General features: G+C 34.5%; 16 protein-coding genes across 20 annotated transcripts; 13 read left to right on the top strand and 3 right to left on the bottom strand.

Moving 5' to 3' along the window:
* Window positions 1-9,852: 9,852 nt before the first annotated feature.
* On the bottom strand, window positions 9,853-18,554 carry LOC111709745 (uncharacterized). Of its 2 annotated transcripts, none has more exons than XM_023483642.1 (4): window positions 18,473-18,554; window positions 11,706-11,804; window positions 10,730-10,825; window positions 9,853-10,047 (listed from the first exon to the last, which is right to left on the bottom strand). In XM_023483642.1, exons 1-4 carry the CDS (start codon window positions 18,473-18,475, stop codon window positions 9,868-9,870), a joined length of 378 nt encoding a protein of 125 aa, XP_023339410.1. In that variant the 5' UTR covers window positions 18,476-18,554; the 3' UTR covers window positions 9,853-9,867. The 2 variants fall into 2 exon arrangements, with proteins under 2 accessions (XP_023339410.1, XP_023339409.1); XM_023483641.1 differs by lacking the exon at window positions 18,473-18,554 and adding an exon at window positions 13,389-13,494.
* On the top strand, window positions 18,071-30,058 carry LOC111709744 (uncharacterized). The gene is made up of 7 exons (XM_023483639.1): window positions 18,071-18,222; window positions 20,930-21,084; window positions 22,880-23,180; window positions 23,717-23,791; window positions 23,969-24,094; window positions 24,861-25,354; window positions 28,136-30,058. The coding sequence occupies exons 1-7, from the start codon at window positions 18,187-18,189 to the stop codon at window positions 28,203-28,205; spliced, it is 1,257 nt and encodes a 418-aa protein (XP_023339407.1). The 5' UTR covers window positions 18,071-18,186; the 3' UTR covers window positions 28,206-30,058.
* Window positions 30,059-31,776: 1,718 nt separating this feature from the next.
* Window positions 31,777-39,053, top strand: LOC111709728 (polypeptide N-acetylgalactosaminyltransferase 2). Its single transcript, XM_023483616.1, has 13 exons — window positions 31,777-32,881; window positions 33,275-33,434; window positions 33,498-33,776; window positions 34,011-34,108; window positions 34,391-34,450; window positions 35,382-35,505; window positions 36,003-36,052; window positions 36,116-36,218; window positions 37,059-37,112; window positions 37,535-37,554; window positions 37,904-37,995; window positions 38,578-38,681; window positions 38,740-39,053. The coding sequence occupies exons 1-13, from the start codon at window positions 32,643-32,645 to the stop codon at window positions 39,019-39,021; spliced, it is 1,665 nt and encodes a 554-aa protein (XP_023339384.1). The 5' UTR covers window positions 31,777-32,642; the 3' UTR covers window positions 39,022-39,053.
* Window positions 39,054-40,352: 1,299 nt separating this feature from the next.
* On the top strand, window positions 40,353-42,605 carry LOC111709752 (cleavage and polyadenylation specificity factor subunit 4). The gene is made up of 3 exons (XM_023483648.1): window positions 40,353-40,720; window positions 40,809-41,327; window positions 42,060-42,605. The coding sequence occupies exons 2-3, from the start codon at window positions 40,825-40,827 to the stop codon at window positions 42,400-42,402; spliced, it is 846 nt and encodes a 281-aa protein (XP_023339416.1). The 5' UTR covers window positions 40,353-40,720; window positions 40,809-40,824; the 3' UTR covers window positions 42,403-42,605.
* Window positions 42,039-64,490, top strand: LOC111709749 (Golgi reassembly-stacking protein 2-like). The gene is made up of 4 exons (XM_023483646.1): window positions 42,039-42,042; window positions 51,987-51,991; window positions 55,168-55,173; window positions 62,746-64,490. The coding sequence occupies exon 4, from the start codon at window positions 62,754-62,756 to the stop codon at window positions 63,912-63,914; it is 1,161 nt and encodes a 386-aa protein (XP_023339414.1). The 5' UTR covers window positions 42,039-42,042; window positions 51,987-51,991; window positions 55,168-55,173; window positions 62,746-62,753; the 3' UTR covers window positions 63,915-64,490.
* Window positions 42,974-45,152, top strand: LOC111709737 (uncharacterized). Its single transcript, XM_023483632.1, has 4 exons — window positions 42,974-43,171; window positions 43,264-43,545; window positions 44,540-44,694; window positions 44,993-45,152. Exons 1-3 carry the CDS (start codon window positions 42,974-42,976, stop codon window positions 44,621-44,623), a joined length of 564 nt encoding a protein of 187 aa, XP_023339400.1. The 3' UTR covers window positions 44,624-44,694; window positions 44,993-45,152.
* On the bottom strand, window positions 49,823-57,074 carry LOC111709747 (rabenosyn-5). Its single transcript, XM_023483644.1, has 9 exons — window positions 56,349-57,074; window positions 55,944-56,190; window positions 55,607-55,817; window positions 53,323-53,418; window positions 52,492-52,779; window positions 51,550-51,922; window positions 51,339-51,435; window positions 51,095-51,185; window positions 49,823-50,631 (listed from the first exon to the last, which is right to left on the bottom strand). Exons 1-9 carry the CDS (start codon window positions 56,418-56,420, stop codon window positions 50,193-50,195), a joined length of 1,914 nt encoding a protein of 637 aa, XP_023339412.1. The 5' UTR covers window positions 56,421-57,074; the 3' UTR covers window positions 49,823-50,192.
* On the bottom strand, window positions 57,394-61,276 carry LOC111709736 (glucose-6-phosphate exchanger SLC37A2-like). The gene is given in 7 exon segments (XM_023483631.1): window positions 57,394-57,999; window positions 58,001-58,117; window positions 59,058-59,314; window positions 59,669-59,875; window positions 59,951-60,327; window positions 60,631-60,800; window positions 61,141-61,276. Coding segments are annotated over 7 exon segments (1,470 nt in total). The 5' UTR covers window positions 61,189-61,276; the 3' UTR covers window positions 57,394-57,705.
* LOC111709754 (peroxiredoxin) lies at window positions 64,490-67,468 on the top strand. The gene is made up of 6 exons (XM_023483650.1): window positions 64,490-64,565; window positions 65,400-65,633; window positions 66,054-66,220; window positions 66,715-66,804; window positions 67,109-67,202; window positions 67,306-67,468. Exons 1-6 carry the CDS (start codon window positions 64,497-64,499, stop codon window positions 67,336-67,338), a joined length of 687 nt encoding a protein of 228 aa, XP_023339418.1. The 5' UTR covers window positions 64,490-64,496; the 3' UTR covers window positions 67,339-67,468.
* A 2-nt stretch (window positions 67,469-67,470) lies between these two features.
* LOC111709750 (methyltransferase-like protein 23) lies at window positions 67,471-69,314 on the top strand. The gene is made up of 4 exons (XM_023483647.1): window positions 67,471-67,944; window positions 68,195-68,296; window positions 68,711-68,794; window positions 68,858-69,314. Exons 1-4 carry the CDS (start codon window positions 67,495-67,497, stop codon window positions 69,290-69,292), a joined length of 1,071 nt encoding a protein of 356 aa, XP_023339415.1. The 5' UTR covers window positions 67,471-67,494; the 3' UTR covers window positions 69,293-69,314.
* Window positions 69,257-70,319, top strand: LOC111709753 (acyl-CoA-binding domain-containing protein 6-like). The gene is made up of 2 exons (XM_023483649.1): window positions 69,257-69,794; window positions 70,103-70,319. The coding sequence occupies exons 1-2, from the start codon at window positions 69,279-69,281 to the stop codon at window positions 70,280-70,282; spliced, it is 696 nt and encodes a 231-aa protein (XP_023339417.1). The 5' UTR covers window positions 69,257-69,278; the 3' UTR covers window positions 70,283-70,319.
* Window positions 70,320-70,425: 106 nt separating this feature from the next.
* LOC111709748 (serine/threonine-protein kinase 3) lies at window positions 70,426-76,534 on the top strand. The gene is made up of 10 exons (XM_023483645.1): window positions 70,426-70,594; window positions 71,102-71,573; window positions 71,630-71,765; window positions 72,399-72,550; window positions 72,688-72,779; window positions 73,111-73,325; window positions 73,858-73,965; window positions 74,102-74,268; window positions 74,334-74,468; window positions 74,976-76,534. The coding sequence occupies exons 1-10, from the start codon at window positions 70,529-70,531 to the stop codon at window positions 75,089-75,091; spliced, it is 1,659 nt and encodes a 552-aa protein (XP_023339413.1). The 5' UTR covers window positions 70,426-70,528; the 3' UTR covers window positions 75,092-76,534.
* Window positions 76,535-77,680: 1,146 nt separating this feature from the next.
* Window positions 77,681-79,380, top strand: LOC111709755 (serine/arginine-rich splicing factor 2). Its single transcript, XM_023483652.1, has 3 exons — window positions 77,681-77,917; window positions 78,552-78,638; window positions 78,740-79,380. The coding sequence occupies exons 1-3, from the start codon at window positions 77,766-77,768 to the stop codon at window positions 79,035-79,037; spliced, it is 537 nt and encodes a 178-aa protein (XP_023339420.1). The 5' UTR covers window positions 77,681-77,765; the 3' UTR covers window positions 79,038-79,380.
* LOC111709735 (methionine aminopeptidase 1D, mitochondrial) lies at window positions 79,109-86,156 on the top strand. Its single transcript, XM_023483630.1, has 10 exons — window positions 79,109-79,123; window positions 79,753-79,804; window positions 80,203-80,345; window positions 80,424-80,518; window positions 81,485-81,524; window positions 81,922-82,032; window positions 83,830-83,929; window positions 84,008-84,125; window positions 85,079-85,239; window positions 85,807-86,156. Exons 1-10 carry the CDS (start codon window positions 79,109-79,111, stop codon window positions 85,857-85,859), a joined length of 888 nt encoding a protein of 295 aa, XP_023339398.1. The 3' UTR covers window positions 85,860-86,156.
* LOC111709746 (telomerase-binding protein EST1A) lies at window positions 86,140-96,756 on the top strand. Its single transcript, XM_023483643.1, has 11 exons — window positions 86,140-87,510; window positions 87,610-87,813; window positions 87,875-88,378; window positions 88,980-89,227; window positions 90,617-90,681; window positions 91,450-91,748; window positions 92,370-92,585; window positions 92,750-94,179; window positions 94,566-94,739; window positions 94,836-95,007; window positions 95,809-96,756. The coding sequence occupies exons 1-11, from the start codon at window positions 86,165-86,167 to the stop codon at window positions 95,891-95,893; spliced, it is 4,743 nt and encodes a 1,580-aa protein (XP_023339411.1). The 5' UTR covers window positions 86,140-86,164; the 3' UTR covers window positions 95,894-96,756.
* Window positions 96,757-105,631: 8,875 nt separating this feature from the next.
* LOC111709733 (uncharacterized) lies at window positions 105,632-111,912 on the top strand. Of its 4 annotated transcripts, none has more exons than XM_023483627.1 (2): window positions 105,632-107,549; window positions 110,789-110,905. In XM_023483627.1, exons 1-2 carry the CDS (start codon window positions 106,177-106,179, stop codon window positions 110,814-110,816), a joined length of 1,401 nt encoding a protein of 466 aa, XP_023339395.1. In that variant the 5' UTR covers window positions 105,632-106,176; the 3' UTR covers window positions 110,817-110,905. The 4 variants fall into 4 exon arrangements, with proteins under 4 accessions (XP_023339395.1, XP_023339394.1, XP_023339396.1 ...); XM_023483626.1 differs by having other exon boundaries at window positions 105,633-107,549; window positions 110,796-111,912; XM_023483628.1 differs by having other exon boundaries at window positions 105,633-107,571; window positions 110,788-110,872.
* Window positions 111,913-118,261: the final 6,349 nt, after the last annotated feature.

The raw sequence follows: 118,261 nt of genomic DNA, 5'->3' as shown, positions 1-118,261 counted from the left end.
CCTCCTGACACTAGCTGTTTACAGGGAAATTGATGAAAGCCTGCATCCCAACAGATTCTTTTCCCCTCATGAGGATTTATCGTATTTTGTGATAATCATATTGTCAATAAAATTAAATCTTTATGTATCTAGTAAATATTTGATTTGATTTGATTTGATATCTATTAGATTGATTATATAATGAGATGGTAAAAATACTGACGAAGATTGATTGCTAACCCAACCTGAACCTGATGAATATTTGGATGGAATTGGATCTCTCATTTCTGTTTTTGAAATCAAACCTGGCAAATTGAGACCGGCCTTGGCTTACTCAAGGTTAAACACAAGTTATAGTTTAGCATTTATAAACAATTTCCTAATTAGGTTTTATATCCATATCAAATATTCATGATAAAATATTATACAAATACACTTAAATACAATACAGTCTAGCAGAGATGATCCTACACCTACTTACAATACAATCTAGGAGAGATGGTTCTACACTTTACTACAATACAATCTAGCAGAGATGGTCCTACACCTACCTACAATAGGAGAGATGGTAATTTAATTACACGCAAGATACAAAGGGACAGATGAAATAGTCATTTAGGAATTAACAAGAAAACGTTCTGATATGTAATATAGAGCTAGGCGATTTTATGGATTTTTTCCCTTTCATTTAATTTAAAGATCTTGTATACAAAGTATATACATGGACCATTTCACATAGACTCTATGCTTTCCACTTTATCTAGATTTATGGAGGAATTAAATTTAGAAATATAAATTTTAGATTAAAAACCAAATTTTAGATTTATGACCGTTTGAAAATTATATTTTTTTCTAGGAATTTGTCTGTGTTGCAGAAAATAGCAAAATATACTTTTTTATTGATTTTAAACCATTATATTATACATTATACATATATTATCTCCTTCTCTTTCAAATATGCATAAAAATCAGTCTAATCCCTCTTATCAATCTTTAGTCCTACTTTGTGCACACAGCACAGGGAATTGTTTAGTAATAAACTTATTCAAAAATGCACAAAATATCCCAGTTTTCAGACACATTTTTTAATTAACAATCGCTTTCGCCACAAAAGCCGGGTTCTTTTTTTCCTGGATTTTGAAACTATATGACATTAATGGCAAGGTTTAAATTAAGTAAGGTGCATGAACTTTTTTTCTCAAACAATTTTATATTTTGTTATAACGGATAGTAATATTCTTTTTTAAATTATGAAATTTTCTAGAATTTTCACTTAGACGGTTTTTAATATTTCATTTGGTAGTTAGATAAAGATTCTAATTAATAATTTGTTTAATTTTCTTTAAAAAAATATAGTTTTGTTAAAAATGTTCGAAAACAAATTGACCATATGATTCAGCATGAGCCAATGGTTGCACAGATGATCAGTTGTCTCTTCAATATGAAGACTTGCTAGATAAATGTGAAGCACATTCATACAATTTGCAATTTATACATGCAGGGATATCGCGCGTTTCTTCGAGTCTCTGTTACTAGGTCAGGAATATATATCTCGCTAAATATATATATTATAGATAGATACAAAGATCAAAAGATAGACTGCGTGTTTTTGCAAAAATTCCGCTCGTAATCTTATAATTTGCAATAAACGTGTTTTTAACTACTTTTAGAGGTTTGAACTGACTTAAAATTTAAAACAATTACTGAATACTGTACTGTACTGTACTGTACTGAATACTGTACTGTACTGTACTGAATACTTTACTGTACTGAATACTGTACTGTACTGTACTGAATACTGTACTGAATACTGTACTGAATACTGTACTGTACTGTACTGAATACTGTACTGTACTGTAATGAATAATGTACTGTACTGTACTGTACTGTACTGAATTGAATACAGTACTGTACTGTACTGTACTGTACTGTGCTGAATACTGTACTTTACTGTACTGAATACTGCAACTGTGCCGAACAAAAAGCAATAAAAATTTATACCTCACAGATAATTGCAATACAAATTTCTTTTATGACTATTTTCCTTCAGAAAATATGACAATTTTTAAAGAAAAGGGTAAACATCCCGTATCCACAGATCAAATTCAATGTTAAGGTTAGAGAGTAAATTGAATTTTCCAATCATAGAAAAAAATCCGTTAAAAGAAAATGTAGGCCAAAGCACTGAATATACACAAACACAATAATAAACCTAATATGTTTAACCTGTTAACCTCATTATTAAATATGATAATTAACCCGTTGGAGAAGAGGGGGAGGGATGGAAAGGAAGAGGGAAGGGNATATTAAAGACCCTTTATACACGGTGTAAAAAATATTTGGGTTGAGTAAACCTTTCCCTCCTCAAGGTGTTAAATTTCAAGGGTTAGTTTTAGCATTCTCTGTTGTTGGTTTATATACACTACACAACCTTCAGAATAACTTATCCCAGGTTTGTTGAACCATAACCCGGGGCGTAGGGTTATTTAGCTCTTAGTCCTGCCCCAGTTACTAGACCTTGATCAAAACTGTTAAAACTTGAAAGTTGTGTTTCGTGTCAAAATTTGCAAAAGATCTCCGAGTTATAGATTGAAATCGAAGATTTGAGAGAATTAAGTAAGGTTGAATAGACTTCAGATGTAAAGGGTTGCACTGAAGGTTTTCTTTCTTGTATTTAGCTCCTGTTGACGACAAGAAATATTTGGAAGTTTGGTTGAATGCATATAAATGGTTGTGACCGGGTTCAATGGTATTGAAAAGAGAAGAGCTCTAGTCTGGATTCCATGCATTTTCTCAACTCTTTAGACACCGAGCAGACACTAGCTCTATCCTAGACATGGAGCAGACGAAGGTTTGGATGCTAGACATCTACCAGACCTTGGTTCCCAGACAGGGGAGAGGGGTTCTCACAGACCAAAACAAAATCAGAATAGTTTCTACCTCAAGAATGCATGCAAAACCCTTCTTCTGTGCAACATGGAGAAATGTTCTTATCATCATCACATTTTGCATCGCTAACCTTTCATCTTTCAAATCCAACATTATTATCTTTAAAACAACAAAACGTGATGGATAAACCTAGGTTTATGAAGTAAACCTGAACATATTAATATTAACAGATAAACCTGTGCATATTGATATTAACAGATAAACCTGAACATATTAATATTAACAGATAAACCTGAACATATCAATATTAACAGATAAACCTGAACATATTAATATTAACAGATAAACATAAATATATCAATATTAACAGATAAACCTGAACATATCAATATTAACAGATAAACCTGTGCATATTAATATTAACAGATAAACCTAAACATATCAATATAAACAGATAAACCTAAACATATCAATATTAACAGATAAACCTGTGCATATTAATATTAACAGATAAACCTGAACATATTAATATTAACAGATAAACCTAAACATATCATTAATATTAACAGATAAACCTGAACATATCAATATAAACAGATAAACCTGAACATATCAATATTATCAAATAAACCTGAACATATCAATATTGTCAGATAAACCTAAACATATCAATATTAACAGATAAACCTGAACATATTAATATTAACAGATAAACCTGTGCATATTAATATTAACAGATAAACCTAAACATATTAATATTAACAGATAAACCTGAACATATCAATATAAACAGATAAACCTGAACATATCAATATTATCAAATAAACCTGAACATATCAATATTGTCAGATAAACCTTAACATATCAATATTATCAGATAAACCTGAACATATCAATATTAACAAATAAACCTGAACATATTAATATTAACAGATACACGTAAACATATCAATATTAACAGATAAACCTGAACATATTAGTATTAAAAGATAAAACTGAACATATTAATATTAACAGATAAACCTGTGCATATTAATATTAACAGATAAACCTGAACATATTAATATTAACAGATAAACCTAAAATTGATAATATGATTTACCAAAACTTATTAACTTATAACTTATAACTTATATTCTTAGCTAATCCAATATAACCCGACTTCAAATACTTCCATTCCCTTTCAGGTCAACGTTTTCAGGTGAAGGTTGAGGAAACCCCACTGTATCCCTGTATATCCGTCCTACAGGATAAATACCAAGCCTACAACCTTGAGGAAACCCCTCTGCATCCCTGTATATCCGTCCTGTAGGATAAATACCAAACCTACAACCTTGAGGAAACCCCTCTGTATCCCTGTATATCCGTCCTGTAGGATAAATACCAAACCTACAACCTTGAGGAAACCCCTCTGTATCCCTGTATATCCGTCTTATAGGATAAATACCAAATCTACAACCTTGAGGAAACCCCTCTGTATCCCTGTATATCCGTCCTGTAGGATAAATACCAAACCTACAACATTGAGGAAACCCCTCTGTAACCCTGTATATCCGTCCTGCAGGATAAATACCAAACCTACAACCTTGAGGAAACCCCTCTGTAACCATTTATCCGTCCTGCAGGATAAATACCAAACCTACAACCTTGAGGAAATCCCTCTGTAACCCTGTATATCCGTTCTGCAGGATAAATACGAAACCTACAACCTTGAGGTGACCAAACCAATTGTGTAAAACGCAGAACTGAGTAGAATGAATATTTCGTAGTTAATAGTATTTTTGCATACTTAGTCTTTTCAAGCTAAACCTCAGCAATATGTAAAGATGAATAAAATGTTTGAAGAGTAAGTTTATGTATTCATTGACTTGAAAATATCCGTGTCTGAATTTAAATAGTTTATCTGCTTAAATTGGTCATAATTCACTGCCAGACTTCTCTTAGTATAGACTGGAGTTCATTACATTACAATCGATGAAAACTGAGCTTTATTATTTAGTAATTAAACCTTGGATCTACCCCAACCTTGCATTCATTTTACACGTGATCAAATTCATCTGTCTATCTGTGTACATGTGATCAAAGACTATCTGTCTATTTAAGTACACGTGATCAATTACTCATCTGTCTATTTGGGAACACGTGATCAAACACTTATCTGTCTATTTGCATACAGGGTTTCAAACTTATCTGTCTATTTGTGTGCACGTGATCAAACTTATCTGTCTATTTGTGTACATGTGATCAAAGATTATCTGTCTATTTGTGTACACGTGATCAAACACTATCTGTCTATTTGTGTGCACCTGATCAAACACTAATATGTCTATTTGTGTGAATCTATGTAAGAAAGTCCCGGGAAAAAAAGTTTCTGGAAAAAAAACCTGGAAATAAAAACTTTGGAAAAAAAGTCTGAATATTATCAAGACCTTGGAAAAAATGTCACTGGAAATAAAGTCCTATGTTTTGGATTCCTGGGACTTTTTTTCATAATATAGTATGGGGGCTGCCAATAAAGTCTCAGGAAATAAGATCCCAGGAAAAAAGTCCTGTAGAAGATAAATCCGAGGAAAAGGATAACCTAGAATTGTGAATCATGCATTTTCAATTGTTAGAGGACTTTTTTGTATAAAATCATACTGGAGCCAGAAAAAAAGTCCTAGAAAGGACTTTTTTTCCACAGGACTTTTTTATTGTGAAATTTTAGGACTTTTTTCCGGAAACTTTTTTTCCAAGGACTTTTTTGTCGGTTACCTATTTGTGTACACCTGATCAAACACTATCTGTCTATTTGTGTGCACGTGATCAAACACCATCTGTCTATATTTGTGTGCACGTGATCAAACACTATCTGTCTATTTATGTGCACGTGATCAAACACTATCTGTCTATTTGTGTGAACGTGATCAAACACTATCTGTCTATCAAACACTATCTGTCTATTTGTGTGCACGTGATCAAACACTATCTGTCTAATTGTGTACACGTGATCAAACACTATCTGTCTAATTGTGTGCACATCAAACACTAATCTGTCAATTTGTGTACACATGATCAAACACTAATCTGTCAATTTGTGTGCACGTGATCAAAGACTATCTGACTATTTGTATACACTTCATCAAAAACTTATCTGTTTATTGATGTACACGTGATCAAACACTATCTGTCTATTTGTGTGGATGTGATCAAACACTAATCTGTCTATTTGTGTACACGTGATCAAACACTAATCTGTCAATTTGTGTGCACGTGATAAAAAAATATTTGTCTATTGTACACATGATCAAACACTATCTGTCAATTTGTGTACACATGATCAAACACTAATCTGTCAATTTGTGTGCACGTGATCAAAGACTATCTGACTATTTGTATACACTTGATCAAAAACTTATCTGTTTAATGATGTACACCTGATCAAACACTATCTGTCTATTTGTGTACACGTGATCAAACACTAATCTGTCAATTTGTGTGCACGTGATCAAAAATATTTGTGTATTGTACACATGATCAAACACTGTCTGTCACTTTGTGTACACATGATCAAACACTAATCTGTCAATTTGTGTGCACGTGATCAAAAAATATTTGTCTATTGTACACATGATCAAACACTAATCTGTCTATTTGTATACACGTATTTAATGACTCATCTGTCAAACACATTATATAATGATGTAATTATGTACATATGATCAATCTACATATTTGGGATCAAATAATCCTTTGTCCATTAAACTAATTCATTATTCTACATTGAAAGTAAACCTACTCAACTTAAACTTTTTAACCCATGGTCTACCGAGTTCCCAATCAAAATTTGAGGCAAATAGGTCAAGGGGTTCATTAGTAATGATCAGACATACAAACAAACTACTTTACTACTTTATATTTAGATTAGCTCGGGAATCCAAATTTACCTGGAAACTAAACTTTCACTATAAATGCCAACCCACTCATCTTAAACATTCCTATGGTTCTACCGAGTTCCTATCATCAAAATTTGAGGCAAATTGGTCCAGGGGTTCATGAGCTATGATCGGACATATAAACAAACTACTTTCCTACTTTATCTTTAGATATACATGCAGGTTCGTTTAACGCTGAAATAAATTGAAGAAAATAATCATCAAAAATCTGAACGAGTTTGCATTGATTAATTTGTGCTGAATTAAATTGAAAAGAATGATCTCAATTATTCTCCGAAACCGATGNGCTCCTCTCTATCCTAAAATATAAAAATATGAAGAATTTGAGGAGCTGATACAAGGATTGTTGAACCTGAGAATACGGGGTGAAATATTAGCTTGAAATTGTTTTCATGGTTCCTTAACCCTAGATCTAGTCTTTCTGCAGGTTCAGCTAGATTTAGAATTAAGAATAACATATTTCAGTTTATTAAACTTTTGCTAAACCCCACTCCCTTCACCCCCCCCTCCACAGAATCTGTGCAACAACTTGTCTTCCACAGCCTCCTTCTACCCTTTTCTCCCCATTTCCCCCCTTTTCTTCACTTTTCTCCCCTTTTCTCCACTTTTCTCCCATTTTCTCTCTTTTTTCCTATTTTCTCTCAATTTCTCCCCTGTTCTCCCCTTTTTTCTCCTCTATACTCCCCCTCCAAACTCCTCTCCCCCCTCCGTTCAATAAGAATTATATAATTTTTGTTATGATTTTTATGAAAAAGTGAGCTGAGTAAGATTTTCTCCAATTCATTACCTTCACACTTATTATTTCAAAACAATGATAAAACTTGTTTAGAAGATAGTTGATCGACTCCCCATTCCCTTACTACTTAGCAACAACAGTCTAATACAGGGGGCGGAAACGTCATATGTGTGTGTCTGTACCAAAATAGTGTGTGTAAAGAATACCAAACCGAAGGCGTGTACCGTAGGTAAATAGCAGTACATAAGAATCTGGGTATTTGTACAGTCTAGGAGGGTACATTTGTTTATTGTTAATTGTTTACTTAAAAATAAGTTTAATATAAATGTAATATATTATTTACATATTTAAGTCAACACTATAAAGACAAATTTTCATGCAAAGAATATGATTTGAAAGTTTACAATAAACTACTCGTTATTCAAGCTTAAATATAATTGACGACATTATTCTGCAATTTCCTTGACTGTAAGCATGTTGTGTGTCTGTACCAAAAGAGTGTGCGTGTGTGATACCGAACTCGTCTGCAAAGCAGTGCGACTGGCTTTCTCATGCCAGACCAGCGCCATTTCCTTTTATTCCTATTCCCTGGTCTAATATGGTAACAATTAACATCATGAGTTTAAAACTTTTCTGTTAATTCTACAACGCCCAATTTTATATCCTCGGCAAACAGTATTTAATTGTTTAATTCTGATACTTTCTCAATTGCTTCTTATAAGCAAGAAATACGGAAATAACTTTTCCAGAGAAACCGCAGATGAAAATAAACAGTTTAAAGAAATAAAACATGTATAGCTAAAGTTTTATTTAATCAGAGCTGAAAACTTTAGAATGGTGGATATCAGGAGTAATGCTTAATCCACTCTTTTTCTTAATCTTGAGATTAAATATTGCTTGTTCTCCTCTCATTTTTAATCTCCAGATTAATTATCCGATCAGGATTAAGGATATCCCATTCAAAAGTTTTCAGCTCTGACAAAGTTTTTAATGGAACTGTTGTAAATCCGCGAAAAATTTCAGTTTTTTGGGACTTTTTAAAGAGATTGATAATAAGTTCTCTGGCTTGTTCGTATATATACAGAGCTGAAAACTTTAGAATGTGATATCTAATCTTGCTCTCTTAATTAATCTGAAGATTAAAAATGAGAGGAGAACAAGCCATATTTAATCTGGATATTAAGAAAAAGAGTGGATTAAGCCTTAATCCCGATATCCACCATTCTAAAGTTTTCAGCTCACTATACACAACACATAACTTAGTTGGGTTTGATAATGCAATCATAACATCTTCATGATTAATGCTAAAAAATAACTCCTAAACTATAAAATGATTTACAACAAAAACAAAAAAACAGTTCAGTTATCTTTTTTTTTAATTTTACAAATTTCCTAACTTTCCTTCATAATTCATTCTACAAGTTATTATTGTGAGGACCAAAAAGGTTGGTTAACTTTTAGCTCCCATTTATTACAAAATGATCGTCAAGGCTAAAAAACGAAAACATATTCTTTTTTCTTGATTTACTTTGCACCTTAGGGCACAAGTTTTAGAAAGGTTAAATCCCACTTTTCTGTTCTTAGATTATGAAAATATATCTTTTAACGCGGCCTGCAACTTTTTTTATCTCCGTATTGTACTAACTTTTAAGCAGTTTATGAAAGTTGTATTATAAATACAGAGTCTAAAGCAGAAAAAACTGGATAATTCACCAATTGGATCATTATCATATCCTTCTTATGAGATTATCATGCTATATGATATAGAGATTTCTAATTATCCATTCCTTCGACTCTGCAGGTATATACCCTTGACTTTAACTATTAAATAACCATTAAACAACCTGACCCAAAAAACTTTTTAGTTTACATACTTTGTAAATAAACCTTTAATACTTTATCATAACTATTGAACTTTACCAATAAACAAATTTATGAGTTTCATTAAACATATTTTAAAACAAAAATCTAGTTTAACGAAAAGATAAAAAAGGAAGAATTTTTGGACCCCCCACACAGTACACAGTAGTTGAAGGTTGTGGGTATATTTGAGGTATATTGTGTCAATGCATCAATAGAGAATAATAAACCAACTCTGAAGGTTTGTTTGGAACCATAGCTCAGGAATCAAGGAGCAGTTTCACTTTTGTGAAAGTAAGTTCAGAATTCAAGATCCAGGTTAAGAACTAGAATGGTTTCCGGATTAAAATACTGGGAGTTTAAACCATATTTGTTGGATAAATGATTAATTCTTTCATTCAAAGATACCATTGCTCTCCTGATGCCCAAGAAGCAATTTTTCAACCTTTCTTTAACATTCTTTACTTCTTATTTTCTTTCTACAAATAATGAATTCGATGTAGGGTAATACAGAGCAAGGAGGAGGGCGGGGGGAGAAAGGTACTTACATTTTGAAGGAAGGATGGTGATCTCTTTTGCCTGGAAGTGATCGTCATCGAAGTTAGCTCCCTGATCAGAAAGCATCCCTTCCTCGGATTCTGTTTCCATCTACAGAAACCAAAACATTTAAATCCATTTCTTATAAAATATCCAAATTAAACTCATAAACCAGAGAAATATCAATATTCCAGAGTAAGCTCTAATATCCAGAGTAAACTTTAGTGTTCAATGTACACCTTGGTATCCGGAGTAAACCCTTGTATTTATAGTAATCTATAGTATCTAAAGAAACCCCAGTATTCAGAGTAAACTTAAGCATCTAGAGTAAGTCCAGAATAAATATTGTTATGTAAAATAAGCCTTGCTTTTCAAAAATCGGTAAAGAAGAAGAGGCCCTTCGGGGTTCTAAAAGAGGCGAGCTAGGGTGGGATTGATTCAAGAGGCCTTGTATAGGGGTTGAAAGATGCTATTGTTTTATATAGGGTTGGATGGAACTTGATGTAATATGATCCTGTAAACTGTTGTACCTGGATACAAGGGACAATACCAAGTTTTTCCTTTGTTTTTGACCTGACCCTGTACCTTCCCCTTACCTTTCTATCAAACAACTCGTAAACAATGATGACGCCGTTCAGAAAGTGGATGCGTAAATTCAAACAATACAAATTTTTTGTCAGGAAATAACCTCAAAATGCATTATTAAAAAAGTGACGCCTGTGTAGAAGAAAGTCTGAGAGTAAATTATGTTCAAAGTCTAAGAATGAACTGGAGCAGTCTGAATGATTGGTTCCTTGCGAATCATGTTTTTGATATGGTGGCTTCCAGGGATCTGGGATAGAGTCACATTAGGAGCAGAGTTCAGTCCAAGCTTTCTCAGAATCTCAGTCTAGATACAAATATCATTTTTTCATAGATCATAAAGTTAATGAAGTAAACTATTGATTATACTTTTGTTCACAAAATAGAGTCAATTACAACTTATTGAGTTAATTTGGAAAAAATTATAATTCAGTAAATTTCGCAAAGTAATTGAGTCTTCGCTACCAACGCGAATATTGTCTAATCCCTATATTTTTGCAACCATGTGGGGTAACATTTTTATATTTCAAACTTGGATTATTTGATCCAACATAATTCATAGTTTGAAATATCTTATGTCTACGACATTGGGTTGCAAAGATTTAGGGATCAGAAAGAGTTTGTGCCAAAGACTCAGTTACTTTGTTAGTGTTTCAAAAAATCACTAAAATTCATGCAGGCTTTTTTTTAATTGATGCACAAAAAGAAATTGGGCCCGACCGGTTACGTTACTGGATAAAAACCAACAGATGCATGATGACATCATGATTAAATTGTATAATAATAGAATTCTAAATTAAATATAAAAAAAATCAAACTCTATTAATAATCAATATTCAATATATTTATAAATCTAAGAAAGGAATTTAGGTCAAATTTTTCAAATGATGATTCAATGATTGAATATGAAATAAAAGCGTTCACAACAACTTATAAAATACATTATTAGATAGATTATTCCCATTATTGGCATCGAACAAAGGATTTGCTCCAAAATGATAAAATCGAGTCCAAGGTTTGGTATTTCAAAACTTCAAATTCTAAAATTAATAGTTTGAAATGTCTAAGGTATACAACATTGGGTTGCAAAGATAATGGGATTGATAAATCACAGTTTGTGGTGAATACTCAATTCCTTTAATGTAATTGCATGATGCCCTGAAGAAGATAGAAGACAATTATGTTACCTTAATATTTTGTTTTGTAAATTGCTTAAATTCTTGTCTATTGGCACATATTGGGGATTGGCACATGGATCCTTCTCCGACAAGAACCAGGAGCAGAACCTAAACAGGAGATATCAAACACTTTGAACAAGAAATCAGTTTCTTAGAACACAACCAAGGGTCTAGGAAATGGAACAAGAACAATAAGATGAAACTATATATATGATTTAGAGAACTGAACAAGAACAAGATATATTGGAGAACTCAACAAGGATGGGGATACTATTGAAAACCATGATAAGCAGAAGAACGGGACTCACTAAAGAGTACTAGATATTTGCTCAGTTTTCTGCAAATCAGTGCAGTTCACAACATGCAATTTATATATTTTAGCCAGAGATATCAAACCAAGAAAAGATATCATGTATGAAACTCTTCTCCAGATGCAAAGGAAACCATAGAAAGGAAGTTTTACAAGTAAACATATATCAAAATGTTATTGTTAAGAGATAATGAGAAGGAATTTAAAATGTGAACCAATATTTAGGGAGAGGAACCATAAGGAGTTGAACAGACTATAAACATAAGGTTAACATGGGGAACCATAAAAACGGAGATGAACAATGGAACAATAAACAGGGGGTAAAAAGGGGAACTATAAACAGAGGGTAAACAGGGGAACTATAAACAGGGGGTAAACGGGGGAAATATAAACATGGGGTAAACAGGGGAACACTAAACAGGGGGTAAACAGTGGAACTAAAAACAGGGGGTAAACAGTGGAACTATAAACAGGGGGTAAACAGTGGAACAATAAACAGGGGGTAAACAGGGGAACTATAAACAGGGGGTAAACAGGGGAACTATAAACAAGGGGTAAACAGTGGAACTATAAACAGGGGGTAAACAGTGGAACAATAAACAGGGGGTAAACAGTGGAACTATAAACAGGGGGTAAACAGGGGAACTATAAACAAGGTTAACAAGGGAAATTTAAAAAGGAGATAAACAGGAGAACTATAAACAGGGGGTATAAAGGGTACCCTGAACAGGAGATGAAAAGGGAACCATGAACAGGAGATGAAAAGGGAACCATGAACCGGAGATGAAAAGGGAACCATGAACAGGAGATGAAAAGGGAACCATGAACAGGAGATGAAAAGGGAACCATGAACAGGAGATGAAAAGGGGAACCATGAACAGTAGGTGAAAAGTGTGCAGGAGAACTTTAACCAGGTGGAAAACTGTGTATATTACAAAGCAGGAGAAAAATCTAATATAAACAGGGAAACCATTAATCGGAGAAAACCAGAGAATCATGAGAAGAATTTCTATAAAAATTACAAGAAGAAATTTTTCAGCTTCGAAGTAAAAATATAAGATTGTTATTAACTTCTTTTTTCTTAATAAAATGCCTATCTTGTCACTGAAAAAAAATCAATAAGTCTTTGCCAGACCAGGATACCAACACTGAAGTAATACAAGCTAGGGGCTATTTAGATATACTAATATTTTTACGGCAAAAAGAATAAATTGAAGCGTTTTGGACGCATTATATAAGAATAATTCATCTGGTTTAAATATTTGATTCCATAACTTTATATTAGATAGATATATTAATAAGTTGACAAAATATGCAAGGTTTAGGGTCGAAGAGCAGTTTTCATTTTCGTTTAATCTTTCTCCGTCAAGTTTCAAACTTACCAGGAGAGAAAAGAAGAAAGGATTGAGAGAAAACTTATTCATAATTAAAGATTTTAAAATCACTGAGGTCTGAGAACGCCAACCCCTTTCCACATATAGACTTTCTTGTAAGAATGTCTTTACAATTTATATGGGTTTTAGCAGGAGGGTGAATAGGGGGGTGGAGGAATAACCCAACCCGCAACCAATGCCCGCCAACCCACCCTACTCCCGTCCAATCCCTGAGCTCTAACCTATAGATCGACCAATGAGAGAAGGAATAAAGAGAGGATGAGCGCGGGGTTAAGAACGGGTAAGCTAGAAACTTCACAGGCGACATCTTTCATTTAAACTCTAATCAGCCTTCTCCAGGGGTTGGGAGAGATCTTTTCTCTGGAACCTGATTTATATCAAAACCTCTTTCCACTCTTCTTCCGTTTTTATAAACATGATGGTTTTCCTTTATCATGTATTCACACACAAAATAATATTATTAAATGCAAAATTAATGGAGAATACTTTTAGATGATGATAGAGAGAAAAAATCCAATTAAATCAAATAAAAGAATTGTTATGGGATAAAATTATGCTAAACCGAGTACCAAAATTTTGCTTTTAAAAGATAAAATTATCCTAAACCGTGTTCCAAAATGTTGCTTTTAAAGGATAAAATTATGCTAAACCGTGTTCCAAAATGTTGCTTTAAAAGATAAAATTATGCTAAACCGTGTACCAAAATTTTGCTTTTAAAAGATAAAATTATGCTAAACCGTGTACCAAAATTTTGCTTTTAAAAGATAAAATATGCTAAACCGTGTACCAAAATTTTGCTTTTAAAAGATAAAATTATCCTAAACCGTGTACCAAAATTTTGCTTTTAAAAGATAAAATATGCTAAACCGTGTACCAAAATTGCTTTTAAAAGATAAAATATGCTAAACCGTGTACCAAAATTTTACTTTTAAAAGATAAAATATGCTAAACCGTGTACCAAAATTTTACTTTTAAAAGATAAAATATGCTAAACCGTGTTCCAAAATTTACTTTTAAAGGATAAAATTATCCTAAACCGTGTACCAAAATTTTACTTTTCAAAGATAAAATATGCTAAACCGTGTACCAAAATTTAGGTTTTATTAAAGATGACAATGTGATGCAATGATATATGTAAAATAGATTTGAGAACAAACCTCACTGAAGATTGGAGCAACTCCATGAAACATACACCGTGACTGAGGATGTAAATCTGTTTTTTGAATGAATAATAAAGTGATTAAAATGATGTATCTGTATATTGCATTTATTTTTGTTGTAATGTTGAATTAGAAAAAATGCTATTGCTGAGGGCTCATTTGTAAACCTGATTAAAAACAACCTCCTATACTTGGGGGGCCATGCTAGGTTCCACACAAAATACTGAACGTATAAAGATTAGGCCTTGTACAGTTTTTGAGCAATAAACAGATAGACAAGACAAAAGAGCTAAACACTCGTCTCAAAATGTAATTTTCTAATCTTTTATCTTTGCAACCTGATGGTTTAAACCTTTGATATTTCAGTACTTGTCTAATTGTAGAGATCTAAGTTCTAAAACGTAGTCCGTAAATTTAAAATTTGTACAATATGGGAAAGAATTACAGTGGTCACCAAAAAAAGCAAAGTAGGAAGATAACCTGAAAAACTTATTTACCTGTAACCCATACCAACACACACACATCTTATTTACCTGTAACCCATACCAACACACACACATCTTATTTACCTGTAACCCATACCAACACACACACATCTTAAATTCAAATTTTGATTTTCTAATCCCTGTTGTTGACTTTTAATATTTCAACCTATGAATCCTGCTTATAGATCAACAATCTTAGTTTATGATATAAAAAAGTTTACAGGGTCAGGTTGCCAAGATATAGGGAAAAGAACATTTGAGTTTTAGAAATCCACAGAAAAAACAAGAAATGCTACAAACTCCGATTTTCTAATCTAAGTACATGATTACATTTCTCAAAATCTAATTTTTATACCTTATATCTTTACAGCCTGATTTGAGATATCAAAGATTGCAAAGATATAGGGGTTGATAAAAATTTCTTTATCACCCTAATAACTAGTTACAGTGCGGATATAAGGGAAACACTTTTATAATTTTTATCAAAATTAACAACACTTATTTAATAAATTCAAACGTGTGTTTTTTAAGACAATTTTGTTATAATTAGTCTTTGAAATATCACTAATAGAGATAACCCTTAATATTTTACTATTGGAAAAAGATTGAAGATTTTAGTTTTTCAAAATCTAAATTATTGCTGAAAGTGTAAATCATTCTCTGCAGAAACCCAATACTTACTTCTGCTAAATTAAGGATGAAACAATAGGGATTAGAAAAGTTGTTTGTTTGTGGCAAAGACATATTTCCTTTATGAGACAATCAATTCAGTGTCTTCATTCTTTTTTCTGAAATCAAACAATTTGAGTAATTTTTCGGTTTCCAAAATGGACCGGGGTTGTTTCAGTGTCAATTACTAAAGAGAGGTGTAAAAGGTGGTTAGACCCAATATAACTCAATTCACCTAATATTAAACCACTGTAGGTTGGGTTCAGTGACCCTAGCGCACTCAAATTCTAATAAACCTGTGGAAAAATTAAATAAATCATATCCTTAACTGTTTAAGTTTAAATATAACAATTTCATATGCATACCTTAGTATTTTTCTCATATTTAACATCTTAAAAATATCTTTCTACATTTTTTTAAGTTAAAGTTACAATTTTCAAAAAAAGTTGAATGATTAACTGTTCAATGATTGCTTGTGTGTCACACTTTTGTGCGTCCTCATTATTTCGTCGCCTTCAATGCATTCACTAATCAGTGAATACATTTTATACTTCTGTCATCATTGATAATTCAAGTTGCCTTCTTCATAATTTGAATAACTTGATATTTGTACATTGGTCCATCAACCTGGAGACTAACCAGGGCGAGATGCATTCGGTTTCTTCTATTGCAATTCAATCGCGTTTTGGTCTGGTTTTGGTCTGGTTTTGGTCTGGTTTTGGTCTGGTTTTGGTCTGGTTTTGGTCTGGTTTTGGTCTGGTTTTGGTCTGTTTTTGGTCTGGTTTTGGTCTGTAACTCAACTATCTTTAAACTTACAGAGTTGTCTGTGCATACTTTCTCAGAGAAAAGGATATATGCCGAAAAATATAATGAGAAAAGGTGAAAAATGTATGTCTAGTGTGTCAATTTGTGGAAATGCAAAGCTTCCTGGGATAAATCGGAACTGTTTATTCAGCATGCCATGTCCCAAATAGTACAAGTATGGTTACAACGCAAAGGGTAGCCCTTTCAAGGTCGCAGAACTCCTTTTTAACATGTTTCTCCAAGGAGAAGTGCAGGGGTGAGAACCTCCCGCCCCCCCTCTCTCCATCCTCTGGCCCCGTGCAGTGCAAAGAGGACGTAATTCTCCGTATCTAGAGAGTTCATCTTATTCCTTACTTTCCCTCAACTCGAGATATATGTATTCATAATGATTGGTCAGCACTTTATCTTTCAGTAGTTTATAGTCATACTTTCAGTATAGTAGTGGCGAATAGTCATAGTTAGATCTGAGGAAATTAATAGTTTCTAGTCATTTCTAGAATATATCAGTAGTTACTTGTCCTATCTAGAATATATCAGTAGTTATTTGTCATATCTAGAGTATATTAGTAGTATCTAGTTATATCTAGAGAATATGAGTAGTAACTATAGTCATATCCAGAGAATATTAGTAGTTACTTGTCATATCTAGAGAATATCAGTATTTACTTGTCATATCTAGAGTATATTAGTAGTTTTACTTGTCATCTTTACAGTATATTAGTAGTCATACTAGTCATCTATAAAGTATATTAGTAGTTACTAGTCATGTATAGAGTATTTAAGTTGTTACTTGTCATCTATAAAGTATATTAGTAGTTACTAGCCATCTATAGAGTATATTAGGGTTTTTAGTCATCTATAAAGTATATTAGTTGATTCTAGTTATCAATAGAGTATATTAGTAGTTACTAGACATCTTTAAAGTATATTAGTGGTTACTAGTCATCTATAAAGTATATTAGTAGTTATATTAGTCATCTATAGTGTATATTAGTAGTTATACTAGTCATCTATAAAGTATATTAGTAGTTATTAGTCATCTATAGAGTATATTAGTAGTTTCTAGTCATCTATAAAGTATATTAGTTGTTTCTAGTCATCTATAAAGTATATTAGTAGTTACTAGACATCTTTAAAGTATATTAGTGGTGACTAGTCATCTATAAAGTATATTAGTAGTTATATTAGTCATCTATAGTGTATATTAGTAGTTTCTTGTCATCTATAGAGTATATCAGTAGTAACTAGTCATCTATAGAGTATATAAGTCGTTTCTAGTGACATGTTCGGTGTATTTATAATAATAGTCATATCTAGATTGTATTACCAAAAATCGTCAAATCTAGAGTGTATTTTACAATAAATTCTTTAGTTTTTCCAATTTGTATTAGTATAAGAGATTTGTATATATTAGTAGTCATATCTTTAAGAGTGGTTACTAATCATAGGGAATATTAGTAGTTTCTATGTGTAGAAATATAAAGTATATTTGTGTAATAACTAATGTTTTTTTAATTTAATTTTAAACCTGCATTTTTGTGATTTCAGATAAAAAGCTTCTTCATCCTATTCTATCTTATTGTATCTAATTCAATTTTATTCTATCTTATTCTATCCTGTTCTTTTCCATTCTACTTTATTCTATTCTTTTCTACTCTATTCTATTCTATGGAGCCGGAGCAAGCAACAACAAGATTTCAAAAAGTAGGTTCATCTTTTAAACGAAATTAAAATCAAAATTAGATTTTTTATTTCTTAAGTTTAAGCCTTCGTATTCTGCAGTTTGCCATATTACACTTGCCATAATTACACTTAATTACACTTTGCCATAATTATAAGTAATTATAATTACAATTGACATCAAACAATTCCAATACTTCACATCTGTGAAGAGGAGCTAGGAACTAGCTACATAAGGTGAAGTAATTCCTGTTAAGTGAAATAATGTGATAACCATTCCTAGTAGTTTTGCAGGCCACTAAAAAGTACACCATTGAAAAAAAGAATTCTGATTTCAACCAGTTTGTAAACTAAAGTTGAGAATTTTTATGAGAAATTTGGCGCATTTATAAGACTTAAATTTATATCTTTGCCAAAATAAGAAAATTATGGCAAGTGTTACTTATGGCAAAAGTGCTTATGACAAGTGTTACTTTTGGCAAACGTATTTATGGCAAATGTTATTATGGCAAACGTATGTATGGTCAAATAAAACTGAGCCAATCAAATGTTAAATAAGCTGGAATAAAAGATATGCCAAATAAGTTTATTTTAATCCCATTATTTTTGGACTTTTGGCTGATTCAAATAAGTTGCGGCCGATAATTGGTATAATTTCAGTCATTCTAATGGAAATATTATAAAAACACAAAAATACAAATAATAGAGTTAGATTTAAAACGTATTTAGATTTGTTCTTAAATTTTATTTTTTCCTTAAAAATGTTTTTTAAAAGCTAATGAAAATAACTATCATCAGATAAAAACTTTTTTGTAAATAATTATTTTTATTTAAATTTCTAGTAATTGAATAATGATAACACCGTACTAATAGTGTACGCATAGCCATTCTCACTAATTAGATATCTAATAAAAGGAATTGAGTTTTTGCCACAAACTCAAATTTCTGAATTACAATATATTTATAACTTGAAATATCAAAGGTTCACAGCATTTGGTTGCAATTCCGTTAGATCAAATAGTCTAAGTTTGAAATATATAAGGTTTTTACAATCAGGTAGCAAAGATATAGGGATTAGAAAATTTTAGTTTATGACAAAAGCTAATAAAAACTAAATATGTATTTAACACTGCCCCTAAAAATTAAGATATTATGATACCGGTTTTAGAGTTCAAAATGTTGTTGATGTTGGCATTTTGTGATGATAGCTGCAAATTTTGATAATATCAGACAGAATGATATACATGAATTTTTTAATCCTCTTCCTCAAAACATAATCTATATTCAGATGCATGATTTTAAATTAAAACATAATGAACTGAAATCTAGAATTAAATGGCGGAGGCTCCATTGCACAAACAAAAGTAATGAAAGGACCGTGCATTAAATAATTTACTAAAAGTTCAGGACAGTTTGTGGAAACTGGGGGGTTTTTCCAAAAGCTAAAATTTTCGAATCCCTAAAACTTTCCTACAAGATTGTGAAAACCTTTGATATTTCAATCTTAGATTATTTATTTTGCCAAGGATAATAGTTTGCACTATCAAACGTAGCGACTTTTGGTTGCAAAGATATAAAGATTAGAAAATCAAAGTTTGTGGCAAAGACTCAATTTCTTTATATTTGCAATTTGATTATGAGGCACGTAAACACTGTTTAACATATCTAATCCAGAGTAGGATTTTTTAAAAACTATATCCTTTTGCAGTACATATTAATGATACATACTAGTATGCGGTTTCCAACCAATTTTAAAGGTTTACGTTTACAAAACAAATTTATTATTTATACCTATTGTATACTTGTTTAAATGCAATAATGTTTACTTAAGAGCATATACTAAGAAATAAGGTTAAAAAATCGACAAAAACAATCAAACAATTTTGAAAAGCAGCAAAAAAATATATTTTGATCTAAAAATATATTTTTCTATATAAATAGTTTAAATGTTGTGAAACGAGATTTCCTACGGTGGGAACATAGTAGAATGCTGAGTTGGTAGGCTCTGGAATGTTCTTATTTAAAGTTCTATGAATTAAACTTTATTCATGAATTGCAAAGACATGGTTGCGTAATTTTTAGCACAATTACTTGTCCAACAGAATAGTCAAAACTGCAGAAAATACTTTAAATAATTAAAAAATAATTGGCGGATTTTTAAAAAAGAACGTCTGACGCTGACTCGAACATTTTATTTTTTTTCTTGTTGCGTCTACTGAGTCTACTGAGTCCACTACGTAAATTCATAAACTTGAAATATCTATTCAGAGTTTATTTCATATTTTCTTAAAAACTACGCAATAGAATTACATGAACTAGTTTAAACCTAATCAACCTTTCTCATGTTATATCCTCGAGACAGATTACATAATACTTGATAATTATCTCCTCTCCCTGATTTATAAAACTGCAAACTTAAAAAATAGATCTTGGAAAAATTTAATTAAAAATTCTAAAAATTATTGTGTTGAAACCCGTGAGAATGATAACGCAATTTTAAGTGATTCATGCTTTGTTTTTCTATTTTCTATTCCTAACTAGTTTCCTTTTCGACGCATTCTGTACAAAGTGCAACAAAAATATCAGATACAATTTATGTACATTATGTATACAATAAACTCTTCCTGTGTTTAATCAGATGGACATTTTAACAATTCATTTTTCACTTCTCTGACATTTTTCCACTTTGAATATTTAAAATATTTTGATATTTTAGATTTTGATATTTTAGATGACAAGATCTCTATCCTTCAAGTTTCCGTCCCAGCTCTCAGTAAAGAAGCATGAAAGTCACAAGCAGCCAAAGAAACTAGATGCTGACAACTGGATCAAGGGGAGACAGACAGGATCTACATTAAAGCAGGAAGCTCCGCCTCAGAATATCAGGTAGACTTTGAGGATTAACTTATTCATTTAAAGCTCCGCCTCAGTATATCAGGTAGACTTTGAGGAATAACTTATTCATTTAAAGCTCCGCCCCAGAATATGAGGTATAAATGAAGGATTAATTTATTGATTTGAAGCTCCGCCGTAGAATATCAGGTTAGTGGAGGATCCATTTAGTAATTTAAAGCTCCGCCCTACAATATGAGGTAGGCTAGTGGAGGATCCATTTATTGATTTAAAGCTCCGCCCTAGAATATCAGGTAGGCTAGAGGTGGATCCATTTATTGATTTAAAGCTCCGCCCTAGAGGCTAGTGGAGGATCCATTTATTGATTTAAAGCTCCGCCCTAGAATAGGAGGTAGGCTAGTGGAGGATCCATTTATTGATTTAAAGCTCCGCCCAAGAATAGGAGGTAGGCTAGTGGAGGATCCATTTATTTATTTAAAGCTCCGCACTAGTATATGAGGTAGGCTAGTGGAGGATCCATTTATTGATTTAAAGCTCCGCCCTAGAATATCAGGTAGAAATTGTCACGTCTTAAAAGGTCTGTAAGCGTAATTTTCAGTGACCTTTGACGGTGATAGCCTTTAAACCTTTAATTAAACATCGAGGACAGAAAACTAGGTGTATATATCTCTTAAATGCTTCGTAAAAACCCGTAAAGTTGGAGTTTATGCTACCATACTGTAAAGACTCAACATAGATGACGTCACATTTATTCCTGGAAAATCTAGAATATTTTCTGTCCAACGCGGCTTTAAAAAATTCGAATGTGAATATTTATATTCCGGGCCTGTGCACTTCTACAGAAAGTAAATATTAGTATTCCTTAAATATAAAACAGCTTACAAACAAATGTCATTTTTGATCAGTCAAGGGTTTGAAGGCTACCGTTGTAAAATAGAAACGCCTATTTTTAAATAGAAGCTAGGTCGACACTTGAAATTACGCTTTCAGTCCCTTTGAATAGAATAATGAGGATTTTAAATGAAATGTCAAGTTTATAGTTCCTTTAAAGGGAGTGACCGGCAATGTATGGTAGTTGATCTGAGAATGTAGTATTGTGGAGAAATATTTTAGGATTCATTTGAGACATATAAAACGTTTTAATGATATATAATTACTGAGTTTGAGCGCAATGTCGAAGTCCAAAATCATCCATTTGGGTAGTTACCTTTTGAGAATCTATTTTTTAAAAATTATTATTCTACAATAAACTAATTAGTTGTTTAGGAAAAGGTTGAGAAAATAAAAATTAACTCTTATGATCGAAAATAAATAATCTTATTCAGTTATTAATTTCTGTATTCTCTCATTGTTCACAAACGTTTTCTGTAGATTTCTGGAATTTTTATTGAAAAGACGACATTTGAATAATTTGTAGATATTGCCCGAACAAATTCGTAAAGAATAAGAATTCTAACATTAATATATTGACAAATTTCTATTGAGAAATATGTTCCTAAGAGTTAATTTTTATTTTCTCAAACTGTTCCTAGACAACTAATTAGTTTATTGTAGAATTTTTGATACATTTTTCGTCGTCGTTATTTAATAATTCGAAAAAACCGATTCTCACAACGTAACCATCTAAATGGATGATTTTGACCGTCGACTTTGGGCTCAAACTCATTAATTCTACACCATTAAAACGTTTTATATATCTCAAATGAATCCTAAAAAATGTCTCCACAATACTACAGGGTTTTATATGAAATATGAATAAAAATAATTACATATATATATATATTTATATTCAATCACGTTTGAGGTTCAAGAAATGTTTAATTTTTAGAATGTTCAACTCTGTTGGAGACAAGAAGTCCTTGTGGGCCAACAAGGTGGAGAGTCATCAGAAGAAGCAAGCTCTCAACCCATTCTCAGACAAATTTGACAAATCTTTAGCCAGGAACCTTCTCAACAAAGATGATCCGAACTATGCTCGCCCTGACTCCAATTCTCTGTCATTTATGCGAGCAAAAGCTGGCGAGGCGAAAATGCTCGGAGAGATTTGTGACGTTTGTGACGTCATATTTCAGCACGGTCAAAGATCCCCTGATGGTACTGCAGCGATAATGTTCGGCCCACTTTTTTCGGTGAATAATTTGCAATTCCATCCTTAAACTGTTAAATTAGAAACAGATAAACTTACATTTTCTCCTGGCCGCACCACATTTTTAACGTTTTAACTTTTGCAACAAACTATGATTTTTAAGCCCTTTATCTATTGATATATTAAAGGTTTATACCATCAGGCTACAAAGATATAGGGTTTAGTAAATTTGAGTTTGTGACAAAAACTTAGTTCATATTTTCTGTAAAACCGGTCTGATCATACTAATCTAACCTACAAGCAAGAATTGTTAATTAATGGGAGAAGAAAGACTTTCGCGGATTTGACAAATCTATAAAATACCTTTTAAACATATATTTTCTTGGTAAAAAAATGACCTTGGATTACAGCTTATTACCGACTGCCGGATGGATAAAGAAAGAAGATTGTTTTCACATTTTTAACTCAAGATTATTTACAACAAATTAAGAGCCAAAATTTATCCCACTGATCTTTTTAATCAACCATTTGTGTTGCTTTTGTCTATGTGCAATTGTGTACTCCATCAATAATGTTTAGATTTATAACCGTATAAACGACAAGTTGGTGGGACTACTCATCAGAGCAAGAAAAAGAGATCTTTTAGATTTTCAGGTATTTTTGTGAATTTTCTTGAATTTCAATGAACATACTTCTCAGGATTACATGATTAAAAGAATTAAAGAATAATGAAATCACACAACAGAATTTTTTTTTAAATCTTAAAATAACCTGTTGTGTAAGCAATTTATCAAGCATGCTAAGTTAATGAGTGAGTTATTTTTATTTCAGGGAGAAATGTTGTATCAGAGACGAGATGATGAGGAGTGGATTGTTCTTACAAAGAATTTAAATACAATCAGAGCAATATTTGGTCGGGACTCAGATCATCCTGCAGGAGGGGAGGTAGACCCAGAGGTAGGTTTGCATCCGGATAGGAGAATAGGTAGACCCAGAGGTAGGTTTGCATCCGGATAGGAGAATAGGTAGACCCAGAGGTAGGTTTGCATCCGGGTAGGAGGGGAGGTAGACCCAGAGGTAGGTTTGCATGCGGATAGGAGTATAGGTATACCCAGAGGTAGGTTTAAAAAATAAAATAAATATAAAATATAATACAAAATAAAAAAATCTGCGTTGGGAAGTACAGGGTGTCCTACGAAACATGACAGTTGGTGAATAGTTTTGAATGTCTTCTTCCATATACTATGTTAAATATTTAAAAAAATTTTGGTCGTTTATTTAGTTTAAAAAATCATTTAATCAAATATATTTTACTTTGAAACCAATTTTACTATGATATGACTTCCAAAATTCCATGTCATATTTTTTTCTGTTTGGTATCAAAGAATTTCTCAAATTATGGAAGAAGACATTTAAAACTAATCATCAACTGCCATGTTTCGTGGGACACCCTGTATATTGTGTTGGATAGTCATAATTCCGTGTTGGCACGTTTAATTTGAGGATCAATGCAATTTAATCTATTAATTTCAGTTTAACTCTTCAGGGGCACAATTACACTACGAATATTGAATACAGATTAAATTATTCTGCAGATTAACAAAACATCGAAATCAAGTATTGATCTCGATTCCCCAGATCTGGTAAAAAAAGCTGACTTCTGTTTAAAAAAAAACAGATAAAAAAATATTTTAATTTTGTTCTAACAATTAATCTTTTTCAGGTCAAGAAGAATTTGATATTTCCTGGAAGTCTAGACAGGAAGGATTCAATGGCCAGTGTCTCTAGTGTTACCAGCCTACCGGCCAACCTATCCCAGAACCATTCATGTGCTGGCATTCTCGGAGCTTCAGCCATAGCAATCGCAGGTTTACCAGTGTTCGGTAAAGACACTGGATCAATAATAAAAGATTCAAAAGACACTGCTGAGGTTCATGAAACAAAGGTGAATCATGAACTGACTCCGGATAGTACTGGGAGTCGGGCTGGATCACGGAGGTCAAGTTTAAAACCTCGAGGATTAAGAGAATCCTTTAGAAACCTGGTGAGACCTAAGGTAAAGAAGCGGGATGTAGAAGCTCCCTGTGATGAGAGCGGAGAGGAGGATGAATATCTAGTAGCTAGCCGTAGAGGAAGCAGGATATCAGAATCCAACCTAGAGGCTCAACCTAGCTCCAGGTGGAAGCGGATACTAGGGGTCAGTCTTGCCATAAGCAGGTTAGTATTTACCAAATAAAGCATACCGTTAGACAGGGACAGTCAGCGTAATTAAAGACACGACCCCTTATCTAAGGTGTACAACAACAAATTCACAAAGTTACGCTTTAAACCTTTAATCATGTAAAAATAACAATGGTTGTAATTCTTTCGTTTCCATCTAAAAACTAAGTAGAGCACACCGTACATACATTACAGTGTTCATATTACATTGTACAGTGCAGGAATAAAAACTAAGTAGAACACTGTACATACATTACAGTGTTCATATTATATTGTACAGTGCAGGAATAAAAACTAAGTAGAACACTGTACATACATTACAGTGTTCATATTATATTGTACAGTGCAGGAATAAAAACTAAGTAGCAACACTGTACATACATAAGAGTGTTCTTATTACATTGTACAGTGCAGGAAACATAATATTGTTATATATATAGCATGAACACCTTTAGCCTAAAAAATGTTGATTAAAAAATATCTCTGTACACTGCACAATCGCCGTGTTTCATGTTAATTTGACCATTATTGTAACTTGAGTTCCACAGTCGTCTTCATATAAAATTTTCTTTCAGTCTTTCTGTACATAAAGTACATTTCCATAGATTTTTCCTAATTCAAGTGTTAAACTGAATGCAAATGATGCGTTAGCTAATCTATATCTGCCACAAATTTCAGATTTCTTAATTTAAGTAAAATCCACCGAATCTAATCTACAGAAACAGGTTGGCCGGGAAACAGAACGAATCTAATCTACAGAAACAGGGTGGCCGGGAAACAGAACAAATCTATTCAACAGAAACAGGGTGGCGGGGAAACAGAACAAATCTAGTCTGCAGAAACAGGGTGGCAGGGAAACAGAACGAATCCAATCTACAGACATAAGGTGGCGGGGAAACAGAACAAATCTAGTCTACAGAAACAGGGTGGCGGGGAAACAAAACAAATCTAGTCTACAGAAACAGAGTGGCGGGGAAAGAGAACAAATCTAGTCTACAGAAACAGGGTCGCGGGGAAACAGAACAAATCTAGTCTACAGAAACAGAGTTGCGGGGAAACAGAACAAATATAATCTACAGAAACAGGGTGGTGGGGAAACAGAACAAATCTAATCAACAGAAACAGGGTGGGGGGGGAATTAGTACGAATCCAATCTACAGAAATAAGGTGGCGGGGAAACAGAACAAATCTAGTCTACAGAAACAGAGTGGTGGGTATATATATACATATACATATATATATGAATATCTGTCAAACAAATGTCAATATTGGCCCATCTTAATAAATCGTAGCAAAGCATCAAGTTCTAATCAATCTGAAACTTTCTTATTTATAAACACATCTTCAACATTTTAAACATATGTTCGATTACCAGAAAGTGTAGCTAAAGAAATATTAACGTTTTTTTTGCAAAAAAGGCCAGTTTCTATTTATTATTTCATTTCTAATCATATGCTCAAGTTTACATCTATAGATTACAATTACATCACACGTAGAGTAGGAGGTATCAAGGAGTAATAGAACTAAGAAGAGGGAAATCACATTGATCCAAAGTATGGAAGATCTTAAGCAAAAATCAATCAGAATTTTGCCAATTGCTTATTAAAAACTAAACAAAAAAAAATAAATGCTCTATAGTTCTAATATGTATATATCTGTACAGCGTGAGCAGCATTCAGTTTCTTCTATTTGAAATCAAATTTGGTTTGTTCTATAATTCAACAATCTTTTAACTTACGGATTTATTTATTCTATACTATTTCATTCAAAATGTATATTTCGACAAAAAAGTATTTAAGAAAAAATGCTAAAATATTATGTTTAATGTGTGAACTTGTGATCGAAAGTCACAGCTTTCTGGAGTATCGAACCAGTCTTAAAGATTGGTGAACCTTTTCATTTGTAACATCTTACTGAGACATATCAAGACAATTCTGAACTAGTTTAATCGTAAACAATAACAACGATTGTAAACTATGCACGGAGTTCCGGAGCAATCAAGGAGTATGAAATAGAAGGGAGATACAACTGACGCGGCCCGCTCTACCATATGATTATACATGTTTTCAGACGGTACTACATTTGTATAAGAAATATTCAGAATAGGTTATTGTATACGCGGTAATTGTACATCAGACAAATATCTCTTCAAATGGAGTACCGTCTGCAAAGCATGTATAATCATATGGTAGCGCGGGCCTCGTCAGTTGTATCTCCCTTCTATTTCATACTCCTTGGGAGCTATGCAGAACAGGGACACGGGAACTAGGGAAATGTCAAGCAATATTGAAATCTTACAGGTTTTCAATCATATCTTCTCAAATTAAAGAGCTATTTTGAAGAACAAAAATGTTTTGCATGTATTAGAATAAATCATCTTTTTTCATACTTTTGCGTAAAATCAAAACTAAAGGAGCTTCGTGGTCACAAACTCGTACCAGTGAAGTCGAATAAATGTTACCTTTTCTTTCTGTCTAGTTGGTAATGGGGAAGGCATTGTTTAATATCAGTTGTTTATTTACATTTATTCTAATACTGCTGGGGAATCAAAGGAAAACTGTTCCTGTCCATTAATGATCGTTTACACATACACAGTTTATGTTAATAAAGACAGACTGAAAGAACTAAACACGTAGTTTAAAATTTAATTTTCTAATCCCTTTATATTTTCACCCTGGCGGTGTAAATCTTTGACATTTCAAACGTTGACTGTTTGATCAAGAAGAGTTTGAAATATAAAAGGTTTACGACATCAATACTTTACTTGGTTTGTTTTAGGATGGCACAGATGACTAAAAGTAGCTCAAAATCTACTCTCAACCTGAAACGATCAGACTCAATTCACTAGTTCCTACTACCTAGAGTTATCCTCGCAACCAACCATGAGGATACATCCTGAACCCAACCTACCCTGAGTAAACATCTTGTTTCACTGAACCCAACCTACCCTGAGTATGCATCTTAATCTCCTGAACCCAACCTACCCTAGTATGCATCTTAATCTTCTGAACCCAACCTACCCTAGTATACATCTTGTTCTCCTGAACCCAACCTACCCTAAGTAAACATCTTGTTCTCCTAAACCCAGCCTACCTTGAGTATACATCTTGTTCTCCTGAACCCAACCAACCCTGAGTAAACATCTTGTTTCACTGAACCCAACCTACCCTGAGATTACATCTTAATCTCCTGAACCCAACCTACCCTAGTATACATCTTGTTCTAATGAACCCAACCTACCCTGAGTATACATCTTGTTGTCCTGAACCCAACCCACCCTAGTATACATCTTGTTCTTTTGAACCCAACATACCCTGAGTATACATCTTGTTCTTTTGAACCCAACCTACCCTAGTGTACTTCTTGTTCTCCTGAACCCAACCTACCCTGAGAAAACATCTTGTTTCACTGAACCCAACCTACCCTAAGTATACATCTTAATCTCCTGAACCCAACCTACCCTAGTATACATCTTGTTCTCCTGAACCCAACCTACCCTAGTATACATCTTGTTCTCCTGAACCCAACCTACCCTAGTATACATCTTGTTCTCCTAAACCCAACCATCCCTGTGTAAACATCTTGTTTCACTGAACCCAACCTACCCTAGTATACATCTTGTTCTCCTGAACCCAACCTACCCTGAGTATACATCTTGTTCTCCTGAACCCAACCCACCCTAGTATACATCTTGTTCTTTTGACCCAACATACCCTGAGTATACATCTTGTTCTCCTGAACCCAACCTACCCTGAGTATACATCTTGTTCTTCTGAACCCAACTTACTCTGAGTATACATCTTGTTCTCCTGAACCCAACCCACCCTAGTATATATCTTGTTCTTTTGAACCCAACCTACCCTGAGTATACATCTTGTTCTCCTGAACCCAACCCACCCTAGTATACATCTTGTTCTTTTGAACCCAACCTACCCTGAGTATTCATCTTGTTCTCCTGAACCCAACCTACCCTGAGTATACATCTTGTTCTCCTGAACCCAACCTACCCTGAGTATACATCTTGTTCTTTTCAACCCAACCTACCCTGAGCATACATCTTGTTCTCCTGAACCCAGCTCTCCCTAGAGTAAACATCTTGATACCCTGAACTCAACCTTTCCCTTAAATTCAACCCACCCTAAATTTTGATGTTAGGTACTTTCAAAAAGGATTTTTCCCAAGTGGCAACTTCCAAAGGCTATTTTCCCAAGTGGCAACTTCCCAAATGTGTAATTTCCCAAGCGGCTACTTACCAAGTCTGTCCCTGCCGCAGCGTTTGGCCCCCAGCCTGTTATAGCCTCGGCGCTCTGCCCTCTAGCCCATCCTAGCCGCAGTGCTCGGCCCCCCATTGCATAGGGGCTTGCCAAACCATTGGGAAGTTGCCGCTTGGGAAATTGCACATTTGAAAGTTGCCACTTGGGAAATTCTCACTTGGGGTCGTCGCCCTTGGGAAAATGCCTTTGGGAAAGTACCTTACACCGAATTTTCATTTGTTTCCCTTGCGAAAGTTCTAAAACTTACTTTGTACAAATTTTTTTATTTATCCATGAAAAAAATATATATAGATATGTATTTTAACTTCATATTTAGTTTCAATAATATGAAATATTGCTCTGATTAATCATGTAACTGTAGCGTGTATTCTAAACTTGTAATTACCTAATTTAAAACATTCAGACTTTTAATAAACTTGAAGAAATTATAGAATCATGTTTTTACAATATACATCTAGTAGCTGGAGTGCCTGGAGTTGCCCAGGTTTGTATTATTATTTATAGCTATTATAGATACTCCCGCCGTTTACCCGCGATTGGTATTGTATCATGATTTTAGCTTAAGTGCCCGGGTTGCCCATGGAATTTCTAAAATTTCCAATTTTTTTTTGAATATTTCACTCCCACCCCACCGGCCCCATGGGGTACTTCTAAAAATGTCAGCAAATTTGGTCTAGCCGTTTGGACAGCTATAGGAAACATAGATATAAATACATATATACATGAACGAAGATTTTTATTATAAAGAGTAATTATCCCCTATCTTTCAATATTGTTTTATTATAAAGAGTAATTATCCCCTATCTTTTAATATTGTTTTATTATAAAGAGTAATTATCCCCTATCTTTCAATATTGTTTTATTATAAAGAGTAATTATCCCCTATCTTTCAATATTGTTTTATTATAAAGAGTAATTATCCCCTATCTTTTAATATTGTTTTATTATAAAGAGTAATTATCCCCTATCTTTTAATATTGTTTTATTATAAAGAGTAATTATCCCCTATCTTTCAATATTGTTTTATTATAAAGAGTAATTATCCCCTATCTTTCAATATTGTTTTATTATAAAGAGTAATTATCCCCTATCTTTCAATATTGTTTTTTGTTCAAACTTTAAAGTTTTATTTTTTCTCTATATCTAACTTACAGTTAACATGTGAATTTTAACCAATAAGTAAGTAATTTTATAACTTCCAAGTAAAGCTATATGCTTTAAACAACATCAAATGCACTTCAGAATTGCTATAATGTCGTCTTCCTATTCCACAATTTTTTGTTTATGACTTTATGTTTCTTATCTATATCTATATATCTATCTATCTATCTATCTATCTATCTATCTATCTATCTATCTATCTATCTATCTATCTATCTATCTATCTATTTAGTTTAAAAATAATTGCCCTCGTCTACACTAGAGAATACAGTCTAGTCCGCATTTACGACACTAAGGCCTGATGTTTATTTGCGAATTTTGACCAGTTTTTGCACTACTGGTGTCCATAACAAACCAGTAAAAAGCAAGGTTTTGCTAACTTTTTGTAAAATAATTTCAGTTTTTCAGAGTTAGTGGGCCGTAAACTGGTAGGTTTGGAGAAGGTTGGGAGAAGGGGGGAGGGAACAATAAACGCCTTGGTAAATATTTAGCTCTATCAGGTTTTCCTTCAGTCCTTCTCCTAATCCAACATTAAATAAATACTAATTGGGAAGTATAGGATTAGTTAGACAAGGTGAACCTAGCTAAACCTTAACAGTAAAAATGTCTTCATATATGGTATTAGAATAAACTCTGCTAATTTTTCATTTGTCATTCAAAAGCCTTCAAGAATGCGACTTAAAGGGAATTTAGAATAATTTTAAGTGCCCCTCCATTTATAGAGTGGCATAAATCATTTTATTTATTTATTTATTTATCAATTTACCTGTTGCATAATTCAACAAGTTACTTATACAGAGAAAGCAAAATTGAAAATGATCAATTTTCAGCTAAAAAAAACACATATATATCGTTAACTTTAATCAGACCAAGATTGGAAGGTTACAAGTGTGAATTGTACATTCCACTATTTTTTTAGTAGAGGTTAACGTCAAATTACGTCTACCGTGTAAATGTTAGACCTAAATATATAGCGTTTAAGAAGAACGTATGATGGCCAACAAAAAGGTAAATAAATCCCCTTTTTAGTGACTTCTACCTTTTCATTTTCTCATTTATCTGACAAATCTTATTAACGTTAAAAATGTACAGTGAATACGATATACAATGCCCAATGCTCCGATAACAGATGTACATTGTACACAGGGCTAAGGTCTAAAAGAGGGCTAGTTTAGCAAGTGAGGTTGGGTGAGTTATTTGATGAAAAACCGGTGAACTTGAACAATATGGTATCCAATCCCAGGGTAACACAACATACATTATATTATACACAGGTTTATACCATCCTTCTTCCTGCAGCTTAATATTATTATAGACATAGCGAAGCTAAGACATACTTACTCAAGTGATAAATCGCAAGATCAATATCATTATTGAAGACATGTGAACTAAAATAGCTTAAATTGAAATAGCTGTTAGTTACTATTGAAATATGTTACATAAATATATCTAAGTGATACACGCATAGTTTAATTGGTAGCTCTTCAGTTCGTGAGCTATTAAACTAATTTTACTAATAGCCACGATGTGTTAAAAGATTTTGATCTGAGTTGACGATTTTTAAATCAATCTGTGAGATTTAGCTAAAACTGTGGCTGGATATATTGCAGTTCATTTCCGATTGGTTATAGAAATCAAACCTACACATAAAACTCACTGATATATATATTCGGATAAAAATCAAACTACACCTCTTGCAGTCCATGGATAGAAATAAAATTTGTATGCAGAGTTTAAATAAGATCTCTCTGTAATCTATTCTTTGTCTGGACCCGTCTGTTAGCTAGGTTTGTAGGTCGGATAGACAACCATTCAGACAACATAGATATTTAAGATTGAACTTTGTCTCAATGTTGTTCATATTCCTTGTTCTCCAGTTCATTCCCGTCTTCAGTCATGAATCATGTGAGAGTTCTGATAAGATCTCCGATTCCTCCGAACCCGAAGCTTGTGAGAAGAAGGATATCTCCTGGTATGACATAGACTACCGAGCCTATATGCTGAAGGACCTAGAGAACAGGGATAGAGGAGAACTTCTACAAACCTACAGAATTAATGTTGCTAAAAGCTCTAGATTAAAACCTAACAGGTAATTTTATATAATTTTTTAATCCTAAAAAATGTTTAAAGGATAATGAATATTGTGCGTTAACTACCTCGCCGGCTTCTGTCCGGCTGGTCAGTCTTGTGAACAGGCACATCCTAGGTAACATGAGTTCAACCTCGTTTATGTAAAATTAGCTGAAGTGCCCAACGTTGCCCATGCAATTTTAAAAAGCACTTATTTTCAATCTATTTTTTAACAGGTAATTTTATATAATTTTTTAATCCTAAAAAATGTTTAAAGGATAATAGCACACATTAATTAATAAATTTCTAATATTAATTCAGAGCATAAAGAAGATGAAAAATTTAAAAAACATTATAATAATTTTTTTTTATTTCGAAAGTGTTAGAAGTTGTTAACCTCTCTCTATTAAAGAACTGTTCCTGATAATCGTCCTGAAGTATGCCGGAGTAAGACCTATAGCAGTGATCTACCTGATGTATCTGTAATTATTACATACTATGAGGAACCTAGATCCACCCTGCTTAGAACCATCGTATCCGTCCTTACTAGAACAGAACCCAGTCTCTTGAAGGTCAAGATCTTTATTACAAATAGAAAATAGAATTTTTTAAATCAAAAATAGTTTAATTTCCAGGAGATAGTTCTAGTTGATGATTTTAATGATGATCCAAGTATCGGAGTAGAGTTGGCGAGGATTGAGAAGGTTAATCTTGTCCGTAATACCCAGAGAGAAGGTTTGATGAGATCTAGATCTCGCGGAGTTGAGATATCTCAAGCGGAAACCGTCCTTTTCCTTGATTCTCATTGTGAGGTTGAACCTGGTTGGTTGGAACCTCTCCTTGAGAGGGTTCAGCTCAATCCCAGAGCAATTGTATCTCCGGTCATAGAAAATATAAACTTTGAAACATTTAAGGTAATGATAAAAACCATCATAATAAAGTTTTAATATTTAAATATACCTAGCTCTGGTCCCTGCAAAGGGCAAGTGTTTAAAAGATTCTCTTATTTACCAAAAAGATATCTCAAATTTTTTTGACGTAATATAAAACCTAAACATTACGAGTTTGCAAAGTTATACCAGTACCATGAAAAATTGAGATTTTATTGATATAATTCTAATAAATTTTAATATTTTTGTTTCATTCAGTTTGAAGCAGTCTCTACATTCCTTCGAGGAGGGTTTGACTGGGGATTAGAGTTTTTCTGGGAGTATGTTACACCATCAGATCGGGCTGAGAAGATTAGGAATCTTGCAAATTCAAACCTTTAAACTTCCAATAATCCATTTAAAAAATCAAATTTTAATCTGTTCTCAAATTATCGTGGACAATTGAGATATCCTGGGACCACATTTAAACTTCATATACCGCCGGTTCAAATTTGAATCACCGATTCAATCCTTCCTTAAATTTTAACTTTGAATAGGTGGTTCAAATTTGAACCGGCAGTTGGTAGTTCAGCGACGTTGCTTAAGTTTATTTTAACAAAACTTTAAAATCAAGAAAAATTCTAAGATGATCTGTTTAGAGATCCCAGTTATCCGGTAGCAACGCCGGTCATAGCAGGCGGACTGTTTGCAGCTAGCAGGTACGTGTAATATAATCATAACATTATTATAATAATATTTGCAGTTTTTTTCTGTTGAAAGCATGAAAATATCAGGCCATTGCCTGTCGTATTTGTATTAGTTAATGAATATGAAATTTTTGAATAGTATTGAGAGTACACATTATCCAATTGATTTTTGAGGAAAAATGATTTTGTACCAACATTTTTTTTCCTATGTATCAAAGCAATATTAATGTTCTTGGTCAACTTCATTTCACTATTTTTAAACCTAAAACTTGAACACTGCAAACATTTTCATTATGTTTATATAAATCTAGGCCCATCTAGGCCCTGATTCCTCAAAATTAAAAAATTATGATGTTAGGATGAATATCTACTTTACATATTTCTATATTTATCTATATATCTATCTATAAATATGTATATAGATATTCTATATAAATATAGATATACATATATCTAGGCTCTGGTTCCTGAAGATAGGAGGGTATGATGTTAGGATGAATATCTGCTATATCTATATATCTGTATCTAGATCCTGGCTCCTAGACTTGGAAAATATGATGAATATCTGTAATATATATCTATATATCTAGGTCCTGGTTCCAAGAGAGGAAGGTATATGCTAGGATGAATATCTGTAATATATATATATCTATATATCTAGGTCCTGGTTACAAGAGAGGAAGGTATGATGCTAGAATGAATATCTGTAATATATATATCTATATATCTAGGTCCTGGTTCCTAGAGTTAGGAAGGTATGATGCTAGGATGAATATCTGTAATATATATATTTATATATCTAGGTCCTGGTTCCAAGAGTTAGGAGGGTATGATGCTAGGATGAATATCTGCTCTCTATTTATATATCTAGGTCCTGGTTCCTAGAGTTTGGAGGGAATGATGCTGGGGTGAATATTTACTCTATATATATATATATATCTAGGTCCTGGTTCCTAGAGTTAGGAGGGTATGATGCTGGGATGAATATCTGGGGTGGAGAGCAGATAGAATTATCTCTAAGAAACTGGATGTGCGGGGGACGGATGGAGATCGTACCGTGCTCCAAAGTAAAGAAAAACTGGGATATTAAAGCTGGCATTATTTGGAGATTTCTCCCTGTGGGAGAAAACATATGGATTAGAATTACATACTTATGAAATAAGGCAGTACAATGCATATTTTTTTTCAGACCTATTTAGCATTTTCAAACTGCATGAAGAACAAATAAGACAAATTGGAGAACAAAAAAGCATTTTACTACCGAAGTAGATATTCTAATGTTTAGGTTAAATAGTTTAAAAGTGAATTACCATTACGTTGCATATCTTTATACAAAGAAATTATTTTTTTTGCCACAAACTCTGATTGTCTATTTCCAATATCTTTGCAACCCGATGTCATAGACCTTTAATATTTCGAATTATGAATTCTGTTTGATCAAATAGTTTAAGTTTGAAATATCAAAACTTTACAACATCAGAATGCTAAAATATAGGATTTAGAAAATTTGAGTTTGTGGCAAAAACTCAGTTCCTTTATGTTTTATCTTATTCCAATTTTTCAGGTTGGCCATATTTACAAGCATAAGGTTGATGTTGTACCAAGAGAAGACAGGTAACTAGGAGTAAATCCAGTTCTATTTTATTATATCACAAAAACTTGATTTTTCAAATCTAGGAGTGAGTTCATTCATTGTAACAATATGAGAACTGCACAGATTTGGTTGGATCAGTTCTTTCCTATCTTCAATTCAACTCTGTCATCCAGGTTCAAGGATAAGGTTGGTTTAATATCTTCTACTATCTACACCAGGTTCAAGGATAAGATTGGTTTAACATCTTCTACTCTCTACCCCAGGTTCAAGGATAAGGTTGGTTTAATATCTTCTACTTTCTACTGCAGGTTCAAGGACTAGATTGGTTTAACATCTTCTACTCTTTACTCCATCCAGGTTCAAGGAAAAGGTTGGTTTAATATCTTCTACTCTCTACTCCAGGTTCAAGGATAAGGTTGGTTAAATATTTTCTACTCTCTACTCCAGTTTCAAGGATAAGATTGGTTTAACATCTTCTTTTCTCTACTCCAGGTTCAAGGATAAGGTTGGTTAAATATCTTCTACTCTCTACTCCAGGTTCAAGGATAAGGTTGGTTAAATATCTTCTACTCTCTACTCAAGGTTCAAGGATAAGGTTGGTTAAATATCTTCTACTCTCAACTACAGGTTCAAGTATAAGGTTGGTTTAATGTCTTCTTCTCTACTCTTTACTCCAGGTTCAAGGATAAGGCTGGTTTATTATCTTCTACTCTCTACTCTCTACTCCAGGTTCAAGGATAAGGTTGGTTTATTGTCTTCTACTCTCTACTCTCTACTCCAGGTTCAAGGATAAGGTTGATTAAATATCTTCTACTCAATTCTCTACTCAAGGTACAGGTACAGGTAATGTTTCGAATTTCAACTATATTCTCTGATTTTAAATTTAAATTTTAAAACTCAACTAAAAGTTCGTGAAAAGATTTTTGAAAGAATATTAGAATATTCTCACACTAAAAAACAATGTCTAACATTGTGTGTGATATAAGAAAGTAATTGTTACAAATAATGAAATAAAACTCATCTCAGGATTGTGGAGATATTACAGAAAGAAGGGAACTGAGGAAACATCTGAATTGCAAGGGAAAAAAATCCTGAAATTATGAGAATGTTTAGATCTAATAAATTAATTTGTTTTAATTTTCTTCTTTTATGCTATTGCTAATCTTTTATAAAGGTTCTTTGCGTTTGTTTAGAATCCTATTACATGTTGTTGCTTATCTTATACTAGCTGAAGGGCCCAACGTTAAAAGAATTGTTTGAAAAAAATATTTCAAATTCTTTTTTGCCTTTGACACCCCCTGGCCACCACTGAGTGTCCACAAAAAGGGTCAGTCCATTAGGTCCAGTCGTTTGGCCGGCTATAGGCAACATATATATATACGAAAGTTTTGTTTTATTATAAAGATTTAATAAACTCAGTAAATATTATGAATTACTTAAAATCAAATAGTAAGAAATTGATTTACAAAAAGAAGATAAAAACAGATTTTTTATTTTTGCAGAATATGGATTGGTACTTGAGGTAACATATTTTTGAAGAGACTAAAAATATATTTAATATTTTTTTCAAAGATGGGTATATCCGATTTCTAACGGTACCCTTAAAAGCTTTTTCTGATCAAGATTAATTTAATATTAATTTTTATAATTTTAAAAACTAATTTCTCTACTTGGCATTTCTAATGCAGGAAAACAGACATGAATTATCACAATCAAACAGTTTTACACCTAGAAAATTGACAATATCTTCCACATTATTGATCAGAAAAATGCTTCAAGGGTACCGTTGTAAATCGGGCATTTTTATCTTTGCATGAAGTTGAAATTACGCTTACAGTCCCTTTAAGAAAAATATTTCTGTTTTGATTTAGGAATGTTTATCCTGAGTTACAGATCCCACGGGAGGATGATTTAAGTTTTGGAAATATTCACACAAACCAACCATCCTGGCTTCTCTGTCTAGGTCAGTAATATCCTTTAAGTAAATAAACCTTAAAATATTGTTAATAGGGTTGGATTTTATTTCTAATGACTCCTTAATTTAAAGGGACTTAAAGCGTAATTTTAAGTGATCACTCATTTAAAGATGGCAATGCTCGATTCATAAACCATTATTTTGTATGAATTAGATATAAGTTTTAATAATTTTTAAGTCCGATTATTTTTAACTTGGGCTCCTACGAAAGTGATTTACACATTTGTTTTGCAGGAACACTTATATAATCATTATTAGAATTAAATAGTTGAAATTAGAAAACGAAAATAACTTCCACATTTTTGATCAGATAAAGGTTTAAAGGGTCCTGCTTTTTTGCCATCGTTTCATAGGGTCACTTGAAATGATGCTGCTGCATGTTTATTGGACTATTTAAAATCATAACCTGAGTCAAATAGACGTATTCCCATTCCTCAGATTTACTGGCCCCACTTTAGTCTTAGATAAAAATTTGTGAATTATTCATGTATAACTCTGCAAATAAAATTCAAAGAGTTACTTTACGTTTCTTGAACAGCCCCTTTAATCTATGATTTTTTAAATTACCAGACCCTACAGCGAATGCAGGAGAGAGAAATATTGGTGTCCGACCCTGTCTTGAATCTCAGAGTACTCAACAATTCCACTACTCTAAACACTTCAGTATCATTCAGGTAGATTTAACTTAAACCATTCTTGATTAGACGGATTAAAAACTTGATGTTAAACTAGGATGATTTCTGTTTAAACCTCCCGGAACCAAAGCTCGGAGTTGAGGTTGGGATGGATTTGTGTTCTCCAGGTTCAGAGCTCCAACGATGGAAGCGGATTTATCCTGGGAAGAAAATAGCGGAGAAGACAGGACTGAGGGGGTTCCTCTTTAAGAATGAGAAATATGATCTATGTTTGGACGGAGAGGAAATATCAATGAATAAAGGATTACTGGTGAGACGATGTGATTTCCAATCTGTTCACCAGCGCTTCATGATACAATACAATGCTCCACTAAGATGATTTGTTTCAGAAATTCAATCAAAAATAAAGTTTACGAGTCAACCTTATTGATTTGATAATAGAATTAATTCGTTTCATGACTTTTATATTTGTCATAGAAAAGTAAATATGCTAATTTCGTTCTGTAGACATACATAATACATGCAAATGATGAAAATTCACCAATTAGTACGAGCATTCAAGTAGTCTTACCATTCACTTTTTAGTCTGACAAGTAGCAACTGTGTAGGCCTGAGAGTTGACTTTTAGAAAGGTCTGCTCCTTTTCTCGACTCCAAAATAGACTATAATTAAAATTTCGAAATATCAAAGGTCTAAGACACCAGATTGCAAAACATAAGGATAAGACAATCGGAGTTTGTGACACACAAAGTTCCTTAGAGGTGAAATAATGTTTTTAATAAAACACCCAATTAGGGGCCTGGATACGAATCAAAAATAACCCTATCACGAAGGGGGGGAATGTGCTGATGGGTTAAAATGTTGATCTGCTCTACTGCCCATCCGTTCTATTGACCATCCGCTAAACTGCACATCCGACCTACGACAGCTGTTTGTTTTTGTATTTTTGTATTCGAAAGAGAATTTCTGGGCCGACTGCCAAGCGCTCTGGCTCGGACGGGCTAGGGGGGCGGGCGCTGCGGCCAGAGAACGGATGGGCGTAGGTCCAGAAATACACCATCGCTGATGGACCGAAAGGCCCCGCCAAGGGCAAGAATCATAATGGGGGGAGGGCCATGGCTGGTGAAAACACATCTAAAACTATATTAAAAAATAGACTAAATTGGGATAGGGTTAAATAAAACTGGTATAATGTTTTACATCGTCTTCGCAATCCCCCCTACTGAACGTCTGACCTACTAACTTTCCGACCATGCTGCAATCGGACCTACACCAGCTGTTTATTTTTGTATTATTTGAGGGTTAGATTATGTTAATAAAATTTCTGGGCCGAGCTCTGCGGCTAGGAAAGGCTTGGGGGCCGAACGCCGTTGCTAGGACAGGTTTGGGGGCCGGGCGCTGCGGCCACAAGTCCATATATCAGCTTTAAAACCACTGCTAGTCGGTCGGATGTGCAGTATAGTGGATTTGGCGTAGGTCAGAAGTGGAGTATAGCGGATTTGCGTAGGTCTAAAAATACACCACCAGTATTACCCCAACAAAACAGTTTAAAGCAAAGACGACAAAATTTTCATTATGTAATACAACTTGGCATCTTTAGATATCTGCGCAAATAATATCGTTTTCAGAGAGTGAGACACAAAACACAAGCGTATTGAGTACTTTTACCAAATAATAAGCTATTAATTCTAAATACCCACAGATTGTTTTATTTAGTTTATTTTTATTCGGTTAAATAACATTCTAATTCTCAATATTGCTAAGAATATGGTTTAATAATTTACTGCGCTCTGAATATTGTTGGATCGCGCGGGGACCCCATGGCATGACAACTTAACACATATCGACCTTTTCCTCCTCTCCTATTGCGTGATTTCCCAGTATTTACTGAGTGTACCCCACTCCTAGGAATTTGTATACAGTAGCCTCTCCTGCCTATGGCACTCGCCCCCCAGCCTAACCGGTCCACAACCAACTCATAAATTTTCTGATCCTAACTAAAGGAACTTAAATATATTGCACACTGTTTGAAAGTTAGCCAGAACCTTGATTCTCCCCGAGAACTGCAACAGTTTTAGGTTGTATTCTTTTTAAGAAATGATACAATCTTGTCCTATTCTTTATTTTCTTTGTACTGAAGTTAAATTAATTTTTTTCCAATTTCAGGTTTAAGCGACACAAAATGGAACTCTTAGTAGCGCCCGTGGAGCATATCATATTTGATATCGAGGTCGCCCTCGGGAACCAGCTTGGTGCACAACCCCTTCCCTTCCCAGGGATGGACAAATCAGGGGCAGCTGTTTGTGACTTCTACGTGAGATCAAATTGTTCTAAAGCAGCCTCTTGTCCGTTCCGACACATTCGTGGGGACAAAACTATTGTGTGTAAACACTGGTTGCGAGGACTGTGTAAGAAAGGTGATCAGTGTGAGTTCCTTCACGAGTACGACATGTCTAAAATGCCCGAGTGCTATTTCTACTCCAGGTTCAATGCATGTCACAACAAGGAGTGTCCCTTCCTGCACATAGATCCAGAGGCAAAAATAAAAGACTGTCCTTGGTATGACCGCGGTTTCTGTCGCCACGGACCTAACTGTCGGTACCGGCATATGCGCCGAATATTGTGCGTTAACTACCTCGCCGGCTTCTGTCCGGCTGGTCAGTCTTGTGAACAGGCACATCCTAGGTAACATGAGTTCAACCTCGTTTATTTAAAATTAGCTGAAGTGCCCAACGTTGCCCGTGCAATTTTAAAAAGCACTTATTTTCAATCTATTTTTTTCTAGCCTATGTTACACCCAGGCTATCCATGGGGTTTCTAAAAAAAAGTTCCAGTCAATTTTTTAGGGCGCTTCGCGACCACCTTCATTTCGACTTTTAATTGTGGCTCAAATTGGGATCACTAAGCATGTTCTCTTTGTACAATATAAAGCAGAAAAGTTCGCAGCTTTAATATTTTTTTTCTTTAAAATTTAACATTTTTGTAATTTTCCCTGGGGTCATGTGAGAACCCACACAAAAAAACTGAACTATTTTCTTTCTTTCGAAAGTTACTAACTTAACCATTACAAGATTATATGTTAAGGTAGAGACTCCATTTAACCATTAGATGAGTTTCAGGTCGTCTTTACAGTCTCATCCGTTGTGGGTAACCCTGTATATAGAAGAGCGAAGAGCTTTATTATATAGATTAGTGTATTTGAAGCATCATTTAATGGAAAATGTACAGACCTAAATTGACAAAAATGTTTGAATCCATATGGTATATGTAAGAGAACATTTCTGCAATTGATTTGTCTCTTATTCCGTGAACCATGGAAAAGGTTATTCAATAAGTTCAATTTCAAATCTCACAATGGATTATTTTTTAATTTTCTGAAGTAAGTGTTCATTTGATTTACGTTCTTACTTTTTTAAGGTTCGAGCTTCCTGGACCGGTTGAACAGGATAAGAGCGGTAAGAAGGTTGTAATCACCTGTCACTACTGCGGAGAGATTGGACACAAGGTTAACATGTGTAACAAGATGCCAGGAGAGATGAAGGAGCAGCAGCAGCAGCAGTCGACCCCTGCCGAGCTAGGGAAGAACTTCATGCCCTATACGCAGAACCAGTACAGGATGCATCCTATGCCGGACGGCAAGCCGCACAGATTTAAAACCCTCGACGAAATCACATGCTTCAAGTGCGGAGAAAACGGACATTTTGCCAACAAGTGTCCTAAGGGAATGTTAGCTTTTTTAAGTAATAACAGTGGTAAATGATAGACGGTGTATTTAGACAGTGTCTGAGTCTTCTTAGACGTTTTTATTTTGTGACGCCACCGTCTTTATTTACATTTATATCTGCATTGTGATCTTATATATAATAATTTCTGTGTCACAGTATCTTAACTAAATTTCAAGATCAATCCTTTAATTGGTAATTATAAAATTAATTGATAATTATTATGTAAAATATTTCCAGATATATATCAACATATGCTTGTGATTGGTACTTGGACACACTTACTCCAGTTCCTTGAGATAGAGTTAGATTTCAGTAACTAGGTAATAATTAATTTTCTTCTCAAACCAGACCCCATTTTTGGGTGAAGGCTGGATGTTATATTACCTAACTTCCCCTTGGGAAAACTGAGGAAGATAACAAACCGCTTTACGAGGCTTACTTCAACATTATTTATCGACTATTTTATACTTTTATTTTATTAACTTTACTAGTGTAATTTATGTGAAGTTCTCTAACTTAATTAAGGATACAAGTTTTGTGAAGAAATCGGTAAATTTCATGATTACCTTTTTTAGAGCTCTAGCTACTCTTTCTCTAACAAAAAAAATGAAAAATTTAAGACTATTTTTGATAAACCTTTCTTTGATATTGGCCAGGTTCTACCACAGTCTCAGGATTACTGAAAAACCAGTTTTCCTGAACCTTCAGGAAACAAGACAAGATATTTCTTCTGAAACCGTCGACGTGGATTCCAACACGGATCTAGGGGAGAGGCGGAGGTCCGTCAGGGCCAAACGGGACAAGGTATCCTTTTTAAATACATTTAGCATTCCAAAAAGACAATTATTGTTAGTGCAGGTTGGGTGGTTATTTTTATTTATTTTCTAATTTTCTAGCCGGACTACTACGACGCTCTGGACTACGAGAGTAAACGTCAGAAAACGCCTCGAAGTGAGAAGAAAAAGATTAGTTTACCGACCCGGGCCTCCGTAGAGGGTTCCGGGAAGATGAAACGGTATCCGGTTGCCCCGCAGAACACAGGCAGAGCTACCCTTACCTGGAGAAAGGGAGAGGAAGAGGATACTGGGAAGAAGAAGAAGCAGAAACCTGGAGCTCAGGCTCCGAAGAAGGAAGATACGGAGGAGGTCGGAGAACCAACTCTAGAAGAGATACCCCAGGTTAGTACTCTTCTAATCCTTATAAAGTTTATTTCTGATAATGAAGTCGTATAAAAAAATGATGATTAGGATAACTTATATAAATGGAAGCCACTCAGTCATTTAAGAAAACCAATGAATTCTGAAAATATTTATTAAATTGTTGAGGTATGAAAGTTAATTTCTTGGAACGAATTAAAAACCAGAGACAACAAATGTATTTTTCTAGGAGAAAAATTAACTATTGTTTAAGATTATTAATTAAATATGGGGGAAAAAAAATGATTTATTTAGGAAAATTAGTGATTTAAAAAGAGAAGAAAATGAGTTTTTAAAGGAATGAATTTACAATATTGATTTAAAAAGTGAATTATTGAGAAAAAATCAATGAAATATTAAGAAAAATTAGTGAATTAGTGATGAAAATCTGCAATTTATTGTTGAAATCAAAGAATATTGAGGAAAATCAATGAATTATTGACGAAAGTTAATGAATTATCGAGGAAATATATTAAGTTTGGGGAGAATCAATGAATTTTTGTAGAAAATTGTTGAATTATTGAGGAAAATCAATGAACTATAGAGGGAAATCAATGTATGATTGAGAAAACTTGATGAATTATTGAGTAAAATTATTTATTAAAGGAAAATCGATGAGTTATGAGGAAAATCAATGAATTAATTAGGAAAGAGAAAAAAATTATACAGAGTATAAAATAAGTTGTTTGATATTTTTTTAAATTAGCAAAAATTGTCCCTTTTATTTAAAAAAGGTTATTTTTGCCTTATTATACTTTCTTCAAGGAATATACGACTATCAGGAACTCCTATAGCTTTGTTTACAAATAAAGTGTACTGCAGATACTAGGAAGAATGTAAACAAATGCAGTGCGGATCAGACTGAGCTTTGTTTTTATTCCTCCCTAAAACTGTAGTACACTTAATTTGTAAACAAAACTTTGCGAGTTACTGTTATATTTCTTATCATCAAAAATAAATTTTGCTTTTTATTTAGGATAAAGTTTTCCCATGTGCGGTCAGCTTAGCAGAGATAAATCGGAAACTGGGTTTAGTCATGTGGAAACCGGTTTCAACATAATTCATCCTAGTTTGAGATTTAATGAACGAGAGAGAAGTAGTAAATCTCAAATAGATTATCAAGTACAATAGGTGGCAACAGAGAAATGGACCAATTATACACGACGTCACAAGTGTCAAATATAACAAGGAAAACGAAATTTTCTTACATTAGTTGACATGTTTTCTAAGATTAAATAAAAAGTGTTAAAACAGAAAATTAAGAACACATAAAATTGTACTTATTTTTCTGTAAGATAAGCACTTTATTCTTAAATTATCACTATTCTTAATAATTTTGTCAGACACTAAAACTAAATTGACACTTGTTACGTCAGAATACAGATGTACTGAGAGTGTACAAACTTTACGTTGCCATCTATTGTACTAGAATCTATTTGGTAAACCTCAATCTACCAAGATTGAACTACTCCCACCAAACCTAATCTAAGAAGTGGTTCATCTAGTGTCGCTATTTATATTCTCTGACCGTGAACTCGTTTTCAGAGTTGATCAAATCAATTTACAGTAATAAACCACATTAATCCCGATTTTTAGATTTTTATATGCAACGAATGATTATAATGTACCACCAGATGAAAGACTTAAGAATGTGGCATTTGTTTAAGAATGCTGGGTGTCGTTGGTTGACAATAACAAATTAAAGAATTAATTAAAAACCCTAAATATATAAACATTTTTAGGTAATTTGTGTGAGAAGTGTAATCAAATCTAAGAATCTTGTTTCGAGAATATTTTTTCATGAGCTTGTCAAGTCATGTGTTTGCATTTATTCACTAACATTAACCAGTGCTTAGGATCCGGACCCGCTGGATCTGCAAGATTTTGGCTTCCTGGATCCGGATCCGCAAAATATGCGGATCCAAGGCGCAAAATGTCCCCAAAAAAATACATAAAAAACTTTTTTACTTTCAAAACACAAATCTGAAATAAAGAAAAAGAGAGAGATCATATTAATTTCCTGATTTCTGAATGGTTCATCAAGTTTTAGCATATAACAACGGAAAAAATAAGACAATTTGAAAATTCTGCTTTGTTAAAAAATTCAGTAAATGTTAAAGAAAATATCTGGATCCGGATCCGTATCAAAATTAAATGGATCTTAAGCACTGTCATTAACAAACAGATTAAAACTTTAATAATGAAACTTGTAGAAATTATTTTTATCATCCTTCATCTAATAAACTACTAAGAAATAGAAAAAATTTTAATACAACTGCTTTGTTAATTAATTTAGTTCGTATCTTTGTACTAGTATCTGCTAAGTTTTGGATAATGAAAAGAAATTTATATACATAATTTATGTAGTGTCTGTTAAGTGAAAATTAACTAATAAAATGTACAAAATATTTATAATTTGATTTGATCAGTTCAGAGTAATTGTATAGACCGGAAAAATTTTAGCATTGGAGGTGTGACCAGTGTGACCGAAGTACAGATTTGAGTTTGATTAAACCTTTTTTTCTACACTGTCACCTTGGAAGATCGGACTTGCATGGTGCTTTTATGTTGTTTTAACTCCGTGGAATATTGAACTTGTCGAGTCTCAAGGTTTCATATAAGGTTTTCTTATCGAGTCAAGGTATCCTTTAAATCTTCCTAAACTAATTAAGATCTTCTTGTTCGTCTTTCTGCAAACTAAAACTTTCCAGTGCGGTGGTTACTCTAAAAAAGTGACTTACAAATGTTTACACCAACTAAAACGAAGGAAAATGTCAATATTTATTACTCTTCAAATTTGTTTCTTGTCAAACCAGGCCTTTTAAATCACTTATTGTAACTTGGCTAGTTTATAAATATTGTTCTTATATTCAGTTCATAGTTCTGCTTTAAACTGTAAAAGTGCTGACATAAGATCGACAATATTTAACCCTGCTTGGTTCCCATGATGGATGAGATTAAGGCTGAGAGGATAACCTTAAAACTAACACTAACTGTCTATAATGAAGAGTTAAAAGACTCCAACCCTTCTGAGCTACCCTTGTCCCAGCTAGCGGATCAGATTGCTCGAGCTAAATCCATGAAGGATGAAATACTTCTCAATTTTTCTGAATTCTCGGAGACCCAGATTAGTTCTCAACTAAAGGCTGGATGCTGCCAAGGCTAGAAATGGTTTTATCTTTATTAAGGAAGGTTTCAAATTGCTGAAAGATGATGAAGATAAAAGATGTTCTAACCCGGCCTCGTTAAGCTCCATTTATCATACAGTTGGGCGAGGGTCCGCCAATAGAGCCAAAAGTCTACTTGTTGAGAAGTATACAGGTTCAATCGTTGGTGAATTTCAAGATTTAATTGATCAGCTGTGCGAGCTTGTTGCCGAACCGATTGAGACCCAACTTGATCCTAGAAGTGTAGAAGAGCAAGCTAAAACTACACCAATTCTTCAAGAAATTGTAAAGAGAAGAGCTAAGCAACTGATTTCCTATGCTATTGACTGTGACTTGGTGGATGAATGCACCAAGTTAGAAGACCTGCATAGACTGCTGGAGGACAAGGAGATTGCCCTGATCAAGGTGTTCCAGAATCACAAGGGAAAAGGTTGGGATTGTGGGAGAATATAGCAAGTTAAATGAATTGAAATATTTTACGTTTTCCGGTGAACAGACACTTAAGTTTATTACACCTTGAAAGAAGATTGGGATGCGTGTTTAGTTGTATAAAGCTCCATCTCGTGCCGAGCAGCTTCAAATACTGAAAAGACAATCGCTTAGAGGATACTCCAGGGCCGTCTGTAGACATTTGACGACACTAGATGCTGTATTTGAACACTTGAATGGCATCTTCTGAAATGCCAAAGAACTTTTAACAATCGAATTGAAAAGCTTAAACGTTTAGGTCCATCCAAAGAAGAGAAAAAAAAATGGTTCGCAGAGGTGAGGAACTGCACTTGACCTACCTGCGCGACTTTAGTTTAAAACATGATATGGGCTGGACATCGTACAATAATTTTATCATTGCATAGATCCTATATGGTTTGCCTGAAGAAGATCTTGAGTTTTATTAGGAAAATTTGTGAACGCTCTTCTGGACGAGCCTCAAAACGGGTCGTCTTTTAGATGCTTGTCGATATTTTGATCAAGAGGTGGCTATTTCTAGAAAATTGTTATACCGGATTTCGGAGTAGACTCTGAAGAATATAATTGTGAAAATTTTGCTTTACTGCAATTACTCTTTTGGATCAAGCTAAGACTGAACCTGATTTTTTGTCTTCCAATTAAAATCATTCACGCAAATGATGGATGTTCCAGGCTATATTTAGTAGAGTATCTAAGCCATCATACGCATGAAATTATCCATTTCAAGTATTAAAATCTTAAAAATCCGCGCATTTGCAGCAACTCAACGTTAGATGAAGAAACCCACGAAGAGTCATCCATGCTGTTATTCTTTGCCCTTCTGTATCAAACAAAATAAAGATTTTTTTTTGAAATTTGTTTGTTGCTTATTAGAAAACATTATTATGGCGTCGTGAAATTGGTATTTTTTATTTAATTTTTAGCATACTTAATTTATATATTATAGGATGAGACTGCAAAGACGACCAAAAACTCTCAAGATATGACGATCCCAAATTTAAATTAAGTCTTCAGATTTAAATCAAGTATTTTAATGGCTTTAATGATTTGGCAAAAAGTAAAATAAGTTTACAGTTGCAGTGAATCATGAATATAAAGAAACGGATAGTATAAATTCACTATATTGACGATCCCAAATTTAAATTAAGTCCTGCTTTAAATATAGTATTTTAATGGCTTCAATGATTTGGCATAAAAAGAAACAAATTTAAAGTTGCAGGGAATTATGAATATAAAGAAACGGATCCATAAATTCACTATAGTCGTCTTTGAAGTCGCAAACTGTGTGGGTAACCTAGTATATAAAGTAGTAATCTATTCTCATTTTTTGGTTGGGGAACTCCTCTGTTCTATGTAATAATAATAAATCTCCTGTATGGAAAATTCTACTGTCTTATCTTTCTAAGGAATGTCCTTCTATGAAATGTCCCAACGCCGACTGTTCACAGGTTAACTTAGTTAACAGGCAACGCTGGGTTCCAAAGCTAGTACTGACTAAAGCTGACTTTCCAAGCAGTGAAATACGCTGGTTATATAATGCTCAAACAGTGTAATAGCAAATTTACCGTAAGTTAAAAGATATTAGATTATATAAAAGATATTAGATTATATAAAAGATATTAGATTATATAAAAGATATTAGATTATATAAAAGATATTAGATATTTATTGGCCATTTTTATCCTTGTTAATTACTGGTGATATTAAGAGAACGAAATTATTAATCTCTTGTTGATCAAGATTAAATAAACTTTGCAACATTTGGTTTCCTAGAAAATATGGAAAACGAATAAAAAATAATCGTTACAACACACTCGTTTAGAAAACTTTTTCTCTCGAGGTCATAGCATAGCTTAAGAAAATCAAATGTTTAGAATAAACATTTTTTTCCACTCCCAAATAAATGAAAAAATCGAACCAAAAAGGATCGACAACACATAGCTTTAACGGGACTGTAGATATAATTCCGAGTGACCTTAGATTTATTGATATATGTCCGATTCACAACGGGACCCTTTTGAACCTTGATGAATAAGATAGTCTTGTCCCCCCCCCCTTAAAATTATGTCTACACACCCTTTAAGTAAATGGCAACTTCAATTCATAATGAGCAACTTTACTAATTCAAACCTAGATATTGTTTATCTAATCCAACCTAGATATTGTGTATCTAATCCAACCCTAGATATTGTCTATCTAATCCAACCTAGATATTGTCTATCTAATCCAACCCTAGATATTGTGTATCTAATTCAACCTAGATATTGTCTATCTAATCCAACCTAGAGATTGTGCATCTAATCCAACCCTAGATATTGTTTATCTAATCCAACCTAGATATTGTCTATCTAATCCAACCTAGAGATTGTGTATCTAATCCAACCCTAGATATTGTTTATCTAATTCAACCTAGATATTGTGTATTTAATCCAACCTAGAGATTGTGTATCTAATCTAACCTAGAGATTGTGTGTCAAATCCAACCCTAGATATTGTGTATCTAATCCAACCTAGAGATTGCGTGTGTGAATTCTTTTTTTTTCTCTCAAATGTTTTGAGATTATTGAATATTGACTGCTAAATTTTTTATAATAATTTTTATTACTTCTGAACAATTGTATAATATAATTTTATTTGTTGACATTAAACACATAATGGTATATTTGTTTTATTCCATAAATCACAGATTATTCTCAACTTGGAATTGATTAATACAACATAAAACTCTAGAAAAACTTATGAAACGTCTTTTCAGTAGATGATAACGCCTAAATTAATCTTATTCGATAACAATCTTATTTAAAAAAAAACCCCAATCTCTAAGTCTGTCTTGAAAATGTTAAAAATGATGGGTTAGCAACACGAAAATTCCTGACAAAATTTAAGAGTTTCATCTTTGATGAAATCATTATAATCTTAGATCTTTCAATCACTGGAAAAAGTTTCTGTCTTTTAATATGAATAAAAAGATAAACTCTTGAAGTGCGTTAATTACTACTCCGAGAACGGGTTCTTCCCTGATGCATCGTAATCATCTTCGCCCGTTGTTCCGAAAGGATTAAAACTTGTCAACATAGATTTGTTCGGTAGGTACTCTCGTACACTATTCACAGTTCGCGCCATTTCTTCAAGAACTGGTTTAGCCGAATTGTTAGTAAACGAGGGTCTCCGAGTGGGTTGCACTACTTTAGGCTTTAAGCTCTGTATTTGTTCTGCAGTTTTGTAAGACTTATTCTGTGTCCTACTGCTAGGTTTGTATTGCGCTGATCTATCTTCAAGGTTCTCCGACGAATCGCTCTGATGAAGGTTGAAGGACTCGTATTGAGTATGATGAGCAGCTGCGGCAGCTTCTTTCTGCTCCTGGTCCCTGGTTCTCTTGTACTCAACCTGGAGCTCACGTAGGTTGCTCTCAAGCATACTTACCTCGTCAAACCTAAACATAAACAAGATTAGAGATTAACAGCCTTAGTTAATAATATCTACAATTGACTTTTTATTTCTTTCTTTATTTACAGTACCTGTTAGTTTCTCTAGGTTTTGTAATATAGCTTCTAATAATATTATATTAGTACCTGTTAGCTTCTCTAGCTTTTATAATATAGCTTTTAATAATATTATATTAGTACCTGTTAGCTTCTCTAGCTTTTATAATATAGCTTCTAATAATATTATATTAGTACCTGTTAGCTTCTCTAGCTTTTATAATATAGCTTCTAATAATATTATATTAGTACCTGTTAGCTTCTCTAGGTTTTATAATATAGCTTCTAATAATATTATATTAGTACCTGTAGGCTTCTCTAGCTTTTATAATATAGCTTCTAATAATATTATATTAGCACCTGTTAGCTTCTCTAGCTTTTATAATATAGCTTCTAATAATATTATATTAGTACCTGTTAGCTTCTCTAGCTTTTATAATATAGCTTCTAATAATATTCATTTGTTGCACCATAGGATCTTCACTTCCGCTTGCATTAAGTTCGTCTAAAATCATATCAGTTTAAAACGCTAGTTTTAGTTTTCTCGTGAAGAGTTATGGAAAAAATGAAGTCTGAAATAATGTAGGACTTTTGTTTGTTATGATTTCATTTTTTAATTTGCGGATAATGATAGGATAGTTAGGTTGTGTGGAGATACCTTTATCACTGGAGAGAACGAATCCTTTCTCATACTTGATCGACTGATCAGATCTACTCGGGGTCAGCTTTCCTTTCTGCGTATCTTGACGCTTCTCCTAAAAAAGTACGCAATGTAGTTAAATTTTAGAAGCATTCAACATAGAAAATGATTTAATGATACTAGTTTTTGCAACTTTAAATTGTTACGATCTCTAAATTATCCGACTTACTTGAAGATTCCTAAATCTAATCCTAGCTTCCTGAGCCTTCCTTCTCTCCTCCTCAACCCTCCTCGCTATCTCCTCCTTCCTCTTCTGCTGGAGCTCTACCAACTGCTCCTCCGTGGGTAGGGACGGGAGTCCAACCAACGTTTCACGGATAAAATTAACCGCTGCCCGTCGTATCTGGGTTTGAAGTAGATACTTGCGCGAACTCAAGAACGATTCATTTTCACTGTCCGTGCCCAGCACGGAAATCTTTTTTGACATCAGGTCTACGTTCTCAGCAATCTTGAGAAGTTTCATTCTTAAATTTTTAGCGTCAGACAGATGATAATTGGTTTCTCCAGCTGTGAAGGATTGGTGCATCTGAAGATACTGATCACTGAAAATTTAAATATTTTGTTAGAAAAATACCTTATTTTACAATATTAAGAACTATTTTTTAGTTCTAGTTTTGGGCGCTTTCATGAAATATTGGATTAATTTAGTATCTTCTTTGAATATTTTATACAGTTTAACACAGAACTTCGAAAGAATTTATAAAATGTCGTCTTGACAATTTTTAAATGGGTATTTTCCTATTATACCTAAATCTTAATAATTTAAAAATGAATAAATAGCCATGAAATATGCATGAACAATTTTTAAGAGCTTATAATATATTTATTCGATTAAACAAACTAAATATCTGCAGCATTCCAACTTCAGTACAAGTAGGTTTAGAAAACGACATTTTATAAATTCTATAAATTTCTGGGTTAAACTATATAATAATTGAAGCAACAATTATTTATTAGATCATGGAACTAATGTCGATTTTCCCTCAGTTTTGTGGACATTTTAGAGCATTAATCAATAATTAACCTGGAAAAGTGGATTAAAACACAAATCTTATATTAATTTCTAGTTTTCCGGAACAAATTTTTGAATTTTATATTGGCAGAACTTTACCTAAGTGTGGTTCCTTCCTCTACATACTCCCACAATCTCTCGTAGAACTGCGTAACTATCGGTTTAATCGTCTGCCGATCTATTGCTGCGTTCCTGTGTTTGAGGAGTTTAAGACAGTATTCACAAGTTCTAAACTCCTCGGCGTTCTTATCTCCAGGAGAGAGCATACTCTGAACACTCTCCTTGGAGCTAGTTCTACGGAGTCCGAAGGACGGTTTAGGAAGAGAAGAGAGGGATCTTGAATCATTACCATTCACAGACCAGCCTTGCCGTTCCTTTGACTTCATACTAAACGAAAAATGTCTTACAGTGACTGTCGACGCGACTTCATGTGACCCTTTATTTAAAGAGGGGTATGCTTCATTCACAATGGTACCATTTAAATCTTCGTACGCGCAAAAATGATAAAAAGGAAATTTAATAATTTTTAATTGTGATTTCTCTTCAAAGTGACTTAGATTTGTCCATTATAAGGAAATTCTTGAGTTTGACAAATTTTCAGAGAGAAAAATGGCGATGTCTTACTCATTTTAGCTCAGATTAAGGTTTAATGAGTACAAATGTTAATCAATCTAACAACTATTTAATTAGGGAGTCGCACACAAAATCACAAAAAGTACTAAATTGAAAAGGATATAGTTCTGATATAATTACAATTTTGACAACTTCCAGTTTAGTCCTCTTTCTAAGGTTATGCTGATAGGTGACAATTGCTTGGCAAGTTGAATTCTTCATCAAACATACTTCAAATATCATGTCCTGCGTGCAATGTAATATATTACATTCATGAGTAAATAAGAATCCAATACATATTTAAATATCCTACTGAACCTGTAAATAGATAGTGTTGAAGGATTGATCAGTTTTCTGCAGAAATCCCATTCTACAAACTTAGAACACTCTTTACACATCACACTCCCACATAGTCTGAACATGAATAGCTGGGGGTAGAAACTAACTTCAGAGGGATTTATATTTTACCCTCCATCTCCCCCCCAGAATATTACATAAGTTTAGGAGATTCTATTTGTTTAAGTAAGCGTAATTTCAAGTGACTCCATGCAAGGACTTGGCAATTTCCGATTTACAGTTGTACCCTTTAACCTTTTTCTGATCAAGTATGAATTAGATATCAATGTTAATAATTTAAAAATCTTTTTATTTTTCATTGTGATTTCTCTACAAAAGTGACTTGCGCATTTCTATTGCAGGAAAGCATGTGGGAATAATCAGAATTAAACACTTTTTAACTAAGAAAAACGACAATGTCTTCAACATTATAGATGAGATAAAGGTTTCAAGGGTACCGTTGTGAATTGTGCATTGCATTGAAGGTGACTTGAAATTATGCTTACAGTCTCTTAAATAACTGATTATTGGGTAAAAAGTTTAAGAGGGGTAAAAACAAAAAGGGCAGATACAAGGGGGGGGGGTACATTCGACCCCCCTGACGGACTCAGGGGGGCGACGCCCTCCCCCCCTGAGATTTTGAAGAAGTGTTTTGAATTTGCAAAAAAAATAATGTTCCTAATTTGATTAATCGTATGCACCTCCTTTTCAAGTTATTTGAAGGAATTATGATATTAAATACAAAAACAAAGAACTTAGTATATCACATCATATAGAAATGTCGAACTTAAAATAAGGAACAAAAGTAGGTAAGTTAAACAATTTAGGATTTTAGGAACAAGGTTTTAACAGGTTTAAAAAAAGGAACAATACAATAACACAAATGCTGGAGGAGTTAGGAACAAAAAAGTGAACTAGATTAGGAACATTAAAAGAGGAACAAAAGAACAAAAAATGGGAACTTTAACAGGAACATTATGCCAGTTAGGAACACCGAACAATAAAAAAATAGTATTTTCATACATGCACTAATAACATAAGAACAATAAATAGTCTAATAACAATAAAAAACCTTAAGGTATTAGGAACAAAAATAAACAATATAGGGTCTAGGGGCACAGGTTTGTTAAGTAAGGAACTAAAAAGGATACATACATATGCGCAACAAACGTCGTTCATACTGTAAATACATAAGGAACAATATTCAATAATAGGAACATAAAGCATGTTAAGAACAAAAAGAAATTACTAGGAAAGTTAAATGCATGTAAATTAGGAACAGTATTACAATGTTGATTAATGATTGAGGAACATTACTATGCATACGCAGTATGCAAGTTAGATAGGAACAAAATCATAATATTAAGTCAACCCTGCCAAGGGGTCAAGGACCGTAACTGAGAGCCCCCCCGTGATGGAACACCAGAAGGAGAGAATCCTAAAGTTATTTATTAAGTTTTCTTGTTTCTATCAAAATTATCGTTTTATTTCATTAGCTTCTTGGTATTTAATCATGAACCAACTTCTTTAATCCATATTAAAGGGGTACTGCTTACGTAATTTCATTTCCATTTAAAAGAGTTAAATGCAAAGGTGATCTTAAAACCTTCCTCTGGTTCGTATTTTTTTTCCTTGTCTCTACTGCATAAATCTGCTACTGAAATTAATTTAGAAACTGCAGTTGAAAATTCTTGGGTAGAATAACAGAAAATCTCCGTAACATTTTCTCAAAGATACTTGAAATTACGCCAGAGCTGTCCCAGAAAACAATTGATCCGAATAGGAAACTTTTTTCAAACTTTTAAATAAAAATTATTAAAAACAAAGAAAGAGGTTCAATACATACTGACAAGTTGAACCTTCTTTTAACAATTATTTATCAATATCTTCCCTGTTTCATTTTGAAATCTTAGACTAGATTTTTTAAAACTTTTTTTACATATATGAATTATCTCATGTAAATAAAAAATTAAGTTTGTCTTCAGATATTTTGTTCATTTAAAATGCGGTGTTTATGGAGTTTATGACGGTTCAATGATATAAAATTAAGTAATGAATGAAAGTGTAATTATTTGTGTCATTTCACAAATTTAATATAAAATAGTTAGTTTTTCAGAGAAAAATCTAATTTTTTCTATGCAGGGGGGCTCTGCCCCCCCCCCCCCCCCCGGTAGAAATCAGTATATGGTTTGAAACTGTTGAAAATGAGCCTTATATCCCCCGAATATTGGAAAATTGTGTATATACAAATTAAAAGAAATAAAACCTGCAATGATGTTTCCTCCGTGCAATATTAAAACTCTTGGCACAGTTAGGACAAAGCTTAACAAGATCCTCTTCAACCCATTGAACCACGGACTGTTCATGCTCACGTCTCCGACTGCTCTCTGCCGGCATCCGGTCTAACAACCGGTCCAACCGGACTATTAACCGGTTTGTCTCAGCTGCATACCGGTCCACTCGTTCAGATCGGATTTCTAAAATGTTGATTGAGAAAAATTATAAATTTGGATCAATTCATTAGTAAATCTTTTTAAACCAAATAATTGCATTCTGAAATATGTAAACGTGTTATTATTCCATTTAGTTGTTGTAAATCTTACTTTTAAACTGTGAAAAGTGATTTGAACTTGCGGGTGCCGGAGAAAACCCGATGTAGATATCCGTCCGTATCCCGGAAACAGGGTGTACGTCGTCGTTTCTCGTCTGAATCTGAACCTTGGGAACAATTAGATTGTCAAGATTCTCATTCTCATCGTTCAAAATCTTCTTCTTCGCCTTCCCAAACAGATCTTTTAAAGATTGGACAAATGCTTGATCTTCTTTGGAATGAGTTTCTTCAAAATGAATCTGAAAAAAAAAACTATCCGCTACAAGAATGGTTTAACTGAAAGAAATAAATTTTAATTTTTTTGGCCGAAAAATCGTTGAACAGAAAAAGCTTCTGCAGGTTTCGATTTGCCAAATTAATAATGAGAATGGTTGCCGTTTAATTTTTTTTTATTCACCTGAAGCTGGATAACATCTCCCAGATCTTTCATACAGAGGGGGCATAGAAACCCCTCTAATATTTCGGCCATTTTTACTCAAAACATTCTGAAATTAAATCAACAAGTTAAATTATTCTGGAAATCCCCGAATAATCTAATCATCACCATTTTGTAAATGTCAAATCAAAAACTCAAAAAATGGCGGCCTAATGATGGCTGTGAAAAGAATGAAAATATTTACAATCATGGAAAGCACATGGTTATCAGTATAAAAATACATAATTAGTCAAAAATAGATTTGTTAATATTTGATTTCTTTCAATGATGACGTACTGAGACTTTTTCATAAATTTTTAAAAAGAATAGCTCCATTGGTGAAAGATTGTCATCATTTTGTAAATTTAAGAAAAAGACTTAATTAAAAACCTTAGGGCCTATCGTTTTTTCTTCTTCAGCTTACAACTAGCTAAAAGAAAAGATCTTGTTCTTTTTTTCTATAAAAATATAAATTTTGTGTATATCATGAAATATCATAAATAATTAAATATTAAGAATGCAAGAAATCAGAATAGTTCAAATCCAAACTTAAAAGATTAAATACCTCTAAATATTTTTTTGGCTTTATGCATAATACAATGTTTGGATTCAAATCATACGAGTACTCTCCCAAATCAAATCAAATCCACATTTTGAGTGATACAAATCAAATCAAATCCACATTTTGAGTGATAAGAATCAAATCAAATCCACATTTTGAGTGATACGAATCAAATCAAATCCACATTTTGAGCGATAAAAATCAAATCAAATCCACATTTTGAGTGATACAAATCAAATCAAATCCACATTTTGAGTGATACAAAAATCAAATCTAGCATGAAAACAAGTAAAATGTTCAGAGTAAAATTTGCTTACTATAATTTAGTTTTGGCTAAATAGTGGAAAATTAACAAAAAAAAGCATTATTTATCGCCTAAAGTATGTTCTTTGACCACATGTTGTAAGCATTTTGTATCGCTAAGGTTTAAAAATAAGTAAGGATGAATAAGGTAATTAAAGTATCCTGTTTAGGCCGAGGGTTTGGAATATCAATGGATAAGTTGAGTTGAAAAAAATGATACGTTTAATGCCGCATTTTGAAACCATTATTGACACTAACAGTTAAATTTATTTTCTAATAGTTTGTTTTTACTTTTTGGAAAGATATTTATGTATGAAGGAATGGTATCCTGACTCTTTTGAAGGAGTAGAGTAAATATGACGAAAAATAGAAGAAAAAAAATAAATCAAAGTTTTGGGACGAAACAAATTAAATTTTGGAAATGAAAAATATTTTGATGATATCTTTTGCTAGAATGAGAATAGAAGTAGACATTTAACTATTATTAATACTCCTGTAGTCTGGAGTTGATCGAAGACTCCAACGATTTCTCCGTAGTTTGATCAGCTCATGTTTAGTGAGTCGGACAAGTAGTATTAGAGCAAGGATATCAGCTCCCATTAACATATAGAACACACGCTCCCAGTGCCCGTTCCCGGAGAGCGGTCCCGCAAGCAGAGGACCAATAGCAGCTCCAATAGAACCGGTTCCGTCGATTATAGCGGTGACAGTTGCCAGAGCTTTGTGTGAACCCTGTAGGGACGGATGCTGACCTAAGAAGTTGATTATTTTCTGCCGAGACAGCGGTAGTAATGAGAGCGTATGGACCATTTACTAGTATTCCGGTAGAGAAGAGAACCAAGATATTCCAGCTGAAGCAGGCATCATGAACAGGGACTCCACCCACCTAGAAACAGGAAAAAAGTTTTTCTTCCTCTTCCAACCTTCTTAAAAACCATTCCATTCACGTACAATTGAATATAAGACTTTACATGGTGTCCCAATTAGCATGGAAATTAAGATAAGACTCTTAACTTGTCTCTGGTCTACTCGCTATTCATACTAGTAAAACAAAAAATTGACACAATATTCCCTATTCTTTGGTTTTATTAAGTGTGGTGTTTTGGTTTAAAAAAAATCCAGAATTGTACTTGGTCAGATCATACGTGCTTTCACCTATAGAGACAGGCATATATTCGTGAGACTCTACAAACAATATATTAGACCACATCTAGAATTTGCTATTCCTGATTGGACCCCTTGGACTCGTGGTGATATAGAACTTATGGAAAAGGTACAGAAAAGAATAATATGGATGGTTTCTGCTCTGAAAGGGAGAAACTATCAAGAAAACCTTGACGAGCTAGGTCTGCAAATCCTTAAAACCAGGCGGAGAAGATATGATTTAAGAGTCTCAAGGGGTTTGATTGTGTAAAAAGCAGTATATGGTTTGAAACTGTTGGGAATGAGCCTTGAAGATAAACAAGACAATCTGCTTATCATTTGAACCTAGTTATGAGACCAACAAGGCCTGATGTAAGGAGCAAATTTTTCTCAAACAGGGTAGTTGAACCCTGGAATAGAACTGAACTGAGAGCATTCAAGAATAGACTAGATAACATTATCTAAACTAAAGATGCTACAAATGACCACACTGAGCTCCTGCTATAATCCTACCTGGAATTCTAGGAGTCAACATAAAAGTATGAAGTCGCCCATTATTATTATTATTATTATTATTATTATTATTATTATTATTATTATTATTATTATTATTATTATCATCACTATTAAAGTTTTTAATTATACTGATTACTGTAGTAGTAACCACGTGACTGAATTTATAAATTACCCCAATCATATATTGTTGAGAGGACTGCTGCTTCCTCGGCATTCACGTGGGACTTTGTGTGTATGTAATTGGGGAGCCAGTAGAGGAATGTGTAGCTCACTAGCTTGGAGAAAAATAAACAAAGTGAGAACTCAACAACTCCAGGTATACGAAGAGCTCCGAAGAACCCGATGGCTCCTGGGGAACCGGACTGGGGGGAACGGACAGGAGGAGGGGTTGGGGAGGGAGGAGGTGATTCTTCATCTTTATCAGCTGAAAAATAAAAATAATAAGTAGATTTTATATTTCTTAACAAACACAATTCAGCGAAACCTAATTATTATTATATCTGACATTGTTTGAGTTGAAGTGTGTATAAATTTTCAACATTGTTTAAATACAAATTTTCTGGAGAGAAACATAAAAAATCCTCTAATTTAAAAAAAAATTTCCATGAAACCACTGTACGGTTTTCATTGTAATAGCAAATTTAAAAAATAATCTTTTATTATCGTTAGAAATATTCTTTTTCTGTATTTTCTCAATAATTTTACTATATTTATTGAATTAAACATTTTCTAAAGATATATTTATACCCCCGAAAAAACACTTTGAAGGTTGAATTACCGTTTCCATTCATGAGCGGATCATCTTCCTCGTAAGCGGACTGAGGTTGGGAGGATCTCTGCTCCACAGGAGGAACAAGATCTACGTCCTCAGGATTAGGAACCAGGAAGAGGAAGATGAGGAAACCTAGACCTCCGATAATCATTCCCGGCACAGTGAACGACATTCCCCAGTTCGTGGTCACAAAAGCTCCGGCAATCAGAGAACCTTCAAGATAAATCAATGATTTTGTTTCAAGGCCGGACATTTTAATTAATCAACAAAAAAATAATGAAGTCCTACCAAGAATGTTCCCTAGAGAGGTATGAGAGTTCCATATTCCCATGATAACCCCTCTCTTTCCCTTTCCGAACCAGTTCGCCATGACCGAAACAACACCCGGCCATCCAGTCGTCTGGAACATTCCGCAGGCGATCTGTATAAAGATGAGATACCAGATACTGTGTATGCCGAGACTGTACGCCATACCAAACATAACCGTGAGTAGACCAGACATCATCATACCGATGGAGAGGAAGAACCTGAGATCGACTCTCTCCGCGACCAGACCACTAAGGAACATGAAGAACGCATATGAGAAGAGATAACTTGTATCCAGGAACCCTAGATAGGTTTTTGCTTCCTTCTCCGTCTTCCCGTCTATCTCGGTTATCCATGATCTAAGGATAATAAATCTGTTAAATGAAAGTTTCGAGTAATCTTGTTTTTTTTTTCATTTTCCTATCTTTTCATTTTAAATTATTTTCAAAATATTGAGAGTACAATGACGGGAAAATCATCCAACTTTTCTTTACGCCTTCCGTTTTTATTATCTTACCAAAACAAGAACAGAATTCTCAAAAGAATGTTGCATGCAAATTATTGTATTACTACAAGTTTTCTTCTGTTCAGTCACGAATATCCCAATTTTAAGAGCTATGGACGATCCATCACAAATTTGACAAATCAGAATAATAACTGACCTACACGACACATTACTAGGATCCGTGTGCTCGGAGATATCACAGTCAAGGAAGGCTTTGGCGTTCTTCACAATAGATATTGGTTTTCTGGAGAGATGGTAGGACATGTAGGAGAGATAGGTTAACACAAGGATAGATAAACGGAATGCAGCCTCTTGCTTCCATCTAGCCTGAAATATCAAATACTCAAATTAAAAGAAAGACCGACGTTAAGAATCTTTAATTACAAAGGGATTGTAAGTGTAATTTCAAGTGACCTTTCATACAAAGATATTAAAACCCGATTTAAAATGGTACCCTTGTAACCTTAATCTTAATTCTGATAATTTCTGTATCATTTCTGAACCATGAAATGCGCAAGTCATTATTTCAGAGAAACACAAATGAACAGTTGTCATGAACACACTTGATCAGACAAAGAGCTTACGGGTACCGTTGTGAATCGGACTAAGAGGGTCACTTTAAATTAAGGGTACAGTCCCTTTAAGTGATATTAACAATATGCTATACCTGAGGGCACAGCCGTCGTAGGAAGTTTACAAGGATTGGGGGAGACATTTTACGTGAAGAAGTTCAAGAATACTTACAAAACTGACAAAACCATATTAGAAAATTTTCTAAAACAAATATAATGATTGTTAGAAAACTTAAGGTTTCGATTCCATAATAGATTTAAAAACTAGAAAAAACATGAGATATAACAATGGTATAGACAAAATAATTTTTGAATAACTTCCAGGTTTTACTTTTTGAGCGTCTGCGTCACGCGTGACGATGTAAGGAAACAGTCCACAATTTCGTATCTGGTCTCAAAAACCAGAATTTTAGATAAGAAAGTCGACCAAAATTTAAAATCAGGTTTGACAGAAAAACTGATTAGCGTAGCGGCGCAAGCAAACTTCTCTCAATTTAGGGGTCAGCTGACAAGTAAATAGTGTCAACAATTGTGTACATTGAAAACACCCACAATACCACAAATAACAATTATTTTAAGAAGATTTTTAATTTCCATCATAATTTTTCGTTGCTTCTTCTTTTATAAAATAAAAAATCATTTTTAGAAAAAATGAAATGAAATGTGCAACCCTGTTTGGATTTCTAAGATGAGAAAAATACGGGGTATTCAGGCGCAGTTTGACGTGACCATTAGTTCGGCTTCTGAAATAAATGGCTACGGATCATAGGCCATAGTTTCAAATCGAACATAACAAACCTATAATTAAATTTAGATTCTAGTCGTAATTAAGTGAAAAAATGCTGACATAGTTTCAGATCTTTATTGGATAAATACTTATTTCAGATATAAAATTGTCGCAATTTAAGAAAAGTTCTAAAATTGTTTGGTAAAGTTTGTGCCATTTTAAAATAAGAATTATTCACTCTTTTAAACCTTTATTGAACAAAAAGACAATACAAAATTGTTATAAAATAATGTAAATACTTATTTACATAAGAATTATTCTACTTTTTCAAATTATGCATTACTGTTAGCAATTGTGCAAAAATTGAATTGACATTAATACAAACTTTAAAAAAGAAACGTACAACGTAAAATAAATATACGATTTTTAGACACCCCCCTCCCCCCTCCTATCAATTTTGTATATGGATCTTATATGTAAGACATGGATGTAATAAAGTGCGATCGGCCCCCTAGCCTGTCACATATACATATATACTAATTTTGTTGAAAATTGTTGAATAAGAGGTCATGTTCAAAATTGATAGAAGGGAGGGAGGCGGGGGGGGGGGGTCCAAATATCGCATACTAGGGCGGACCCGAAAAATGACGATTGTTCTTAATAAACGTTCCTAGAGAACGATTTTTCAGAGTTTCAGCAAAATTACTATCATTTATTTTTTATTGTAGGTTTAGGTTAGGTTAAGACAATTTCTTGGCCGAGCGCTGCGTCTAGGGCAGGCCATTATATTTATTTCCACCTTCCGTCATTTTCGAGAATTTTAAGTCAAGTTTTCTAAATAAATACTAAATATAGTTTTAAAAGTTTAAAGAAGAAAATATTATATTTTCGCTGAAACAACTGTGCAAGACAGTAAACATATCGAATATTTGCGTTAATATATCATATTTTACAGAACTATATTCATTTTCAGAAGTCAAAATGGGTGGATCACAAAGTGTTGAGGTTCCCGGGGGTGGTACTGAAGGATATCATGTTCTCCGAGTACAAGACGGTTCTCCGGGTCAAAAAGCTGGATTGGAAGCTTTTTTTGACTTTGTAGTTGCCATCGGGAACACTAGGCTTAATCAGGATAATGATACCTTGAAGCACCTTCTCAAGGCGAATATTGAGAAGGAGATCTCTATGACAGTGTACAGCAGTAAGAGTCAGACTGTTCGAGAGGTTTTCATTACTCCGAGTACTCTCTGGGGTGGACAGGGACTACTAGGAGTTTCCATTAGGTTTTGTTCCTTTGAAGGAGCAAACGAGAACGTGTGGCATATCCTGGAGGTTCATCCTAAGAGTCCGGCTGAAAGCGCAGGGTTGAGATCCTTCTCTGATTATATCATTGGCGCGGACAGTATCCTACACGAGAGTGAGGATTTATTCTCCCTGATCGAAGCTCATGAAGGACGTCCATTAAAGCTTTATGTTTACAACACTGAAACTGATCACTGTCGGGAGGTAACTATTACTCCCAATGGAGCTTGGGGCGGAGAGGGATCACTAGGTTGTGGGATTGGATATGGATACTTACACCGGATTCCTATCGGAGACGAATACCAAAAACCTGCAGACCATCATAATCCCCCAACTGCAACCGTAGTTCCAATTGAACCGGTTCCAGAAGTTCAACCTAATGCTCCGATAATAGGAGCCTCCGCACCTATTACAGGAAATCCCTCACCTATGATGGGTACCCCCGCACCAATGATAGGAACTCCCTCTCCTATGATGGGTACCCCCGCTCCTGTGATTGCACCTATTGCAGGTTTTCCCTCTCCCCCCGCTGTTGACGTGAACAAACCCCTGGCCGCCGACGTTCCACTCTTCGGAACAGATATGATTTCTACCGGAGCTGTTACTAGTTCTCACGACTCTGCTCCCTCTCCTATTTTAGCCTTTTCTCCGGAGACATTCCCAGTCCCTGATCCTGCAGTACTGGCAGGTATGCCGGCTCCTCCAACATTCTCTGCGTCCCATCCATCCTATCCAACCACCAGTTATACCTACGAGACTTCTCCCGTCCCTGGTCAGAGCATAAACCCTGAGATTGTCGGACTCAATCCATCACCTGCTCCGCTTGTAACCTCTTCATGAGAATGCAGGACGGATGCTTGTATGTGATATGGGTTCTAGGTTGAAATGTGAAATCTTTATATATTCTGCATTTGATTTACTTTTTCCGTTATGTATAAGTAATAAATATGATTTGGAGATAAATCTCCTAATTTGCACGTATTTCAGTTTAACCGAATTATATTTATTGTTTAAAATATTATTTTTAAATTTTACTTTTAAGATTGTTCTTGCGTCTGTCTTCTTCAATGGTATTTCTTTATCATAATCTAGTTCAAAATTAGATCATTTTAAATCGGGATTAGTTCTGTAACCACTTTTTTTCTCCATTTTGTGTGTCAAAACTATTTTTTATGTAACAAAATAAAGTTTTTATAACCTTTTTCCCCTGTTTTTGTAATCTTAAAAACTGATTTTAGTATTCTGTTCATGTCGAAACTTCCTTCTTATCTCTACTCCAACAGAATAAAGTTTAGAGCCAGCTAACAAGATGCACAGATTTACTGAAGTGGTGTAAATTATTCACAAAAGAATATTTTTTAAGTTTACTGAACAGATTTCCAGATACATCCCTTCATTTTATTCTTTGTTTTCAGATTTATCATGTCCGGACTTTTGAGAAATATCCGCAATGTTACCAGGATCTCTTCAGCTCTGAGGAGCAAAGTTCAGGTTTGGTTTTGTGCTAATTTAGTGGATATTGAAAAAAAACAGGATTTTCTGAATTACCATGTCCCCCGGCTCTGCGAAGAGGGTGGGGGTGAGGACAATTCATATTATTTTGAGGGTTTTAAAAAGGACAGTTAATACTTGAGAATAAAAATGATTTTAATGGGGGGTAATGATTTTACGAGAAAATATACACCCCTGAAAAATAATTTTGATCCTACGGTTTTCTGTATTCATCATAAGCGATTGCAACAGGATAATTACAGGGTGTCCCACATCATATTGGATCGTTTAGCTCTAAATTGCAATTTTCCGGACTAGATATAAAATTAAAAAAAAAACATTTTTAAATTTTTTTAAGCCCAATATAATTTGCATGCAGAAAATACTAGGGTTCACTGATTCAAATCAATACAGAATTTAACTTTGAATCGTTGGTTCCCGGCGGTAGGTAGCTCAAATTTGTCAAAGTCGGTCCAAGTACATTGAATTTATACGACCTGATGAATTTAAATTAAGATTTAAAGGACTAAAGAAATAATTTCAAGTAACCCTCCATTCATTTCCATAAAAACATATGTCTGATCATGGATCACGGAAAGATACTGTTTCTTAGAGTTTCGCGGGGGAAAGTCCAGTTTAAACTGGCATGGAGTGCCAGATGGGACAATCTTGATGTATTCTTTAAAACGACCGCAGACGTGTAACCTCGAATTTCCTGCAGATACAGGTTCTCAGTTAAGCGTTGGAAATCGGATATGCTGTTGTACAAATAGACGGTTACTTGAACTTACTTCCGCAGTCTCTTTAAACCTGGTCTAAATATCATTATTCTAGGTTCGGTCCCTGAGTATTGGAAGTACCCTGCTCCAGGCACAGGTTCAGAAACCTGCTCCGGCATTCTCCGCCCAGGCAGTTGTTCAAGGACAGTTCAAGGAGCTCTCCCTGGCGGACTACAAGGGGAAGTATGTTGTTGTCTACTTCTATCCCCTCGACTTCACCTTCGTCTGCCCGACCGAGATTATCGCCTTCTCCGACAGAATCAAGGAGTTCTCAGATATTGATTGTGAGGTGGGTCAAATTTTTCCGAGTTCAAACAATAATGAATTTTCAGTGAGACCCATGAAACTGAAGAGGAAGACAACTTTTATTTCCAAGCTTCTGGTAAAACTATTTGGTTTTCAACGACATCAAATACACACAAGATTGCTTGGATGTCGTCTTCTTATTCCACAATTTAATCGGGCCCATTTTATCTATCTATCAAACCTTGCCTTACATGCTTAAAAACCATTTCTTCACATTGAATGAGGGGGCGGGGGTAACGTTTTTATGTATTTTTAAGCCCCACTTCTTAAATAGAAAATTAAAATAATCCATCATTGTTCCATAGATAAAATGTCTATGACACTGTTCAGTGTTCAATGCTCACAAAATCGCCACAATTTAAGTTTTACTATTTATAGAAGTTAAAATTTATTTCTTCTTTAGGTTATCGGAATCTCTACTGATTCTCATTTCTCCCACCTGGCTTGGATTAACACCCCACGTAAACAGGGAGGTTTGGGCGGACTCAACTATCCTCTTGTCTCAGATTTCAATAAAACTATTTCCCGGGATTACGGAGTTCTCATCGAGGAGGCCGGAATCGCACTCAGGAAACATATTTATATGATCTACCGCACTCTTTATACCGGTGTCACGTTATACAACTCAGTAACCTAGGATATTCCAAAAGAATACCGAGGATTGCTGGGACGTGCGGGTACTTGTGTACTAGGCATAATAGATACATAGAACCTAATTATCTTGAGTAGCATGAATTTGGGTGAACAAAAACGACGGAGGAATGATTGAATCATATTTTTCTTCCGACCTTTCCCTAAAAGATAATTTGAGATGAACCATGAGTGCTTATGCGGACAAACATAATCCAGGATTTCTCAGACATTTTTAGGGTTGGGGGATAACGGTTTATATCGAATTCTCTTAATAAAAATATAGTAGTGGTAAAAACGTATTTTTTCCTTCACATTCTAACCATGGTTTACTTGGTGCAATGCCTAAGTTTAATAAGTTACCAATCTCTTACTCCCCCCCCACCTCCTAATAAAAAACATGATAGTTTTTTGATATAAATATATATGTTTAGAGGATTATTTATAATTGACCCTCAAGGAGTGGTGAGACAGATGTCTATTAATGATCTTCCTGTTGGAAGAAGTGTTGATGAAACTTTAAGGTAAAGTAGGAGTTTTTAACAATGACGTCATGAGAACTTGTATTCTCTTATTCGGAGGGGTCGCACATGAGAAACTAAGAAAAATTGAATTTCTAGCGCTGTCCCTGCGATCTTCACGTAACAATAGAATGTAAGAAACCCCATCCTCTATTCTATCCGAATTTTTATATTAAGTCTGGATATTTGGATATTTCTAGAACATCTAGTAGAACGTAAAAAAATGAAACATAATTTCTCTGAACTGATATGGTGTGTGACAAGTTTTGTTGTATTATAGACACGGTCTCCACTAGATTTGTTCCAGGTTGATAAAAGCTTTCCAGTTTGTTGAGAAACACGGAGAAGTTTGTCCTGCCAACTGGACTCCAGATGCTCCAACCATTAAACCTGATCCTAAGGAAACCAGTTGAACAATTTCATTTAAATTTGTAGAACTTCACAAAGCATTTAGAAAACATTAATTATAAATTGTAAAAAGTTTTAACTGTTTCAACTTCTCAGGGGTCTCTGGAATACTTTGATAAGGTGAATTAAGTATGCTCAGATATAAGAAGAAACCAAGAAGAAATAAAAAGAACTATATATATATCCGAACCATCATTTGGAGTTCATTCAGTCGTTAAATATTCTTAATTGTCTACAAAGTAGATTTTTACTTTCAGAATTGAACAATGCTAGAAATGTTCTTCAATGGATAGATCTTACCCGGAGCAGGGTTCTTCTAATCTAGTCAATTATACTTCCAGTGAGAACTCACAGGACGAGGAATCAAGGTTCGGATCAGATTCTCCGGGTCCTTCAGGTACTGCGGGATCCAACCAGGAGCGGGATCAACGCGGAGAAATATCCAAGGACAGTTTAGATTCAAGTTTTACAGATGATTTCAGTGATGACGAGAGTATTTGTAGATCTCCGGCTAAATCTCCGTTGAAAAGATCCCGGCTAGCGGCCGGACTAACTCGGAAGAAAAGATTAGAACCAGACTCCGATGAGGGTTCCGGAGCAGACGGAGAAACTGAACCTCGTCTTCCAACAGATCAGGATTTCCAGTTTACTGAACCAAAATTCAGAAAGAAAAAGTTCATTTTTCATCATTTCTTAAGGAATGAGAGTGGAGGTTGTGTTCCGGATCAAACTAAGGTTAGTCTTACCTGATTAACGAACTATAATAGTATTCTCGGCCGCGGGAATTATTCTCAAAATATGTTCATAAAAATTGCTATCCCGCCTCATATTAAATATTTTTGTTAGTTTGTTTAAACTATATTTGAATTTTTCACCCTGAAGTTTTGAAAATCTTGGAAAAATTCACCACTTCTATGAGATGATTTCATTTTCATTCTTTTTTTAAATTAAGTATAATTTTTATTTATTATTTTTGCAATACTAGGATCCTGTTGAAGTGACAATCCCTGAGCAGCTTGCAGCAAGCTACGGTTTATATATCTGGCCTTCATCACCAGTCCTAGCTTGGTATATTTGGCTTCATCAGGTCAGATCATCTACAATTGGTATTTTTTCCCCCCCCCCCTGATCATATACAAGAATAGAAGAGCAATTACTCTCATAGCTCAGCTCATTTAAAAACCTCTTCACCAACACTTTTCTAATAAAAATAATAATGAAATAAGTTATTAAGATAACAGTATCAAAACAGTTTTTTAACAAACCCAACGAAAATAAATAATTCTTTTTAATTAAGTGTTAAAGATCTGCCATTATACCAATATTCTTAATCTCTATAATTTTGCAACCTGATAATTGATGAAATCTTAATCTTTGACTTTTTGATCTAGTAGAAATCGTAGTTTGAAATATCAGAGGTCTACGATATCAGGTTGCAAAGATATCAGGAGTCTAAAGTGAGTGATCATGTCCTGTCTGATTCTCTAATTTTAAATTCTAGGATAATCTGCGAGGTAAGCAAGTATTGGAGCTCGGCGCCGGAACTGCTCTACCAGGACTACTCTCCGCTAAACTAGGTTGCAAGGTTGGTTAAAATAGATTTCAAAATTGTAATATTTTTATGTTTTAGATATTTAATTTATTTTAGGTCATTCTTACAGATAGTTTAAACCTTCCTCATTGTTTGGAGAACTGTAGAGAGGGAGTGAGATTAAACAACCTGGAGGAGAGTGTATCCATCCAACCTTTGACCTGGGGAGCATTCTCTTTACAAACCCTCCGGCTCAAGGGCCGTGTTGATCTCATCCTTGGTTCCGATCTATTCTTTGATCCGGACGTGTTTGAACCCCTGCTGGTCACGGTGAGTTGGATCTTGAGAAATAATCCTGGATCTGAGTTTATCTGCACAGTTCAAGAGCGGGCTGCAGACTGGAGTATTGAAGGATTACTCCTGAAGTGGAAGCTCTCCTGCTCCTATATATATCCGGCGGATTTTCTCCGAGGAACAGGGATCAATGAAACCGATCTGACCGGAAACCATCAAATATTTATTTTAAAGATAACCAACAATGGAGGAGTTTGATGCAGCGTGTAAGTATGTTCGAGGGATTGCTGGAAGGTTGGAGAACAATGATCTACTCTACTTCTATGCTAGATATAAACAGGTTACTGAGGGAGTTTGCAACACACCTAAACCCTCCTTCTACCAGCTCTCAGAGAAGAGTAAATGGTTTGCCTGGACGGAGTTAGGAAACCTGGATAAATGCGTAGCGAGGGATGAATATATTGAGAAGTTGGATATCCTTGAACCTGAGTGGAGAGGAAAGGAAGCTCAGGATCCAACTGCAGGCTGGATTAGTGTAAGCTGTCCTAGGCCTGAGGAACAGGTTCCGGAGCAGGATAAAACTATCTGGGATCGGGTTCGGGACGGAGATCTGGATATACTGAAAAAGATCCTGACTGTGGAGAATGTACGATGCAAGGATGAGAACGGGATGAGCCTACTCCACTGGGCGGCAGATAGAGGGATGACTGAGGTTGCGGAGCTTTTAATAAGTCTAGATAAAACACTAATTAATCTTCAGGTAGATACTTTGTGTTAGTAACCAGAAACTCAGTCCATTGCGTTGCTCTTCTTACTTACTTATTTATTCGCGTCTCTCCATTTTGGTGAATACGGCCATGATGCTATTCTATTATTCGGGGGTTTCACTTTAGGTTCCCTTTTTTAAGATTTCAATTTTTTTTTCTTCAAAAGAGTATTATTTTGGCGTCTCTATTCTCGGTCTATACCACCTTAATTTTAGAATTTTTTTATATTCAGAAAATTATGACAGATACACCTAAATATGTTATGATTTTTGAATAACTTATTATCAATCTCTTTTTCAAGGATGATGATGGGCAGACTGCTCTACACTACGCTACCAGCTGCACCCACCTGGAGATGGTTCGGTTCCTACTCAAGGTCGGAGCAGATCCTTCTCTTCAGGATACAGACGGTGTTACACCCTGTTCGTTGGATTCAAATCCACAAATAAAAGAAATGTTTCTCCAATTAAACACTGTATAGTCTCTGTCTTAAGCTTAATATATTTGATACACTTGTATATGTTTGTAATTCACTGCGATAATCATATTGAGCTTAAATATTCAAGTTCGGAATATTTATTGTTATTGTAATAAACTACTAATTATTTATATAAAGTGTAAACATAACTTTTGTTATTTAACAAACAATTTGATAACTATTGTTTAAAACCAACATTAAACTGTTAGATCTGATCTATTTAGTTTCAGATTAATGATTTAGTTTAATATGGAGAAAGAGAGTTCAAGACTGGAGATGCTGGACGAGGCATCTTTAACTCGTCAACCAGAAGAGGTTCGTAAAAACTCGTTTCCAGGAAGTTAGTACGGGGGACGAAGTGGCGACCAGTGAGTAGATACGGGGGATAGACGGACTTTAGTACTTTTATCAAAGAAAGGATCACAGTTTATTGTGTCTAGAGAGGATTTACGGATTAGGTAGTACACATTCTTGCGTACAGGCAGGAGTTATGGGGGAGGGGGGGGGGGGGCACATCTGAAGCTCATTAAAACTTTGTAATTCCAGGGTTTTTTTTATATTTTTAGTAACACAACTGTTAAAAAATTGTATCGATTCGTACAAGACCTTTTCATGATTTATCAATGAACTTGATAAGTAAAATGTCTCTGTTACAATTTCTTCTATTAAGTTTCTACAAACCATCCAATAATCCTATCCATGTTAATGTCCTAAAAAAACAACCTCTCTTTAAGTTTCTCCTCTTTTGTGTGTATTTATTGAAGAAATTAACATATTTATTGTTTTGTTTTCAGGTGTTTGATATACTTGTTTTGTTTTCAGGTGTTTGATATACTAAGTAAACTAGGGGAGGGAAGCTATGGTTCAGTTTTCAAAGCTTTACATAAAGATTCGAAACAGATTCTTGCAATTAAACAAGTTCCCGTGGATACAGATCTACAGGAGATCATCAAGGAGATATCGATCATGCAGCAATGTGACTCTCCCTACGTAGTGAAATATTACGGATCGTATTTTAAGAACACGGATTTATGGATAGTGATGGAATACTGCGGGGCCGGATCCGTATCAGATATAATGAGACTAAGAAAGAAAACTTTGTCCGAGGACGAGATCGGTACTATTCTCTGTGATACACTTAAAGGTTTGGAGTATTTACATCTACGTAAGAAAATCCACCGAGATATTAAGGCGGGAAACATTCTGCTCAACTCCGAGGGGCACGCTAAACTCGCGGATTTCGGAGTTGCTGGTCAACTCACCGATACCATGGCCAAAAGAAATACTGTGATAGGTTAGTTCATTGAAATCTTCGCGAAAATTTCCCGGAATAAAAAAATAATATTTTAGGAACTCCGTTCTGGATGGCTCCCGAGGTTATCCAGGAGATTGGATATGATTGTGTAGCGGATATTTGGAGCTTAGGCATCACGGCGTTGGAGATGGCGGAGGGGAAACCGCCCTACGGAGATATTCATCCGATGAGGTAACAGGGATATCTTCTACTATTCCTTCCTCTCTCAGAATTTTTTTTCTTTAATTTCATAATTAAGTGTATTGCCAAATTTTAACTTCAGGGTTTAAATAACCAAATAGATTATCAAGTGCAATAGATCGCAACGTAGAATTTGTACAATCTCAGTTCAGCTGCATTACTTACGTCACGAGTGTCAACAGTTTTATGTGTCCGACAAAATTAGTAATAATAGTGATAATAAAGTGCTTATCTTGCAGTGAAAAAAGTGTTCTTTATTTTCTGTTTTTACACTTTTTATTTAATCTTGGAAAACAAGTCAACTAATGGGAGAAAATATTGCCTTTCTTGTTATATTTGACAATTGTGACGTCATGGCTAATTGGTCCATTTCTTTGTTGCNGGGGGGGGGGTTGTCCCAATTTTTCTTGAATCCATTTTTTCATTTTTGGTTTTACAAAAAAGTTTTCTGCTCAATTTTTTTAGCTTATGATAACTATGGAAGTAATTCGTTTTTCAAAATTGCATCAAATAATATTGTATTTGATGAAAAGCTATGCTCAACACTAAGTTGTGAGCTGAGGTAATATTTCACAGTAAGTATTTTCTCACAATTTTTACAATTTCTACATTTTGTTTATCTAGAGCGATATTTATGATTCCTTCCAAACCTCCTCCAACCTTTCGGGACAGCGACAGATGGTCGCCGCAGTTTATCGACCTTGTGTCGCGGTGCTTGGTGAAAACACCAGAGAAAAGAGCGACAGCAAGCGAGCTTTTACATTCAGACTTTATTGGTAGGATATAATTCATACAAATATTGGAACATATGTTTTAAACTTATGATAAACAAACTTCAATAATTTTTTCTCCATAATTTTACATGTTTTCTAATTTATTTTGATTATTTTAAAAATAAATGGAATAATTTCAGTGAACGCCAAATCCTGTCAGATCCTTCACGGTATTATTCTGGAGGCGGCTGAAATACGGGATAATCAACTCGACTCATTAGACGAGGATAATGTAAGATAATTTTCTGGAATATTTTTTAGAAGAAAAGAAACTTAATTCTGACGTTAATAAAACATGAACCCCTGAATTGGTCAATGGGGGAGGAGATTAAAAACCTTGCACTGAAAAATAAGATATTTATGTTAATATATTTCTTAGAACAGAAGTTGAGATGTGTGTATTTTAAGGGGGGGGGGGCGCTCAAATTTTTAGAATTATGTATTTTCGAACCGGGCACAATAGAAAATATCCGAAAAATTTTGCTTTTTACCGAATTATACGATTGTTCACAAAGAAATTTAGAACATATTGATTTAAAAAAGAATTAAAATTGTTGTTAAAGGCCGATAGTGGAACAATGCTACCCGGAGATCAAGGAACCCTAATCAGTATATCAGACGGAACCTTTGTCAATCATCCTACCAACCCGGAGTACGACGGAACCATGCTCCAGTACGGAGACGGAACCATGGTACAGCATGGAACCGGCTCCATGATAGGGGTAGAAGGAGGAACTATGGTTCAACATGATACTGGACCAGGTTCAGCCATATCCAGGTATACTTTTATAAACTGATCAGTTTTGTTTTATATATATTTATAATTCAAGACGGAAAATTTTGCAACATTTAGTTCTGATTGGTGGTTAGAAAAGATAAATATTATAAATCTGAGGGGTTTTTATTATTATTTTTTTTTTTTAAGTTTTAAAGTTCCTTTTGTACGTTTTTTTCGATCATGCCTTGTGAAGATTTAAACATGCACGATAACTAAATAAACAGCATATAAATTGCTAAAAATACGTTACAATATTTCGGCTTTTCAAAAAACCTTATTCCCTTAGATTCTTTTTATTTAAATGTCTGGTGTAGATTCTAACCTGGGAACTATATTGTGTGCAGGACTATGTCTGGTATAAATTCTAACCTGGGAACTATATTGTGTGCAGGACTATGTCTGGTATAGATTCTAACCCGGGAACCATATTGTTTACATGACTATGTCTGGTATAGATTCTAACCTGGGAATTATATTGTGTACAGGACTATGTCTGGTATAGATTCTAACCCGGGAACTATATTGTGTGCAGGACTATGTCTGGTATAGATTCTAACCTGGGAACTATGGTTATAAACGAAGAAGAGGAGGATAGCACAATGAAACAGTACGGGACGGCTCCAGGTGGTTCGAAATACAGGTAATGCTGTTATCATCAGAATATATCGATCTTAATTATCTTTGTGTAAAAACCTCTTTTTTGATGGCATTTAGGGAGTCGGACCCGATAAAATTAGACAACTTAAAGTTAATTTTTAAAAAAATCTCTTTTTCAGGCCAGAATTTCTAGATCATTTTGATAAGAAGGAGAATGACGAGGAGAAGAAGATACGCCCTGAACCTGAATCTAAACCCAAACCTGCTCCGGTAGTAGTCGAGGAAAAGTCCCCTCAACTTGAAATCGCAAAACAAAATCTGCAACGACAACTTCAACAAATTGCAGGTGCCCACCACGTTATCAAACAATTTTCATTTGGTCACTGATTTTTCAACAAAAAATTTATTTAGGACAAAATTTGTCAGTGGCCATGAGCCAGCCTTTAAACCCATTGAGTTCCGATAAGTTCCAGAGATCTATTAACGAGGGAGACTTCGAGTTCCTTAAGTTTCTACCCTTTGACGAACTTAGTATGAGAATGTCAGGTAGGATTTTACTAGGCCAAACGGCTAGACCAAATTGGTTTGAATCACGAGCCGGGTGACAGGCTTATTTTTTTTCAGAACTATGTCTATAAATTATAATATAACCTGGGTGACGTCTGGTACTCTAGTTAGTTTAATTATATAATTTGGAAAACAGAATAAAAGTTTGTTGATCCAATTAGCAAAATATAAAAAGAAAACTTACGTTCTTCTCACATAAATCTCAAGTGTAAACTAAGATTTGTTGGGTAAAGCCCTGAACTACCATTAATAAAGTGTTAGCTCCTACAGTTAACGAGAATAAAATTATTTGGAAATTATGTTTGATGAAAGGAAATCAGTATTGCTTGAAAACGTACATTAAAGTTGAACAAAGTCAGGCATAAAGAATTCAAAATATAATGAATTCTGATTATTATTACTTATCAGGTTGATTACTTATCTTTTTACGAAGTTAGATTTAATAACTTAAATAAATGAGCAATCAATATGTTTGAACGAATCTAGGTTTGGATTCTGAGATGGAGAAAGAGATTGAAGATCTGAGACGAAGATATAATGCAAAGAGACAACCCATCCTTGATGCCATGGATCAGAAACGAAAACGACAACAAAACTTTTAAATTTATTATTAATCATAGAACTAGTAAGTTGGGTATTGGCACTTTTTTATGTCCAACATTAATTATTAAACGATGTCCAAACGATGTCTACCTGTAATCTACTTAAACGTTATTTATAAAAACCAAATTATCAGGTTACAAGACGCCTTCCATATGTAACATGTGATTATAATGTTGTTATCCAAACTATCATAGGTTATTTTATTGATATGTGTCAAATGACACAATTCCTATTCAATATTCATGCTAAAACTAGAGAACGATAAGTAACATATGCAATTCATGCTGAAACTACCGACTTTCGTGAACTTAAAATTTTTTTAAAAGCAGGTATACCGAGCGCTTCAGCTATTGTTTTGAGATATTATGTTTACTATCTTCTTAAGCGAAATAATGAAACTTTAGAAAAATTTAGATAAAAAAGATAAATTGTCAATTTCTTCTCTTGTTTCTGCTGCATAGACTTTTAGAAAAGCTGCATTTGGAAATCTATTGATTTTCAAATAGAAACGTAAGGGTTTTCCTTGTTGTTCAGACAAAGGTTTAAATGGTACCGTTTTACATCGGGCATTTCACTCTTTGGAAATGAAGGATTACTTAAACTTATGTTACAGCCTATTTTAGTCAAGAGTGCACGGTTTAAAATTTTCTGATTTTTAGATTTGGTTTTGTTTATTTCTCAATATATTCTTTTGATTATTGTGAAAATTCTTTAGTGCGTTGTTCCAACGTGATTCTTAGGAAATAGTTGGAATTTTTACTGCAAATATCTTAACTATAAACAAGAAAACTGTAATTTCATGCTTGCAATGTCTTCGACAAAATCTTCACGCTTTCAAATCATAGTTCTCAACTACTTTCAAAACAAATATACCCATGTTAACATTATTAACGAACTTATATCAGTCAAAGTATTATAGTATTGAAATTTTCATAGAAAGTGGTTATCAATATTTGTACTCTTTAATCGCTTTGTATATAAGTTATTCTTAAAGTCCAAATTCAGTCTTGATCTTATCAAAAATAATGATTAGAATCCTTTCCAATGGTTGTTAAAAACACGCTTCTATAATGTATATTGTATACCCCCTGGTAAATTTTTACTAGTATATTTGAATGATATTTAAAATATTTTACCTTTTATATTTGCTTGAAACACATGAACCTATAAAACTTGAGAAAAGGGAAGCCTAGAAATAATATTTATGTTCCCTGTGAATAATAAACGTCAAAAAAATCTCTTCTAGAAAGCAGATTTCTTACGATGATCTAGAATGGGCTTTTCTAGTTTCTCCTCCAATAAATAATACAATTCTTCCTGTTTTTGAAGATCTAGAAAGTATATTTCTAGTCTCTACTAAATATAAAGATCTACAAAGCATATTTCTCTTTATTATGTTAACCTAGAAACATTATTTCTAGTCTCTCCTCCTGATTTCAGAAGAATGGACGGTGATAAGGATGCTGCTGTTATTAAGATGCCGATGATCTATATTTGCGGAGAGTGTCATGGGTAGGATAGAAATTTTAATTTTCCTGGTAACCCACTAAGAATGAGACTTCAGCAGGGAATAAGAATAAAGGGAATTGGGAAATGGCGTTGTCTGGCATAAGAAAGCCAGTTGCACTGCTGTGCAGACGAGTTCGATATTACAAACGCACACTCTTTTGGTACAGACACAACATGACTACAGTAAAGGAAATTGCAGAACTATGTCGTCAATTATAATTAAGCTCAGATAAGGAGAAGTTTATTGTAAACTTTAATCAAATTATATTCTTTGCGTGAAAATTTGGTTTCCAGTGTTGACTTAAATATATAAAAAATTATTACATATATATTAAACTTATTTTTAAAGAAACAATTAACAAGAAACAAATGTATTCTCCTAGACTGTACAAATACCGAGATTCTTATGTACTGTAAAGAGAAGTTTATTGTAAACTTTAATCAAGTTATATTCTTTGGGTGAAAATTTGGCTTCAAGTGTTGACTTAAATATATATAAAAAAATATTACATATACATTAAACTTATTTTTAAAGAAACAATTAACAAGAAACAAATGTATTCTCCTAGACTGTACAAATACCGAGATTCTTATGTACTGTATTATACCTAAAGTACACGCCTTCGGTTCGTTATTAATTACACACAGTCTTTTGGTACAGACACACATACATGACGTTTCCGCCCTCTGGACTTCAGAGACTATTGTATGGAATTTACACTGTTATCTTATATTCATGATTCCCTGCAACTGGTAACTTGTTTCCCTCGTTACCAAATCATTTAAAGACTGTCAAAGACCGAAAACTTACTTTAACCTTGGGATCGTCATATTTTAAGAATTTTATGTCGTCTTTTCGTCTCATTCTTTGCGGATAACCTTGTATATCTTGTCAACTGATTTGGGATGGTTTTCAAAACTTTGAATATCTTAGATAATTTTTTGGGTTTTTAATCTTATTTTGTTTGTTAGGGAGAATGAGATCCGACCTAAGGATGCAATCAGGTGCCGTGAGTGCGGATACAGGATCATGTACAAGAAGAGAACCAAGAGATTGATCGTTTTCGACGCTAGATAAACATTGTACAACCTCAGTATTCTCATATTCATGTGCAACGCTTTTACATTTATGTACACTACATCGTACACCTCCTTTACTTAAATATGTTTTCAGATAAAATGGCTAGGAGGGCGGATATAGGTGAACTGTTCACCCTAAAGGTTGACAATATCTCGTATAGAACTATTCCTGATGATCTTGAGATTCTCTTCGGAAAATACGGGAAAATTGGAGACATTTATATACCTAAGGATGGGTGAGTTGGATTTATTAATTCTTGCATGCATGACCGATTATTTATTGAAAAAAACTTGCTAATATAGTGAAGGATTAGACATAAAGTACAAACACTGATTAATTAATTAACTTATCAACTAAGCGATTGGTTGATTTTATTACTTGATTAACTGTATGTTACTGAGATCAAAGTAAATAAAATATAAGTGGTAAGCTTACGGGAAACAAAGGCTAAAATAAATTAAAATAAATAAGAAAACCCCAATGATAAAGGAATTGAAACCTCCAAAATGTTCAATAGATTGATTTTTTTAAAACTAAATATTTTTATTATCCGTTTAGTTAGTTGATATAACAATGATTCATATATATCACAATTTTTTATGTACGGAAGTGTGGTTACATTTATATATTTTGTTACACTAAATATCGACTAGAGTTATACAGCGACAAGCAAGAAATAATTAAACTAAGAAAACCTTTAGGTTGTAGCTTAAAAGGTAAAGCCGACATTTGTATCGTTTCAACACGTGACTAAGAATAGTTAGTTGGCAATTGAAAGGTTGATTGATAAGCGCTAATTCATTAAAAAGTTTTTTTAAATTGATTGATTGGTTGGTTGGTGTGTTGATTGATTGATTGATATACTCTAGACGAACTGGGGAGACGCGTGGATTTGCTTTTGTTCGATTTTACAAGAAAAGGGATGCTGAAGATGCCCTGGACGATATCAACGGAAGGTTGGTTTTCATTCATATCTCAGGATTTATCTGAGTTACTTTTACAAATGTTTTTATTTTTTGACAAATGGTATCTTTTCTGATACAAATTTTTTTAAAAGAAAGTACGACGGTCGGGATTTGAAGGTACAGTTCGCCAAGAACAAGAAGACAGAGTGGGTAGACTTTAACAATAGAGGATCAAATAGAGGATCAAGAAGAAGATCAAGATCAAGACGACGATCTCGATCCAGGTCAAGAAGACGATCAAGGTCCAGATCTCGATCCAGGCGCCGATCTCGATCCAGGTCTCATCGTCGATCCAGATCCAGATCAAATTATCGGCGTGAATCACCTCGATCTAGATCGCGGAGCTCTGAGAAACGGAATCGATCAAAATCGAGTGATCGTTCTAATTAAAGGTTGAACTCCAATTAGACCGGATAGACGGTTCAGCTGCGTTTATTTTGTGAACTGGAAAACTTCAATATATGAAACCAATGTGTGTTATTAAGTTTATTATAAATCTACTAATTAATATTACAAATAGTAGAGTTGTAATAAATGATTACCATCTTTACATCATTGACAATACCTTTCAAAACCTTTCCAAGCTGTATGTTTTTGCATTATAAATCTTCTTTTATTTCATTGTTAGTTTTGCCAGGCATCATTCTGAAGGAAACGAATTGTTTCACTTAAGTAAGATTTCGTTTCTTATATCTATTTTGTAATCGGAATTATATAAAAAAATATGTTTGTTTTTGTATCTTTTTTCTTTAAATATTGTAATAAAACTTAATAATATCTAGAGAAAATTCAATTTAATTTATCTTTTCAGAAACATGAAAATACAAAATGTGAAGAAAATATTTGGTTCTCATTTTACAAGATTTGATATTTCGAGAACTAGACCATTTTCTTTAGTTTATCCGGAGACAGTTAGTCCTAGGTTTAATCCTAGTCACATTCCAGGAATATATTCATAATTTCATTCTTCATCCATAGTTTAATCCTAGNTTTTGAAAATTTTGAAAATCGACGAAATTTTTTGTGAAAATCCGCGAATTATTTTTGTTTTGTTTTACGATGTACACAAAGAGAACATGTTCACAATTAATTTAGAAGAGGCTAGTATATTCATAATTTCATTCTTAATCCATTGTTTAATCCTAGTCACATTCCAGGAATATATTAATAATTTCATTCTACATCCATAATTTAATCCTAGTCACATTCCAGGAATATTCATAATTTCATTTTAATTCTCATCCATTCTCAGGAATATTTATAATTTCATTCCTCAAACCTCATCCATAGTTTAAACCTGGTCACATCCCAGGAATATTCATTATTTCTGAATTTGTATGGACGCTACGTTCTAAGGTATGAGTCGTGTTTAACCATTTTCTCCTTATAGACGCAACAGATAGAAGTAAGATTAGTAGCGATCACCATCGAATATATTTCGATGTAAGCCTATACCCCTTTCATTTTTCGTGAACACTCTTAAATGTTGTGAAACTGTACACTTGTAAGATTTTCATTTCGTCTCCAATTAATGAATATAAAATATGATTCTCAGAAGGAATTGTTCCCCCTCCGTATTATGCTACCGGAGACCCAGGTTCAGCTCCGAGTACGCCGGAGATCAAGGATGAGACGAGTATACAAGCAATGAGAAGATCATGTAAGCTTGCCAGACAAATACTAGATAAATGTGGACAGGTATTGTTGGAGTAAAATTAAAGTTTTAGCAAAGAAGAATAACTCGGAATTTTTGAAGTAAACTAAGGTTTGTTTTAGTTGGTTAGACCGGGATTAACAACAGATGAAATAGATAAATTTGTCATGGAAGAATCATTTAAAGCTGGCTGCTATCCTTCTCCCCTTAATTACAGGTAAGTTTCCCCCCCCCCCCTTCCATCTAAGGTGTAGTTCTCCATCCTCCCTAATTACAGGTTTAATTCTCTTTACCTCCGTAATATAGGTTTAGTTTTTTTCCCCTTTAATAAAAAATATAGTCCTCCTTTCCCTTAATTAAAGGTAAGCTTTTCTTTTCTCCTAAATCATAGGTATAGTTCCCCTTCCCCTTTAGTTATTGGTACAGTTCTCCTTCCTATCTTAATTATAGGTATAGTTCTCCTTCCCATCTTAATTACACGTATAGTTCTCCTTCCCATCTTAATTATAGGTGAAGTTCTCCTTCCCATCTTAATTATAGGTAAAGTTCTCCCTCCCTCCTTAATTATAGGTAAAGTTCTCCTTCCCATCTTAATTATAGGTATAATTCTCCTTCCCATCTTAATTATAGGTATAGTTCTCCTTCCCATCTTAATTATAAGTATAGTTCTCCTTTCCATCTTAATTATAGGTATAGTTCCCCTTCCCATTTAGTTATTGGTACAGTTCTCCTTCCCATCTTAATTATAGGTACAGTTCTCCTTCCCATCTTAATTATAGGTATAGTTCTCCTTCCCATCTTAATTATAAGTATAGTTCTCCTTTCCATCTTAATTATAGGTATAGTTCCCCTTCCCATTTAGTTATTGGTACAGTTCTCCTTCCCTCCTTAATTATAGGTACAGTTCTCCTTCCCATCTTAATTATAGGTAAAGTTCTCCTTCCCTCCTTAATTATAGGTATAGTTCTCCTTCCCTCCTTAATTATAGGTATAGTTCTCCTTCCCATCTTAATTATAGGTATAGTTCTCCTTCCCTCCTTTATTACAGGAATAATTCTCCTTCCCTCCTTAACTACAGGTATACTCTCCTTTTCTCCTTTTTTATGTTTAATTCTCCTTCCCCCCTTGAATATAGATACAGGATAACATGTTTTCCCAAACTCAAAAATATTTTTATTTCCAGAAATTTCCCGAAAGCTGTGTGTACTTCTGTTAACAATTGTGTAGGTTACTCAAGAGCACATTTAATAATTCGCAAATTCAAGGGTTTTTAAATGTAATTGTATTATTACAATTATTTTTATTTAGATTCAAGGGTTTTTCTTCATAACATTGAACTCAGATTTTTTTAATTATCTGAACTAATTATTAGTTTAATATGGCTTTGTTTTAATAGCTTTCAAGAGGGGCATGTCCGATGGGTTTCTATCTAAAATTGAAAATCTTGGTGTTTCTCTGAATCTTTATTATAGTACAGAAATCATAGAAACAAAGAACAAAACTAATCATCATTATTAATGATAAAGGTTTAGAGGGTAAATCGGGTATTACTTCAAATGACTACGATAGTACATTTAAACAAAAAATTTAATTTTTAAATGAAATGTTGCTCTTGGTAAGGTTTGTCACGGTGTACCTGACAGTCGACCCCTGGAAGACGGAGATATTATTAATATTGATATAACAGTGTTCAAGGACGGATTCCATGGAGACTGCTCCGAGACATATCTAGTAGGTTTAATATTGATATTGATAAACAGTGTTCAAGGACGGATTCCATGGAGACTGCTCCGAGACATATCTAGTACGCTTAATATTGATATAACAATGTTCATGGACGGATTCCATGGAGACTGCTCCGAGACATATCTAGTACGCTTAATATTGATATAACAATGTTCAAGGACGGATTCCATGGAGACTGCTCCGAGATATATCTAGTAGGTTTAATATTGATTAACAGTGTTCAAGGACGGATTCCATGGAGACTGCTCCGAGACGTATCTAGTACGCTTAATATTGATATAACAGTGTTCAAGGACGGATTCCATGGAGACTGCTCCGATACATATCTAGTACGCTTAATATTGATATAACAATGTTCAAGGAAGGATTCCATGGAGACTGCTCCGAGACATATCTAGTAGGTTTAATATTAATAAACAGTGTTCAAGGACGGATTCCATAGAGATTGCTCCGAGACATATTTATAAGGTTTAATATTTATATAACAGTGTTCAAGGACGGATTCCATGGAGACTGCTCCGAGACATATCTAGTTGGTTTAATATTGATATAACAGTGTTCAAGGACGGATTCCATGAAGACTGCTCCTAGACATATCTAGTACGCTTAATATTGATATAACAATGTTCAAGGACGGATTCCATGGAGACTGCTCTGAGACATATTTATCAGGTTTAATATTTATATAACAGTGTTCAAGGACGGATTCCATGAAGGTTTCTCCGAGATATATCTAGTAGGTTTAATATTGATATAACAGTGTTCAAGGACGGATTCCATGAAGGTTTCTCCGAGATATATCTAGGAGGTTTAATATTGATATAACAATGTTCAAGGACGGTTTCCATGGAGATTGCTCCGAGGCAAATCTAGTAGGATTTATTTATCTTATTCATCAATATCAGGAATCAGGACAAATGTTTCTTACATGAGATTTTTTCCATAGATATAATCATTATTTTTTGTTTTTAAAATGTCTTCATAGGTTCTTAGCCAATTATTAAAAAGTTCAATTATTTATTAAATGATTCAATCAAAGTAATTCTTGGATATTTTTTAATCTACGTTAACACGTACTTAGTCTTTTTTGTACCAAGACCTACTAATTTCCAATGTGAAGATGTGAACATGAATTCATGAATAAATGAAAACACGAATATGACTTTTGAAGATGTTAACATGAATATATGAATACATGAAAACATGAATGACTTGTTAAGATGTAAACATGAATATATGAATACATGAAAACATGAATATGACTTGTGAAGATGTGAACATGAATTTATGAATACATGAAAACATGAATATGACTTGTGAAGATGTAAACATGAATATATGAATACATGAAAACATGAATATGACTTGTGAAGATGTGAACATGAATGAAAACATGAATATGACTTGCATTAAAAATGTTTAATCTATGCTTATCAAGAAATTGATCAATGTTAGGATGACATTTGAGACTCTTTCTCAGGAATTTAGTTTTTATTAAAGGGAATGACTGAGAATGTATGGTAGTTGGAACTGAGAATGCTGTTTTGAAAAAAAAAAAATTAGAATTCATTTGAATTTAGAATGCATATTTGTTCAGCAAGAGTGCAAATTCGATTTTTAAAATACTCCTTCATTGTCCATTCTGAAGAGATAATTTCTCCACAATACTACATTCTCAGTTCAACTACCATACATTGCCGGTCACTCCCTTTAAATAAGATGAATTCTGTTTTTCTAAAAATAAGATCAAAGATTACATAATCTATAAATCCCCTATTTCAGGTTGGTATTGTTGATCAGAGTGGTGTTGAGCTCCTAGATATTTCTAGACAGTGTTTATACACAGGAATACAACAATGTGGACCAGGGAAACCTTTCTCAGGTTCCTAATCTCATCTCATTTATAATCTTAACCCAGTGGTGTGTTTCATACCTGGAGATATTAATCTGAACTATCTAGGTATAGGGAAAGCTGTGGAGAATCTTCTGTATGGAACACGGTTCCGAGTAGTTCCTGCTTTTACTGGCCATGGTATTGGTCGATATTTTCATGGTCCTCCTGATATTTACCACTGCAGGTGAGTAAAGATTAGATATTTTCTTGGAATAGTTTTCTGGAGTAATAAAACCAAGGATAGAGTTTTTAGTAGAACTAGATGGATCAAGATATCTGTTTTAGGAATAGATATCTTTGAGTAATGAAACCAGGAATAGTATATTAACAGTAGATATAGATGAATCAAGATATCTGGTTTAGGAATAGATATTCTGGAGTAATGAAACCAGGAACAGTGTTTACAGTAGAACTAGATGGTTCATAATATCCCTGGTTCAGGAATAGATATCCTGGAGTAATGAAACCCGGAATAGTATTAACAGTAGAACTAGAATGATCAAGATATCTGGTTCAGGAATAGATATCCTGAAGTAATGAAACCAGGAATAGTGTATGAACAGTAGAACTAGAATGATCAAGATATCTGGTTTAGGAATAGATATCTTTGAGTAATGAAACCAGGAATAGTACATTAACAGTAGATATAGATGAATCAAGATATCTGGTTTAGGAATAGATATCCTGGAGTACTGAAACCAGGAATAGTGTTTACAGTAGAACTAGATGGTTCATAATATCCCTGGTTCAGGAATAGATATCCTGGAGTAATGAAACCAGGAATAGTATATTAACAGTAGAACTAGATATCAAGATATCTGGTTTAGGAATAGATATCGTGGAGTAATGAAACCAGGAATAGTACATTAACAGTAGAACTAGATGAATCAAGATATCTGGTTTAGGAATAGATATCCTAGAGTACTGAAACCAGGAATAGTGTTTACAGTAGAACTAGAATGATCAAGATATCTGGTTCAGGAATAGATATCTTTGAGTAATGAAACCAGGAATAGTACATTAACAATAGAACTAGATGAATCAAGATATCTGGTTAAGGAATAGATATCCTGGAGTATTGAAATCAGGAACAGTGTTTACAGTAGAACTAGATGGTTCATAATATTCCTGGTTCAGGAATAGATATCCTGGAGTAATGAAACCAGGAATGGTGTTCACAGTAGAGCCTGCTATATCGGAGGGTTCGGATAAGATCTATATACTGGAAGATGAATGGACAGCAATTACTACAGATGGTTCGAGATCAGCACAGTTCGAGCACACAATTCTTATCACAGGTAGTGCTGACGCCTGCGTCGGAACCTAATAAATAAACTGAGAAACTTAAACTTTTGGTGTTTTATTTAAAGATCCCAGAGTTTCAGTAGGAGAAACAATTAAGTTTTAGAAATTCTTAACTCAAACAAATTGCATTTTTTTATATTATTTCTATATATTGGGTCTGTCCTAGTGAACGATTTTTGGACCCCCCCCCCCCTCTATCAATTTTGTACATGACCAAATTAGTTTTTATTTAGCATTATTTAGGGTTAGGTTGGGTTAAGACACTTTCTGGGCCGAGCGCTGCGGCTAGGATGGGCTAGGGGGCCGAGCGCTGCGGCCACGTGTTAGGTTAGTTAAGACACTTTCTGGGCTGAGCGCTGCGGCTAGGATGGGCTAGGGGCCGAGCGCTGCGGCCACGGGTTAGGTTAAGTTGAGACACTTTCTGTAAGATCCATGTACAAAATTGAGAGGGCCTGGGGGGGTCCAAAAATCGTTCTCTAGGAATATACCCTATATATTATATTACTTATAATAGATGGCATTAAATGATTAACTTATTAAAAAGTTAAAATTTGTTTTAGAAACTGGAGTGGAAATTCTTACAGTGGGCCCTGAGCAAGAAAAAGAAACATAGAAGTTTTTACATTTAATAATAAATAAATTGTTTGATATGTTTTAGTTCAATTATACATTAATATTCTGTAAAGCGAAGACGACTTGTTCTTCTTATTGCGTTGTTTGCAACTCTGAATATAGGTTTACATTGAGCGCGGAGAATATTTGTTCTATAAACAGACTGAGATTCTGTTCGATCATTTCAACATTTTGCAACATAGACAGCTATTTTAAATCATTTCTTATAATGAGTTCAAGTTCCGAAGGCTTATTAATGAATTAAACTTTACATGGCAATATCGTTTTAAACTTCAGATTTTAACAATGGCTTCAAATCCGAGTATTGCAAATGAAGCAGAGGAAATGAGAAGAGAAGAGGAACGAAGAAAAAGACCGGATGTGCAAAGATACAAACCCGGAGCATTTAACCGGAAACCAGAACCACTCTTTCCGGAGGGAAGTTTCAAACCCGAGATAAGAACTGTTGGAATAGTGTCAGAAAGGAACAAAGAGAACAGGAGAGGGGGGCAAGGAGTAACAGAGCAAACTGGAAATAAAGATAAAGGAAGGAAACCAGAGAAAGAACATTTTGTCTCCAAGAAGGTTCAGGAGAAGGTAGTGCACGAAAGTAAAGATGGAGTGAAGAGTGGGAGCAGGGTTGAAGAGAATTCTATCATCCAGGATACAGGAGGAGGAACGAACACCCGGAAAAGGAAGAATAAGAAGAATAAAAGTAAGGACAAGGATAAAACTATCATTACTGTTGCTGCTAGCGAAGAGAACGTTGTTACCAAACCTACTCCTCTACTAAACGGAGATGATCATAAACCAGCACAAGTAAAGAAACCAGAGAAAAGTCAACACGACGATATACCGACTAGAAGTCACTATTCAGGGGCAGCACAAAGAAATAACGGGAGAAAAGATCGAGATAAAATAACCCCTAAACCTGATAATCAGGACGGGAAAGATCGAGTGAAACAGAACCCCAAATCTGACAATCATGACATGAAAGATCGAGATAAGAAAAACCCTAAACCTGATAAACAGGACGGGAAAAATCAAGAGAAACAGAACCCTAAATCTGAAAACCAGGATGGGAAAGATCATGTGTTTCGTGTCCCCGATCCAGTATCTAGAAACTACCAAGAGAAAAGATCAGACCGAAGAGGACACGTCTCAGATAGAAGAGATTACAAACCATCCCGAGATGATCGGGGACTCGATTTGTATGATCAAAGACAGGGTAAACGTGAGATGAATCCTGAATTAGGAGAAAGGTTGGAGAGCTGGGGAAGAGGCGGAGGTAGAAACGAGAACGGGTTCCAAAGATCAGACAGAGGAGGAGATTACTGTTCTCACAGAGGGTTTAGTGGATCAGAACGGAGATCGGATCGAGATCTCCGAGGATCTGGACATGGGATGAGAGGAGCAGATAGAAACCGGTTTAACCGTGACGTTCCTCAGGGACGGAGTCAAGGCATGGATTACAATCTAAGAGGAGACTCTGAACCTAAAGAGAATGGAAGAACATCCTGGAAACAAGATCAATTTTCCCGAGGTGGCAGGCGGGGAGGTTCCCGAGGGAGTTCTCCTCAACGTGGAGGTAGAGGTCGCTGGTCCCGTGGTAGTTCACCTTCCCGGAGTAGCAGAGGAAACTCTCCAATTAGGTCAGTTTTAGAGATTTAATGTATATTGAATATTTATTTCTTTTTTCTTTTTGTCAATATTTATTTTTCCATTGATGGTTTACAATTTTAATTTTACAGAGCGAACTCCCGTCCAGATTCAAGAAGGACTTCTCCGAGTTTTCAGCACAGCAGAACTAACTCTCCGGTCAGACATACCAGAGTTTTCAGGAAAAATAATTCTCCTCCGTCCCAAAGATCTACTGTATCCCGGACTCCAAGTCCACGGAGCCGAAGGAACCAGGATACTAGAGATCTAGATGGATATACCAGGGACCAGAGAAGGTAGTAAAACTAGTCAATTTATTTATTTTAACATATTTATTATTTAAAACTTTTGTTAAAGGAGAGATGAGGGATTGTGGGATCCGCAAGGTAAACCTCCTTCTGGTCGTGTCAAGTCAGCTCCTGTAAAAACCAGTCTCCCTCCGAGATTCCAAAAGACTAAAGAGCGGAAAATATCCCGACGACTGGAGACTGAGACCTGTCATATGTCGGACTGGTCTGTAGAGATGGAGGAGGAGGATGAGAGGAAATCTCAGCTGGGTTTATCTCCTCCCTCCGGTCCAGGGATTATCAGAATATCTGAACCCCAGACCGGTTCTGCTCTTGAACTCCGGGCACAACCGATCAGACCAGGAACCTACTCCGCTCCGTTCCATCCGTCCTGGAACCAGACCTTGCCTGCAAATATGAGTGCTGAGAAAGAGAAGTTTTTGTTTGACCCAAGTAATCCTATGAAACCTATAAGGATGCAGGATATGTCGGCTCGAGACAGGTTGGATAACTCGTATCCTGACTTCTCCTGTCCTACTAATCCTAACATGAGATTTCCAATGGGAGTTTCCAGGTATAACTTTATCTTAATTGAATCTTCTTATTTTTAGTATTGACAATCATTTTAAGATCGCTTAAAAATTGATTCCCTAAATCTCTTTCTAGAATTATGTAATTTTCTTCTTAATATATTTTGCCAAAAACATTGGCATCATCAGGAGTACTTTCTGTAAAAAAAGGAAGATTTTAAACAATTAATGAATTATACAATTTACTTATAAAAATAAAAGGTAAAAAATAGAATAAAACTTAACTATGAAAAAGTTTTAACAAAATATGCCTCGCTTCTATGTTGAAACAGTAAGGAATGACTAACTAGTGTGTGTGGGGTCCACGCGGGGCCGTGGAAGAGGGGGGGAGGGGATGTGAATAAAACTCGTTCCTGAAGTAGTCAAATTCCTTAACAAATGTCTGAACAATACAAGAAATTCTGAGTAGAAACATTTTTCGAAGTGCCTTCATTATAGACAAAATGTATGCATGAACATGAAAACATTATAGACAAAATGTATGCATGAACATGAGAAACTGTTTTCTTATTTTCAAGTTGCACATAGCATCTTATTGAGTCCCGATCTGACTTTATGTAGACATCTTCAAACTTTTCCCTCTAGGTTTAATCCTCCGCCGCAGATGTATCCTCCAAACATGATCCCTATGCATCCTGGACCTGGAGCTGGATACCAACCACCGTTTCCTCAACCTATAATGCCGACGTCTGGTGTCGCGTTTCATCCTGCGTTCCATGGTCCTGATTGGTTTAACGTGTTTGACTCTAATATCTACGGAAGCGGGAAGATCGATATAAATATAATTGTGAGGATAGTGTCAGCAGATAAGAAGCTCCGCCATCTAGTCCAAGGTTAGATCACATCTACAATCTTTCTCTAATTGAATACCTGAAAAATATTATTTTTGTGTACAAGGTTTTGATTATGTCTTTTTAGGTGTCATTGATAACTTTTAACCATGACAGTTTGTTTGTTTTAAGAATTATGAATTTTAGGATGGATTCGACGTATTATTGTATTTGGTTGGAGAGAAGGTTATCGTTTACAAATATTACAAATGTCTTGAACCAGTGCTTAGGATCGGGATCTGCAACATTTTAACTCCCTGGTTCCGAAATCCGGATCCGCTTAATTGCGGATTGTGGATTCATGAATCGAAATCCAGAATGCAAATTATCAATTAAAACAACGAAAAAGTTTTACTCTCAATATTAAAGTGAACCAAATCAAAATTATTAACAACAACAAAAAAGAAATTTTCGGAAAGAAGTTAAATCTTTGCAACCTGATGTTGAAACCCTTTGATTTTTCTAACTTAGATTATTTGATGAACAGAATTCATAGTTTTAAATATCTAAGATCTACGAAATTGGGTTGCAAAGATATAAAGATTAAAAAATCAGAGTTTGTTGCAAAGATTAAATTTCTTAGCTCCTGCTAACTAAGAAATTAGCAAAACTTTAAAAAATATTAATGATGTATCCGGTTCTGGATTTATATCCGGATCCACATTAAAATGATATTGATCCTAAACACTGTCTTGAGTATTGATCCCTTTGATCTACTTGTGTATTTGTCATATTTTTACTGAAGTTCATCAATGTTTTAACAAAATCATTACGCTTGCTAATCAGAATACAGACTAATTGTGCTTTTTATACATAGACAATTTGACAAGATTATTCCGAGTATGTCATTATGATCTCAAGATTACAAAACATTACTTTGATAATTCTCATACATCGTGAGGTAAAAACAAAACGACGAATCGACGAATCTATCCCTAAAAATGTTTCTTGAACTGAATATCTTGGTTTGCTTCTTTACTAATTGTCTGTCTGAGGAAGGTTTGGTTTGGAATATTAATAACCTACAGTAGGGTCGAGTTCAGAAGAAACCTCCCGTCATATCTTGTCTCCTGTCATTATTTATTCAAGTATTTTACTGCTTAGAGCTTACGGAGATTGGAACTTTTGTGTGGATATCGTTATTTTTGAACCCTTGACCTCGATATCTAATTTGGGTACTTTTGAATTTCAGGATGATTTAAAGTTAACCCTGCAGGGTATGACTATTTGATTAATCTGTAGATCTGCATAACATGGGGATCAATGCTTGATCCCAAGATTTACAATACAAAAGTTCTTACTTCTGCTTAGATATTTGACATTGCGCATTTTGTGAAAGTCTGATCTGCCCAGGGTATAATCCGCAAAGTTCTATGTTCATTGTTTATCTAGGAGGTCCAGCCGTCATCTGTAATCGTTGGGATCAAGAGGTTCGGGAGATCAGACATGAAATCATGGTAAAAAAATATTTTGTTTTATGTATTCCCCTTCTCCCATACTCTCTCTTTACTTAAATTTTCAAACCGATTTGAATTATCGTATTGCAAATTTTAAAAAATTCAGTTTCGGACATCACTTGCAAGTTGTACAAAGTTTTTTGTTTGCCAATCAAAAGATTTTTATTTTGATTAGAAAATTTTATTCTTTTATTTTGACGCGTGGGTAAAACTTTTGGTATGAATTAGGATTAACTGCATAACACTAAATCAAATAATAATAATATTCTATTCCTAATCGATAAAGTATATTCTACTTCTAGTGTTGTTTTTTATCTAAAATTATTAATACAATTTTCCTCATTTTCATTTGTTTGTTTTTTCGTATTATTTATGATAATAGGGAAAGTTTAAAGAGAATTATTGTTCTAATTGGAAAGGTTTGTAGATTAATGATTATCTAATCTATTTGGCCTTCTTACATTACATTTAGTCACATTACGTCATGAGACTACTTAAACACTTTTTATACAGTGTTAGCCACAAAGGATGAGACTTCAAAGACGTTTGTACGGAATTTATCAGCTGTTTTTCTTTATTTTTACGATTCCTTACAACTGTGAACTTGTTTGTGTCTATATTAAATCATTAATTAAGCCATTGGATTACTATATCTAAGGCAGAATACATGATTTAACTTTGGGATCGTCACATTTAAGGAGTTGCGTTGTCTTTACAGTCTCATCTGTTGTGGGTAACCTCTTATATACTTTAATATTTTATATTTAGAAAGCAGCGCGGCTTCTTCTTCAAACTGATCTATACTTCGTGTGTGAGAAGGAGGTGGATGCGTATATCTGGAAGAGTGTTTACTATCAGGTTATTGAGATGCTCAAGTTCTCATTCTTCGATACGGAGAATACTACCCCGGAGACTAAACAGGTTCTTAAATCCCAGCTCCTGATCATACTGGAGGAAGGGGTAGACTACTTTACTCAGCTACTCAAGGATATAGGAGATCAGTATCATGTAGATCTGGATAGATTCTATGATGTTCTGGAACCTAGAGATCTAGACAAAACCGGGAGGTAGGTTTAGTTTGTTTAGGTTTAATAAAAGTTTTTATCGATGCTCATTCTAAAAACATTACGTTGTTAGTTCGACGTTTTTTAGCCAAGTATAATTCTACCTCATCATCGATTCCATATCTCCGTCCAACTTTGGATATTTTTCAAGGATGAAGTGATAGATTATATTTCAAGATAAACACTTGAAAATTAATTAAATGTTTTTATGTTAAAAACCCTCATTAAAAATGGATGCCTCGACGATCTTGCATCTCTCCTAGTCAACGTGACACTTGGATATTCATCCAATTGTAAATAACAGTTTAAGTATTCCCAGAAAATTAGTTTTCATGAGACCCTCTCAGCTCTCTGAACATCCAATTATCATACTAAAAACTCAACAAATAACAAACTACGTTTTACACCTGTAAATCATCTCTTGGAGAGGGGGGGGGGGCTGTGTATATTCCCCTCCCCCACACTCACATTTCGGTCGAAATAAACTATGTAATTATTAATTAATGTATATTGGATATTTTTCTAAAAGGGGAAGGGGAGGGGAAAGGAATTAAATTTTCAAAAATGTTTAAATATATTAAAATTTGTTTAAAATTTATTAACATGAATGTTTTGTGTTTCTAGACTTGCATTAATAATCTGCCAGAAACTGCTGCTGTATCTGGGTGACCTTGCGCGCTACAAGGAGCAGGTCAACTCGACCTCAAACTACGGAAGGGCGAGACAATACTATCAGAAGGCGAACCATCTGGATATGCGGAACGGACGCCCTTTTAATATGCTCGCCATCCTCGCTAAACTTTCAAATAGGAAGTTTGAGGCAGTTTACTACAATATAAGGTTAATAAATTCATTGATTTGTTTGAAAAGGAGGGTGTGTTTTAGCCAATTTAAAATGCGAGAAAAAAAAAATATTTTTCTTTCACGGTTACATCTGAATTAGCCTATTTGGGGCCCCGATTTCAGGTTAAAATCAAACTATTTATTTATCTAAAATTATTAAGGTGCTTGATGTCCCGAAACCCGTTCACCCCATCGAGCAAAGAAGGGCTCAGTGTCATCTTCGATGAGATGAAGAGAAGGTGGGAGCTGGGGGAGAAGCAGAAGCTGGACAAGAAGGTCGAGGAGAGCGATAAAACAAACGGTTCTTTGCTGATCAAAGGGAGCCGGGTTAGAAGAGAGATATGGATCCGAGGTGAAGCAGGACGGAGATTACATAGAACCACATCAGCAACTGCAACCTCGGAGTCTCTATCCTGTGATCTTGAAAACCTCTCTATTACTGATTTAAACAAGAGATTCATAAACACCTTCCTCCATCTCCAGGGTATGCTTTTTACACAAATCAACACAGAGGATTTCTACCTTGCTTCGAAGAGTTTAATCGAACAGTTTAGAATACTGATCGGGAAAACTCCGCTTCCTATCTCCGTTGATAGGTTGGTTCAGATCATGGCTCTCAATATGTACAGTATTGAGAAGACGAAGATTAGAGCAGGTTCAGATTCTCCGTCCTACAGATCCGTCATGCAAACCAAGGCTTTGGAGCTGGCAGGAGAGATGTTTTCCGTTCTACTAGAGAGATGCAATCTTTTGATTGCCGGTGGAAACCCAGAGGATATCCTGGATATTCAGAGCACTCTACAACAGGAGATAACTCCGCTCCTAGCAGCTGTCAAGGTCTGGTGTGACTGGTTGATAGGAAACAATGACACCTGGTATCCTGTAGTATCTGCCGAACCCTTCACACAACTAGCCCAGCTCGCGACCAGACTCGAAGCCATTAAACCTACCGTAACCTCTGTTCTGGAGAAATGTTTGTCTGATGAGACCTGGAGAGCGCTGCCCCAGGCTCGACGTGAGGAGTTTGATCTTATTCGACTAGCAGAGGATTCAATCCTGTGTGAGTTCGAACCTTGGTTCCGTGGATTAGACTGGAGTCTATACCGACAGTTCAGTCCTAAATCCGTAAACCATCTGTGCAGACAGAATGCTAAGCGTGTTGACCAGATCCGTATGTGCGCCGAGGTTCTAGAAGGATTGGATCCCCCTGTGCTCAAGTGGTCTGTTCCTGATAACAGTCATGTATGTTTAGTAACAGACCGGGAGGAATCTACTCAGGCCAGTGTTGCTCGAGATATGGCTGAAGCAAACCTTACCGCTCTCATTGCTCGAGACGAGGATATACTTGAAGAATGCTACAGTGATAAAGAGAACGAGGAGCAGGATGAACCAGTCAATGATGAGATTGCTAAACTCAGGATGCGAAAGGTTGAGTTGCAGAAGGTTCAGAGTGAGCAGGCAAGGAAAGCTCAGAAGGAGATTCTGGATCAGCATGTAAGAACAACACTAGAGGTTCGACCAAAGATCCTGGTTCCTGATACCAACGCTTTTATCGATCATCTTGACTTGATTAAGCTGATAACTGTTTCAGGTAAGAATGATACGTGATTGTAATTTTTTGCAACAGTAAAATTCCAGAAGAAGTTTTGCGCAGAAGCATTTTTCGAAATGTCTTCTTTTATCTATATAATAAAACAAGACATTCATATATTTGTTCCCTACAGCCGGCCAAACGGCTGGACCGAATGGACTGACATTTTTTGTGGACACTCATGGGTAAAATAGAATTTTTATTTAAAAACTTTTTCTTGGGTAACGTAGGGCACTTTAGCGAGTAAACCTACTAAATCAGTTACAATACTCTAAGTTCATAATAACCTAGATTTATTTAACACTCGATATTTCGAAAGTTATTAAAACGTTTTTAATCCCGACCCATAATTAAAGGATAGCAATATTTTATTTTTATATTTGTAGGAGAGTTCCAGCTTGTTATTCCTATTGTGGTGCTTGGAGAGTTGGAAGGTTTATGTAAGAGCAAGGATTACTCTGACCGACCGGAGCACGGAGCAATGCTCCGAGAGAATAGTAAACTTGCTCTCACCTGGATTCGATCTAAACCGAAAAACGTAAAATGTGCAACTACCAAAGGTGATAAACCTCGATAATTCTTGATATTTTTCTTAATTTTTTTGCTTCCTATTTTTGTTGTTGTTTGTATTTTGTGATTAAATTGTTCTGTTGTAGGGAGTATTCTAAGCAGTCTTGGTGTAACAGTGGAGGAAGATACACGGGATGGAGAAACCAACGATGACCGGATACTCATCTGTTGTCTCAACCTCGACTCATCCCCCCAGCCACGGACTGAGGACGGGATGAAAACTGTTTTCAGGAATACTATTCTACTTACAGATGACAGGTAAGAATTATTTAACTAAACAAAATTGGACAGCTCATACAGTGATAGCCAGGAAACTTTGGAATAGGAAAATGACTTTTAGATTCAAGTTATGACTTAATTATTCAAATCAACATGAAACACAGCAATTGTTCTGGGCAAACAGACCAATTTCACTTAATAAGTGAAATAATAAAACTATTTGCTTTATTATGAAATCTAATTCACACTTAACATTAATGTCGTCTTCCTATTCCACAGTTTTCTGGTTATCACTGTACATTCGTGTTTAACTGTTTAACTTTGGATTAAGTAATAATGAATTTAATAAAGCTTGATTTTAGTTTTATTTGAAATAACTTTTACAGGTCCTTTCTACAGTTTTCCTATATTATAATACATTTCTTGCAATTTGAGGGTTTAGAAGGTACAGGAAGGAAGGAGACTTTTAAACTACTGTGCGGGATTTCTTCACTTTTTCTTACATTTAGGATTCTCCTCAGCTCAAAACTTTCTTTGCAAAACCATTTAAAACATCATTGAAAAACTATATTTCAGTTAGAATCCTGATCATTTTACTTCTAGATTGTTTGGTCTATGCTTTCGTTGATACCCTTTGTACAGGCGTTTTAAATTTAATACAATTTTTTTTTAAAGTTTTTCTTTCTTTTTTAAACATATAATAACGTCAACAGCTTTATTTGGTTTTAAGAAAAATGACTTGACTAAAATCAAAGCTATTGTCAAGAACAAAGAAGAATGATTTTTATATTTTCAAATTTTATTTTTCACATTATTTAATTCTATGATTTTCATTTTTAGAAACCTCAAACTGAAAGCACACATACAAGACTGCGCTGTGAGCAAAGTTGGTGATTTTGTCTCCTGGATATCTGATAAACAATGAGCTAAAATCCAACTTAGAGTGAACTACGATCCAACCTAGAGGAACCTAAAATCCAACCTAGGGTGAACTACGATCCAACCTAGAGGAACCTAAGATCCAACTTAGAGTGAACTACGATCCAACCTAGAGAAACGTAACATCCAACCTAGGGTGAACTACGGTCCAACCTAGAGGAACCTAACATCCAACCTAGGGTGAACTACGATCCAACCTAGAGGAACCTAACATCCACCATAGGGTGAACTACGATCCAACCTAGAGGAACCTAACATCCAACTTAGGGTGAACTACGATCCAACCTAGAGGAACCTAAGATCCAACCTAGAGTGAACTACGATCCAACCTAGAGGAACCTAAGATCCACCCTAGGGTGAACTACGATCCAACCTAGAGGAGCCTAACATCCACCCTAGAGTGAACTACGGTCCAAAAAAAATTGAGATCGGATCAAACCTAGACAGATCAAATTTCCAACCTATATTGATCTACGATCCAACCTAGACGGACCTAAGATCTAATCTAGAGGAACCTAATATCTAATCTAGAGGAACCTAAGATACAACCTAGAGGAACCTAAGATTCAACCTAGAGGGACCTAAGATTCAACCTAGACAGATCAGATCAACCATTTAGCAGACCCTGCGTTTGATTTTTAAGTTAGGATCGGATAATCCTTAGAACGGATCCGTCCTAGCCTAGCTCCTAAACTAAAGATATAACTTCTTGTGAGATTATTAACTTAAGAACTGAAGTAAACTAACCTCACATACTTCTCTTGACAGGATTGTGATGCAAAATTTTATTTTTATTTTTGTTATTTGTTCTCTTCTGTTACCAGTGAAATACATTCATTAATATCATAATAATTCTTACACATTAAACAAATGATTTTTTTAGTTCCGAGATAAATACTTCCCTCTTTTAAAGAATCCGAACTGTAAAATTATGCAATATTTATTACAGTTATATCACCCTAAATAAGAAATTATGCAACATTTAAAAAATTTAAAAAGACATCTCCTTAGATAAGAAGGCACGTTGATGTTTGATAAAGACAGATTATTCATTCTTATTAAACAAGACATTCATATATATGTTCCCTATAGCCGGCCAAACGGCTGGATAGAATGGGATGACATTTTTTGTGGACACTCATGGGTGGACTGGGGATGACTTAGGCTAAAACAAATCGAATTTTTTTTTTCAACATTTTTTTTCGCTGGGATTACGTCGGGCCTTTCAGCTAGTATTCAATAGCATTCGGGTTAATTATCTTCGAAATGCGAATTTGTTACGGAAATGTTTATATTGATGTATCTACAATAATTCTAGGGCACATCATATGTTTCATGTTCATATTTAAGTTACGACTTACAGGGTGTGTTTTTAATCTTGTCAGTTTTGATTCTTCTGTAATACAGGGAAGAAAAAATATATTCTTTGTCGCCTCCCCCTATTGCCCATGTTTTAACTCATTGACCAAGAGAGCACTGCGTTTTCGGTCCGGGAGGGGTATTTAAACCTTTTAAAGAATTGGACATAAACAATACTCTTTTTTAAAAAGATACTGAATTACAGTTTACAATTAAATAAAAACTATTTTTTTCTGTTCATTCCTCTGAGTTCAGTCATAAAATCTCAAATGTATTTAGATTCTCTTACTTCAAGTAAACTTCTCCCGAGGTCCAAAACCTTTTCTAGAACGCCAACCTTTAGATGGTAGAGTTCATGTCCAGGAAGGTAAAAATGTTCTCCTGTAGGCTGGTTTGTATGGAGAAATCTGCGTTGTTTTTCAGAGTCAAATTATTTTTCTTTTAAATATAGCAGGGAAAGCACCATTACAAAATAAAGAAAAAGCTTGTTAAATGAACAGATTTCACAATTATATTTTTAAAAAATGTTATATGAATATTATTGCATAGTATCTCTGAGTATCTATGTGTATTATGTAACATATCTTATCTTCATTTTATCCAAAGTTTTGGTTCTCATATTTCACTGATAATACTTTCAACCCCTAGTACCCCTAGTCAGTCAGAAGTTAAAACTTTTAAATCGACGAAACTGTAGTTTGAATTCATCGTAAGGAGTTTAAGTTTCTCTCATTGATCAAAAGCTCTGATATCAGACAAGGACGTATACAGAAATAAATCTAGGGGTGGGGGCCAAATTTTGCAAGCGTAACATTTTTTCGCCTACCCCTACAGGAGCTCCTAGGGGGAGTCAAAATTTGAACTGTAAATTCAAAAAATTTGGGTTCTTGGATATCAAGGCTTAAGTACAGGGGATACAGGGTGCCCCACATCATTTCGGATTGTTTATGGCTCTAAATTGCAATTTTCCGGACTAATCAGGAAATTTTAAAAGAATGATACATGTTAAAAAATTGAATAAGCCTAATATAAAAATTTGCATGCACTAGGTTTTTTGATTATTATGTGGGTATTTTGGTGTTAAAGCTTGGAGATAATCCAATATGATATGGGATACTTTAATGGTACACACACAGTCCAATTACCTTGCAAATACTACATTATCTCTCCCTTTAAACAAAACTAGCAGAAAAAAACAAGTTTTAAAAATCTTCATTTTATTACATGTACATAGAGTGATGATGTACGCTAATCCTTTACTAATTGTACAGGCCGTGTACTTCACTTTTAAAGGGAGTGACCGGCTATGTAAGGTAGTTGAACTGAGTATGCAGTGTTGTCGAAAACTTCTTTAGAATTCATTTGAGACATATTTCACTTTTTAAAGATCTGTAAATCCTGAGTTTGAGCGCAAATTCGACGTTCAAAACTCCTGATTTGGGGGTGGAAACGCTTTCAGAATTAGTTTTTTTTTTTATTATCAAATAACGACAACGAAAAATAAAATAAAAATTATACAGTAATCTAATTAGATGGCTAGGAACATATTTCACAAAAGAAATTTGTCAATAAATCAATTCTAAAATCGATTATTTCGTTTTCATTATTATATTGAATTTCTAATTTTCTTTGAATTTATTCGCAGATTTCTTCAAATTCTTTAAATGTCGTCTTTTCAATAATAATTATAGAAAATCTGCGAACATCTTTGTGAATAACGAGAAACTAGAATAATGAGATAATAGAAACTAATAATTGAACAAGATTACTTATTTTCGATGATAAGATTAATTTTTATTTTCTCAAAATGTTCCTAAACATGACGTCTGTAGTTTATTGTAGAATATTTTTACATTTTATGTTGTCGTTAATTAATAATTTTAGAAAAACTAACTCTGAAAGCGTATCCACCCCCAAATCAGGAGTTTTGAACGTCGAATTTGCGCTCAAACTCAGGATTACAGATCTTTAAAAAGTGAAATATGTCTCAAATGAATCCCAAAGAAGTTTTCCACAACACTGCGTCCTCAGTTCAACTACCTTACATAGCCGGTCACTCCCTTTAAAGGTCAATCTGTATGTTACAGTACTTGGGGGGGATTTCTGAAAAAAAAATTTGTCACGTATGTTCAATTGGTCCTCTAATTTTGACTTTTTTCTTTTCTTTACATTTTACAAAGAAAATTTTACATTATTTTACACATTGTGGACACTGACACAGAGGCACAACTAACCTTTTTTGCTAGGGAGGGGGCAAAATATTATTTTGTAATGGTCTGGGGGGCCGGGCTTGACCCCTTGTTTAGAAAATTTTTAAAAAATTAAAGTCTTTTATTAATTGTTTGATGTCGAAAAAAAGGAAATTTTTAGATTTGGTGTGTTCAATTCAAACCGTTTTTTTTCTTGTGTTTTTAAAAATTTATACTTTCAACAACTTAAAAATTAAATAAATTCATTTTAATTTTTAATCTGAAAAACTTACAATTACTCAAAAAAATAGTTTTACCTAAGCACTAAAAACTGAACAATCCTCCTAGCAATTAGCATAAGATTTCTGGAGACCCCCCCCCCCTCCTTTAGAACATTTTTTTTCTAAATTAATGTTTTATGTCTAAAAAAGACAAGTTTTTTGGTTGTATTCAAATAAAATCGTTTTTTCTTGTGTTTTTAAAAAATTTATAGAATACCGTTCGGAACTTTTTTACATTAAAGTTTACAATAAATAGCCTTTAGTCTCGAGAGTTCAGAAAGATAAAAATATTTTTAAAAAACATTTAAGCATTTTTCGAAATGTCTTCTTTAAATAAATAAATAGTAGAATACAATTTCTAAAATAACTCTTTTGGTTTTATCATTCCTGACTCCTGAGATGCTGATATTCGCCCATCTTTCTTTTCATTCTGCAGCCCCTCTCAGCTGCGAGGGGGGGGGCGCGCCCGGCCACCCCCCCCCCGCCCTAATTGCGCCTCAGCACTGACACAAAAAAATTAATCTTGCAATATTATCGTTGAATAGTGCAAATTTTCGGTTATGAACTTTATTAGTATGTTTTGGTTCATAATTTTTATTGTTCATAATTTTTTTCAGAAATAAGCCATTTCATAGGAAAGATTGAATTTAATTTTAGTGAAAATAAGTTTAGCAGTTTACATAAAAGGAATCGTCATTATTTCAATTTAAAACTTAAATATTAAGTTCTTTAAATATATCTTTTGCATGACGTCGCTGGATTTTTAAAAATCACAATTTCAATGCACTAAATTTATCACTTAAAAACTTAATAACTGCCCGAAGACTTAATAAATGCTGTGGCCGTAAGGTTGTGGCTCATGGTTGCTGGAAGACAAAAAAAGGTAATATGTGGCATGGAAGGGGAAAAAAGTGGTGGCTTATGGCCGCCTGCCTTCCCCCGCTCGTATGGTAAACTGACGGGAATCGTACAAATAAAGGGAAGGTTAAGGTATCGATAATATATGATAAATATAGATAATTTTTATAAACCTGCTGCCTAAGTATCTCTGAGTATCTATGTGTATTATGTAACATATCTTATCTTCATCGTTGATACCCTTTGTACAGGCGTTTTAAATTTAATACAATTTTTTTTTAAAGTTTTTCTTTCTTTTTTAAACATATAATAACGTCATTTTGACATATTTGATTGATAATATTGCAATTACAGACATTTTGACATATTTTTCATCTGCAGAGGTCCCTTTCATCTTTCTTTCCTGTATTTTACAAAATATTAAGAAATTTGAAACAAAATTTAATTAAAATATTTAACCTTGTCAAAATATGTATTTAACTTGGAAATATAATCATTATATGTCATATTTGAAATATTAAATAACAGGGTTCCATTGAAGGCACTTGCAGAAAAGGAACAAATCTAAATGTTCTCTTTAGAATGGTGAAAAACATGTATGTATATTGTATAATGTATATTATATAATTTACTACCATGTATCAAATTTGTGACAATCAAATTTTATGAAAATATATTTATAATCTCTTTTTAACTTGTAAATCTTTCAACAAAAGACAGTTTTGCCTCATTTCAATAAAATATCAAATATCAGAATAACCCGGCGTAACCCGTGCCCATCCATGATCAGATAAGTGTTATTGTCGTTCTTCTTATTTTTTATTTTTGCTTCAAGCTTTCTCAAGTGATATTGTTAACATAGTCTCTGCTTTATGTACAAGATAAAAATAAACATAATATAGTTAGTTTAATTAATTGATTAATGCGATATAAATTAATTTATAAGTAAATAAATGTGTTTTTTATTCATCCCATGAATACAGATAATTGTTGACAATAATATAATTACAGGAAATATATACTTTCTTTCTTTTCCTTCATTTTCCTCAGCAATGCAGGAAGACCACAGTGTTAAACTATCAACTTCAAAGTTTTGATATTTCAAGAATATTTTAATTAAGAAAATTTTAAGTCATGATTTGTTTTCAAGTAAATATTGCATGTATAGGTAAAGGTAGGTTCTGTATAGTGTGGGCTACCAATGGCCCATTTAAAAAAAATGCTACGAGACGAACAGATTTAAAAACCGTCATACTTTGGAAAACTTTTTTAAATCCTGGTTGAAATTGAACTTATTATCGAAAGTTTTCAAGATGACCAGCCTTGAGAATATGCAATATGCGTTGCATCTTTTACATTTGTGATGAGGGGGGGGGGGGGGGGGGGGCCCCCAAGACGTTTTGGCCCCGACAAATAATCTAATCTTAAAAATAAATTTTCTTCCCTTGGATCTCTTGATTCTCTTCTTTTTTGGGTTCTCTTGATTCTCTTAAGTACTCTTGGTTCTCTAGGTTTTCTTGGTTCTCTTGGTTCTCTGTGTTCCCCTGGTTTCCTGGTTTTTGGGTTCTCTGGGTTCTCTTGGTTCCCTTGGTTCTCTTGGTTCTCTTGGTTCTTTGGTTCTCTCTTAGTTCTCTTGATTCTCTTAGTTCTCTTGATTCTTTTGGTTCTCTTGGTTCTCTTGGTTCTCTTGGTTCTCTTGGTTCTCTTGGTTCTCTTGGTTCTCTTGGTTCTCTTGATTCTCTTAGTTCTCTGGGTTCTCTGGGTTCTCTGGGTTCTCTTGGATCTCTTAGTTAATGTGAATGTTTGGGGTTATTAGTTCTCTGAACTTTAACTGTGATAAATAAACGATACAATGTATACGTAGTATTTGTCCATCTTTATAATATTTATAATAGAAGCTTATAAATATCTGTTCCGATAGTGTCTATCTTTTCATCTATTTTTCTTTATTAACTACGGACTATATAAACTATATAAACTTTATAAACTAAATATATGTTATATTTATATCACATTTCTTAACTTTTTATTAATCTAGATCTATCTATCTATCTATCTTTCTTTCTATCTATTTATCTATCTATCTGTCTATCTATCTATCTTTCTATCAATAATACCACTACTTCTTTATATTTTGACTGTTTACTTTCATAAATGAAAAATTAAATTTCACATTACGTAATTTTGGACTGAAATGGCTGTGTCGACCGTTATTGATATTTCTATCCATCTATCTATATATTTATCCATTTATACAGGGCAGTAACTGAGGGGGGGGGGCGCCCCCCCCCACTGTTTGAAATTGAAAACTATTATACCTCACACTGCTGTAAATGCACCATCAGGTTTCAAGTCAAAACACCTAAACCTTTTCTTCAGAAGATGTTAATATGCAGTCTATTACTGAGTTATAATCTCAATTTTCAGAAAATGCCATCTAGGAAATTTTCCGCAAATCCATTTTAAAGATATCATAGAAATCAAGTGCATTTACAGGTCTAAAATCAAACGTAAATATTCTTTAAATATTCTTCTTCTGTTTTTTTTAATATTAAAGGCAGGGTCGCCAAATTTTGTAATTTTTCAATAACAGTCAAAAGACATATTGTAGTAAAATATCAAAGTCCAAAGTAAACTGCTTGACTGAATAGAAACGGCCTGAAAAAGTCTTTTTGATGTGATTTTTAAGGATTCCACTTCAAAAGCCCTTTTACAGGCAGTACTTAAACAGGCAGTACTTAAACAGGCAGTACTTAAACAGGCAGTACTTAAATAGGCAGTAATTAAACAGGCAGTAATTAAACAGGCAGTACTTAAACAGTCAGTACTTAAACAGGCATACAGTTCACTTATGGCTTTGAATTTTTGCTAATACGTGTATTAAGACTGATGAGGACAACTCACAAAATTTGGACTTAAAACCTGTTGGTCCATTTCTATTATCTTGAGTTCTAAAAGTCAACTTCCTATTCCAGAGTTTTCTGGTTATCACTGTATTTCATTAATTCAATTAATTATATCGGTCCTGTTTCATTTTGCAAATCATAAATTATTTTTTCAAAAGTTTTTTACATGCATGTATTATATAACAGAAATAAAAAATAATTTGTTTCCAGATATTATTGTTCATTTAAAATGCTGTGTTGATTTCATTTCAATGATATGAAATTAACCATTGAAAAATATTGTAACATTTCACGAATTTCAGATTAAAAACTAGTTTTTCAGACAAAAATAAAAAGCAAAAACACCCAGTTACGGGCCTGCATTTATCTATCTATATTCTATAAATCTAGTTTTACAAGACTAATCCGTTGCTACCAAGAGATAATCTCCGTTTCTCCGGATATTTAACATGTAGATACGAGATAGAGGAGTTTGAACAAATATGCATCAATTTTTTTCTCTTTTGAGAAAACCTTCAAGTTAATTTAAATGATTTATATTTGATTAACTCTCAAATATGTCCAGTGTTATGTTCTATTTAATATGAAGGAAAGGAGAGTAAAGGTGTCAAAAACTCTTTAAAACAGTAGAAAATTATTTTTGAATTTTTTTCTTCCTAAAAAACTGAGATCTAGGGGAAAAGTTAAGTTTTTTCATTTAATATTATTAAGAATTAACTTTAAGATGTGTATTCTGAATCCGTGAAGGTTGGGATTTGTATATTCTGAACCAAATGATCTTAAGGGGGTATTGGTGTATTCTGAACCCAAGGATCAAGGGTTGGGTTGGGTTCTGAATTTAAGGGTCAAGGGGGTATTAGTGTATTCTGAACCCAATGATTAAATGAGGGAAGGGAGGGGGTTATGGTGTATTCTAAATACAAGGATCAAGGGTGATATTGGTGTATTCTGAATCCGTGGATTAAGGAGGTTGGGATTTGTATATTCTGAACCAAAGGATCAAGGGGGTATTGGTTTATTCTGAACCCCAGGATCAATGGGGGTATTGGTATACTCTGAATTCAAGGATCAAAGGGGAAAGGGGCGAGATTGATGTATTCTGAACCCAAGGATCAAGGACTAAGGGGGGGGGGTCGGGGTGCAGGTTTCCAGCAGGTTTCCAGCAGTTTTCCACCATCTTTCTTACTGATAATCCCCCTGGAGAGAACGGAGGAGGGTGAGGGTGGGATTTCTAACTAATAATTCAGAACTAAATACATCTTTTGAGGTTTAGAATATTACATAAAGTAAATACAAGGATACGGGGAGGATGGCCGGGAATATTGATTAACCTTAGATTTGCTGGAGGGTTAGACCAACCAGACTCCAACTATATTGATTTAATGTATTTAGATATATTCTAATACGATGCTAAATGTAAATATCAGTTCAATAAATATTGCGCATTTATTGGTTACAACCGTATCTAGTTATAAACGGTTTGAACAGCATACGGATCCTAGGTAAAAAGTTTACGATGAAACGGTATAAATACGGAGGAGGGGGGGAGTTCAGGGGTGACGGGTAAGTGTTTACTTGTTCGGAGGCTGTATATTTCAGGTGAGAGGCCGTGTAGGGAAGAGGCCATGTGGTCCAGGGAGGCCCCGGCCAGGTGCCCCCATTCAGGGATTTATTAAGGGATGTAGATCGAGGATAAAAAAAATCAAAACTAAAAGTGAAAAATTCTTATTTTTAAATTTTGCTGAATAATGATAGCTAAGCAGATTTTAGTGCATTATTGTTACCTCCCCCCCCCTCCTTACATCGAGCACCCCAACTCTTTCAATCCCCCCTCCCTTGAGTTTCAAGTCCCCTTACAATTTACAGTTTTCAAACATTTATCAATTACTGCGTAACTCCTTCCTCCAAGTTGTCTTAAAGAAACTCACTGGAGGATTGAACCAAACTTTACTTTTTCCTTTTATCCCGGAACCTGAATTAGAAACAATTCGCAGAGAAAATAACTTTTATCATAAAATATTTTGTCTGGAGTAGAAAAGGTTTAAAGTCAACATGTAAGTTTAATTAAGTTACAGATGTAAAAAAAGCTTTTTTCTAGAATCCTAATTTTTTGACAGGTTGGTGAGGTTCCCCCTGGTTGTCCTTGAAAACCCCTGACAGGACTCGTATTCACGTAGTGTGTGGAGCAGGTGCCGACCTCGCGCTAGGCGGCGGTCACGGCCTCCGCCGGCCGATCAATAATTCCAGCAACAGGCGGCAGTCCCTTCCCCAGCCAACTCCGAAGCATAAACAATCTGGGTTTGAGGAGACTCAGGGGGAACACTAGTTCTCAGGGTCCTCAACTAGTAGTATTATTATGCCCCCTCCTTGTGCCAAAAATATAGTTCAAAACCTAGTCCATTATATACTCAAGCATTTATACTCATCCTTACAGTGATATAAGACAGTATTATTATAAACATTAAACCGTGTAGAAAAGACCTTAATTTGCAGTATATACACAGAATGCATATCTGTGATTATACTAGATTATCTAGCTAGCGGATACACAGGGTTGAGCTGTAGAACCCCAATATATAATATATATATTTAATATATTGTATATGTGGTCATTAGACAGCGTAATCTGAACCTAGATATACAACTCCTGATCTAGCCAGTCGAAAACTAACCTACATGGAGGCGGAACAGTTATTTAATGATAGTTCCACTGTTGGTTCTACGGCGGATATGCCGGATATTTTTGATGTGCTGGAGGGTGGAGAAGATGAGGGGGCAGTTAGATATCTCCTTGGATTTAACGGAGAGGAGGGTGGAGTGGGACTACTTGGTCAAGTTGATACATTTACCGGGATGGAGGTTATTGATAAATATGTAGGGGAGGGAATAAACTTAGGACTTACACCAACATATCTGCCTCAGTTACAGAACTCTTCTGACTCTCCGTCTATTCAGACTAAAACCACTGAGGTTATTCGCCAGGTTCACTCCAGCATGAGTAACAACAAAAAGAGAGATACCAGCGGAGCTAAGGCCATTCATAATTGTGATTCATGCGGAAAATGTTTCACGACCAAATTCAACCTGAAGCGACATATCAACATGCATTGTCACAAGTCTAAAGAGAACGGGGTTCCCATCCAGGGACCACCCTCTGCCTCTGCTCCGGCCAAAAAATCTGATAAATCTGGGATGAAGGTTGATCATCATATCACTAGTGTCCAGGTTAACGGAACCCACCAGAGAGTCCAACCTGCCAATCCTCAAACAGTGCTGACCCAGAATCACACTATCCTACACAACGGACACGCTCCGGTTCCATACTCAAGGGTTGTTACGGTACCACAGACTGAATACCAGAGAACTGAACCTGACTCAACTTATAAGCTTCCTTCAGTCCAAACTATCCTTCCAGTGTCTACTGTATATACATCAAACAACCCAGTAGTTTGCGCTGCAAACACGTTTTCAACAGTTCCCAGCTGTGACTCCTCTCAAACCGTTTCCTCGGTTACTTCCTCTAGTCATAATACAGACTTCGGAACCCTTCCCGCGGATCTTTTTGATCCAGACTCCTCTAGATCTCAGCCCCCGACACCAACCTCCCCTCCTGGGAGTGGGAATGAAAGGTTTCCTGAAAATGAATCTGATGAGGATTCTCTGACTGGGATAAAGTTAACCTGTATCCCGGCAGGTTGGACTAGGAAGGTATCCTATGAGACCGGGAGAACGTCCTACTGTAGTCCACTTGGTAAACTCTTCTACTCCTACGAGGAGATTCTTCAGTATTTCAAAACTTTCAATATTCGTGTACCCGTGGGACTGTTCAACTTCGATTCAACTTACTTCGATGATTCCGAAGAGGATGAGGATGAGGACGAGGAGGACGATGAGGATGAAGAGGATGAGGAGGATGAAGATGATGAGGAGGAGAGAATATGTGCCAAAAGAAGAAGAAATGACGTCCATTACATAAGTTCTGATTCACTTGCTCTACCGTTGCGAAGCACTCCATCACCAGGTCCCCCTCCGACCGAGTCTCCTCTAGCGTAAACCCTCAAATTTTGCAAAGTAAAGAGCTTCGGCTCTCCTTTACAAAGCTAATTGCATGCAACCAAAACTCCCCTTTTCTTCCCTTGCTCCTGGCTTTTTTAGCTTTTTTGATTAAATTGGCAAATTTGTGGTAAACATTAGCTGATAAAGCTTCAAAATATGAAACTGGGGCAGGGCTGTAACCAGAAGGGGGCAACGCCCCCACCCCACTCCCCTGCAAGTTCATAAAAGGATTTGAGTCTTTGCCACTAACTCAAATCTTCTAATCCCTTTAATCTTTTAAACCTTTGATATTTTAATGATAGATTATTTGATCTAACAGAAATTATAGTTTGAAATGTCTAAGGTTTAGGACATTGGGTTGCAAATATATATGGATCAGAAAATCAGAATTTGAGGCAAAGACTCAATCCCTTTTGTGTTCTATGGAGTTGGTTGTTTAGGATTAAAGGGGGGATGTAACACATCCATATTCTTTTGTTAAAATTGATTTCTCGACATTTTTTTCGGAAAGTTTAAAGAAAGGTCTTGCGCATATTGAACAGAAAAGTCCTTTATAGTGGTGTTTAATTTAGAAAATTTATTCAAATAATACATTTTGTCCCTCACAAATCTTATTTTTATGTTAATTCTGTAAATGTGTGCGAATTGTCAACTTACGCAAGGTTTTAAGATTTAATAATCATGTACCTTCATTGCTAAAATTAAAAGAAATGGTTTATATAAAGCCTGAGCGTGCAGAAAATATTGTTTGAGAGGTTTATCAAAACTAGATTTAAGTTAAGTTTAAGAGTTTGTAAGTTGTACTTATTCTAAGCTTAAAACATGCAAACAAGTTCTGTTAAGGTAAATGCAAATCATATTTAAGTTCAGCTTGGGCAAGTTAAATTCTAAGCTCTTGAAATGTATCTGCGTCCTCGAATAGGGGACTTTTCCTTTATTCAATAAACTAAAATTTTGTTTATATGAATACTAGGGATTGGAATATTGCCTAGTATTGCAGGGGATAGATAGATAATTTGATTATTCTCCTTATAAGATAAAATATGTTTTTTTATCATAAAATAATTTGAGACCGGGAGATATAATTTCACTTTAATGTTTACCACAAATATTTGAGTTTGCTTTGGGGTTATTGGAAAATATGTTAGAGCCAAAATTTGATTAAACTTGAGTTTAAATCCTGGATTATGTAATTTATTTTTTGAATGGCTTGAAGTCCATCGTGTCTTTTTATCCCTGCACTGCACTCATCCTTTCTCCGGATACCTTAAACCAGGACGAGGATCAATTATAAAAATTTTCATATTTTTTCTTGTCCTAGACTTTTATTCACCCTTTAATACCCCACTTTTGTTCTAGATCTCCATTTTTGTGTCCTAGCCCTTTGTTATCCCTGTCCTAGCCCTGTCCTAGCCCTGTCCTAGCCTTGTCCTAGCCCTTTCCTAGCCATGTCCTAGCACTGTCCTACACCTTTTCCCGTTCTCAACTTAATTTCTATCTCTATTTCTCTGTCCAACATCCTCACCCTGTCCTAGTCCTTTTCACAATCTCTGTCATTAATATTCTCCCTGTCCAACACATTTTAGTCCTTGTCCTATCACAATCTCTGTCCTTGATATTCTCCCTGTCCAACACATTTTAGTCCTTGTCCTAGTCTTTTTCATAGTCTCTGTCCTACATCTCCTCCCTGTCTAACACCTTTTAGTCCTTGTTCTAGACCTTTTCGCAGTCTATATCTTACTCCTTATCTTACAACTTTCAGTCCTTGTCCTACAGCCCATTACTGCCTTTTGTATTCTCTTTGTCCTGCATAATCCCTTTTCCCAGACTGTCCCTAACCTTCTTAATATTCTGTCACCTAACCCTTACTAGTCTTGTCCTTCACTCTCACTTTATCCTTCTTTACTTTGTCCTTTTTCCCTTCGTATTCATTCAAATGTTTAAACCCTGACCCTCCCTCCCCATCCTCCGCTCCTGTTTAAGGTATACTGAGGAATCCCTGCTCCTGGATCAACCATTTTTATCCAGGTAAACTTATCATCCAACCTACTTCATTAACATTTTACAGTATCTGCCATTTATATAAATCTTATGTTTATTGTTCAATTTTTAATAATCTTTTACAAAATCTTTTAGTGAATACTTGTGTTACCGTAATCAAAGTGTTCATGAAAATTACAGAATATATACAGCGGGAACCATAACACTCTGGAAGAGAAAGACGACTTTTATGGCTCAAGTTATGACTATTTGACTATTAATAGTCTATTGAACATTAGACACAGCAGTTGTGCAGTGTAAACAGGCTCATTTTAGTTAATAAGTGATTGGATAACTTACTTGTAAAACTATTTGCTTTGTAACACCATCAAATACACTTAATTATTGCTTAAACGTCGTCTTCTTATTCCACAGCTTTCTGGTTCTCACTGTATACAGAGGGAGCCATAAAACTGTGGAATATAACGAAGACATTTAAACAATATTTTGTGTAGTTGATGTTGTTGAAAAGGAAATAGCTTACCAGTAGCTTAACAGTCAACTGTACAGTGTACAGTGTACATTACTGCGTTTTATGTTTATTACGCTATTAAAAACCCAGAACAGTCCGTCTTACTTTTCCACTGAGTTTTTTGGGGTCCTACTGTATTTTTACAATATTTTGGTAATTTTCTATTTGGTTCAATGTTTTGAGAACCAGTCAACTTGATTTTTTGTCTGTTTTTGCTAATGGGTGATATTTACTACACTAACCACCAAACCTTTGAATCCTAACCTTGGTAATTTTTTTAAAAATTGTTTAAAAGCAGAGAATGAACAATACTGAGTAAAAACCATTGTGTTTGATAAATCTATTTATTGTTAATTGAATTGATTGATATAAATCACAACAGCTGAGCGGGATTTTATAATAAATTTATAAATTTAAACATCAGCAATATTATTCACTGATTCAAACAATGTTTAGGCAGTAGTCCAATAAAAAAAATCTTTCCTTTTATTTCCTTGTATTCAGATTATTTCATATCTAGAAAGGAGGTTGTAAAAATTCCGTTTGTTAGTATAATACTCGATTGTATAACAGGTCTGTCCATAAAGATGATTATTCTATGTTGCCTGCAGTACTGATCATGACATGATATTATTATGAAAATATCTATTTTTCCTTTATTCCATTATTAATAATTATTATTTCAGATTTGATTGCATGCAATAAGTTGTGGGTTTACGGTGGCAAGGTCTGGCTGCTCAACATGTGATGAGGCTACCCACTGCACTCACTGTGCAACCGGAGAAGGACTTTATCATCCAGTCGAACCTTCCACCCAGAGAATATATCAGTCCAACTCATACCTCGCCTATATTCAAGGCCTGAGACTAGGAAGTGAGACAATGTGTGACTGGAGTAGAGATTTAGCTCCAGCCCGAGATCTTCTCTCGGAGGAGGGAGCACCTTCTCATATAAGTATTCCACCCTGGTTGGAGAAATTATATACTAGTGAAGGTTCCCACGGAGTAGATTCATTCTGTTCTCTTCGGGACCTTATGCTCCAGGAAGCTCTAAATGTCGTGAAATTGGCATAACATGTTATTATACCCAATATATATCTGAGCTAGCGGGTCGGTCAACTCATCCGGGGCAGGAGCAGTTCAACCTTGTTATAGTTTCGGTCTAACTTGTCAGATAAGCGCCGGAGTCAAATTTTTCATTCAGAATCCGGTGTGCTAACTTTATCCATATCGTACAAAAACTAGTTAAATCTTATCAATCAATGCATCAACAAAAACTGGTGGGGAATATTTCTTGATCTCCTCACTGAGTTCTTTGATAGGTTGATCGGCCCGCTTGCTCCATGGTATACTGGAATAGAAGGGAGCAACATTTAGAAACCTTGGAGAACCAGTATTATTTAATATTTCAGTATTATGTCCTGTATTAAAGAAAATCTATTTGATTTGTCTCATGTGACAATATTTACATATCAAAAATTTGTAACTGTTCCCCCGTCCTGTAGAATATTTAAGAAGCTAATCGTAAATATGAAAATCTTGAATTGTTTACACTTTTATTAATTATGGGGCTTCGTTGAAATTCTATTTATTTTTCTTTGAACTTGCCGAAGAATTGAGTCGTGATTATCTGCCAAGGTTTCTAGATGCTGCTCCTTGTTTCTTGTTTGAAAACGCGCTGTGTGTTGTTTCTACGTTGTAACGTAGGATAACGAGTAAATATTGTCTACATGGTCTCTAGATGTTTTATATGTTTATATGTCTACTCAAAGTTTACATTGCTTGTTGAAAATATAATTTATATCAGTGAACATAAATGGAACAAAAATATACTTGTTGAGTAAACTATTTTTTTATTTTAAAAGCCAACATTAGTTAAATCTTTGAAATGATTATTTATTTCAAATGTACAATGGTCACCTAAATAGTTTAGTGAAGAAAAACGAACTACCTGGATAATAATTCAAATTTTATTTTAATCTAAAACCTCAAAAACTGTTAATATTTTACAATATTAAAAATTAATTTGAAGTTTGGGAAAATTATCAGTGGCCGAATTTAAAGAATTTGAGCGGCGGTTTAAATCTAAGCTGCGGTTTAAATATGGTTGGTTCCACTTAAAATTGTATCAAATGTTTGAAGATTTAAGCCGGCGCTTAATTTAAACCGGGTTTTGGCGGATTTAAACCACGGCTCAAATTCTTTAAATTCCATCTCTGGATGAGGAAACAATGCAGAAAGATGATAATATTCTCTAGTTCTCTTGTTTCTTAGGAAACTACTAACTTACTTAAATTATTTTCTTTCTCCCAGATTTTCACGGGTTGATCAGAGGGATCGTCATTTTTTAACAGGGGACTATGGACAGTCATACAACTTTGTCAAGGATTTTGAGTAATTTCAGAAACCTCAAAATACAAAGTTAAAAAATATTTTTATCTAATACCGACGAAACTTAGATTCAAATCATCAAGTTCTGTTTTATGACTATTAATAGATTGGGAACCCAGCTTTGCCTGAAAACCAAGTTTTCCAGGTAAAAGTCAACCTATCGGTCTGTAAGTGTAATTCCGAGTGAACCTCCATGCATAGATGGCAATGCCCGATTTAAAACAGAATCCTTAGCAGCTTTATTTGTGATTTCTCTTCAAAAGTTAATTGCGCTTTTCTTGCCTTAAAGAAACAAAGGAGACATTATCAGAACTAACTACTTTTCGAGTCAGAAAAACGACGTTCTCTTCCACATTTTTGATCAGATTAAAGTTTTAAAGGTATTGTTGTAAATCGGACATATTGTCATCTTTCCTTGAAGGGTTCCTTGAAATTACGCTCACAGTCCCTTTAACTTATAACCTTTAAACCAGGCGAACAACATTCTATGGTGCAACTAAGTTTCCATTCAAAATTTGAAATCATTTGAGGTGTTCATGGGTTATGATCGGACATACAGAGATAATAGAAGTAAAAAGAGCATGATATAGATTGCTATTATTTTTTTTATTAGAATTGACAAAGCTTAAAATTAGATCTGAAGGTACTATTTATATCTCGGGTAATCTTGTAAGCATGACAAGAGTTTTTTCATGATTATTATTTCAAGAATTATAAACTTGTAAGATCAGATTTACCAATAAATACCGCTGGATGTCTCAAGAAGACGACATTTTCTACTTATATGTTTAGCAAGATACACTCTGTTCTTACCTCGATATTGTTAATTCAATACTATTTGCATTATATGCCTATGTACCGAGACAGATAAGCATTTATTGGATATTTTTGTGGTTTCATCATTCAGTCACGTAAACACAATATAATTCAGGTTTGTTCACAAACTAATCTATCCTAATTTGGAAACATAATTTAGACTTTTTTTCAGACTATAATATTATTTTTCAGAGAAAATTCTTATTTAGGTCAATAAAGATTAATTGTCCATATCCTGTTGTCGTTCACTAATATCGAATGAAGGATTAACAGATTTTTACCCGGTCATTGTCCCATCAAAAATAAAGATAATTTAAAAAGTCTTTTATCCCCCTGTTAGCTGATGAGTTAACTAAGAATTTTTTATGCTTTGAGCTTATACACAATTAAAAAATAAGCGCAGTTAACAAATATTGCAGACGTAATTTTATGTAAACAATGCTAGTTCTTAGTAAAGACGATCTCTACATTGCTAATTGCTTATGTTTATATGCCAATACCTAATAATGGCATAAACACACATCCGGATCTTTCTGTATAGAGTTGTTGTAAAAAGAAATCAATTTGTGGATAAACAAAAGATCCAGATCAAGAATCTGATCTGGATCTCTAAACAATACAAGAACTCTCAAGTCAGAACTTTTGGTTTTGAATCTCGGGATCTTCAATTGCAAAATCTTCAATTTTAATTTCCTCAAATTTAAAAGTGCCCACAGAGGACATTGAGATCAAGCATTCAAGATAAACGATATTAAGCACATAAGTTTTGACTTATTTATTGCATAGAAGAATTATTAATTTGTAAGTTTTATAATATGATTTTATCTTTATTAACAGCAACCTTTCAACAATAAATTCTTCGAATTTTATCTTTAAGATAAATTAAGGAGATCAAGGATAAATTAAGGAGATCAAGGTTGAATAAATTAAGGAGATCAAGGTTGAATAAATTAAGGAGATCAAGGTTGAATAAATTAAGGAGATCAAGGTTGAATAAATTAAGGAGATCAAGGTTGAATAAATTAAGGAGATCAAGGTTAAATAAATTAAGAAGATCAAGGTTTGAAAAGTTAAAAAGAATTTTTTTACTTTGTTTTGCTAAAGGAAGCTATTTTATTTATAAATGCTTTTAGTTGAATCTCCCTCAATGAAATAAAATAACTAAAAAATAAAATGAAATTTTGTAATTATTTATGAAAAAAAACAAGAGCTTTGATGCTAGGAAAATATAAAAAGTCTTTCATTTCTCTAAATATTTGCGAATTATTACAAACTATAAATAGTAAAACACAAAAATTTTTGCTTTAAGAAACACCATTAAGTATATCTTAAGAATAAAAAACCTAAAAAAATATGAAACAATTAAATATGAAATGGAACGGAAAGATTTGAAATGATAAAAACTTAAAATGAATAAAACTGATTGAAAATTTTGATCTCCAATATCTTATATACATACATACATATACCAAGAAAAGTTTTTTTTAGAGGTGTACGCATTTTTTGAACTGCACTGCAGTAAACTGTCTTTGGGCATAAAAGTAAACACAAGACGGATGTCACAGCCTGACATGGAATCCATTTTCACAAAAATAATCTATAAAATATTCTGTTCTTAGGAAACTATTATGTGAATTATCAAAATTATCAAATTTGAATGCTTTTATGCTCCTCGGATACTAAACAAACACTGGTGCATCTATTCTTGTTTATACCAATTTGGTTTCAATATGTACGTAGGGTATACACAATTGCAATTAACTTTCCTTGCATTAGTACCTTGCATATCGCGCCAATAATGTAGTAATGTCAAAATTACATTTATACAAGTATGAAGCTGGCTCAGAAAAAAATAACTGTAAACAAAAAGATAAGCTATAAACCCCCAAATCGGATATACGAGGAATGATTAGAATTTACTTCATCGAAATGTGATCCATTTTGAAAGTACTTTTACAATACTCGGATCTTTGATATTTGCGAGTTATTCAAACGTAATATTGTTAAAAAGGTTCCAAAGCTTTTTCAATTTCAAGGTAAAAAAGTTTTAAATTTATAAATTTTAATCAAATGAATTTTTTTCTTCTTCTCATATGTACTAAGCGTAAAATTAAAACTAGAAAAGCTATAAGAGGTCACAAAGTCAAACCAGTTTTCCTTATGTGTAGATTGGAATGGAATGAGCGTATTCTATTCCAAATCGAATTCATAGGATTCCTTAACAGTCATCACAACTTTTTCTCCGAGCTCGACAAAACTTCTAAAGAAGCTGAAACCTTGAATGCTGAAGAAAGGTTGCTATAAAAGGAGGAGGATGGATGGGGATCAAAGGAAGGAAAGAGATTAGAAGATTGCAGGAAGAAAAAGGAAACAATATAAGACAACTTTTTTGTAAAATGTAAATTTCTAACATATTTTTAAATATGTAAAGTAAGAAATCCCCGAAAGAGGATTATAAAATCCGCAAATCAATAGCGTCGGATCCTGGAACCAGAGAAGACCTTCTCATCTTCCTCTCCTTTAATACACTCGTTATCTATCATGTATTTATAGCTAGAAGCAATTAATGTACTCTATCTTCCTGGTATGTACTCTATATTCCTGTTGTACTCTATATTCCTGATATTTACTCTATCTTCCTGGTATGTATTATATATTCCTGTTGTACTCTATATTCCTGATGTACTCTATCTTCCTGGTATGTTTTCTACATTCCTGTTGTACTCTATAGTCCAGAGAATTGAATATTAAATTAACATAAACAAGTTGTTATTTTAATGATTGATTGATTGGCAAATTAAAAGTGTTGCATTGTGACAGTTAAACAGGATTTCTTTTTTTTTTTTGAGGGAAATAAATAAATGAAATTGGGTGTTGGATAAATATTTCCATTGTTGAATTTAATGTTTAATGGGCTAGTTGATTTCCTGTGTTGAGTTGTTTCATAGTTGTTTCCCGGCGGGGAGTTGTGAATCCGGCGGGTATTGGTAAATTTTCCGTTTGTTTTGAAAGGTGATACGCAACGAAATAGTAAATAATGTTGATGAATTTGAAATGGATTGATTGATATGACCAAAAAAAAATAAGACAAAATTTTAATGTACCCGCCGGAATAATACTTTTACTGGTCCGGGTTTGCAGGATCTGTGTAGCACTCGTCTTGAGCTGAGAGATGCTGAGTCGAATTGTCTGGAGCTAGGTCCTCAGCTGCAGAATCTTCTGCTAGTCCGTGAATTGTATCTTGAGGAGGCTGCTTTCCTACATCGAGGAATGGGAACAACTGGTTCATAGGAGGATCAGGTGTAGGAACAGTATTTGTGGACAGATCAAATTCAAATGGAGGATATGGTTTGAGCGGAGAGGCTGGATTGACTGGAGGATCAGGGTTGAGAGGAGGGATTGGATAGGTTGGCGGATCAGGTTCGGAAGGGCTTTCCGGATTGTGTGGAGGGTCTGGTTTCGGCGGAGAGGTTGGATAGGTAGGAGGATCAGAGTAGGAAGGAGGGATTGAATGGGTGGGTGGATCAGGTGTGGTTGGAGGTTTCAGATTGTACGGAGGATCTGGTTTGAGCGGAGAGGCTGGATCAAGTTCTATTGGAGGTCCTGGATTGATAGGTGAGACCGGATTGGTTGGAGGATTGGGGTTGGAAAGAGGGATTGGATGGGTGGGCGGATCAGGTTCGGTTGGAGGTTTTAGGCTGTTTGTATGACCTGGTTTTAGCGGAGAGGCTGGGTTGGTTGGAGGATCAGTGTTGAAAGAAGGGATTGAATAGGTGGGCGGATCAGGATCAGCAGGGTTCTCCAGATTGTATGGAGGATCTGGTTTGAGCGGAGAGGCTATATTGGTTGGAGGATTAGAGTTGGAGGGAGGCATTGGATAGGTGGGTGGATCAGGTTTGGTTGGAGGTGCCAGATTGTTTGGGGGATCCGGTTTGAGAGGAGAGACTGGATTGGCAGCCGGATCAGGTTCTGTTGGAGGTCCTGGATTAGTGAGTGAGACTGGATTGGTTGGAGGATCATGGTTGGAATGAGGAGCGGTCATGTTGGTACGGGAGTTCAGGAGATCCATGGCAGTTCTTCGGGCGTCGTAGAGGGCGGCGCAGTCGTACTTCACAAAGTCCGCGTCATCCCTGGAGATGGTGATGAACAGCTGATTGATGGCTCTTATGTCGCGGACGTTATTCTTCTTGGTTAGTTCCAGGAACCATTTGGTGAAGGTCCGGATGGGATGGTCAGGAGGGGAAGGGGGGAAGGTATATTCCTGGTGTGGAGTCTCGGAGGTGTCTCCCTTCAGGGGTTCCTGATGGAGCTGAAATGTGGTGTCTCCATTCAGGGGGTCCTGATGGGGCTTAAAGCTTGAAGAAGGTGTTGGAGCTCGTTTTATGAGAAGGGGAGAGGTGGGTAGATGGGTGGATAAGGCAGTGTGAGAGGTCAGGATTCCCTTGGCGGTCAGGTAAGATGCATTTAGGTTGGAGCAGTCATATTTCGTGAATTCTAAGTTCGTCTCCAGTTGATGGAGGTATTGTTTGACATAGGACTTCAGTAGGATGATGTCCTTCTTCCGGATGGCACGCTTGAGGGCAGCATTGATGAACAGAATGGGGTGGTCGGGAGGAGGGGCTGGGAGACGGGGTTCTTTGTCGGTGGTTGGGTGGACCTGGGTGGCTTCGCTGTTGCTCAAAGCCTCGTCCAGGTTACGTACATGATTGGTTGGTGTGACGCAAACCAGGCATCCCTGGTGTTGACAGGGAGAGGTTCGCGTGCAGGTTCTTTGAGCTTCCTGGTGAGGAGTCTCGGTGGCATCTCCATGCAGGGGGTCCTGATGGAGCGGAGAAATTGGATCCATATCGAGGGTTTAACTTTTGAACGGTCCTTGGACAGCTAGATTGAAATGTGAGCCGATCAAGAAGGTAAATTGCTCGAAGCGGGATGTACTGAGGCAGAGGATATGTAACTCGAAGAATGACAAATCCAAGGCAAATAGGTT

Source organism: Eurytemora carolleeae, unplaced genomic scaffold (assembly GCF_000591075.1).
Source record: "Eurytemora carolleeae unplaced genomic scaffold, Eaff_2.0 scaffold995, whole genome shotgun sequence".
In the NCBI taxonomy this organism is placed as follows: domain Eukaryota; kingdom Metazoa; phylum Arthropoda; class Copepoda; order Calanoida; family Temoridae; genus Eurytemora; species Eurytemora carolleeae.
The sequence above is the reverse complement of the archived record's forward strand: the minus strand, read 5'-3'. Positions and strand labels throughout refer to the sequence as shown.

What these genes read in the sequence shown, in the direction of transcription:
- LOC111709744 (XM_023483639.1), top strand. Translation starts at nt 18,187, where the DNA reads ATGGAGCCGGAGCAAGCAACAACAAGATTTCAAAAA. An exon ending in GAGATCTTTTAGATTTTCAG is followed by an intron (nt 23,792 to 23,968) that starts GTATTTTTGTGA and finishes TTTTTATTTCAG; the next exon opens with GGAGAAATGTTGTATCAGAG. An exon ending in GTCAGTCTTGCCATAAGCAG is followed by an intron (nt 25,355 to 28,135) that starts GTTAGTATTTAC and finishes GGTTTGTTTTAG; the next exon opens with GATGGCACAGATGACTAAAA.
- LOC111709746 (XM_023483643.1), top strand. Translation starts at nt 86,165, where the DNA reads ATGGCTTCAAATCCGAGTATTGCAAATGAAGCAGAGGAAATGAGAAGA. An exon ending in GCAGTTTACTACAATATAAG is followed by an intron (nt 92,586 to 92,749) that starts GTTAATAAATTC and finishes AAAATTATTAAG; the next exon opens with GTGCTTGATGTCCCGAAACC. An exon ending in ATTCTACTTACAGATGACAG is followed by an intron (nt 95,008 to 95,808) that starts GTAAGAATTATT and finishes TTTCATTTTTAG; the next exon opens with AAACCTCAAACTGAAAGCAC.
- LOC111709750 (XM_023483647.1), top strand. Translation starts at nt 67,495, where the DNA reads ATGGATAGATCTTACCCGGAGCAGGGTTCTTCTAATCTAGTCAATTAT. An exon ending in GGTATATTTGGCTTCATCAG is followed by an intron (nt 68,297 to 68,710) that starts GTCAGATCATCT and finishes TTTAAATTCTAG; the next exon opens with GATAATCTGCGAGGTAAGCA. An exon ending in CCGCTAAACTAGGTTGCAAG is followed by an intron (nt 68,795 to 68,857) that starts GTTGGTTAAAAT and finishes AATTTATTTTAG; the next exon opens with GTCATTCTTACAGATAGTTT.
- LOC111709753 (XM_023483649.1), top strand. Translation starts at nt 69,279, where the DNA reads ATGGAGGAGTTTGATGCAGCGTGTAAGTATGTTCGAGGGATTGCTGGA. An exon ending in AAACACTAATTAATCTTCAG is followed by an intron (nt 69,795 to 70,102) that starts GTAGATACTTTG and finishes CTCTTTTTCAAG; the next exon opens with GATGATGATGGGCAGACTGC.
- LOC111709748 (XM_023483645.1), top strand. Translation starts at nt 70,529, where the DNA reads ATGGAGAAAGAGAGTTCAAGACTGGAGATGCTGGACGAGGCATCTTTA. An exon ending in CAAAAGAAATACTGTGATAG is followed by an intron (nt 71,574 to 71,629) that starts GTTAGTTCATTG and finishes ATAATATTTTAG; the next exon opens with GAACTCCGTTCTGGATGGCT. An exon ending in CCAGGTTCAGCCATATCCAG is followed by an intron (nt 73,326 to 73,857) that starts GTATACTTTTAT and finishes TATTGTGTGCAG; the next exon opens with GACTATGTCTGGTATAGATT.
- LOC111709735 (XM_023483630.1), top strand. An exon ending in TAATCCTAGTCACATTCCAG is followed by an intron (nt 79,805 to 80,202) that starts GAATATATTAAT and finishes TATGATTCTCAG; the next exon opens with AAGGAATTGTTCCCCCTCCG. An exon ending in CCTTCTCCCCTTAATTACAG is followed by an intron (nt 80,519 to 81,484) that starts GTAAGTTTCCCC and finishes TTTTATTTCCAG; the next exon opens with AAATTTCCCGAAAGCTGTGT.
- LOC111709752 (XM_023483648.1), top strand. Translation starts at nt 40,825, where the DNA reads ATGGAACTCTTAGTAGCGCCCGTGGAGCATATCATATTTGATATCGAG. An exon ending in TGTGAACAGGCACATCCTAG is followed by an intron (nt 41,328 to 42,059) that starts GTAACATGAGTT and finishes TACTTTTTTAAG; the next exon opens with GTTCGAGCTTCCTGGACCGG.
- LOC111709728 (XM_023483616.1), top strand. Translation starts at nt 32,643, where the DNA reads ATGTTGTTCATATTCCTTGTTCTCCAGTTCATTCCCGTCTTCAGTCAT. An exon ending in TCTAGATTAAAACCTAACAG is followed by an intron (nt 32,882 to 33,274) that starts GTAATTTTATAT and finishes TCTCTATTAAAG; the next exon opens with AACTGTTCCTGATAATCGTC. An exon ending in AACACTTCAGTATCATTCAG is followed by an intron (nt 38,682 to 38,739) that starts GTAGATTTAACT and finishes ATGTTAAACTAG; the next exon opens with GATGATTTCTGTTTAAACCT.
- LOC111709733 (XM_023483626.1), top strand. Translation starts at nt 106,177, where the DNA reads ATGGAGGCGGAACAGTTATTTAATGATAGTTCCACTGTTGGTTCTACG. An exon ending in CCGACCGAGTCTCCTCTAGC is followed by an intron (nt 107,550 to 110,795) that starts GTAAACCCTCAA and finishes TACGGTGGCAAG; the next exon opens with GTCTGGCTGCTCAACATGTG.
- LOC111709747 (XM_023483644.1), bottom strand. Translation starts at nt 56,420, where the DNA reads ATGGCCGAAATATTAGAGGGGTTTCTATGCCCCCTCTGTATGAAAGAT. An exon ending in CGGAGGAAACATCATTGCAG is followed by an intron (nt 53,419 to 55,606) that starts GTTTTATTTCTT and finishes ATTCATGTTCAG; the next exon opens with ACTATGTGGGAGTGTGATGT. An exon ending in CGTTCTCTCCAGTGATAAAG is followed by an intron (nt 51,186 to 51,338) that starts GTATCTCCACAC and finishes ATATGATTTTAG; the next exon opens with ACGAACTTAATGCAAGCGGA.
- LOC111709745 (XM_023483641.1), bottom strand. Translation starts at nt 13,430, where the DNA reads ATGAATAAGTTTTCTCTCAATCCTTTCTTCTTTTCTCTCCTG. An exon ending in TTACAAAACAAAATATTAAG is followed by an intron (nt 10,826 to 11,705) that starts GTAACATAATTG and finishes ATTTGTATCTAG; the next exon opens with ACTGAGATTCTGAGAAAGCT. An exon ending in TCAAAAACATGATTCGCAAG is followed by an intron (nt 10,048 to 10,729) that starts GAACCAATCATT and finishes TGGTTTCTGTAG; the next exon opens with ATGGAAACAGAATCCGAGGA.
- LOC111709754 (XM_023483650.1), top strand. Translation starts at nt 64,497, where the DNA reads ATGTCCGGACTTTTGAGAAATATCCGCAATGTTACCAGGATCTCTTCA. An exon ending in TCTCAGATATTGATTGTGAG is followed by an intron (nt 65,634 to 66,053) that starts GTGGGTCAAATT and finishes TTTCTTCTTTAG; the next exon opens with GTTATCGGAATCTCTACTGA. An exon ending in AGTGTTGATGAAACTTTAAG is followed by an intron (nt 66,805 to 67,108) that starts GTAAAGTAGGAG and finishes GATTTGTTCCAG; the next exon opens with GTTGATAAAAGCTTTCCAGT.
- LOC111709737 (XM_023483632.1), top strand. Translation starts at nt 42,974, where the DNA reads ATGAAAAATTTAAGACTATTTTTGATAAACCTTTCTTTGATATTGGCC. An exon ending in TCAGGGCCAAACGGGACAAG is followed by an intron (nt 43,172 to 43,263) that starts GTATCCTTTTTA and finishes CTAATTTTCTAG; the next exon opens with CCGGACTACTACGACGCTCT. An exon ending in CTCTAGAAGAGATACCCCAG is followed by an intron (nt 43,546 to 44,539) that starts GTTAGTACTCTT and finishes CTTTTTATTTAG; the next exon opens with GATAAAGTTTTCCCATGTGC.
- LOC111709755 (XM_023483652.1), top strand. Translation starts at nt 77,766, where the DNA reads ATGTTTTCAGATAAAATGGCTAGGAGGGCGGATATAGGTGAACTGTTC. An exon ending in ATTTATATACCTAAGGATGG is followed by an intron (nt 77,918 to 78,551) that starts GTGAGTTGGATT and finishes GATATACTCTAG; the next exon opens with ACGAACTGGGGAGACGCGTG. An exon ending in CTGGACGATATCAACGGAAG is followed by an intron (nt 78,639 to 78,739) that starts GTTGGTTTTCAT and finishes TTTTTTTAAAAG; the next exon opens with AAAGTACGACGGTCGGGATT.
- LOC111709749 (XM_023483646.1), top strand. Translation starts at nt 62,754, where the DNA reads ATGGGTGGATCACAAAGTGTTGAGGTTCCCGGGGGTGGTACTGAAGGA.